The 144179-nt window shown below is 36.3% G+C and overlaps 3 protein-coding genes, 1 long non-coding RNA gene and 2 pseudogenes across 5 annotated transcripts; 4 read left to right on the plus strand and 2 right to left on the minus strand.

The window, feature by feature from the left end:
* Positions 1-16682: 16682 nt before the first annotated feature.
* LOC100781664 (galactokinase-like) lies at positions 16683-85507 on the minus strand (annotated as a pseudogene).
* On the plus strand, positions 56829-57406 carry LOC106797055 (calcium-binding protein CML38-like; annotated as a pseudogene).
* A 3959-nt stretch (positions 85508-89466) lies between the features above and the next one.
* On the minus strand, positions 89467-90047 carry LOC106796806 (uncharacterized). Its single transcript, XR_001386001.3, has 2 exons — positions 89906-90047; positions 89467-89757 (listed from the first exon to the last, which is right to left on the minus strand). It is a non-coding gene; the product is annotated as an uncharacterized lncRNA (long non-coding RNA).
* LOC100782200 (WD repeat-containing protein 44) lies at positions 89945-94421 on the plus strand. The gene is made up of 7 exons (XM_006602515.4): positions 89945-91471; positions 92280-92370; positions 92492-92649; positions 92796-92847; positions 92939-93018; positions 93136-93229; positions 93344-94421. The coding sequence occupies exons 1-7, from the start codon at positions 89945-89947 to the stop codon at positions 94129-94131; spliced, it is 2790 nt and encodes a 929-aa protein (XP_006602578.1). The 3' UTR covers positions 94132-94421.
* A 4067-nt stretch (positions 94422-98488) lies between these two features.
* On the plus strand, positions 98489-103710 carry LOC113000208 (uncharacterized). 2 transcript variants are annotated; one of them, XM_041012272.1, is made up of 9 exons: positions 98489-98934; positions 99179-99240; positions 99389-99479; positions 100216-100403; positions 101247-101364; positions 102760-102886; positions 102970-103134; positions 103280-103354; positions 103459-103710. In XM_041012272.1, exons 3-9 carry the CDS (start codon positions 99412-99414, stop codon positions 103633-103635), a joined length of 918 nt encoding a protein of 305 aa, XP_040868206.1. In that variant the 5' UTR covers positions 98489-98934; positions 99179-99240; positions 99389-99411; the 3' UTR covers positions 103636-103710. The 2 variants fall into 2 exon arrangements, with proteins under 2 accessions (XP_040868206.1, XP_040868207.1); XM_041012273.1 differs by lacking the exon at positions 98489-98934 and adding an exon at positions 99029-99080.
* Positions 98798-99392, plus strand: LOC121173957 (floral homeotic protein PMADS 1-like). Its single transcript, XM_041011816.1, has 4 exons — positions 98798-98934; positions 99014-99080; positions 99179-99240; positions 99389-99392. Exons 1-4 carry the CDS (start codon positions 98798-98800, stop codon positions 99390-99392), a joined length of 270 nt encoding a protein of 89 aa, XP_040867750.1.
* Positions 103711-144179: the final 40469 nt, after the last annotated feature.

Raw genomic sequence — 144179 nt, forward strand, 5'->3', positions numbered from 1 at the left:
AGTGTGGTAGCAACAGTGAAGGGAATTAAGGGTGTGAAGGTAGAGAACAAAAAATAGGGGAAAAGAGGGTGGGGTACTATGGAAATGCAGTGGGAAAGTGACGAGGGAGGGGGAAGGCAAGGGGGAGCAAGGAAATAATTGGAGTAAAAAATGGTCTTTTGCATGTTTTTTGAAAAAGAGGGAGGTGGAAAGAGTAAATTCTCAAACTTCATCCTCTTACAAATCCTCCTACTATGTTTTATGGTAAGTTTTAAATGTATTTTATATTTCCAAGACATTAAATAATTTTTCATTTAATATTTACCATAAGAGGTAGTAGGAAGATATAACATTACTCAGGAGTAAAACATGGGGTAAGAGTAGCAGGGGCCTCTCCTAATAAATTGGGCAACTTTACCCAAATTAAAATATCTTTTCCTAGGACATGCCTCTTACACCTAAATTCTAGAAGTTTTAAGAGATCATGGAAGCTAGCTTAAGTCATCAAGATGTAAGTCACCAAACTTCGTCAATGGAATATGTTTGAATTCTAGTCCCATTTAACGAAACCCACTCATATCATTTCTCCATTTATCTATTAGAAAGTGCAAAGTCCATTAAACATATTATTGGGGCTAAAATATATTTTTTACCCTTATGAAATTGGTAAAGTTTTGTTTTAGTTCCTGCAAAAATTTTCATCTATTTCCCCTCCTCATAAATTATAATGTCTGACTTTTTGGCTCAGAGCAAGGTACGGTCATATCTGAACCTACATGTCTAATGTTTGTCCACTAAAAACTGGACACGTCGGTGGCAGCTTTGTTTTCTCTTTCTCTTTCACTTTGATAGAGGCAAGTGATTGAAGTGAACCTCCAACTGCCACGAAACTTAGGGTTGCAAACAGGTTGGTCGAGACCGGTTTCAACTAAGCAATTTTTGGCGGTTGGGGTTTTTGGAGGCGCGCAAAAGCGAGGAATTGTCTTCGACGCCTTCCACCAAATCCATTTGTTGTTGCATTGTGTTTGTTCTTCAAGTATGCAAAAAATCCCTCATACGCATGCACGTTGCATGGCACAAATTCTCTGATCTCATGCATAAGTCTTGCTTTGACTGCGAGTTCCAAAAGGCCATCATAATGTCATTTTGGACATTGTGGGTTTCTTCAAATTTGGAAATTTTTTAACTTGTAGAATGAGGGTTTCTTCAAATCATTTTTTGTTAACATTATTGTACTTGGGATGACAATTTTTTAATTTTTAGGGTGCAGTTATTTCCTTTGGGATTTGAATTGCTGTTTTTGTTGATGTTTTTGTGGCCAACACTTCGATTGCTACATATGCCAAGTGTGGTGACTTGTGCTCAGTAGAAATGTTTTTGATGAAATTATAAATTATTTAGGGATTTTAGATATGGAGATGATGGATGTTTGGTTGGAGGTGGTGGCTATTTGGTTGGATGTGTGGTGGTTATGGTGTCTGAGGTGCGATAGTTGTGACTGTTTGGGTTTTGCAATCTGATTCTTGTATTTTTTTTCCTGCAATTTGTCGTATTTTTTAAGAAAATCTTGCAATTTGCTCGATTTTTAATCACAAATCGTATTTTAAAATTTAAAATAAAAAATGCCACATAGGTTCAGATATAACTAACCCTTGCTTCGAACTAAAAAGTCACACATTATGATTTTACGAGGATGAAAAACGGATGAAAAATTTGTAGGAACTAAATCCAAACTTTATCAATTTTACATGAATGAAAAATATATTTTAGTCTATTTTTGGTCCATCTTTTTACTATCATTTTGGTTATTTATCTTTTAAAATATTATTTTGGTCCTTCAACTCTCAAATTTGAGTTAATATTGTCCTTTCGAAATAGTGTTTGTTTTCATTTTTTAGGTTTCAAGATGTAAAACTTGTTCCTTTAGGTTAATTTACATGAAAATTAAGGAACCTACCTATTTGAACCAAAAAGAACAATAAGCATGGCAAAAAAAATTGTATGAAAAGTTAGTCTCACGAACAACATAAAAAAATGAAAATTTTAATACAAGACTCTTTTTCGGTTGCCTGGAGGACTCATTTTTCACACTATTTCCACTATTATTATGGTCCTTTTTGGTTCAAATATTAGTTGAGTTTCATAATTTTCATGTAAGTTAATTTAAGGGGACAAGTTCATGCCTTGAATCAATAAAAAAAATGTTCAAAATCGTGTCCCAAAATAAAAAACAATAATTGTTTTTAGAAGGACAATATGAACTCAAATTTGAGAGTTAAAGGACCAAAATGAATATTTTAAAAGATAAAGGACCAAAACTAATTTTAGTAAAAAGATAAAGAACCAAAAATATATTTTATTTATAAAAATATAATAATTGAAACTAAAATATGTAATAAAACAATTTATTTACAAAAAAATTGCAAGAGTTTAAAACTAATTAAAAATTATAATTATTCCAAAATATATTTTATCAATAAAATGAAATTAAAATTCAAAGAAAAATATATCATATTAACATATTCATATTTTTCATTTTACATTTGTCAACTATTTCAATAGATACTTTTATCAAACACTTTTGACTATCAACTAGTTTTTAAACTTCTAGTTAACTTTTTAGCTTTTCAGTAGAAAGAGTTCCAATCAGAAGATGAGACGTCTTTTTAAGGCATTTGAGAGTTATTAATTGAAACTTTCATGCACCCTTATTATACAAAAAATAGAAACAATGTCCAGCTAAGGATCTTTGCAAGAAGACCCAATTGTTAGAATTAATGTCTCATGTGAGAGGCATATGACTTAGTAGGGACTAATAAATAAATAATTAATGATTAAGGGCTAAATTGTAATTGGGCTTAATAGGAGAAGTTTCTAGGTTAACTGCTACTTGATGGGAGTAGTGATTATAAAAGGGGCTTAATACCCACTAACGTGAAATAAGGTCCCCTTCCTAACCAAAAAGTGCTCTTTTCTCACTCATAGCCATCACGAACGGAGAGAGACAGAAAAAAAAGGCCAAAGGAAGTGAAATCCTATTTCTCTCATTTTCAAGGAAATCAAAGTGCACCAGAGAGAAGTTCCTATGGAGAAAGGTACACATCATTATCTATTATTCTTTATTGATTGTTTGTGAGAATCATAGGTTTTAAGATCCTTTTGGTTTTCTATAATTGATAGTCTAGGAAACCCTTAAGAATTTTTACATGTGGTATCAGAGCATGTGTTATGAAATTTATGATTCTCCAAGAATGATTTAATTTCTCTCAATTATACATGAATCCTAATTATGAAATTTAGGGATAATTTAATTTCTCCCAATTATGCATCAATCCTAATTATGAAATTTAGGATTTTATTTTTCGCTGTATATATTGTTTTATTGGCAATAATTACTATTAAATTCTGATTTTGAGGAAGAAAGCCACAGTGACTTTTGCTAGACTTCCAATTCATGTTTTTATTTATTGGAGAAAGCAAATATTATTGTTTTGTAAAGCTGCGCGGTGACATGTACGCTTCCCTTTTAATTTCAATTCTTTGAAAAGCGCCGCCATGTACATTGTTTGCAGGGAAAATGATTCCTTTTCGAATTTCTATTTGCAAATCCCTTTCTGCTATTTCCAATCCCACTTGCCTATTTTTTTTTCTCTCGAAAATGATCATTAAACATGATTAAAGGATTGAAAGTTTATATTCTATAATTAAATTAATGCGAATGTTTTGCAATTATTGGTTGCAGTAAATATATGTATATACTATATATTTGCTTGAACGTGTTAGAATGTGAAAACACAAATAAATGCAAATATTATTTTATGGCCTAGAATGGAATTAATGGAATGGCTATGAATTATTAATAACAACAAGTATGTGCAGGCCATATATATTTGGTTGGAATTAAATGTATGTTAAATTTGTTAGTCACCAAAGTGGCCAAATTTGTAAGGTTATTTAATTCCAAATTAATGATTATTTCAGTTACTCATAGAATAATGGATGCTAAATTATATGACTATTGGCTTATGGGTAATTGAAATTCATTGTTATAAAGCATTTATGGATCGCCCAAAGGTTGATTAGTTGTTCTTATAATTAATGAATATAATTGTAGGCAATTTGTGTGTATCATTAGTTTTATTTATATGCCCAAAGGAAATAGATACTACTCATTGATGCATATTTAATTGCCAAATAATGTTAAAATTTTATTAGCATCATTATGTTTGTATGTTGTGTATTGGTGTATCACCCAAAGGAGAACATCAATATACATTGTTCGTTATTTGAATGAATCATATGTATGACATGTATTTTATGTCTCAAAACACTTACGTGAATTTTATTATGTAATACATGTTTTGAATTCATTGGATTCTTATGCATTATCTGTACCAATTTTAATGGGCTTAACTTCTCTGACAGAAATGAGCAAGTCCAATTTCACCTTAGTGTTTTGGATCATGATCTTGCTATGTTGGAAGAGAAGTTTGTTACTATTATTGATGCTAGTAGCAATGAAGAGAAAGTTCATTATAAAACTTGGGAAAGATCTAACAGACTCAGCCTAATGTTGATGAGAATGACTGTTGCAGATAGTATTAAGACAACTTTCCCTAAAATCGAAAGTGCTAAAAGGTTTATAGGATTAGTGGGAGAGTATTCTCAAATAGCTGATAAGTCTGTTGTTGGGACATTAATGAGTACATTGACCACCATGAAGTTTGATGGTTCACGTACTATGTATGAACATGTCAATGAGATGACAAACATTATAGTAAGACTTAAGACCTTGGGAATATAATGGCTGTGAATGAGAACTTTCTTGTTCAGTTTATTCTAAACTCATTACTGTCTGAGTTTGGCCTGTTCTAAATGAACTATAATACCATGAAAGATAAATGAAATGCGCATGAATTGCACAGTATGTTAGTTCAGGAAGAAACGAGGCTTAAGAATCAAGGAAGTCACTTAGTCCATTATGTTAGCCACCAAGGGAATCAAGGAGCTTGAAAAGAAATTTATGAAGAAGCATGATAAAGGCAAATGGTCATTAAAGAACAATGACGACTCTTTGCAAATCCAGAAGAAGGGTATCAAAGAGCAATACTTGTCAATTTTGTGAAATTGAGACATTTCCAAAAGAATTGCCTAAAGTGTAAGTCTTGGTTCGAAAAGAATGGTGAGCTTAATGCTCATGTATGTTTTGAATTAAACTTAACTGAAGTTTCTCATGATACATGATGGATTAATTCTGGATGTATGACTCATGTTTCTAACATTATGCAGAGATTCCTTACCATCCAAACCATAAGCCCAAATGAGAAGTTCGGTTTTCATGGGAAATGGAGTGAAAGCTCCAGTGGAAACAATTGAGACTTATTGTTTAAAACTCGACACTGGACATCGTTTAGATTTATTGGAAACTCCTTATGTACCTAGTTTATCTAGGAATTTAGTTTCATTATCTAAACTTGATGTTACTGCACACTCTTTTAATTTTGGTAATGGATGTTTCAATTTATTTAAGCATAATCATCTCATTGGTACTGGTATCCTTTATGATGATTTATATAAATTGAAATTAGACAGTTTGTATGCTGAAACTGTTTTGACTCTGCATCATAATGTTGACACTAAACATAGTTTAGTGAATGAACGATCTACTTTCTTGTGGCATAAACGTTTAGGTCACATTTCTAGAGAAAAGATGGAAAAATTAATAAAGAATGAAATTCTTCCTTATCTAGATTTTATGGATCTAAATATTTGTGTGGGTTGTATTAATGGAAAACAAGCAAAACATACAAAGAAAAGAGCTACAAGAAGCACTCAGCTTCTTAAAATTGTGCATACTGATATTTGTGGACCTTTTGATGTTAGTTCTTTCGAAAAGGAATAATACTTTATCACCATTATTGATGATTATTCACGTTATGGTTATGTCTACTTACTGCATGAGAAATCTCAGGCAGTGAATGCTTTGGAAATTTACTTGAATGAAGTAGAAAGACAATTAAACAGAAAGGTGAAAATTATTAGATCTGATAGAGGTGGTGAGTATTACGGAAGATATGATGAAACTGGGCAACACCCAGGTCCATTTGCTAAGCTCCTTCAGAAACGAGGCATTTGTGTGCAATACACAATGCCTAGTACGCCACAACAAAATGGTGTATCAGAAAGGCGTAATAGAACTTTAATGGATATGGTTAGGAGTATGTTAATCAATCAGACTTTACCCGTATATTTGTGGATGTATGCCTTGAAAACTGTCATGTATTTGTTGAATAGGGTTCCTAGTAAGGCAGTTCCAAAGACATTTTTTGAACTGTGGACAAATAGGACACCTAGTATAAGGCACCTGCATGTTTAGGTTGCCAGACAAAAATAAGGATTTATAATCCGCAAGAAAGAAAATTGGATGCAAGAACAATCAGTGGATATTTCATTGGTTATCCAGAAAAGTTAAAAGGGTATATGTTTTATTGTTCTAATCATAGTATGAGAATTGTCAAAACTGGAAATGCAAGGTTCATTGGAAATGATGAAATCAGTGGGAGTACAGTTCCACGAGAAATGGAAATTAAAGAAGTTAGAGTTTAAGTCCTTTTAGCTTATGCCTCTAACATTAAGGTGATTGCTCCTACAGTTATTGCTACAAAATTAATGAAGAGGAGCAACACAATAATGAACCCATGATGCATAATGAACCTATTATGGAGGAACCATAAGAAGTAGCATTAAGAAGGTCTCAAAGAGAAAAGGAGACCAGCTATTTCGAATGATTATGTGGTATACCTACATGAAACAAAAACAAACTTAAGCATTAATGATAATGATCCAGTTTTGTTTTCACAAGTTGTAAGTTGTGATAGTTCTGAGAAGTGGTTAAATGCCATGAAAGAAGAGATAGATTCCATGGAACATAATGGTGTTTGGGACCTTGTAGAATTACCAAAGGGTTGTAAGAGAGTTGGTTGTAAGTGGGTCTTCAAGACTAAACGTGACTCTCATGACAACCTTGAACATTACAAGGCTAGACTTGTTGCTAAAGGATTTACTCAGAAAGATGGCATTGATTATAAAGAGAAGTTTTCACCCGTCTCACGAAAGGATTTTTTCAGGATTATCATGGCATTAGTAGCCCATTATGACTTGGAGCTACATCAGATGGATGTGAAAACTGCTTTTCTTAATGGAGATTTAGAGAAGAATGTTTGTATGGACCAACCAATGGGGTTCTCAGTTGACGGAAAGGAACACATAGTGTGCAAACTAAAGAAATCAATATACAGTCTTAAAGTAAGCTTCCCGCCAATGGTATTTGAGGTTTAATGATGTCATTGTTTCCTTTAGATTTAAGGAAAATACTGTTTATCGATGTATGTATCTGAAGGTCAGTGGGAGTAAGGTTATTTTCTAATTCTGTATATTGATGATATCTTACTTGCAGCAAACGATCTTGGTCTTATTCATGAGACTAATAAATTTCACTCTAGAAACTTTGAAGTGAAAGATATGGGTGAGGTAAGTTATGTGATAGGGATAGAAATATTTCATAATAGATCACAAGGATTGTTAGGCTTATCTCAGAAAGTATATATATCGATAAAGTGCTAGAGAAATTCAAGATGAAAAGGTGTTTAACATCGCCTATTCTAATTTAGAAATGAGACAGAGTTAGTCTCGCACAATGTCCTAGAAATGATATGGAACAAAAACAAATGAAAGTAATTTTGTATGCATCAGTTGTTGTTGCATATGAGAGCTGAATTTGTAGTATGTTTTGAGGCTACAATTCAGGCTAATTGGCTATGGAACTTTATTTCAGGGCTTGGAATTGTCGACAGTAATGCTAGGCCGCTGAAAATGTATTGTGATAACTCCGCAGCAATATTTTTTTTTGTAAGAACGACAAGTACTCTAAGGGTGCTAAGCATATGAAATTGAGGTACTTTGTCGTGAAGGAAGAAGTTTAGAAACAAAGAGTGTCAATAAAACATATTAACATAAATCTTATGATAGTTGACCCTTTGAATAAGGGATTATTGCCCAAGACATTATAGAACATGTTGAAAGTATGGGCATTATTGTTATTGATGATCATTAAGTGTAATTTACCTTATGTAATTTTGCTGACACTTTGAGCTCAATTATGATATGTTTCTGATTACCTGTTCTCTATGTTTGCATGCATATTTGTTTTAGAGTAATGTTAACAGGTTTTGTCTTGAATGAAGACATTATGTTGGACCAATTATGTACTCCTAACTAATGGTCATATTAAGGAGAAGACTAATTTATAGTACATGGAAGGGACTATGTCGATTAGATGATGTACAACCGCCATGACTTGAATTGGTTCCTATTCTTAATCATGAAATTATGATGTACCCAATGTATAGAACAGTTTAGTCAATTTTTAATGCGCATTATGTTAGTTAATCTATTTATTTATTTAGTCCATAATGTTTATTAATGTCACATGAGCCAAGTGGGAGAATGTTAGAATTAATGTCTCATGTGAGAGGCATATGACTTAGTAGGGACTAATAAATAAATAATTAACGATTAAGGGCTAAATTGTAATTGGGCTTAATAGGAGAAGTTTCTAGGTTAACTGCTACTTGATGGGAGTAGTGGTTATAAAAGGGCTTAATACCCACTAACGTGAAATAAGGTCCCCTTCCTGACCAGAAAGTGCTCTTTTCTCACCCATAGCCATCACGAGCGGAGAGAGACAGAAAAGAAAGGCCAAAGGAAGTGAAATCCTATTTCTCTCATTTTCAAGGAAATCAAAGTGCACCAGAGAGAAATTCCTATGGAGAAAGGTACACATCATTATCTATTATTCTTTATTGATTGTTTGTGAGAATCATAGGTTTTAAGATCCTGTTGGTTTTCTATAATTGATAGTCTAGGAAACCCTTAAGAATTTTTATACCAATAACTAAAGCAAGAGATAAAAAGTTAAAGAGGTTTTGCAAGGCACATGGAGGATTGGAGGGAGAAGCTAAAGATCCAGCTAAATTTTCTATGAAAAAAACTAAGGATCCAACTTTCAAGCTAAAGATTGCCACATATGTGGCTAGATCTTCTTTGGGCTGGTTACTTAGTTTTGGGTTGACCAAACAATTACGACCCACTTTTCTATTTTCTATGAATTTCGTAGTCATGTTTTAGGTAATTTCATATGACTCTTGATATTTTTTTGGTCAATTAGGCATGACAAACAAACTCATACCTGTGGGTACTGCCCCATCCTGAGATTAAGGAGGAATCATCACTTTAACTGGGGATGGGGATGGGGATGGGTATGTACATACCCACCCTATACTCGTACCCGTCCACGTACCTGATATGTGTAATAACTAAATTATCCCAATTTTATGTAACATATATTACTTAATTAGCCTTTTGTCATTATTTGTCTTTGTAACTAAAGTGCATACTCATGTCACTATGGGATTTTTATTACAATAATTACCACGCATTGATTGATTCTTACATTCATTTGGTGATAAGACTAAAAGTTTGGGATCAGATATGCATATGGTATAGTGATAAAGCCTTTTTTTCTTGAATATCTGTGTGTGTGTGTGTGTCTCTCTCTCTCTCTCTATATATATACACCTACAGGTACCGCCCCGCCCTGAGATTGACAGGGAATCCTCGCTTTGATCGGGGATGGGGATGGGTATGTACATACCCGCTTGTATTCATACCCGTCCCCGTACCTGATATGTGTAATAACTAAGTTATCCATATTTTATGTAACATATATTTCTTAATTAGCCTTTTGTCATTATTTTCCTTTGTAACTAAAGTGCATACTCATGTCACTATGGGATTTTTATTACAATAATTATCAGGCCTTGATTGATTTTGACGTTCATTTGGTGACAGGACTAGAAGTTTGGGATCAAATATGCATATGGTATAGTGATAAAGCCTTTTTTCTTGAATATATATATATATATATATATATATATATATATATATATATATGGTAACATTATTTTATAAAATAATAATTATCAGGCCATGATTTATTTTTTTCTTCTTAAATTTAATTTTTTATGCTTTTTATTTTATTTCTTAAAATTATAGTGCAGGTATGAGTAAGTAACGGGTATACTCGATACCCATTGGGGACGGGGATGAGAAACCAAAAACCATACCCCTTAGGGATGGGGATAGAGATGGAGATGGGTTTTGGGAGGCAGGGATAGGGACATGGACAAGAAACCACATGTTTGTGTTAGAATTAATGTCTCATGTGAAAGACATGTGACTTATGTAGGGACTAATAAATAAATAATTAATAATTAAGGACTAAATTGTAATTGGATTAAATAGGAGAAGTTTCTAGAGGTAACTGCTACTTGATGGGAGTAGTGGTTATAAGAGGGGTTAATACCCACTAACGTAAAACAAGGTCCCATTCCTGACAAAATAGTGTCCTCTTTAATCTTTGGCCATTAGAAACGTAGAGAGACAGAAAGAATAGTCAAAACAGTGAAATCTTGTTTCTCTCATTTTCCAAGGAATCAAAGTACACCGAAGAGAAGTCTCCCTATGGAGAAAGGTACGCATTGTTTATCTATTATTTGTGAGAATCATAGGTTTCAAGATCATGTTGGTTTCCTATAATCGTTAATCTAGGAAACCCTTAAAAAAATTTACATGTGGTATTAGAGCATGTGTTATGAAATTTCTGATTCTCCAATAATGATTTATTTTTTTTCAATTATGATGAACCCTAATTATGAAATTTAGGGATTCTTTTTCTGCTACTGCAAGTATGAAATTTTATGATTGTTGAAATTGTCTTTCCGAAACCTTTTGCACGTATGCACAAAGAAAGAAAGTGGGTAGAAAGTCTACCATGTACTTTGTTTTCTTTAAAGGAATTCTTTGGAATTTCTATTTGCAATCAACTTTTGTTATTCTCAGTCCCACGTGCTTTTTTTATTATTATTGAATGTCATTAAAGGATTTAAAGTTTATGTCCTGGAATTAAATTAACGTGAATGCTTTGAAATTGTTGGTAGCGGTAAATATGTTTTTGCTGGAACGTGATTGAATGCAAAATGCAAATAAATGTGAATATTATTTTATGGCTTGGAATGAAATTAATAAAATGGCTATGAATGTTAATAGCAATAAGTATGTGCAGGCCATATATTTGGTTAGAATTAACTGTATGATAGATTTGTTAGTCACCAAAGTGGCCAAATCTATAAGGTTATTTAATTCCAAATTAATGATTATTTCAATTACTCATAGAATAATGGATGTTAAATTATATGATTATTGGTTTATGGGTACATTGAAATTCATTGTTATAAGGCATTTATGGACCGCCCAAAGGTTAATTAGTTGTTCTTATAATTAATGAATATAATCGTAGGTGATTTGTGTGTATCATTAGTTTTACTTATATACCCAAAGGAAATAGGTACTACTAATTGATGCATATTTAATTGCCAAATAATGTTAAGTATTTTATTAGCATCATCATGTTTGTATGTTGTGTGTTGGTGTATTACCCAAAGGAGAGCATCAATATACGTTGACCGTTATCTGAATGAATCATATGTATGACATGTGTTTTATGTCTCAAAACACTTATGTGAATCTTATTGTGAAGAGAAAGTCCATTATGAAGCTTGAGAAAATATCTAGCAGACTCAACCTAATGTTCGTGAAAATGACTATTACAGACAATATTAAGATAGCTCTCCCTAAGACCGATAATGCTAAAGAGTTTATGAAGTTAGTGTTAGAATGCTCTCAAACAGCTGATAAGTCTCTTGCTAGGACATTAATGAGTACATTGACTACTATGAAGTTTGATGGTTCACGTACTATACATGAACATGTCATTGCAACAAGACTTAAGACCTTGGGAATGACTATGAATGAGAACTGCCTTGTTCAGTTTATTTTGAACTCATTATCGTTTGAGTATGGCCTGTTCCAAATGAGCTATAATACCATGAAAGATAAATGGAATGTCTATGAATTGCGCAGTATGTTAGTTCAGAAAGAAATGGGGCTTAAGAATCAAGGAAGTCACATAGTTCATTATATAAGCCACCAAGGAAATCAAGGAGCTAAAAAGAAATTTATGAAGAAGCATGATAAAGGCAAAAGATCATTAAAGATCAATGACGACTCTTTGCTAATCCAGAAGAAGGTATCAAAGGGCAATAATTGCCAATTTTGTGGGAAATTTGGATACTTCCAGAAGGATTTCCCAAAGCATAAGTCTTGGTTCAAAAAGAAAGGGATTCCTTACAATCCAAACCATAAGCTCAAATGAAAAGCTCGTCTTCATGGGGAATAGAGTGAAAGCTCTAGTGGAAACAGTCAGGACTTATCATTTAAAACTCGACACTAGACATCATTTAGAGTTACTGAAAACTTTTTATGTTCCTAGTTTATCTAGAAATTTAGTTTCATTATCTAAACTTGATGTTACTGGATACTCTTTTAATTTTGGTAATGGATGTTTCAGTTTATTTAAGCATAATCATCTCATTGGTACTGGTGTTCTTTGTGATGGTTTATATAAATTGAAATTAGATGATTTGTATGTTGAAACCATTTTAACTCTGCATCACAATGTTGGCACTAAACGTAGTTTAGTGAATAAACGATCTGCTTTCTTGTGGCATAAACGTTTAGGCCACATTTCTAGAGAAAGGATGGAAAAATTAACTAAAGAATGAAATTCTTCCTGATCTAGATTTTACGGATCTAAATATTTGTGTGGATTGTATTAAGGGAAAACAAACAAAACATACAAAGAAAAGAGCTACAAGAAGCACTCAGCTTCTTGAAATTGTGCATACTGATATTTGTGGACCATTTGATGTGAATTCTTTCGGAAAGGATTAATATTGTATCACCTTTATTTATGACTATTCACATTACGGTTATGTCTACTTACTACATGAGAAATCTTAGGTAGTGGATGCCTTAGAAATTTACTTGAATGAAGTAGAAAGACAATTAGACAGAAAGGTGAAATTTATTAGATCTAATAGAGGTGGTGAGTATTACGGAAGATACGATGAAACTGGGCAACACCCAGGTTCATTTGCTAAACTTCTTCAGAAATGTGGAATTTGTGCACAATACACAATGCCTGGTACACCACAACAAAATAATGTATCAGAAAGGTGTAATAGAACTTTAATGGATATGGTTAGGAGTATGTTAATCAATTCAACTTTACTTGTATCTTTGTGGATGTATGCCTTGAAAACTGTCATGTATTTGTTGAATAGGGTTCCTAGTAAGGTAGTTCCAAAGACGCCTTTTGAACTGTGGACGAATATGACACCTAGTATAAGACACCTGCATGTTTGGGGTTGCCATACAGAAATAAGGATTTATAATCCGCAAGAAAGAAAATTGGATGCAAGAACAATTAGTGGATATTTCATTGGTTATCCAGAAAAGTCAAAGGGGTATATGTTTTATCGTCTTAATCCTAGTATGAGAATTGTCAAAACTGGAAATGCAAGGTGCATTGAAAATAGTGAAATCAGTGGGAGTACAGTTCCATGAGATATGGAAAATAAAGAAGATACAGTGCAGGTCCTTTTAGCTTGTGCCTCTAGCAGTAAGGTTATTGCTCATTTAGTTGTTATTCCAAAAAAAAAATAATGAAGAGGAGCAACACAATAATGAGCCCATGATACATAATGAACCTATTATGGATGAACCACAAGAAGTAGCATTAAGGAGGTCTCAAATAGAAAGGAGACGAGCTATTTAAAATGATTATATGGTATACTTAAATGAAACAGAAATAGACTTAAGCATTAATGGTAATGATCCAATTTTGTGTTCATAAGCTGTAAGCTGTGATAATTCTGAAAAGTGGTTAAATGTCATGAAAGAGGAGATAAATTCCATGGAACATAATGGTGTTTGGGACCTTGTAGAATTACCAAAGGGTTGTAAGAGAGTTGGTTGTAAGTGGGTCTTCCAGACTAAATGTGACTCTCATGGCAACCTTGGACGTTACAAGGCTAAACTTGTTGCTAAGGGATTTACTCAGAAAGATGACATTGATTATAAAGAGACGTTTTCACCGATCTCACGAAAAGGATTCTTTCAGGATTATCATGACATTAGTAGCCCATTATGACTTGGAGGTATATTAGATGGATGTGAAAACTGTTTTTCTTAATGGAGATTTAAAGGACACAACTAGAAAATAAGGTTTTAACATCAGTTATTTAGGACTTTCAACATCGGTTATTAACCGATGTTGAAAGTATCGACGTTGAAAGTATTATCGTTAACATCGATTTTTGAAAATCGATGTTAACGTAAAATAACAACATCGGTTATTGAAATAACCGATGTTATATAATAAGAATTACAGAAAAAAAAGGTATATATGTTCATACCAACGTTGGCAGTTAACATCAGTTTTTGATGAAAACCGATGTAAACGTTAACATTGGTTTTTTTAGAAAACCGATGTTAACTTCCAAACGTTAATATGTTAACATTGGTTTTTTAAAAAAACCGATGTTAAGTTACAAATGTTAACATCGGTTTTCTATAAAAACCGATGTTAACATCGGTTTTTCAAAAAATCGATGTTGTTATTATACCTTAACATCAGATTTTTAAAAAATCGATGTTGTTTTAGGAATTTTTTTAATACGGTGTTTGTTTTTTCAATAAACCCAAAAATTAACCTGCAAATTTTAAATCAGACCACACAGCCCAACATTTATAATTTTTATTCTGTTTTGAAACAGTTTTTAGCAGAAAAATTTCATGATAACTTTATTAATAACTAAGAATTAAAAGAATATTTAATGTTAAAAGGAGACATCAATTGTAAAAAATGTAAAGCAATAACTAAAATTACAAAATTGCCTAAACTAAAATTATAAAATTGCCTAAGCATCATAAGTTTCATTTCTAACTTTCAAATAATACTTTGCCCACTAGATGCAAAGCTCCTTCAATCTCTTTGGTTCCAGTGGTCTAGCATCATTGAAATACTGCATGATAAAATAAAACATAAGTTAATAATATAATAGCAAACATAACAAAATCAAATTTGTTTGAATTAAACAATTACCTCTTCCCAATTATTCTTGAAAGTTCCTATGATTATTGTTGACATCCAGTGCATCATGTAATACTTACAATCAGTGCTTCCTTTTTGTCTATAAATACATGATGAAATTTACATATTGAACGTTAACTACAAATTAGTCTACACATACATAAAATATAAGTACGTAGAAGCATTGTTTAAATCACTTACTTTAACAACAATCCACCTAGCACCAGCCTTGGATTTAGGTTGTGGAGTATCGTCAAGTCCTTTCAAAGCACTGTTGAATACAAACATGGGTGCTTATTGTACAATTAAAATATTGATGTTCCTGACTAATGCTAATGCAAATGTATTGAAAAACAACAATGGCCTGTCAATTATTCCTTTCAAATAGTTGTTTGGCCTATTATGCAATGAATAAAACTAGACGACAAGATTTTCCTTAGGCAAAATGATGACCATTTGCCAATGTGCACTACAGTGGAGACCAATATAGGTTATTCTAGTATTATACATTATGTAAATTCATTTGTTCAGTTTAACTTACCCATTCAGGTAGGCTCCTAGGTAGACATCCCATTTTGAATTCTGCATCCAGTTCTTCATGTAACTTTCTTATTCAAATTGTGATTGCCCAGATCTTTGGATGGACTGTGGCTCGAGGAATCCATACACATCGGAATTCCCCGCTCGCATACTTAACTCAGTCATATGCCTATTGTTGTTAAAACAAAGTAAATTATGTATGAATTTATAACAATAACTTAGGTAATTAACAAGAACGTAAATTGACTTACGGAATCCACAACTGTATAACAGAGATGCCGAGACATTGACCACCGTGTGCTATTTTAGACAAATCTTCATACTTTATGTACAAGGGAAAGTCTTCATTAAACACCCCGAACATGGTAGTATCCCACATAACCTGCAATTGCTTCAGAAAAAGTTGTGGGATGGTCAATGTCATCAGTCATAGGGGATCATCAACCTCATGATTTGGCCTATCTGCTGGTTTTGCTGGTCTCATAGCTCCCTATTTATCCAACATAGTTAATTAACATAATTTAATTAATGTGAACAATTTAATTGAAAAAAAGCATTTAATGACATTGAAATATTTGTTCTGATAAACGCTTGACAAGATGTGTCGGCTAAGCAAGGAAGGTGTTAAGTGTCTATCCCGTTAACTTAACCTCTTCAGTGGGTACATGAATGGGAGCATCTGTATCTTTAACCTCCTCAACACCGACCTTCACTTCATCATGCAACAAAGGGATGTTGTGAACGGTTGTGGATCCCTCATAAACTCTTCCTAGGGCAACCAGGCGGGGAGAATTTTCTTTGATGTACAACCCGTATTTGTCTGAGTCACCCATGTCTGGACCGTTCCCTGAGGGATCAACACAACTATCCTTTATGCTGACACGAGCAGTTGAAGGACCAACCTCAGGCTTAGGAGGCAGTGCAAGTCCTTGTGATTGCATTTGTGACTGAAACTGGGACTGCATCTGGCTGAAGGATAACATTAGCTTTCAAGTCACTTTTTCTGTGATCAACTCCTCCAGCTGGTCCCTAATTTGTTGAGTCAGCTACTCTAGGTCTTTGGGAGCCATGGAGGAAGACGTGTGGGAGGTCCTTGGAGCCGGTCCAAAGTATTGCTTGATTTCACACTGACTCCAACAGCACGCACACGACCGAGGTGTTCTGGTTGCCCAATGGCAGCAGTCAGTACATTCTGACGTCCATGGGCAATAATAGTTGGGTTAAATAAGAGAAGTTTCTAGAGTTAATTGTTACTTGATGAGAGTAGTGGTTATAAAAAGGGTTAATATCCACTAACGTGAAACAAGGTCCCCTTCCTGACAGAAAAATGCTCTCTCTAATCTTTGGTCATCAGAAACGTAGAGAGACAGAAAGAATAGTCAAGGGAGTGAAATCTTGTTTCTCTCATTTTCCAAGAAATCAAAGTACACTAGAGAGAAGTCTTACTATGGAGAAAGGTACGCATTGTTTATCTATTATTTGTAAGAATCGTAGGTTTCAAAATCCTGTTGGTTTTTTATAATCGTTAATCTAGGAAACCCTTAAAAAAAATTTAGAATTTGTTCTTGTCCCACCCGATTGCCATGCCTAGGGTCAATTTTAATGTTTATTTTGCTTCCTAAACCATTGTAGTTGTTAGTGAGGTTTTATTTCTAGTGAAAATTTAATATAAGGGTGAATTTAATTTTTAGTGGGAATTAATTCAAGTAGGATGTTTAGAGGAAATTCAAGCCTATAAATAGAGAAAACTTTATACCTTTTAGACATGCTGAATTTGAATGAAATTTGAGTTTTCTCTTTTTTGTTAGAATTGTCGTTGGCAATCAACCTATGACTTATTACTCACATTCTCAACTATTTCTTAAGTATGACATTAATATTCTTCTCCTAAAAAAACTAAAATCAATTCCTAAATCCTGAATTCTTCAAGACGATCCATCCCATTTTCGTGTCCATGTCATTTTCGTTAAAGTATATGTCCTAATGCTTTTTTTTTTCATTCTTGAGACTTCAAATTAAAAGAAAACCAAGTTACTTACTACATGGACAATAGGCATTGGTTTGGGTTATACTAAAGTATATCCTGCGATGATTGAATTTATCTTTTGGATTGGTGGATTTGAAGTCATACACACTTTTATTATAGATGACAAAAATAAAAGTCAATTTCAGGAATGTCTTGCATAAGAATTTCATAAAATTGTATAGATATAAATCCAAAAACCCACCTTTGTTTAATTTGTGGATACAATATCCTTGAAAGCAAGTACTCTCTCGGCTTCAGAATACACACGAGTAGCTCTCTAAAAATAATTTTCAAAATTAAATTATCACATAAAAATTACATGATAGCCGGTTTAGAACCAACAAGAAATTATACAACTTTCATCATGTGATATTATAGAAAAGCCACAGAAAAAATTGGATATTTTTCAAATGGAATGAGTAGGTCACCCGTGAGTGACTTATAGACAGTTATAGAATCTAGAAAAAACTTGACCTCATCAATATTATAAATCTAATAATGTTTAGAGATATAGCACTTCAGCAAAGAAAATTTAATATAATTATGTCTTAATATATGGCTATGAAACTTTGGTTTTAACCGTGCCCAATGGATAAGGCTTTTTTGTTATTGTATAACTTAATATGGCTACTTAATTATATAACTAAGGTTAAAGTAGCTAAGTTACTGGAGAATGTAAAAATACCTGATGTAACTTGTAATGCTCAGAAGCTTTTATGGCATTCAAATAAATAGTATTATTGCTAAAAATTGACGTGAGTTTTTCATCAGTAATTTTCTCAATTTCTTCAGCTGTGCATGGTTCTTCCTTCAAAAATTCTTGTAGAAAAATGAGACATTTTATTTAAATACAGAAAGAATACAATATCATGAATCTGAATAAAACACAAAATTCTGTAACTTCATAAGTAGCACTCTTCATGTATTCACAAGGACAAGATTTAGAAATTTAAAATGATAAAACAATAATGGGATAATACAAGGTAAATTACCTTGATAGCAAGGACAGGATCAGAAGATTTATGAATACTTGCAAACGATAAGCATAACCCTTCAACATCAGAGATTGTTTTAATGTTTACAATTGCCTCCCTTGGTTTCATTCCAAGCTTTATACCAAGAACAATCTGGAAAATTTTACAGTAACACATTACAATTTAAAATGCTTAAATGACATCAAAAGATAGAATTGTGCAGGTCTACCAAAAAAACTAAAGAGTAGTGTGCGCCCACAATAATTGCCCTTTCGCCTCCAACATTAAAGGACCAAAAGCATCTAAAATGAACGGAATTCACTTTTGGTCTTCTAAATTAATAAAATATATAGCTAATGAAAAGCTTCAGATTTCGAGCTACAAAAGAACTTAATCTGATTGGACTCTACCTGTCTACCTATCCATTAAGTTAAAATTGTACTCTTACATTACAGGTTAAAAGAGTATCATAAATTAAGAATCATGTTTAACAATTAACACTTGTCAAACATGAATAGCAAGAGTTTTGTGTATAATCAATTGAATTAATATTATTTTATAAATATGTGAACAAACTAATGAAGGATAGTTGGAATTTTCTCCTTTTTTTTCATTATATAAGGCCATATGATTAATTTCCATTAATACTTTGCCAAATGACTAGAGTAGAACTAGAAATGGAAAGATATACAATCTTAAGATGAAAAACACGTACTGATGCTAAATGACATTCAAAAACCCTGTTGTTATAATTTTTAGCGGCAGTGACAACCCTTTGAGACTCAGCCAAAGAATGAGCTATTACAAATGTCCCACCAGCAGGAAGTTGCACATCTGTTGTACATATTGGGCTAAAATCAATCAGTTCTGCACACTTAGTTTTGGCCATGACAAAGATTGCCTGAAAAAAAAAAAAAAGGAAAATGATAGAAATATTTTCCGTAACATACAACAATTTTTTTTTTACCAAAACATATAACTCCCTCAATATTTACACAAACATACATAAATATTACTCACACTGTAAATTTGGGTTGGGGGGCCCGAATTTACACTGTGATTTGCAATTTTTGTTTGGCTGATGCTAGGTGCACCCAACGTTATTGTTGGTGCACCCAACACTTAATGCGAAAAGTCAAAAATATCCCCTTTGAATTTTTTAAAAAAATTTGTGCACCAGTCTTTTCTTATTCCGCCATTTTCCTTCTTCCTCTCCTTCTTCCGCGCTTTCCCGCAAACTGCCTCTTCCTCTTCCGCGAGTTATGCCTGGGTCTTCCGCGAGTTGCTTCTTCTTCTTTTGCGAGCCTCCCTCCTTCATCCATGAGGTGGCTGTTCTTCTTCCGCGAGCTGCCTCTTCGTCCCTCCTACGAGTGCCTCTTCTTCTTTCGTTCTTCCGCGAGCTTCCGTTCTTCTGTTCTTCATCAAGGTAAGCCTAATGTCCCTTTTCTTGTGTCATTATGCTTCCATTTTTGCTTGCGTAGTGCAATTTGTGGGTATGTAGTTGGTCTGCTTAAGGATTTAGGTCATCCACAGTAGAGACGTAGTTGATCCACAATAGGAATAGATGATCCACAGTAGGTGTTGAACTTACGGATCAACTTGATCCGTAACATGCAGAACGAAGTATTTTAAGGCTTGGAATGTTATGCTTTGTCAATTTTAATAAACTATTTTTTTGATGATGTTATAAAATATTTAACAGATTTATCAATAATCAATTTCTACTAAATTTTTTGACTAATTGTTGATAATAAGATTTTTTCTCTCAATTATATGTTTTTGTCTACAAAATTTGAACTTAAGACTTAGATGATTTAGGTTTAGTTTTATTCAGATCAATGTAACTTCGATAGTTTCCAAATAAAATTAACTAATTGCTTCTAAATTTGTTTGAGTGATGAATTAGAAATTAAGATATAAGTATAGTATCCTACTTGTGTCTTGAATAAACACAAAAGTGGGAAGCATCATGAGAGGAGAGGTTGTCTAATACACTAGAAATTAATAGTTAGCTTTGTAGTATCATTTTGCTCTTCCTATTTCCATTTCATATATGGATTGATGTTGTCTTTAATTTTTTTCTAATCTTGCCGCATGAAAAGTTGGTTATTGTGGCCTTAGAGATTCTTCAATTTGTTGAAAGACCAATACACTACAAAGTAGTGGAATTAAAATCCTTTTTTGATTTCACCAATTCCATATTTTTTCAAAAGCATTATGATTAGTAGTATTTCAAACAAATCCACTATTTAATAAATATGCCGTGTAGACATCATATGCATGCACCAAATTTCAAACACATCCATTTTGTAATGGTGGACACAAATCCAATATTGCAACAATCCAGAAAAGCATATATTCTCCCCAAATTTCCACTTATTTTAAATCAGATTTCTTCACGGATCAACTTGATCTGCAACCTAAAGTTGATCCATTAGCTTCTTTGTGGATCAACTTGATCCGTTAGAAGGTTGCGAATCAACTTGATCCATGAGAAGCTAGCGGATCAACTTGATCCGTAAGATAGTTGCGGATCAACTTGATCCACAAGCTTATTAGGGATCAACTTGAACCGTAAATGTTTATTTTAATTTTAAAAAATGTATAATTTATGAAAAATGGTTTTATTAGTGTTTAGGGTTAGTTTTGAGGATTTTAGGCTAAAGTAGAGTACAGTTGAATTTGGAAAATGCTATTTGGTTTGGTTTTGAGGCTTGTTTTAGTTGTTTTGTTTGTAATTGATGCAATATTCCATGTGGCGCCTTTTCTATGTTTTTTTCTTCTCCAAATATTGTTTCATCTTTACTTGAAGTTGCAAGGGATTAAGTCCCTCATTCTATTTGTAGTGGAGTCCTTTTCATCTTTAATATAATGTTATTTCCCTAAGCTTTGAGTGAACCCATTGCCTTCTATTTTACTGCACATCTTTGATATTTGAGCATTTTCATATGTTGTACATTCTTTTCACTGTGGTACTTCATTTCCCATGCATGAATAACATGCCTACAATCTGGTTAAATAATGATTGGAACGTATGTCCTCTCTTAAGGAACTTATGTTAGACCTATTTATTGTGAAAGACATTCTCTTCGATTTTACATGTGTTTTACATTGTATATACCCATTCTCTTCGATTTTACAATGAAAATACTCAGTTTTGTGTAGTTTTTTTCCTCATAATCAATTTATCATTTCTTCTATTGTTGAAATAAGTCAAAGAAGGCTGCTTAGAGGGATTCTCATTTTCAGCCTTCAATCTCACCCAATTAGAATTCAAAACCTTATAACTAGTCTTGGGTGTATCGGTTGGTGCAACAAGTGGAACTAGTGATATGTGTTCAGAACCCTCCTCCCAAAATCATCTCCCATCAAATGTTCAAACTGAATTTCCAGAAGAAAAAAAAATATCTCCTTTGATGGTTTAGTCTAACTAGTGATATGTGTTCATAATTCCATTTCATTGATCAATTAGGTAGACTAAAAGGAACTAATTGGATGCCACTCCTTAACAATGGTTTATATGAATTCCTTTGAAACTAAGAACAATGGTGCAAAGTTTTGGCAATAAAAAGCAAGGTTTTAAACTATGGTTGGTGTTTTAGATTTTGTTGCAATTGTTGGTATTGCAGACAAATGTAGCAAATGTATCCACAATTGTGATTGTAGATACCCAAAAATTGTTGTTTGAGGTTTTAAACTAGGACATTCCTAGGACTAACACCTACACCCAAATAATTTTATATCCCCCCCCCCCTTATAAGGTAGTGATGGTGGTGCTTAATTAGCAGCAATGCTGCACAGCATGCCAAGTAATGAAAACTTAAGGTTTCTAGGACAGACTAGAGAAAGTGTATAAGTAGATAAAAAAGGCACTTCCACCTATGCGTACAAGGCCTTCCAATTAAGAACTTTAGAACTTTGACAACTTGCTTCTCATATGTTAGACAAGTGGCCTCAGATACCTTAAGAAGGGGGGGGGGGTTGAATTAAGATATTACAAATTATTTCCTCAATTAAAAATTCTATTTATCTTTCTATTCAAGTTATAAATTCCCTTAATAATGAATTTCTTAAATAATGATTCAAATAGAACAATTTGAATATGAATATAAAACAATAATAAATAAAGGAGTTTAAGGGAAGAGAAAGTGCAAACTCAGATTTATACTGGTTCGGCCACACCCTTATGCCTACGTCCAGTCCTCAAGCAACCCGCTTGAGAGTTCCACTATCTTGTAAATTCCTTTTACAAGTTCTAAACACACAAGGACAATCCTTCCTTTGTGTTTAGAATTCTTTCACAACAAGAGACCCTCTGTCTCTTAATCCCTTTTCATAATAAAGAAGAAGAAAAGAAGAAATCTCTCTTGAAAGAGATAGATTGAACAATTTGAGCACTCAAATAATTCCTTATTGAATCACAAGTGTTTTGGCCAAGGAATTTGTAAAATGAATTTTCTTTTTAAGAGGATAAGACCTTTTTGTTCTGAAAAACTCTTAGCAAATTCGTGTCTCAAGTCACATATATATAGGCCTTTGATAGCCATTCAAGAACCACATAAAAAGATGTGACTGTTGAGAATATTTTCTGAAAAAAATGTGCTCTGGTAATCGATTTCATTATTTGTGTAATCGATTACAAGCTTTAAAATTTGAATTAAAACATTCAATAACTGCTGGTAATCGATTACCATATATGTGTAATCGATTACACAGTGCAAATTTTGAATTCAAATTTTAATAGCTGTTGTAAATCAATTTTGGCCACTGGTAATCGATTACATCCTCTGGTAATCAATTACCAGAGAGTAAATTTGTTGAAAAAAACTTTTTAACTTAAATTTCTTGGCCAAACCTTTTGCTACTTCAATTGGAATTCCCTTCCTATTTAATATACCCTTTCTAAGACTCTAAAGACTGTCTTGATCATCCATCTTGAATATTTTTAATTTCTTTGTCTTGAATAAAGCTTTGAGACGTATGTGAAACTTTGGCATCATCAAAACATTCAGCTTGATCCTTTGTCTACAATCTCCCCCTTTTTGATGATGACAATCCCTAAAATCAAGACAAGCTATATACAAGATGATAGTACGTTCACACAACCCTTACTCCCCCTATCTTTTGGCATGTATGCCTAACTTTACTTGATAATTGATTTCTAACCCAAGTTCTCTCAAGTTCTCTCCCCCTTTGGCAACATTAAAAAGAACTAAGCAACACAATCAAAATCCAAACACAGCCAAACATTAAACCAAAATAAATCCATACATTGTCATAACCAACCAAAGTACTAATAATAATAGTGCAAGAGTACTATAACTAGAGCAACAAAAAGCCAAATACACGGCGATAAAACAAAGTACTAATAATACTTAATTTCTAATAAGATTTAGTCATAATAATAATAACAATTAATCTAAGAGGATGATGGAGGCGGTGGTGGTGGATCAAAGCAAGTACGGATGAAGGAGACATCTTTTTCAAGTTGTGTGAGGCGAATATCCATGCCGGCAAAGCGTGTATCCAATGAGTCGAAACGTTCACCAACATAAGAACGAAGACCTCGTAATTCGGTAAGGACTTCATTCAGGAGTGCTGAATCTTCACGCTGAGGAGGAGGTGAAGGAGTATGCTCATCTTGAGGAGGGAGTGCGTCTTTCTTCAGCCATTGACCATTCCGATCCTTACGGTAACCAAAGGAAGTCACAGCACTAGCACCAATTGCAAAGGAACGCTTGACTTGAACAAATGGCTCATCATCAAGCAGAATTTGAACATGACGCAGAAATAAAGTTATCAAGTGTGGATAAGGTAGAGGTGCATTGGCCCGTAATGCCTTATGCAGTCGGTACTGAACCAAATGGGCCCAGTCTATCTGACGACCGGTGAGAAAAGCCCACATCAGAATCAAATCCTCCTCAGAGGCTTGTGCTAAATTTGAAGACCGGGGAAGCAAAATTCTAACAATGATATAGTGCATGATGCGATTATCAAAAGTTAATGATCCGGCCAGTAATCTACAGGTCATTTCAGCCTGGTCATTACAGACCATACGGCGAGCATCATGACTAGAATAATCAAATTTCCAGTCATCAACAATGGTACCCTCAAAAGGTGCACCTTGACTGGGTAAATGAGTTAAATAAAAGAATAAGGGCTGATCAATGATCATAGGAATACCATGCACCTCAGAGGAAATAATGCCATCCTGAATTTTCAAATTGCAGTAGAAGACCTTTACAAGTTCAGGATAATGTGGCAGTTTTAATGACATAAAATCAACAAGGCCAGAATTTTGAAACACTTGATAGCAATCAAACGTTTCATCATTAAAGAACTCTACGTCTAGGTACTTAGGGTCTAGTATGATCCTAGAAGAAAATTAAGAGAGGTGCCGTAGACGCTGATCATCGGAAGAAAATAATGTGGATGATCAGGTGTTGTGGATGCTTCAGATGGTCCGTGGCGGCGATGGGCAGTAGCAGAGGCGGTGGAGGATGATCCCTTTCTCTTCTTCGATGGCTCTACCATTTGATGAAGTTTTAGTGGATTTTAATCGGTGGAAGTGAAAGAGGAGTGAAAAAAAGGAAGATTGGGCTTTACGGGACGTGATTTGGTGAAGAATTGAGTGAGATACGAAGATTTGAAGTTTTAGGTATGGATGAGGCGTGAGGGAAGGCCGTGGCTGCGCAGTAATTCTGATTTCGTGAGTTTTTATAGACGAGGATGAGTTGTAATCAATTACAAGGCTTGGTAATCGATTACAGGAGTAATGAGCCTTCTGGTAATCGATTACAGGATGTTGTAATCGATTACAGGCTGCTTATTCTTGTGTAATCGATTACAGTGAATGGTAATCAATTACCAGAACATAACCTAGGCTAGTTTCTTAAAAAAAATATCTATGTCTATGCTAAATACATCTAATATGATTAATCATCACTACTAAGCACTTAAATCAATCATTCAACTATAAAACACACAGGAATACATAAATTCTATCATAATAACAAGAATTTAAACAAAATCAATCAAAGTAACATATAAACAATCAATCATAAGAGTAAATTAATCAATCAATCATAAAACTTTACCTATCAAAATCACTAAGGTCTAAAAGTCCTAATTCTCTTCTTATTGAAAAGAATATATCCTTTGGGAGAGGTTTTGTAAAGATATCAGCGAGCTGATTCTTTGTATCCACAAACTCTAGCAAACAATCTCCCTTTAGAACATGGTCTCTTAGAAAATGGTGCCTAATTTCTATATGTTTCGTTCTAGAATGTTGTACAGGGTTTTTGGATAGATTTATGGCACTAGTGTTATCACATCTAATAGGTATTCGATCAAGAAGGATACCATAATCAGATAATTGTTGCTTCATCCATAAAATTTGTGCACAACAACTGCCGACAGAGATATATTCCGCTTCAGCAGTGGATAAAGCAACACTGTTTTGTTTCTTACTATGCCATGATACAAGAGCAGATCCAATGAATTGACAAGTTCCACTTGTGCTTTTTCTATCAGTTTTAGATCCGGCAAAGTCAGAATCAAAATATCCTATTAAGTTACATGTTGAGTTCTTAGGATACCATAATCCTAAATTTATTGTACCTAATAGATATCTCATGATTCTCTTAACTGTACTCAAATGTGATTGTTTGGGGTTGGATTGAAACCTTGCACACATACATACACTAAACATAATATCAGGTCTACTAGCAGATAAATAGAGAAGAGATCCGATCATACCTCGATACTGTTTCATGTCTATAGATTGACCAGATTCATCTTTATCTAAGTAGCAGCTAGTGCTCATCGGTGTAGCCATGTGTTTTGCACTTTCCATCCCAAATCTTTTGATCAATTCCTTGCAGTACTTGGATTGATTGATGAATATACCTTCTTGAGTTTGCTTGATTTGTAATCCCAGGAAGTACTTTAGTTCTCCCATCATTGACATTTCAAATTCACTTTGCATATCAAGGGAAAACTCCTTGCACAATGAATCATTAGTAGATCCAAAAATTATATCATCAACATATATTTGAACCAACAAAATATCATTATGCTTTCTCTTTATGAACAATGTGGTATCCACTTTTCCTCTAGAAAATTCTTTTTCTAGGAGAAAATTACTCAAACGTTCATACCACGCCCTAGGGGCTTGTTTCAAACCATAAAGAGCCTTTTGCAATTTATAAACATGATTTGGTTTATTCGGGATTTCAAAGCCTGGGGGTTGTTCAACATATACTTCTTCTTGAATTAAACCATTTAGAAAAAGCACTTTTAACATCCATTTGATAGATCTTAAAATTCATTATGGATGCATATGCTGAGAGCATTCTAATGGCTTCTAATCTTGCAACTGGAGCATATGTTTCTTCATAGTCTATTCCCTCTTCTTGATTATACCCTTTTGCTACTAACCTAGCCTTATTTCTAATAATTATGCCATGTTCGTCTAATTTATTTCTAAAAACCCATTTTGTTCCTATGACAGGATAATTTTCAGATTTTTCTACTAGTTTCCACACATTATTTCTTTCAAATTGATTCAGTTCTTCTTGCATGGCAATTATCCAGTTATCATCTACTATGGCTTCTTTTATATTTTTAGGTTCAATCATAGATACAAAAGCCATATTATTGCATAAATCTTTAAGAGAATGTCTAGTTGTTACCCCTTTTGATATATCACCAATAATGTTGTCGAGGGGATGATCTCTTGAGGCTTTCCATTCTCTAGGAAGTTCATTATTTGCTCTAACTTCATTATCTTGAGAATCTTCATTGCTTCCTTCATCTTTTTCTTTAGAGTCATTTCCATGAATATGTGTATCTTCTAAGGAATCTGAAATATCATCTAAAAAATCCTTCCTTGGAAGAATGGCATTAGACTCATCAAAGGAAACATGTATAGACTCTTCAATTGTCATTGTTCTTTTATTATATATTCTATAAGCTTTACTATGCAGAGAATATCCAAGGAAAATACCTTCATCTGACTTAGCATCAAATTTTCCTAAGTTATCTTTTCCATTATTCAATACAAAACATTTACAACCAAAGATATGAAGATGTGAGATGTTTGGTTTTCTGCCATTGAACAATTCATATGGAGTTTTCTTTAAAATGGGTCTTATTAAAGCCCTATTTAAAATGTAGCATGCAGTGTTAACGGCTTCAGCCAAAAGTATTTTGGAAGAGGAGTATCATTTAATAAAGTTCTAGCAATCTCTTCCAAAGATCTATTTTTCCTTTCAACAACACCATTTTGTTGAGGGGTTCTTGGTGCAGAAAAGTTATGCTCAATCCCATGCTTATCACAAAATAATTCAAATTCTTTATTTTCAAACTCACCCCCATGATCACTCCTAATAGATATAATCTTTAGATTTTTCTTATTTTGAATGATTTTTGCAAGTTTTCTAAATGCTTGAAATGCATCATTCTTATGAGTGATAAAAAGAGTCCATGTGTATCTAGAATAATCATCAACTATAACAAGAGCATAGTAACTTCCTCCAAAACTCATGATTCTGGAAGGACCAAACAAATCCATATGAAGTAATTGTAAGGGTTGAGTAGTTGAAACAATGTTTTTAGATTTGAAAGAAACTCTAGTTTGTTTTCCTTTTTGGCATGCATCACATAGCCTATCTTTTTCAAATCTTAGTTTTGGCAAACCAACAACTAAATCTTTTGATATTAATCTATTTAAGTGTTCCATGTTTATATGTGCAATCCGTTTATGCCACAACCATGGATCATCATCTTTACTAAGAAAAAATTGATTATTATCTAGTTTTTGACTTAAGTTTATCATGTAAACATTGTTGACTCTAAACCCTATATGCTTTATATTCATATCATGTTTATGTTCAATGACACACTTTTGAGAATCAAATGATACCAGATAGCCTTTGTCACATAATTGACTCACACTAAGCAGACTATGTTTAAGACCTTCAACAAGTAGAACATTTTCAATGGAGGTTGAAGCATTTGTACCTATTTTTCCAACTCCAAGAATTCTACCTTTGTTGTTGTCACCATAAGTTACATGTCCGCTTTTCTTGGGAGAGATATGTGTGAATTTTGATTTGTCTCCCGTCATATGTTTTGAGCATCCGCTATCTATGTACCACTTTTTCCTCAAGGGTTCCTACAAAATCAAGGTTGTAACTTAGGTACCCAAACTTTATTGGGTCCTTGTGTGTTAGTATGAATAAAGGATCCTTTTGGGACCCAAATCATTTTAATATTGTTACAGTTTCTTCTAAAATAGCATGTAGATGTGCCATGCCCTTTTCTTCCACAGTAAAAACATGTGATAGAACTAGAATTATATTTTTGTGTGGAAGTAGAGAAGTTTTTATGAAATTTTTGTTGTTTTTCAGATTTATATCCTAATCCAGCCTTATTGGAGACATGTCTTTGTTTTCCTAATATGACATCTAAATTATTTTTACTATAAGAGAATTTTGCAAGTGAGTTTTTCAACTCTTTGATTTCTTTTTCATACTTTTCACAACAACTACAAGAATCTGACATTCTCTTGTCAAAAATAGTAGAAATATGAACTTTTTCATTTGGTTTAGAAATTGAGACTTCATTTCTAAGATGATCTAATTCTTTGTTTAATTTTGAAATTTCATTTTCTAAATTTGAAATTGTTTTCTTTGAAGATGAAACTATCTTTGCAAGTTTAATTGACTCTTTATGTAGATTCGCAAATGCATCTTGCAATTCATCAAAAGAAATAGATAAATTGTTTGAAGATGTTACCTCTTCATCACTTTCATAACTTTTTGCCATAAGGCAGAGGTTTATTTCTTCATTTTCTGAATCTTCAGAAGATTCCATATCGTTTTCATCCCATGTAATGTATGCTTTCTTCAATTTCTTTTCATTTATATTTTTCTTTTCAGACTTCTCCATCTTTTTCTTGAAGATGGGACAGTCAACCCTCAGATGTCCAGGTTGATTGCACTCAAAGCATTTTAAAGTAGAGGATGAAGTTTTTGTCCTTCTTTTAGGTTTAAAATTGGGTCGCTTTTGATTTCCTCTGACTCTCAGGAACTTGTTGAATCTTTTTACAAACAGACTAATATCTTCATCATTATCCAAGTCAATAGAATCTTCTTTATCACTGTCTTCTTGGATTGCAGATGAAACTTTAAGAGCGATTCCCTTCTTCTTCTTATCAGTTTCTTCATGCTGATTTAATCTTAGAAATTCCATTTCATGCTCCTGCAATTTTCCAAATAATGTAGCAAGAGACATACTAGATAAGTCTTGAGATTCTGTGATGGCTGTTACCTTTGGTTGCCATTCTCTATTAAGACATCTTAAGACTTTATTTACTAGATATTCATTTTGAAAAGTTTTTCCTAGAGATGCAAGATGATTAACTATGTGTGTGAACCTCTTTTGCATATCTTGTATACTTTCATTTACATTCATCCTAAAAAGTTCATATTCACGAGTTAAAGTGTTTATCCTAGATCTTTTAACATCTGTTGTGCCTTCATGTGTTACTTGTAGTGTATCCCACTTATCCTTAGCACTTTTACAATATGAAACCCTAAAGTATTCATCTATTCCTAAGGCAGATGTAATAATATTTTTGGCCTTTAAATTATATTGTACTAATCTTCTTTCTTCCTCAATCCAATCTGCTCTAGGTTTTTCTATTGTTGCACTTCCGGCCATTATAGAGGGAACATAAGGTCCTTGTTCTATGGCTTCCCAAATATTTAAATCTATTGCCTCTATAAAGATTTGCATGCGGGTTTTCCAGTAGTGGTAACCCACTCCATTAAAGATAGGAGGTCTATTTATAGAATTTCCCTCGGGAAACAAGTAGTTTGATGAGGCCATAATTCTTGAAGCTTCTAAACTTTATACAAGAATGAAGCTCTGATACCACTTGTTAGACAAGTGGCCTCAGATATCTTAAGAAGCGGGGGGGGGGGGGGGGGGGGGGGGGGGGGGGGTTGAAAAAAAAAATAAAAAATTTTTTCCCCCAATTAAATATTCTAGTTATCTTCTATTCAATTTATAAATTCCCTTAATAATGAATTTCTTAAATAATGATTCAAATAGAACAATTTGAATATGAATATAAAACAATAATAAATAAAGGAGTTTAAGGGAAGAGAAAGTGCAAACTCAGATTTATACTGGTTCGGCCACACCCTTGTGCCTACGTCCAGTCCTCAAGCAACCCGCTTGAGAGTTCCACTATCTTGTAAATTCCTTTTACAAGTTCTAAACACACAAGGACAATCCTTCCTTTGTGTTTAGAATTCTTTCACAACAAGAGACCCTCTGTCTTTTAATCCCTTTTCAGAATAAAGAAGAAGAAAAGAAGAAATCTCTCTTGAAAGAGATAGATTGAATAATTTGAGCACTCAAATAATTCCTTATTGAATGACAAGTGTTTTGGCCAAGGAATTTGTAAAATGATTTTGCTTTTTAAGAGGATAAGACCTTTTTGTTCTGAAAAACTCTTAGCAAATTCTTGTCTCAAGTCACATATATATAGGCCTTTGATAGCCATTCAAGAACCACATAAAAAGATGTGACTGTTGAGAATATTTTCTGAAAAAAATGTGCTCTGGTAATCGATTACATTATTTGTGTAATCGATTACAAGCTTTAAAATTTGAATTAAAACGTTCAATAACTGCTGGTAATCGATTACCATATATGTATAATCGATTACACAGTGCAAATTTTGAATTCAAATTTTAATAACTGTTGTAAATCAATTTTGGCCACTGGTAATCGATTACATCCTCTGGTAATCGATTACCAGAGAGTAAATTTGTTGAAAAAGACTTTTTAACTTAAATTTCTTGGCCAAACCTTTTGGTACTTCAATTGGAATTCCCTTCCTATTTAATATACCCTTTCTAAGACTCTAAAGACTGTCTTGGTCATCCATCCTGAATATTTTTAATTTCTTTGTCTTGAATAAAGCTTTGAGACGTATGTGAAACTTTGGCATCATCAAAACATTCAGCTTGATCCTTTGTCTACATCATATTCTTTAGTGCCTTCCATTGAAGAACTTTAGATGCTATCAGAATTTCCACCTTCAACTTGAACCTGTTATATTCTTGAGTGCCTTCCCATGAAGAACTAATTCCATCTTCAATTTTGTTTTGTTTGAACAAGTTAATATTGTGATGAATTTGTGTTGTTTAGTGATGGAATTTGTGGTAGACATTTGTAGATCATGGTTAGGACTAGAGGCTTAGGTCTTGCCTTAGGTAGGGTTGTTAACAGAGGTCTGGGCAAAGGGGATCGTGATGATTCTGATGGTGCTCCCCAGCGGCGAAGGCCTACTGTATCGGCACACAGGCATCGAGTATTGGTCACTGTTACTGATGATGAGCCAATGGTACCTTCGGACTCGCCTGTGGTACCTGCGACTGAGCCTGCAGTATCTGCCGATGAGCCGATGGTAGATGCTCACGTACAGGACACTGGTGTAGACATTGGTGCAGGCACCGATGCAGAGGCTGCTGCAAATGATCTTGAGGGATTTCCTGGTGGACTGATCGACCCATCCATGCTTACCGAGTATGCTGAGCATGTTGCAGCCAGCGTATGGACGGGAGAGGTATTTATAATTTTTAATTAAAGTTATTTGTTAAGTATGTGTTATTATTGAAATGAAATTTGTGTTCCTTTAAAATATTATGTTAATGAATTGTTTGTTCCTTTATACTTTAATTCAGGAACGTCCTGAGTTTAAGTTGTCCTCCCACGGGAGGAAGGTGCAGAAATTAGGCAGGCCTGTCCTTGACATTAAAGGGCTAGTTGCTGGGACAGGACTAAGTCCTTTGATCGCGTGTTCAGTAGACACTAGCGATCAGGGACTTATATCCTCGTTTGTGGAGAGGTGGCACCGGGAGACAAGTAGTTTCCATCTTCCTGTGGGGGAGGTTACCATCACGCTGGACGACATGGCATCTCTTCTTCATCTGCCCATCATTGGCAAGTTTCATAGCTTCCAGCCTCTGCACGTGAACGAGACGGTGCTGATGTTGGTCGACTTACTACTGATTTCACCAGAGGCAGCCAGGGCCAAGACAGGACATTGTTATGGACCATACATACGCCTATCTTGGCTACAAGATATGTATCAGCGTGGATGTCAAGCTGGACATTGGACAGCTGTAGCTCGTGCGTATCTTCTTCATCTTCTGGGTTGCACTCTTTTTTCTAACAAGAGTGCAACCCATGTTCATGTTGTGTTCTTGGATGCTTTGCTCGATCTCAGCCAGTCTGGGAGGTATGCATGGGGAGCTGCTACCCTGGTGCATGTGTACAATCACCTGAATGATGCTTGCATCAGCACCAGCAGATAGGTTGCTGGTTACATCACCTTGTTACAGGTAATTAACATGTTTTTGATAAGTTAATTACAACAATGTTTTAATTAAGGTATTTTAGATGTTTATTTGAATTTTGTATGATTTTCATGTAACCTCTGTAGTGTTGGATATACGAGCACTTTCTGTTAGTTGCGGAGTGCAACGCTGATCCGAAATACAACGAGGCTTCACCACGTGCATGCCAGTCGATTGTTACGAAGAAGATAGTGAAGAGCATATCCACAGAGACGTACAGGCAACACCTGGATTGACTGAGGATTCCCGATGTCAGTTATATTCCATATGGGGAGCACCGATGGGTCCGGGAGTTTGATTTGATTTCATGTTTTTTCGGTCAGCTCCGTTGGGGGCCCGTTGCTGTCAGATACAGACCAGAGAGGGTCATGTGCTAGTTTGGATATGTCCAGAGTATTCCTGCTTTGCCTGTCGATTCATGGGTGTCATTTGATGAGATAGACGATAGGTGGATGCACTACTTAGACCATTTTGTGCCAACAGGTGAGATGTGTGTTGTGCCAGGTCAATGTACGGGTGACTACATTGATTGGTTCTTCGTCATTTCGCATCCATTCATAACCGCGACACATACATCAGATCCTCCACAAGATGCACCTGCTACGCAGCCCAGACATATTCCTCATATCCCTCTGGTGCCAGAGCCACATATCCCTCAGGTCCCGGAGCCAGCAGCAACATCGACACCTGCCACGTCTGATGTGGACGAGCCCAGACATGCAATGGTAAGTGTTACTATTTGGTTTGATGTATGAAATAGGATTTACGTCAATTTTTTAATACTAATTTGTCTAATTTGTTTGTTTTCTATTTCACAGGAGGTTTGCCATGTGATCACCGAGAGGTTGGAGTGTCATCTCAACCTAGGGGTAGTCTCACCAGCCACATCGACACATAAGGTCATCGAACAATGCCTCAGGATTGTCAGGGGTGTCACGGATCAGCCATAATTTCTTTACACATTTGAGATTATCATACGATGTATATACTTGTCGGTTAGCTAAAGGGTATTGTGTATTCTGGTTTTTAACGTTTGAAAATCATTAGGTACTCGAATGGGTACTAGAGTGGAAGTTTCAAAATAAACACCACTGTCGTTGTGAACAATGGATCCATTTGGAAAAATAAAACCTAATGTCGAGTTCACAATTGTCTGACTGCTTGTTTCTCCTAAGAATGCCATACTTTGTTCTAAGAGTTGGGTTAGGATAGAATGTGTGATTTTTTACAGTGTTCGGCTGTGTCATATATCTAGATGAGTTTCAATATCATAGCTTCAATTTTTTAAAATAAATACATACGCGTGCACATGGTTTCTGTCTGTGTTGTCGACTACACCAATGACGTGACACGCTTTATCTTGCATCAGACATGAATGTGTAGTCAAGCCTTACACTATCCTGTCACGCTTTATGTTAACACGCATGCATTTCACAATGTATTGTCAACTTAAACAACGATTTATCATACATGCGTACTTTATTTTAGTTGCACCAATTACTTTTTTTCTTAATGCAAGAATTAAGTAATAATTTTTTTGTTAACGTAACAAATTTACAAAGACACATATATAACTCTAATGTGAGATTCAAATTCAAAATCATCAGTGATTAAAAGGTACATGTTCAATCATCATTTATGTCAACATAGTCTCTTTTGAACATCATGAAGCTTTTGTAATGTTGCATTCTACTAATATATGGAGTTGACCACTGCTTCGTCTGAGGATGACAATTGTTAAACCATAACAATGCTACAGGCGGTAAAGGACAACGGTCTTTTAAATAAACCTGTTGTACATGCAAAAAAAAACATTAACTCAATCGTACACAACTCATTGCATAAATAAAAAAACACTTTATATCTAGAATGTACCTAAACAAAATGATTGTCATACACGTGATCGATACAAATTATGCGATGCACTGAAGAATCTGGTGGCGGCTGACTTCTAAGAGGAAAAAACGTCATGCTTTGTTGTTGAGACAAGGATTACATTATACCTTGATGCAATGACATATCTCATGTCGATTATATCCATCCATTTATCCCTAGTCACCTGAATGAAATAAATATACATGTCAAACTTAATTTTAAATTTAAGTCTTAAAAATCAAAAACATAAATTACATACCTTGGTTAACCCATCAACAAGTAGTGACATCCTTAATTCCTCAAATCTCTCCTTGCCACCAAAGAGCTTCATATACTCATATGAGAATTTCCCAAGTTCTTTAAGCAGATGGGTGCAGACCAACGACCATGAGTCTTCACCCATACCTAATAAACCGGCAACCGACCGATATCCACAGTTTCCATCAGCTTTGACATCAACAATTTTATGAATGAATTCGTGGATAAATGGCTAAAATTGATCCAACATAGGCATGATCGTTCTTGGATTAGGCTTCTCAGAAGATGATGCACTATGCCTCACTGATGAATTGCTATTTTGCATAAAATCAAAAGCATCTACATACTCCCAGTAAGATGGATCGTGCTTTGTTGACCTTGGGTTTCTGTTCATCGGTTTCTTCGGTTCACCTTTTGTGTTAACCTTTGCTGGAGGAGGACACATCAAATTTTGATCAGGGTATGCAATTTCTCGAAGTTTAGTCTTCAGAGTAAACTTACCACAAACATCAAGTTCTTCAAATCTTTTGGATATTGTTTCCATTTCTTCCTTGATGCTCACTTCGGACTCAGATAACCCTTGGTCTGAAAAACTGAGTCTCCTCCAGAACATATGGATTGAATCCAGTGGGATGCAACCAACAACATATTTGGATAGCTCACAAGCATAAGGAAGATCGTGCGTGGTTCTCATCACACAACCACAACTGGAAGGATTCTTGCCAACATAGTGAACACACTCAAATTCAGCAGCAATCTGATTTAAAGCATACCTTGAAACCATTCCAAGAAGCCTCTTGTATAAGGTTTTTTTTAAGACATGTCCTACGACATGTGTACTTGTTTCAAATGATGCTCTAATTTCCATGTGTTGTAGCGTCATCATGTTGTTCATGGCATCCCAGACATTGCATAAGTCTCCAAGGCTTTTATGTAACACTCTTTTTAAAGCACAGTGAGCATATTTAACCCTACATTTCATATACACAAATAACAATAAACATATACAACAATAAAGTTCCATCAATTCATCAACTTTAATAGAAATAATTGAACAATTTCATACTTGTTTGTTGTTGTATTACCTAAGTGCATCACCTTATTCGTCCACACGGTAACAAATTTTTCCTTGTGTGGGATTATCCATGTATCCTTGACATAGTCAACAAACATTGGCCAAGGTGAACAAACCATTTCAAACTTCTTCAGAAACTGCTGCTCCGAAGGACAATCAACAAGAGTTCCCCAGGAATCCATGACATACTCCCAAGCATTTCTTTGACCAATTAACGATTTACATTTGACCTTCACATTCTTGTTTATGTGAAAGTTGCACAACAAATTTGTACACTTAGGAAATACAGTTTTCACTGCATTCATCAATGCTTGGTCTCTGTCAGTCACAATAACTCCAGGGAGGGAATCACATCTTAAAAATACCTCGGAAGCATTCTAAAGCCCAAAGCACATTATTAAGACGTTCACCCTCCAGATATGCAAAACTGGTAGAGAATGTCATCCCAGTTGGTGTCACCCCAACAAAATCGAGCAGTGGGAGTCTGTACCTATTTGTTTTGTAGGTACTATCTATCAAAAACACCAAATTACATGTGTTGACTAACTTCACTGGATTAGGGTGACACCAAAAGATATCACAAACCACATCTTCATCCTTTAATCTGTGCCAATGAATATACTGATCCCGTTTAAGAAGCTTCATTAAATGTTGCATTTCGGTATCACTTCCTCTTATGGAAGAACGATATACACTTCTTGCATTGTATATTTGTTTGATGGTCATACAACTATTGCCATTGTGCTCCTTTAGAGTTAGCAGAATGTTTCTTGGTTTGACCATTGACTTCCTCATATCAACAATAAGTGTCTTTTTAGCTTTAGTCAATTGCCCGACATATGGATGTCCAACTAATGACTTGGCCAATTCATGATTATGAATCCTACACATCAACTTCACCATCCAGCCTTGTCCTCCAACCACTGGCTTGCCACGAAGCTTGAAGGGACACCCACATTTCCTAGTCCCAGTATCTCTTCTAACAAATTCTTTCTTCCTACAACTGAAGTTCTTCCTCTACTACCAGTGTTTGTGTCAGACCTTATAATTACCGCCACAAATCCATTTTCATGAGCAACGGATCGAGCCCACCGCAAAACATCCTCTTGGCTGTCAAACACCTACAAACCAATCCACATAATTTCAGTTTCCTACAACATATTCATTTTATTAAATCACTCACAATCATGAACATTATTACCTGAGAAGTATTGAACGCATCCGAACAATCAACATGTGGTTCATTCACACCACATTCTTCTTCATTTTGATAATCCATATCCACTTCTTCATACATTATACTTTCATACATCCACTGATCTTCGTCCATCTTAACAATAAATAAAAAACTTCAACACAGGCATACAACACCTAATCGAACAATACATAACATACAAAACTATACATAATAACTCATCATTAGTAAAAAGCCAAAACCCTATATCATTCTACATGTATAAACAATTCAAATAAAAAATGACAATACAAACAAAGTAATAATTAAAAAACAAAATTAAACATAAATAAAGGTTAAAATTTCAAAAAATATAGCTAGTTACGGAATAACTCATCATTAGTAAAAAGCCAAAAACCTATATCAGTCTACACGTATAAACAATTCAAATAAAAAATGACAATACAAACAAAGTAATAATTAAAAAATAAAATTAAACTTAAATAAAGGTTAAAGTTTAAAAAAAATATAGCCTCTTATGGATCAAGTTGATCCGCAAAAGACTTATGGATCAAGTTGATCCGCAATAGACTCACGGATCAAGTTGATCCGCATGTCTTTTACAGATCAAGTTGATCCATAACAATCAAGTTGATCCGTAGCTTTAAAATCAACATGCGGATCAAGTTGATCGTAAATCTTTTATGGATCAAGTTGATCCGCATGATCTACGGTACACCAGAATGCACACCCAACACAAATGCGTACCTCGTATGCCACCGACGACCATCGCAACACTGAACACCGGTACCTTCACATTCATCGAACCTAAGCGTTGCCAAGGAACCAAAGAAAATATGGCACCGAAGAGAGAAAAGCAAGAAGAAGAATGCACAAAAATGGCTGGTGTGGTTTTTTAAAAAGAAAACAGCTTTTAAAAGGAGAAAGAAGGCAGGGGCAGTTTTTCCATTTTTTAAGAATGTTGGGTGCACCAGCAATAATGCTAGGTGCACCTAGCAACTCCCTTTTTGTTTTGAAAAACATGTTGAGAATTCGGGTCCCTCCAACCCGAATGCTCAACATGATTTTAATTTTTTTATTTAAAAAATTATATTTTAAGAATATAAAAAAATTAATAAAATTAGAGAAGATAATAGAGTTAAAGAAAAACAGTTAAAAACACTACCGTTGAAGATTTTTTTTTTGAATTTATATATAGTGTGAAATATAATACATTGATAGTAAACAAAAAAAAAATTTAATTTGTTTGACTGGAACTTTCGGGATGATGGAGACACCTAATTTTTGAATAACCTACTAACCTACAGATTGAACAACATTTTGGTTGACTTCTTTCTCTCTCATCCGTATTAGTTTGTATTATTGTTGATTTTGGTCGATCTTTTTTGTTTCTTCTCATGGATGGATTAGCACATAATTGTGGTTTGTCATATGGTGGCCAATAATCATGATGACGCATGTCTGCTAATGAGACTTTGTAGACACTTGACACGTAATCCAATGTGTACATTAGACTAACATATTGTAAGTAATTTATATTGATGTGCTTACATGTAGCAATGACATGTGCACATGACATGTGTAGCTTTTAAGACTTCCCACAATCACATGTTCTTTGATCTAGCCTCACAGTGAATTTCCCCATTCGACGCCTCTCTCTTGAATTCACTATTTCCTCAACTTGAAACTGAAATCTTTGGCAGTCAAATTGTTGGACGAAGTGAGTGTTGGACTTAGTTTCTTCTTCAATGATGAACTTGGCTGCAATGAGTGTTTAAACTTGTCCAGAGGAAATCATTGCATTAGCTTGAGTCCCACGGTCAACAAAATATTTGTTTAACTTCTCATACGTGGCTCTAACCAAGGAAGTGATTGGAAAATTTCTCATTTTTTTGAGCACCGAGTTGAGTGACTCTGCCGAATTAGTGGTCATGTGTCCCCACTGCTTCCCATCATCTCATGCCAAATTCCATTTCCCCTTTGGTATTTGATCTAGCCAGGCAATGTCGTGTGGGTTGTCTTCTTGTGACTCTCGGTAGTGACGAAAAAACTCTGGTTGGGTCATGGCATACCTTGTAGTTTGAAAAAAAATGTAAATCTGATTGTCAGTTTAATTTTAAATAATAAAATATTGTGAATTAAAATTTTAAAAAATATATTACCCATACTCAAGATGTTTTTTCTTTCGTCCTCACTTTTGAATTGTTTTTTGTAATTTTGGCCAATGTGACGAATATAGAACATATGCGACGAGTTGTCTATTGTTTTTTCAGGTCATCAGTATGCACTTTTGATTGACTTGTGCCTATCAGAGATTAAGCATATACCATGTTGTGGTGTGATGTGGGATCTCAAGTTTTGCAAATAAAAGTGTCAACCATCTGTTGTCTCGCCCTCGACAATGGAAAATGCTAATGGAAATATGTTGTTAGCTCTATCTTGTGCAACTGCAATTAATAGCATCCCTTTGTATCGTCCATAAAGCCATGTTCCATTGATTTGGAATTCGTTGGCTCAACTTGTCCAGTGCAAGTATAGTTTGAATTCTAACAATTGTGTCAGGGACAAATAGTTGCAAAGCTTGTAGGTATTTGGGAAGTATGTTGTATGACTCTTTTCGATTACCATATACCTTCTCGAGGACCCATTGTTTTGCTAGCCATGGTTTTCGATATATGATGGTGTATCCAAACTCTTGTCTAACGAATGCGATGAATGTAGGAACGGTTAGTTGCTTGTTTTCTTCAACCATCACAAGGATATTTTTGCCAACGAGTTTTGAATCCATATTATTGTGATCTTGTAATGGTAGGAATGACGCATGTGTGAGGCCTTTCAATCATTCTAATTTCCCAAACTTTTAGATTTTTTTGTTTAGACGCTCAAAATTTTCATTGGCACCCCCTCAGCTTGGCAACATAAGACCCATGTATCCTTCGCACACCTCTTATGTTTGAAAGTGACAAGGTTCTTAATATGCCACATTTTGACTGGGTGTTTGAGGTCCTCCAAGTGACCCAATCATTTACCAACATATAGCTCGCCATCCTGCGAGTTAGATTGTTGTTGTGGGTCTAAAGAATGCCTATAGTCAGGGTTCTCAGCCACTTATTGTCACCAACATCAACACAATTTGGATATACCGATGTTGAATGTATTATTGTTAACATCGGTTTTGAAAAACCAATGTTAACATAAAAATGCTAACATCGGTTTCTAAATAATCGATGTTATATATAAAGAACTATAGCAAAATAAGTGTATACATGATGAACGTTGACATCGGTTTTCTAGAAAAACCGATGTTAACTAATAGATTAACATTGATTTTTCCAGAAAACCAATGTCAATGTTCATCATGTATACACTTATTTTGCTATAGTTAGTTATATATAACCGGTTATTTATAAATAACCGATGTTAACGTTTGTACATTAACATCGGTTATGTATAAATAACCGATGTTATTAGAAATAACCAACATCGGTTTATTGAAAAACCGATGTTAAAGTGTATGTTGACATCGGCTTTTCTAAATAACCGATGTTATTTACTATATTAACATCGGTTTTTATTAATAACCGATGTTGTTTTCAAGTTTTTTTATATAAACTTTCTGTTTTTACAATAAACCCAAAATTGTACCTGTATAATGCAATTTCAGACTCAATTCACAGCAAATAAACATTTTATTCTACTTTCAAGCAGTTTTAATCGCAATAAACAATGAATAATTTATTTATTATTAACAACTATCAACAAATGAATTCAATGTTCAAATAACATAGGAAATGACAAAAATGTTAAACCAAAGTAAACAAAGCTAAACTTAATGTCCCTAAATCCTAGCTTTCAGCTCTGACTCAGAGATAATACTGTGCCCACTAGATCTGAAGCACCTTTAATCTCTCTGGCTCCAATGGTCTAAGATCGTTAAAATACTGCACGATGACATAAATGATAATAAGTTAATAATGTAATACAAATTATAAAAAATTGAATTTGTTTGAAATAAATGTACCGTTTCCCAGTTATTCCTGAAACTTCCTAAAATGATGGTGGACATTCATTGCATGACATAATAGCCAAACTCAATGCTTCCCTTTTGTCGATTACACTAAATACATAATGAAATTTGGATATTAATTAAACAATTAGTGTACAGACACATAAGAAGTATATATAAGTGGAAGTTTTATATAAATGATGTACCTTGACGACAATCCACCTAGCAGGAGCCTTTGATTTAGGATGTGGACCATCAAGACCTTTTAAAGCACTGTTTCAGATGAGTAACAATTAAAAGCTAGTGTTGTTGAGGTATTTGAATGCAAATGTATTGAAAAGAACATTGACCTGTTAATTATCCCCTTAAGGTAGTTGTCGGGCCTGTTATGCAATGAACAAAACCAGACAACTAGGTGTTCCTTGGGCACGATGACCACCATCTGTCAGTGTCCGCTGCAGTGGAGATGAATATGGGTTAGTATATTAGTAAACATTAATTAAATTCAGTTATTTTGTGTGACTTACCCATTCAGGTAGGCTCCAAGGTAGACATCACGTTTTGAACTCTTTATGTAACTTTCAGCCTCAAACTGCGATTGCCCAGACCTTTGAATGGACTGTGGCTCGAGGAATCCATACAGAACAGAATTTCCCGCTCGCATACTTGTTTCAGTCAGATGTCTATTTATGTTAAGTCAAAGTTAAATATTTATGAATTGAAAGCAATAACTTAGGTAATTAAAAGTTATCTAAAATGACTTACAGAATCCACAACTGTAACACTGATATGCTGAGACATTGACCATTGTGTGCGATTTCGGAGAGGTCTTCATGCTTTATGTAGAGCGGGAAGTCTGGATTAAAGACCCCAAACACGGTGGCATCCCATGTAACCTGGTAAGGCCTTAAGAAAAGCTCTGGGATGGTCAATGTCATCAGATAAAGTGGATCATCGACCTCTGGATCCGACTTTTCAGGTGGTTTTGCCGGAGACACAACTGCCTATTCATGAAACAAAGTTAAATGGCCTAGTTTGAGGCATGCTGAATGAATTAATTGAAAAAGAAGAAACATATAGTAAGAGTAAAGTACCTGCAGTGATAAAGACTTGACCAGATAGGTCGGCCAAGCAAGGAAGGTGTGAATTGCCTGCGCCACTAAGGAAACCTCATCAGTGGGTACAGGAACGAGAACATCTGGATCTTTAACCTCCTCCACACCCACCTTTACTTCGCCAGGCAACAAATGAGTATTATGAACAATAGTGGATCCCTCATAAAGTCTTCCCAGGGCAACCAGGCCGGCAAGATTTGCTTTGATGTATAAGCTGCACTTCTCTGAGTCACCCGTCTCAGGATGATTTCCTAAGGGATCAACACAACTCTCCTTTGTGCTTACTCGAGGACCTGAGGGACTGATCGAGGTCGTACCCGAATCAAATAAATATTAAAATGTAGTAACTAGGAATTGATCCTAGGTCGTTTCCCAACGAGCAATGATACACCAAATGTTCATAACAGATAGTAGGAAATAGTAACAAATTGGGGGGGGGGGGGGGTGTTTGCTTTTGTAAATTAAACATCGAGTAAAATTGAATTAGAAATTATCAGAATTAAAATGCGTTGCTTCCCCTTGATTCACAAGCAAGTCTCTTATCCTAGGTTGCGAGAATTTATCCTTTATCAGTTCAACCACTTAATCCAACCCTAAATTAAATTACTAAGCGAAATTTAACATAAAGCATTCATTATGTGATTAAGCATCACACACACCAATTACTCATAAACGATCATTAAGCATGAACGTAAATTAAGCGCAGAGACAATTAATCAAGCACTAAGCATGCATGAATTAATAGCAACAAATTCAGAGTAATTAGTGAAGAGGAAAAACTGAACAAAATTTAACAGTAATAATAGAACCTCAAAGAGAATTGTGCTTGATCCTCAAGAGAAAACAACGCTACGGACTTAGCCTTCCATTAATCAAATAGAGAACGAAATTTTATTGATAAAACTAAAAGTCTGAACTGGAATTGTAAAAAACGAAAATAAAAGAGAAAGAGAAGAGAGACTAAAACTGAAAATGAAAAATAGGAGAGAGAGAGAGAGAGAGGAAGGGGGGCCTAAACTAGAACCTTGGTGCTGTTATATAGTTTTCCGGCCCCAAAGCTTACAAATCTGTTTTAAATCCAAGCCCATAAATAAAATAAAATAAAATCTAGATAAGATAAGATAAGATCTAGATGAAATAATATCTAGATGAGATCAAATCTAAATAATATCTAGATAAGATAAAGTCTAGATAAGATAAAATTTTGTAGAATAAAATAGTCTGTCCTCTTCAAGTCCAAGCCCAATTCTGGATTCAAGCCCAATGCTTCATTAATTCCTAAAATTAGATTAAAAATATCAAATTAGCTTAATGAGCCCAAATAATAAAACTGCCTAATTAATTTGACAATTAAGACTAATCAGTAATTAAAATGGTGCAAAAAGGGTTAAGAAATAGGAGAAAATAATGGCACATCAAAACCCCCCATACTTAGCCTTTTGCACTCTTGGGCAAAATGAAACAAAGAACAAAATCCAAGGATATCAAAGAGAGACAAACAAAAACATTTACATATTTCTCAATGAACATCAAGGAATGAAAGGAATGGGTAACATCTAACATGAAGAGATCCAGATCCAAAGAGTCAAGACATTCGTGAAAATCATCCAAGCAACCCAATCATGGCAAATGAGTTAATCAGCTCAAGAATGAAAAGTGATAAAGGCTCACAAGATATACACTTTATCTCTCAAGTGTCTAGGCTACTATTTACCTTCAAAGCACCCATGAAAACCAACACCACATAAACTTGACAAGATTCTAAAATTGACAATCAACCCATAAACACAAGCACATGAGGATCAAAAGGTCTTTTAAGGTTGTAATGGGGCCAAGGACAAGATAGGGAAAAATATGGAATAAGTAGCTAAATCCCAAAGGAATAGAGGAGTAATGGGGAATAAGTGCATATTAAGAAAAAAATAAGAAGACCTAAAGATAAAATTTAAACATAAAGAGTAGAACCAAGAGTCACATCATTCTTTTTCTATTTAAGATCTTATTCACTCAACTTTATTGCTTTTCTTTTTCTTTTTTTTTTTCGAATTGATTCAACTTGAAATTTTTATTTTTTTTTGCCAATTTTTTTGTTTTTTTTTCTTTTTTTTTAACAGTAACATTTGAGAACTAGCATATAACAGTAACATTTGAGAACTAGCATATAATTCAGCAGCATGTCCAACGTTTAACCCATATACAATGTACATTAGTATGGCTCAAAAACACATCATGAAGCATAGCCAACAAAACATGTTTTCCAACAACCCCCCCCCCCCCCCCAACACACTTATTCCCAAAACAATTCCAAAGCTCCAAAATTCCTTAAGGGTAAGGTGATATCATGGTTTTTCACTTAAGGCTTACAGTGAGCTTTAAAACAAGGAAAGGGAAACAAGGCACAAAAAGGCTATCAAAGGAATTAATTCAAGGTAGGTCCATTTGGCTAGAGGCTTATAAGAACAAAATTGCCTAAATCATTTCCAAATATGCATGTGAATTAGGAAGCATCAACAAGAATCAAGCCAAGGCTATTGTGCAAGCAATCAATGGAGCAAAACACACCAAAAGATTATGATGATGGATGGCTCAAATTCTCACAAAGGTAAACTTATCACTTCCAAATTGAGCTTTCAAAACTATCATGACATGTAGAGGAAAAACAAGGATTTCAAATCACAAAATGTCAAGAGACTTTTATTTTCAGAACAATTACCCATTTCTTGAACATATCCTATAATTCAAAGAAAAACATGCAAAGTTGTACATGCAAACAAAATTGACCAAAATTAAACCAGAACCCAACAAAACTAACAAAATTAAACTAATTTAACACAACTAACAAAACCAAAACCAAAGAACACACTCCCCCCCATACCGAAACAACACATTGTCCTCAATGTAGCACAATTAAAAGATTAAGAGCAATTAAACCATCAAATAGAATCATACAAATGTAATAAAGGTAAAGAAGGAGGTAGGAAAGAAAAACTCCCTAAGTCATGGTGGAGGAAGAGTAGGGTGGAGTAAGGAAGTCTCTTCCACCACTACGTGAATGGCTTAAGTCGGTGTCCATTGACCTTGAAGCTCTTGTTTGTGGAGTCGCTTTTGATCTCAACTGTACCATAAGGAAAAACATTAGTAACAACAAAAGGACCAATCCACTTAGACCTCAACTTACCACTCATGAGTCCGAGCTTAGAATTATACAATAACACTTTTTGCCCAACCATGAAGTCCTTCTTAATTATCATGCTATCATGGAACTTCTTGGTTTTTTCTTTGTAGAACTTGGCATTCTCACATGCTTCTAGGCGGATCTCATCTAACTCACTCAATTGCAACTTTCTTTCCTCACCAGCTTGATCCATAGAGAAGTTGCAGGTCTTCACTGCCCAGTATGCTTTGTGCTTAATCTCCACTGGAAGATGACATGCCTTTCCAACGACAACCCGATAAGGAGACATTCCTATGGGTGCTTTGTAGGCAGTCCTATGTGCCCAAAGAGCATCATCTAGCCTGGTACTCCAATCTTTCCTGCTTGGTTGCACAATCTTCTCTAAAATTCTCTTGATCTCCCTGTTAGAAATTTTTGCTTGTCCATTGGTTTGGGGGTGGTATGGTGTGGATACCCTATGGACAACCCCATACTTTTTAAGCAAGGCATGCATTGATTTGATGCAAAAATGGGTTCTTTGATCACTAACGATTGCTTTAGGTAATCCAAACCTGCAAAACAAATTAGATTTGACAAAATCTACAACAACCTTAGCATCATTAGTTCTAGTGGGCTTGGCTTCCCCCCATTTTGAAACATAATCAACTGCAAGGAGAATGTAAACATAACCAAAAGATACAGGAAAACGGCCCATGAAATCTATACCCCAGACATCAAACACCTCATAGAATAGCATAGGTTGCTGAGGCATTTGTTGTCGCCATGTAAGTGCACTTCCTACTCTCTGACACTGCTCACAAGTGCTACAAATCTTCCACGCATCTTTAAAGATGGTGGGCCAATAAAAGCCACAGTCAAGCACTTTGCGGGCTGTCCTTTGAACACCCAGATGACCTCCCGGTGCGGAAGAATGACAAAACTGCAGGATTGAGTCAGTCTTATGATTTGGAATGCATCATCTAACAACCTGATCACTGCACAATTTCCACAAGTAGGGGTCATTCCAAATAAAATGCTTAGCATCACATTTAATTTTATCTTTTTGGGCCTTAGATGCTAAGGGAGGAAAAACAGAAGCAACTAAATAATTGACAATGTTAGCAAACCAGAGAGCAGAAAGAGAATCAGAAATACTATACAATATATATAAATGATCATCCGGGAAATCATCCCGAATGGGTGAGTCCTCATCAGACACATGCTCGATCCGACTCAAATGATCAGCAACTAAATTTTGTGCTCCGCTCCTATCATGGATCTCCAAGTCAAACTCTTGGAGCCAGAGCATCCATCGGATCAACCTAGGCTTTGAATCAGCCTTCTGCAACAAGTACTTTAAAGTTGCATGGTCAGTATAAACAATAATGCAAGTACCAAGCAAATAAGAACAAAATTTTTCAAGAGCAAAAACTATGGCTAGTAGCCCTTTCTCAGTAGTAGTATAATTCGCTTGGGCAACATCTAAAGTCCTAGAAGCATAATATATCACCCTAGGCAATTTATCAATTTTCTGAGGAAGGACAGCCCCCAATGCATAATTTGATGCATCACACATAAGCTCAAAAGGGGATGTCCTTTTGCAACAAGTTGGATAGTGGAAGGGCTACCTTGTTACAATCTCTTATAAAGCGCCTGTAGAATCCTGCATGACCAACAAAAGATCGCACCTCTCGCATGCAAGAGGGGTAAGGCAATTGTGAAATAACAAAATTTTTTGCAGGATCTACTTCAATGCCCTTATTGGAAATAATATGGCCTAAAACTATACCTTGCTCAACCATAAAATGACATTTTTCAAAATTTAGAACAAGGTTAGTTTCAATGCATCTATTCAAAACCTTTTCCAGACTATCCAAACAAATATCAAAAGAGGATCCATATACAATGAAATCATCCATAAGCACCTCTATGCAATTTTCTAAAACATCACTAAAAATACTAATCATGCACCGCTGGAAGGTACCAGGGGCATTGCAGCGGCCGAAAGGCATCCTCCTATAGGCAAAAGTGTCGAAGGAGCAGGTGAATATGGTCTTTTCCTGATCCTCAAGAGCAATAGTGATTTGCATATAACCAGAAAAACCATCAAGGAAATAGTAGTGAGATTTACCTGCCAGGCGTTCAAGCATCTGGTCAATGAATGGCAGTGGAAAATGGTCATTTTTGGTAACCTGGTTCAGCCTTCTATAGTCAATGCAGACTCTCCAACTGTTTTGCACCCGAGTAGGAATCAGTTCCTCCTTCTCATTTTTTATCATGGTGAGGCCGGTTTTCTTCGGAACTACCTGGATGGGACTCACCCATTAGTTGTCGGAGATAGGATAAATGATTCCAGCATGCAAAAGCTTGGTTACCTCCTTCTTCACTACATCAAGAATCACCGGGTTGAGTCTTCTCTGTGGCTGTCTTACTGGTTTAGCCTCATCCTCTAAATTTATCCGATGCATACATGTGGATGGGCTAATACCAGGAATGTCCGCCAGGGTTGTCCAGCCTATAGCCTTCTTATGCTTCTTGAGAACTGATAACAGCTTTTCCTCTTGCTCATCAGCAAGGGAGGCAGATATAATTACTGGAAAACTTTTTCTATCATCCAAGTAATCATATTTTAAATTTGATGGCAGAGGCATCAATTTTGGTGTGGATGGCTGGATAGTGGTAGAAAGAAATGGTTTCTCAGCCTGTACCTCATAAAGAAAGTCAGAGGTATGTGTACTTCCTGAAACATGGTTAGTTCTATCTGACTCTATAAAATCAATCTCAAGAGGTAAAACATCAGCAGACATGTAATCAATATCAAATTCAGATTCACTCTCAGCATCAAATTCAGACATATGATCAAGTACAAATTCAGATTCAATGCATGAAGAGTGACAGGCATGCAGATTAGAATGAAGATCAGTCATGTATTCATCAACAATATGGTCAATTATTTCAACAAGAAATACAGAAAGATCTTCAGATGGGTGTTTCATAGCATGAAGAATATTAAAATGAACAGTTATATCACCAAACTCCATAGATAGTGTGCCTACATATACATTTATCTTAGTTCTAGCAGTTTTCATAAAAGGTCTGCCTAGAATGATGGGAACTGATCCTTTAGAAAATCCCTCCTCCATATTTAAAATATAAAAATCAACAGGGAAAATCAACTCACCAACTCTAACTAAGACATCCTCTATGAAACCAGCAGGATAGGCAACACTTCTATTAGCTAAATGAATTACCACATCAGTTGACTGCAAAGGACCTAGAGATAGAGAATTAAAAATAGACAGAGGCATAACACTAACAGAAGCTCCTAAATCAAGCATGGCATTGTCAAACTTATTGTTCCCTATAATATAAGGTATGTTGAATGTACCTGGATCTTTACATTTTTCAGGGATTTGGGGAACAGATTTACCAATCAATGCAAAGACATTTCTGCCCATACTAATTCTTTCACTTCCTTTAAGCTTTCGCTTATTAGTGCACAACTCCTTCAAGAATTTAGCATATATTGGAATTTTCTTTATTGCATCCAGCAGAGGTATGTTTAAATTGCTCTTGGAGGGAATGGAAGAAGGATATGTTGCTTCTCTTTAGATTCACCTGCATAGAAATTGTTAGGTAACTTACTCTTTAAATTTTTGTCATCATCTTTTTCTGGAGTAGAGTGAGGTTGGGCAGGTTCATTGGCGGATGAGGAAGATGTTACTGGTTGAGGTTCTTGACACTACTTTCCTGACCTCAATGTAATGGCACTCACATTTTTGTGATTCTGGACATATTGAGAAGGTAATCTATCAGAATTATGGGACTGTTGTTGATTTAACTGTGTAGCCAACTGTCCCATCTAATTAGTTAAGCTCTGAATGGAGGCTATGGTCTCTTGCTGAAACTGCATGTTTTGCATAGTCATTTGCCTCACAAGTTCTTCAAGGGAAGGTTGCGGAGGGGCCTCAACTGTTTGTTGTTTCTGGGGCTGTTGCTGTTGTTGTTGTTGTTGGATTGGTGGAGGGACGTATGGTCTGCTTGGGCCAACAACATTTTGAAAATAAGGCTGTTGTTATTGCTGCTGTTGTGAAGGATTCGACCATCTAAGGTTGGGATGATTCCTCCATCTGGGATTGTACCTGTTGCTGGAGAGGTCATAGTTATTCTGTTGTGGCTGATTTTGCTGCTGAGGTTGAGGAGGTCTGTTGTAGATGTTTGCAGCATAAGCTTCAAGCTGTTCAATTGCTTCAGATTGTTGCATAGAAGGGCAAAGGTCTGTGTGGTGGTCGATAGAGGAGCATAAACCACAGAGTCTGGAGATAGGTGCAGATTTTTTATTCATGGCCAGTTGGGTTACCAGGTTAACCAAGGCATCTAGTTTACCTTCAAGCTTCTTAGTCTCACCTGATGAAGATGAATTCGTGGCTACTTCATGCACTCCTCTAATGACAATAGCATCACGTCTGGCACTAAATTGCTAGGATTTTGAAGCCATCTTCTCAATTAAATTTCTGGCTTCAACAGGGGTCATGTCTCCAAGGGCTCCATCACTGGCAACATTTATCATACTTCTCTCTATGTTACTGAGTCCTTCATAAAAATATTGGAGAAGAAGCTACTCAGAAATTTGGTGGTGAGGGCAACTAGCACATAGTTTTTTAAATCTCTCCCAGTATTCATATAGGCTCTCTCCACTGAGTTGCCTAATGCCTGAAATATCCTTTTTATGGTAGTGGTCCTAGATGCAGGGAATAATTTTTCTAAGAATACTCTCTTGAGGTCATCCTAGCTCGTGATGGACCTTGGAGCAAGGTAATATAGCCAGTCCTTTGCCACTCCCTCTAAAGAATGAGGAAAGGCCTTCAAAAATATGTGATCCTCCTGGACATCTGGTGGTTTCATGGTGGATCATACAATATGGAATTCTTTCAGATGCTTGTGTGGGTCTTCACCTGCAAGGCCATGAAACTTTGGAAGCAAATGGATCAGTCCAGTTTTAAGAACATATGGGACATCCTCATCAAGGTATTGGATGCACAAGCTTTCGTAGGTGAAATCAGGTGCAGCCATTTCCCTTAAAGTCCTCTCACGGGGTGGAGGTTGTGCCATGTTCTCAGAATATTCAAAATCAGAATGCTCAAAATCACCAATATCAGAATACTCAGGATGCTCAAAAGGTACTAAATGATGTCTAACTAATCTATGAAATGTCCTATCTATCTCAGGATCAAAGGGTTGTAAGTTAGATGGATTTCCCCTAGTCATACACTAAATTCAGCATGCACAACTAGTTGTCTTCTTATGCAAGTAATAGTGTAGGTTTGAACAACAGCTACCATAAAATGATATCCAAATGACTTGAAATTTTGTGAGCCACCTTATAAAATGATGAGAAGATAGCACAAAAAATTTCAAATGAAAATTCGAAGTCTAACTATATAAGCTAAATATGATAAGTTGAGAAAAATAAGAGAATAAAACTTGGAAAAAAAAATTTGACAGAATCACCTTTTTTGGACGATGGAGACCTCAGCCAGCCTGTGGCGGCTTTCATGGCGTAGGAAATTTTTTTCTACCCCAAATACATATATAATAATAGCGATTCTGATAACCAGAGCAAAAGTTTTGGTCGTTTGAAGTTTTGACAAAAATCAAATTTGCTACTTTTTTGAAACTTTCAAATCTGACCAAACTAAAGGCTCTAGCAATTTTTCCCACAAAGTACAGATTAAAATAAGTTACCACAAAAAAATTCAGCCAAAAATAATAACTCTAGCTACCAAAACAAAAAATCTCAAATAATTCAGCAAGGGTGGTCGCTAAAATCCGTCGCTACATGATTTCCACTACTACTCTGTTTTGCCGCAAGCAAAAGTAGTCGCTAAATCCGTCGCAAAACACTTTTCACAACAAAACACCCAAAACTGAAACAGGGGAAGCGCTTAATAGAAAAACTAAAATAGAACACACACTAAACAAAATACCAAGACACTAAACAACACTAACACACACTAACACAACACTAACAATTAAACATAAAACACGAAAGAATTAAACACTAACACGACACAAGCTATTATGAACCTTTGGACACTGCTCCCCGGCAACGGCGCCAAATTTGATCGAGGCCGTACCCAAATCAAATAAATATTAAAATGTAGTAACTAGGAAGTGATCCTAGGTCGTTTCCCAACGAGCAATGATACACCAAATGTTCATAACAGATAGTAGGAAATAGTAACAAATTGGGGGGGGGGGGGGATTGTTTGCTTTTGTAAATTAAACAGCGAGTAAAATTGAATTAGAAATTATCAGAATTAAAATATGTTGCTTCCCCTTGATTCACAAGCAAGTCTCTTATCCTAGGTTGCGAGAATTTATCCTTTATCAGTTACTAAGCGAAATTTAAGATAAAGCATTCATTATGTGATTAAGCATCACACACACCAATTACTCATAAACGATCATTAAGCATGAATGTAAATTAAGCGTAGAGACAATTAATCAAGCACTAAGCATGCATGAATTAATAGCAACAAATTCAGAGTAATTAGTGAAGAGGAAAAACTGAACAGAATTAAACAGTAATAATAGAACCTCAAAGAGAACTGTGCTTGATCCTCAAGAGAAAACAACGCTACGGACTTAGCCTTCCATTAATCAAATAGAGAACGAAATTTTATTGATAAAACTAAAAGTCTGAACTGGAATTGTAAAAAACGAAAATAAAAGAGAAAGAGAAGAGAGACTAAAACTGAAAATGAAAAATAGAAGAGAGAGAGGAGAGAGAGAGAGAGGAGAGAGAGAGGGAGGGGGGCCTAAACTAGAACCTTGGTGTTGTTATATAGTTTTCCAGCCCCAAAGCTTACAAATCTGTTTTAAATCCAAGCCCATAAATAAAATAAAATCAAATCTAGATAAGATAATATAAGATCTAGATGAAATAATATCTAGATGAGATCAAATCTAAATAATATCTAGATAAGATAAAGTCTAGATAAGATAAAATTTTGTAGAATAAAATAGTCTGCCCTCTTCAAGTCCAAGCCCAATTCTGGATTCAAGCCCAATGCTTCATTAATTCCTGAAATTAGATTAAAAACATCAAATTAGCTTAATGAGCCCAAATAATAAAACTGCCTAATTAATTTGACAATTAAGACTAATCAGTAATTAAAATGGTGCAAAAAAGGTTAAGAAATAGGAGAGAATAATGGCATATCAGGGACCAACCAGAGGCTCTGGAGGCAGTACAAGTCCCTGAGATTGCATCTGGGACTGCATCTAGCTGAACGATGCCATGAGCTGCCGAGTCACTTTTTCTATGATCTCTCCTCTAGCTGGTCCCTGATTTGCTGGGTCAGCTGTTGCAATTCTTCAGGAGGTAGCAAGGAAGAGCTGCAGGACGTCCGTGGAGCCGATCCGAAGTATTGCCTGATGGTGACACCGGCTCCAACAGCCCGGACACATCCAGGGTGCTCTGGACGTCCAATAGCAGCGGTGAGAACATCCTGACATCCATGGGGGACGAAGGATCCCTATGATGCCTGCTCCTCAAAGGAATCCTGCATAGAAAATAAACATTTGTACATGGCATTCACAAAATAAAGAAATATAATTTTAATGGTTAGTTGAAAATGACTTACGATCTTCTCAGTGATTCTCATTGCGGCCTCAGTCGTCATCTCCCCTGTTTTCTTTGTGTCGGCCATCTTCCACTTCACGTGGCGTCTGACGGGGGATGGAGAGTCAATGACACCATCAACGCTTCCTGACTGTGCAGCTTCCTTCAGCTTCTTCTTAGTCTTCTCAGCTAGGAGTTTCTGCTTCAAATATTCATAACCCCCACGAGACAAAACGTGGGGGGCAGTGTTCTGTTTCTGGATGGCCTATGCCTTTTTCCGCACATCCTGCAAAAATAAAACAATAATGCTTCAAATTGCTAGAATGAATTATAACAAGTTAATGCTTTTTGAAAAACAACTTAAATGGCAAGGTACATACCTCCCAAGAAGGGTCTCTGCGAGTCTGGCAAAATTGGGCCCATTTTTCCTTGCTTATGCCGTATTTCTCACAGACAATGTCGTCCACACCGTCCTAATCAGCTGCAAGGGCCCATTTCCTCGTGAGGTCTGATTCAAACTGCCTCTATCTCTCGCCGACAATCTTAAGTAACTTCTTTTTCGTCCTACTGTCAGAAGCCTCTGGGATTTCAAATTCTGCCTAACAATAACAAATAAGGTTTATTTGTTACAATAATGTATTTTTTGGCTATTAATTAAAGAACATCAAATATGAAAAGAAAAATACCTGAATATCCTCCCAAATCAAGTCCTTTCAAGCAGTAGTGACCTCTTTCATGTTCTCGTACGTGACGTCCACCTTATCATGCACCACAATCCCCAAATATATTCTTAATTTCTTCCTGTGGGGACCATCGGCCTTGCCGATAGCAGGTAGCAGGATCAACATGGACCACTAGTCTCTCAGCACTAGGTGGTCTAGTACACAAGGATCGTAGACGTGAGGCTTTGCGTGTCCGCTTCACGACAGATGACGAAGTTGATGCATCGGAAAGAGGAGAAGGAGGAGGAGGAGGAGGCGAGGCAGGTGGAGAAGCCATGATCCATTATACGTCATCAAAATGTAAATTTTGATTACAAACAAATATCGACATCAACATTTCTTTATGTAACTAATTTGGAAATCTGGGTTTCGGGGGTGCTTATGCTTTATTATTGTAGTTGGGTATGTGTATTCTTTTGTGAATATGTTAGAGGTATGACGGATTCATTTTATCTGTGATTCATTATTATCTAAGGCTTTTGGATTGGAGAGGGACGGTCTCTCGCTCTGTGTGTGTGTGTGTGTGTGTGTGTGTGTGTGTGTGTTTGGCACGGACTTGAGTTGTGGCCTATGGTGTGTGCAGGCTTGGGAAGACCAAAAGGAGTTGTTTTGTGACCAAATGCCTGAGGCACGTAGGAGTTTGGGGGCTGCAACATATATAGGAGTGCCTAACAAACTTGACAGGACTTACTAGTTGGGGTTTTGGTTCCATATACCATTCTGGAAATTAAGTTGTGGGTTAAAGAGGCTCAAACTAATGTGTATGTGGATGATAGGGAAAAAAACTAAGTTATGAAGAAACTATGAATAAAGGTAAGTATATTCTTCCGAACAATTTCATGTCTAGGCTACGTATAGGGTACTACACTATTTAAAAGGCAATCTTAAGAAAACAATTATTGTTTCCAAATAATACTCTGGCCTTAGAACCTTGCACTTAAACTATATATGGCTTAATCCTTGTAATTAATACCTTAACAAATTTTCATAAAAACATACATTTAAGCAGAAATTTCAGATCGAGTATATGGTAAAAAAACCAGCAATTTCAGAGACATTCTCAAGTAAGGAAGCTTGAACGAATGTAAAAATTATCAATCAAAACTCATAGCTTCAAGTGAGATTATCCAAACTTCTCAACTCTCTGTCAGCTTGAAGCTTCTAGGACTTTAACATGTAGCTAGTAGTGGTATTTGGCTATACTATTTTAATACAGGTTTTGATACATGCTTTACACATATACATGTATATATAACAAGTAGTAACAATGTGCTTTACCTGGACTTTATATAATGATACAGCTTCCACAACAACACCAATGGACAAACCAAGTTCAACTACAACAAACTAATTCAGTTTCACCTGCAGTTGATATAATGAGTAATGGCATTAGAAGAACTCAAAGCCAAACCAAGTTCAAGTACAACAAACTAATTCAGCTTTTTCTCAACCAAAGTATGTCAAACTACTTGTTGGCTATTAAAAGTGTTAGTTATTCATGTGACAGGCAAAGAGAGTTGTAAGACGATAATTCTTGTTTCTATTCATGATTAAGATATACAACAGCTGTTTCAGATTTAATAGGTGTGAAAGAGGAGCTGTAAGCATTGCACAAAGAACCTATTGCCTTAGTGACTGATAGAAATGTAGCTATTAAGAAAGCTGAAAAGTAAATTAGTTGCAGCTCAAAAGGTGAATATCAAACCAACCATCAATTTCTAGCTAACATGTGCTTATTTAAAACTGTCAATGAAGTATTGCGGCATTAATTTGATACAAATTAATCAAGAACAATGATTACACAGACAACTTGGTAGTTTTGGCTTACACCAGAGCCAACATTTTTTTTTCTTTTTTGGGACGTGGGTACATGAAAATTTATGGGGAGAAAAGTTGTTGCATTCCAAGTTCATGACATAGCACAAGCCATTTCAAATGGTACTTAAAGTTACAAATGACATACCAATGGGCCTCATTTACATAAATTTGTCAACAAACACTTATAGGAGAGAAAAAAATATAGGAGGTAAAATGAATCAAATTTCCCCCTTAAGTGAAAATTAACTTGTGCACCTAGCTTCTGGACAAATTAGATTAGGGAGTTTTTAAACAATTAATGGGAGAAGTTTAATTCACTGAACCTCTTTATTTTATTATCTTATAAATGCTTATCAAAAAGTTTATTCAAACTGGGCTTAAGTAGATAAAATTTGATCCTACTAGTTGAAGTTAACCCTCATTAACAGAGTCTACAATTTATATAAAGACCCACTCGCAAAATCTCATGTTTCATACCATAGCCCAAAACCACAACATATAGTACAACTCAAATTTCCATTTTCATACAAAGTTACAATTTGTTACTTATACTACTACACTTTAGTTGTTCCAACACAAGTGTTTGTGGCAACAACTTTGATTTGAGGTTCTACTTTTTTTTTTGTAATCAAGAATATTTGAGGTTTTTATTTGATATTCATCGAGTCAGACCATTTTTTGAGTAAAGTGATATCCTCTGCCATTTCATTCTTAACTCCAAACTTTAGACGCTCCACCGTGTTTTTTTGTTACTTATACTACACCCTTTTAGTGTTTGTAGCAAGGACTTTTGTGTGAGGTTTGTCATAATCAAGAGATATCTAATCCTTCTATTTGATACTCAATTACTCCTCTGGTCGGCCTATTTTGAGATAAAGTGATATCTTTAATCTCAATTCTGTTCCTAAGATTAAGAATCGAATCTCAGATTTTAGTTAGGAACTCAAGTGTCAAATCACTTGTATCAAGGACTTCTAGTTGATTTGAGGTTCGTTGCACTATAACATGGGGAAGCAAGTTGGCTTCGAGGATGTTCTAAGATACTTTGACGAAGATGGTGATGGAAAGGTTTTGCCTTCAGAGCTAAAGCACGGGCTCGGAATGATGGGTGGTGAGCTTCCAATGAAGGAAGCTAAGATGGCAATTGCGGCATTGGATTCTGATGGAGATGGGTTGCTGAGTTTGGAGGATTTCATTGCTCTCATGGAAGCTGGGGGAGAATAGCAGAAGTTGAATGACTTGAAGGTAGCTTTTGAGATGTATGACACTGAAAGATGTGGGTTTATAACCCCTAAGAGGTTGAAAAAAATTCTTAAGAAGATGGGTGAGTCCAAATCCATTGATGAGTGCAAATCTATGATCAAACAATTTGATTTGAATAGGGATGGTGTCCTAAGCTTTGAAGAATTCAGAATTATGATGCAGTGAGGCATGTATATATAAATGTTGATTATGTATAATGTGTATTTGAAATTTGATTGATTTGTTTGCATATCCTATGTATAACACTATAAAATGGGATAAATACTTCGAAGATGTTCAGATTTCACCTCAACAAACAAAGTTGATGCTTCACGTGGTTGCAACTTTTGAACCACCTCTGCAACTACTTCCTGCAAGAAACAACATAGATTAATAAACATTACAAAAAACAATTGTATGACTTACGTAAATGAATATAGCAAAATCAAATATATAAATAGAAAATTACATTAAATGATGTTAATTAATTCTCTTTCATCATGATCAGTACGATTAGCATGAACGTCGTCAGCTTCTTCTTCGTTAGGAGTGATTTGTATGGACAAAGGACTAACATAGGTGTCCATGTATGAATCATCATCTTCTACATTAACACCAATTGTTTTGCCCGGTAGAACCACGCACCACCTTTCATCATAAGGGTCTTGCACATAAAATACTTGTCTAGCTTGTTCTGCCATGATGAAAGGGTCATTGTGGTAACCAAGTTTCTTTAGGTCTACCAATGTAAATCCTATATCATCGGTGCGTACACCGGTGTTGCTGTCAACCCATTTACATTTGAAAACACAAACAGTAAATTTCACATAGTTAAGCTCCCAAATTTCATCAATGAACCCAAAGTAAGGGATGGAAGCTACACAAGGATTGGCGTCATGCACACTTGCGAAGTGTTGAGATTCAGCCCTTAGGGTGACCCCGCTGTTTTGCATTGTAGTTTTTTCATCTTGTGCTTTTGTGTAAAATGAATACTTGTTTATGTCGTATCCTTGCCAAGTTATAACATTTCTTTTAGGCCCATCTGCTAGCTTTCTTAATGTTTCTGAAGCATTTTCATCTACAAAGATTTTATCTTTAAACCAATCACAGAAAGTCTTGTTATGCTTTTTCAACACCTAATTCTTTGACATTTTTGGATTATTCTGTTTGACTAAAGCTTCATGCTTAAGTATGTATGGTAAAACTTCATTATTGTTGTTCAAGACATACAAGTGAGCTTGTAACAAATCTTCTAGACTTGGAGTGATCATATGCAGTCCTCTTGAACCCTTACCACCCACTCTGTCATCATGCTGAGACTCAGGAAGGCCAATAGGTTTAGCCTTCTCAATGTATTATGAACAAAATTCAATGGCTTCTTTTGCAATGTACCTCTCAACAATAGATGTTTCTGGATGATATAGATTCTTTGTATACCCTTTTAAGATCTTTATGTATCGCTCAACCGGGTACATCCACCGCAAATAAACAGGACCACAACATTTGATTTCTCTGACCAGATGCACAATCAAGTGAATCATGATGTCAAAGAATGCAGGGGGAAAATACATCTCCAACTGGCACAGTATAATTGCGGCCTCATTTTCCAGCTCATCAAACTTGATAGGATCAACGACTTTGCTACATATGGCATGGAAGAAAAAGCACAGGCGAGTTATGGCTAACCTGACTTTGTTTGGCAAGATGTCTCGTATAGCCACGACTAACAATTGTTGCATCAACACATGACAATCATGAGACTTTAACCCTACAAGCTTAAGCTCCTTCAACTGCACAAGGCTCTTAATATTTGAAGAGTATCCTTGTGGAACCTTCACCCGATGAAGACACTGACAAAAACTTATCTTCTCCTTTTTGGACAAAGTATGACAAGCTGGGGGCAAATAAATTTTCTTCCCATCAGACCTTGGATGCAATTGTAATCGTATCCCCATTTTAGCTAAATCTTAACGGGTATTCAAGCCATCCTTTGTCTTGCCTTGAATGTTAAGGAGCATCCCAATCACACTGTCACATACATTTTTCTCTACATGCATAACATCAATACAATGTCTAACATCCAGATCAGACCAGTAGGGAAGATCAAAGAAAATAGACCTCTTCTTCCATATGCAAGCCTTACTTTTACCCTTCTTTTGGGTCTTTCCAAATATAGTATTAAGGTGTTGAACCCTCTGGTATACTTGCTCACCAATCAAAGGTATCGGTGCAATATCGTGCTCTTGACTTCCATTAATGTAAGGATGATTGGGTGTTAGAAAACGGTGATGCCTACTATAGACTATTTTTCTTCCATGTTTTAGTTGTATGTAGCTTGTGTTTTCTTCACAGATGGGGAATGCATGATGACCCTTAACACTGTAACCGCTGAGATTCCCATATGCTAGAAAGTCATTAACGGTACAAAAAAGCATTACACGCATTTCAAACGTCTCATTGTGGAACACATCAAACACTAAAACCCCCTTGTCCCATAACTTTCTCAGGTCTTCAATCAACAGACTTAGATAAACATCAATGTCATTTTCTGGCTGTCTTGGGCCCAATATCATCATAGACAACATCATGTATTTTCGATTCATGCACAACCAAGAAGGCAAATTGAAAATTACTAGTAGAATTGGTCATGAACTATGTTGAGTGCTTAAGGTGCCATATGGATTTCCATCACTGGCTAGTCCAAGTCTAAGATTTCTTGGCTCTTTCCCGAAATCCGGATACAAACCATCAATCTTCTTCCACTACGAGCAATCATCCAGATGACGGACCATTCCATCAGAAATCCTTCCATTTGCATGCCATGTAAGGTCATTTGCGTCGTCCTCGTTAGCAAAAAGACGCTTAAACCTTGGAATGTTTGGAAGATGCCACAAAACCTTCACTGGAGGGCCCTTCTTTGAGTTTTCATTAGAACTGCTTTCGTCTTCATCCTTCACTTTGTACCGTGAAGTCCCACAGATAGGGCATTTGGACATTTGTTGGAATTTATGCCTATACAGTATGCAATCATTGGGGCAAGCATGAATCTTCTGATGCTCCATACCCATCGGACACAGTATCTTTTTTGCCTTATAGTAATTTTTAGGCAGCGTGTTGTCCTCTAGAAGCAGATTGTGCACTACCTCAAGTGGTGAGGTAAAACTTTTGTCTCTCCACCCATACCTGGCCTTTACATTAACCAGACTTAACACCGCAGACAACAGGGTTAAGGAATTCTTGCACCCCGTATACAAAGGCTTCTTTGAATCAATCTGCAATCGTTCATACACAAGGGCGTGTGCTTGCTGAAAAGACTCTTGTCCAAGGTCATGAATCATGTCCTCCAAGCGATCTCCCATTTCTACATCAAACGGTTCAGATTGGGACCCACTCTGCATGTCTGTCACTTTACCATGTCATATCCATGTCGTGTAATTCTTTTTAATCCCATCACACTATAGATGCAAACTGTCTGCAAGAATCATTGCATTCAGTCTCAAATGCGAATCTAAGGTGCACTCATCATGAAGACAATTTGTATAGCATATATCAGTTGGCATTAATGGCAGCGAACAAGTAAAAATAAATTAATTGGTAACTAACATTTGTATGTGTGTGCGTGTGTGTCTCTTTGTGTGGGTGTATGTGTGTGTGTGTGTGTCTGTGTCTTTGTGTGTGTGTGTGTGTCTCTTTGTCTGTGTCTGTGTCTATGTGTGTGTGTGTGTGTGTGTGTATGTTTGTGTGTCTCTGTGTTTTATGTGTGTGTGTGTGTTTGTCTCTGTGTGTGTGTTTATGTGTCTCTATGTCTTTATGTGTGTGTGTGTGGGTGTTTGTCTGTGTGTCTTTATATGTGTGTGTGTGTGTTTTTCTGTGTGTATGTGTCTGTGTTTGTGTGTCTCTGTGTCTTTATGGGTGTGTGTGTGTGTATGTGTGTTTGTCTGTGTGTCTTTATGTGTGTGTGTGTGTGTTTGTCTGTGTGTGTGTGTCTGTGTCTGTGTCTGTGTGTGTCTCTGTGTCTTTATGTGTGTGTGTATGTGATTTTGTCTGTGTGTCTTTATGTGTGTGTGTGTGTGTGTGTGTGTTTGTCTGTGTGTGTGTGTGTGTGTGTGTGTGTGTTTGTCTGTGTGTGTGTGTGTGTGTCTGTGTGTGTCTCTGTGTCTTTATGTGTGTGTGTGTGTGTGTGTTTGTCTGTGTGTGTGCGCACATCTGTGTCTATGTGTGTGTGTCTCTTTGTATGTGTGTGTGTGTGTGTGTGGCTGTGTGTGTGTGTGTAGGGGGTCATTCGAGGGTAGCTAAGGATCATCATATTCTAAACATCATCAGTGACACCATGCACTCCTATATTGAAGAGTTACTAAACCAATGCGGCCAAAACAACCATTATCATCAATTTGCAGCAGCATGAATTCACCTTTTTTGGGGGACACTACAATTCTGCTATCTATTATGCAACTGCCAAGGGATAACACTCAAATTCTCAAAAGTTAACTTAACAAGGATTGAATCACACTCCAACTATAAACACTTCCATCCATGCTCATGAGCAATTTCAATTGTTGGCATCAGCTTGCAAGAAACTCACAGCATCTCCAAAAGATAGGTTATATGATTTGGAAGGAAAGGGCATTGAATTGGTTCCAGTGGTTAGAACTGTGGACAAGGGTCATCATTTGGCCAGTGTTCAACCATAGGTTGTTGGGGATGTTTCAGATTTACTTTTCAAAAAATCCATGAGGTGTTAATGGAGTTGTGATTGAAATTGGATGCTAGATTGATCATACAGGTAAATTGGTGAAGGGTATATTCCACTGCTACAAACCTCTATACCAGAGAAAATGGAGACACTTACATCACATTTTTGTGTTTGAGTAAGAGGATTGAAAGTTAATTTTAGGCTGCATGGCTTGGTCACCATGCTTCAATTAGTTGAAACACTATTGGAACTTTATGTCAGTAGCCCCAAGCTATTCATCATTACGACGAAATGAAACTTTAGGGGAGGAGTATTGGCAGATACTCATTAGATGTTAGATTAGTTAGTCAAACAAATACAGGAATTTATGTAACAAAGAATGGTATTGGGCCTGCAATTGATTATTTCTTATTTACTTTCCAAATTATTCAATTAAAACTAGTTTCATGGCATTGCTGAAGATGCTGCTGCAAGCTGTCCTGTACTCAGGAACAAGTGGTGCTTATAAATCAAACAGTTCTACAACTGTACAAGTAATGCATACAAAAAAAAAATTGAAAGTACTTTTCAAATCAAATATATAAATACCTGAGTTGGAGGCTTCAACACAATTGACTTTCCAGCAATGACCGCAGGACCACTTTTCGAAATAGCAATGAGCGCAAGATCAAGAATGGCTAAAATCACTCCTAATGGAATCTGAAAATAGTATGGCAGCGCAATTTAGTGTTTAGAAAATTAAAAAAAAAAGGCTAAATGACATTATAAATAATATTCTAAATTCCACCAATATAACTTTTAAGCCACTTTATTTTTAGAATCTGTTTTGATCTCTCAAGACCTACCCTATCATTTTGTTAGACAACTAAAACTAAGCCATGGAAATAGATTAAAAAAACCACCCTTAAAGAGGCTAAAAGAAGATAAAATTAAAATTGAAATTTTTCATTGATGCCTTTACACGATGCAAACTCTATGCTAAACAGAGGTATACAAGAAATTCCCACTCTAGGCCAATTGTAATTTCTACTACAACTGCATTAGTAATATCCTCATGGAAAGTAACACCAGATCTATCTGCCATAAGGGCAGCTGACATGATATTAGGAGAAAAATTAATAACTTGCATTACCTATCTAAAACTATGATTAAACTTAGTTAGAGTGTCTACTACTTAATTCCCTTTGCTATTCACTTGAGGAAATGACATCAAAGACTCTTGAAAGGTGAACTTGTTGTTTGAGTGACAATGTTAAAGTTAGAATGAAGTGAGAAATCATCCATGGTTGAGGAGACTCACTATCACTTGAGCATCAGTTTCAACCCTCTAGACCATTTATGTTGAATCCCTTGTAGAATAGCCCATTATTCATCGTGACTCGTGAGTAAAACACCAAGACTAGCAAAATTTCTAACAAGAATTCCCCATAAATGTTGTGCAAGACACCACCACAGGCAGCACAACATTCACCATAAATCTAGATGATGTCCACTCTATCAAATTGGTTCTCATAATGAAAGGCTAATGCATAAGTCTGATGATGAAGTTTCTTTTGGCTCTGAAATAATAAATTTTAACCAACCACAATCTATTGATCTGCTGGAAATACATGGTTCACATTATGGAGAAAAGACACTGAAATAAGTTAAAGCACACAGATATTGAATTAATGTAATATAATATATGTATGCATCTTTTTACCATTTTATTAGAAGGTGTTTCTTTTATGTGTCTCTCTAACAAATTATTAGGAGAAGCATTCCTTAATTTTCAACTATCATATTTACATGTTATATTTCATTGGAAAATATTGATTCAGTTACTCACTTTTAGCATCCATGCTTGTGATAATATGGACTTAATTTCTGCGATTGCATGCAGTGCACAAAAGTGGTTCACTCTTTTGCTTTTCTTATTAATTAGTCATATGCTTGTGTTAGTTTATTTCTAATTTTATTATATTGCAGTTGGGTAGGGGGTATTTTAAATCATCATATTCTAAGGCAGCACAACATTCCAATAAGTCCTAAGATTGCAAGGCAGCATGATTTTGGTAAAATTTTAGTGGAATCGGGCTCTGAGAAAGCTATTGGGTTTGTGTTAGATGGATGCCCTACATCTAAATCTACATTGCTACATCATTGTTTCCCATTCTTTCATGAGTTGAAAGCTCTAACCTAGGCTACAAATCAGAAATCAAGCAAACCTTAGATCAACACATTGAAAGTGCTTCACTTTCATCAGAAATCAATAGCAGTGCTTCTCAAGTGGATTCACCCCAAGCTATTATTACTAGTCCTGGTAATGCTAATGCAGTAGCTGCTGCTGCTCTAGAAAATAAGGATCTAGCATTCGTAGTCGCTCAACTTGGTTCAAATTCACACCAAAGCAACAACAACAACAATACTGATGGTGATGATAGCCAATTTTATCCTCTCCTACCTTTCAATCACTCCAGCCTAAAAGACAAAAGTTGGAAAACAAAGAAAATGAATAGAGAAATGGGTGCAGCTATGTGAGCAATGTGTATCTGAGACAATAGTGAGATTTCATTCAGGAAAGTAGCAGAAAATATGTCTCAGCCTTCATGTGCTTATATTGCATGTAGGCTAGGAAAAGGTGATTTGTGAACTGGAATATACAATATGGAAAGGAAAAAAAAATTGTCTAACGTTCTTTAATGAAACGGGGCTTATAAACAATGCTTGCTTGCTTGCTAGCTAGCTTACACCATTCTTTCTTGGGAAAGGATAGGACTATAGATGTAATATAATTTAGTTCTCAAGATAGTAATAAAAGCCCCTTAAATTTCTATTTCTATTTTTTACACGTTTAAAACTCAAACATATAAAATATAAAATATAAAATATAAAATATATAAGAAACTAAGAAAGATAATGACAAAAAAACAAGGAAATATAAACTCACCTCACCTTTTCACTAGAAGGAACAGATTGTACGCAGGCTAAAGGATTCAATCTTACTTCTGACGCTGATAGAGGTTGAGATATTCTAGTGCTTGTAACCTATGAACAAAGAAGCTATCAGTAAAGCAATAAATAATTATAGCCATGCTACATAGCCTAAATGCTTTTTTAAAAAAAATTATAGCCATGCTACACAGCCAAACCCACTATTAAAAAGTTGATGGGTTGACCTTCAAATAAGTTTTAAAAAAAGGGCAGTTGACCCACCATCCCACCATTGGCCTAGGTTAACCTGTTTTTCCATCTAGAAATCATGCATCATATATAAATGGAAAAGCTGCTTCCCACAAACTAACTACCACAGTTCTTTTTGGCCAAGCAAAGACAAAAGCAAAAGTTAAAACTAGTTTCATATGTTTTACCAACAAAATTCCACCCTGAATTCCAGACTCAACTTTTATTGTCTTTGTAATGTCATTCTATAAGAATCCAATTAGTTTTAAAAGGTTTGGATCAGAAAGAGATTCTCATGGAAAGACAATACAAAGGCAATACAAGTTGATCTGATAATTTTAGATGCAACTATAAAGTAGTTCCATGAATAAGATGGAGCTACTAGTTCAAAAATTGACAGTGCAAAAGACGGGGAAAGGTCAAAACCATTGAATATTTCTATTAGTTTCAATACTATTACTTCAGTACAAATTTTCAAATAAAAATAATAGAGTTAATCTATTTTTAATTACTATGATACACACAAGAAAAATGTCATCATCTTTAGCAAATTCTCTTCCAAAGCAATCTACAACTACAAAAGATTTCCAACAAGTCAAACTGCCCCGCAACTAGCTTTAGATGCAACTCACTTGAATTCAACATTAATTCCCCCTCTCAAATGTGTATTACCATATTCAAATTCTCAACAAGTCAAACTGCCCCACAATATGACTCCACAAACATGGACCAAAATCAAAGCCCAAACTAACCATTGTCCCCTAAAACCCCATGGAATTGATAATTTTCATGATCACTTTGTGGTTAAGTTTAATTCCTCAAAGTATGTAACTAGGCTCTCTACATGAGTTGATTTAACAAAGTTTGTTGGCATAAAGAGATTACCAAGTTGGATGTGCATATATCTAATGCATCATTTATCCCATTGTTAGTGTGTTGTATGCATGAACTAAGTGGTTTTGGGGGCATTACAATGAGTAAGTAATGATATATTTTAGGTGTTTTGTTGACTTTTAATTGCATCTATTTACTTTGTTCATCTGTCAGCTTTGGCAACCATGTTGTTCGTAAGAACTCTACTTAATATCCAAATTGGTACAGAATTGACAATCATGCTCATGTGTATAAATCTATAAGGTATATCCACCAAACACCAAAGACTTTCTATATGCTATTTAACAACACTGCCTCCGGTTAAGCATATATTTTAATTAGGAAAGGCACTGTAGCAGCTATTTAACAACAAAGTCTCAAAAGTTCAAGTAACACTGAACTCTAAGCATAGCTATCAATCCCAAATGGCAAGCAGTGCAGAAGGGCAGACCCTAAAACAACTATAGTGAGACTGCAAGAAGCAACATGGCCACTATATTGAAGTTATCTTGTACAAATTAAAAAAAAATTAATATAGAAAAACTTTGGATATACATTAACCCAATGAATATTATAGCATATAATTTATCCATATTCCTTCTCTCATTTATTAATTACTGCTTATATATCTTTATGGTATCAGAACTTGAATGATCTAACATAACTCTGCCTAGTATCTTATCTATTACATTCCAAACCTAAAATTAGACGAGGAAAGGTGTGTTTGTTTTAGTATTAACAAGTCTCAAATGCTACTTGAATCGAATGTCACAAGATTCTTGGACTGATCTAAGCATGCATCAAAACGTGTGCTGACTACACACAAACACACATGAAAACTATCTTACGTGGAGACAATAGGTTGTTGAATGAAGAACATGAACTAATTAGACAGCAAAAGCTAGAGTACCTAAACTGGGAGCAGTAGGGCAAACAATTAGTGTCTTTGGCTTCTAGCATCAATGGCACCAAGTCTTCACACAAAAGAATGGTTGGAAGATACATGAAACTTAACCTTTTAGAGCAAAGCCAAAATCAAACAACTAAAATTGAAACTAAGTGTCTAATAGATAGGAGCAATGAATGACTATATTTTTGAAACATAATCATAGTAACACGAATGGGTAAGAAAAACTAACTGGTTTTGAAACAAAATTAACTATAATGACTTAGTATCGTCTTAGTCTAATTTAAATCTCCAAATTGACAGTAACACGAATGGGTAACAAAAGCTATTGTTTGGAAAAATAATCATATTGACTAGTCTCAGCTTAGTTAAATATCAATCATATTAGTTAGTCTAACTATGGTTTCAAAACATGAGAACAGAGACAGACCACTGAACAATGGATTTTCATCATTAACAAAGAACAGAGACATACCTTCGATGGTTTCCCTGGGAGTCTTAAAGCCAAGCCCTATGGACTTCCAAAATCAATTCCCACCCTTTTCGGGACTCTTTCCTTTCCCAATTTTCTTCGAGCTATGAAAGTGACCAAATGTTAAAACAAGGAACGCCTAATGTTAAAACGAAAGGATGTACCTCAATTGATAAGTGGCAGAGACGAACTCAGCAAAGATGAACTCCACAATGTGCTTACAGTGATGGCAGGGCAGGGCAGTTTGCGGCAAAAACAAACTCAGGCGGAAGGAGAAAGAAGAAGAACGATAGGCTTCAAGCGCGTGGGATGTGCAATTTCAATTTTTTAATTTATAAACATAACAGCATCGGTTTTTTAAAGATAACCGATGTTAACCTCAACTAGTTAACATCGGTTTTATTAAAACCGATGTTAACATCAAATAGGTAACATTGGTTATTTAAATAACCGATGTTAACATTAAATCGTTAACATCGGTTTTGGCAAAACCAATGTTAACTAACTCTACTTATTTACAAAAATGCCACCGAGCTTTTGTTAACATCGGTTTTATGAATAACCGATGTTAACCGTGCGATGTTAAATCTAAAAATTGTAGTAGTGCATTTTCAGCATGATAGTCGTGTGACATTTTGTTGCTTTGAGATTAAGCAACATGAATTTCAGTAGTTGGCTGGGCATTTAGGTGGGAAGGCTCATTTAGGTTTAAAAGTGTGGGAGTCGTCTCATAGTAGTTTGACGATCCACTAAGAAATTGTGTGTATGAGCTCATGTGTATATCAAATTCATTGGGTTCAATATGGGGGATGTAACAATCATTTGTGGGCATGTATGGGATTGGTGTGTAAGAAGATGGGCCTTCATGGTAGTTTTCAATATGGTAGTCAGTATATTGTTTTTGGTGAATTTGTGGTGATGGAATGGTTGTTTCAACATTGGTGGTAGAAGAAGGTTGTTGTTCGTATTGTACAAGCAACTGATAGCCACTTAAGCACTTGATGTCGGTCGTAGATATCAAGCATGCCATCAATATCGTCATCATCATGGAATGGTTTTGTGAGTGTAGAAGAATATGTTTGGAGACAAATTTATAGTGTCATGGTATGAGAATTTGTTACAGATAGATCCAACGGTCATCATCACATCGACAATTTTAGCGGTCAAGATTGTGTTTACAGTAACATGAATAGCAGGATTTTTGGCAAGCACAGTGATGCACATAGTGATGTGAACAATGTCTCTGTAGGATTCCTGACGCGCATAGTGGGGTGATCAGTGTCTTTGCAGGATTCCAGACGTGTACAGTAACATGAATAGTGTATCTACAGGATTCCTGACACGCACAGTGATGTGAACAATGTATCCGCAGGATTCCTGATGCACACAGTGATGTGCACAATGTCTCTGCAGGATTCCTGACGAGCACAATGACATAAACAATGATGTGAACAGTGTCATGAACAATGAAGCGCACAGTGACGTGTGTCTCACACAATATTTGCACAATACTTCACACAGTGTCTTCACGCCTATAAAAATCATCTCAAATGGCTTATTCCATACACCTGCTTCTTTTTTATTATTGGCAACAAAATTTTCAATCATTTGATTATGCAAAGGGAGAATGGAGGCAGCAACATTGTTATGGAACAAGATTGTCATCGAGCTTCAAAGATACAAAACATGGTAAGTACTAATTAAATGATATTATAACCTTTTATTTGATAACACCATTTTTATTGTCGTGACAATTATAAAAATGTAACTTTGAATTTATAGGGACAACCACCAATAATCATTTCCTATTATCATTCGATGCCCCTTCCTCATCCTTTAATTGAGTCATTGTTAACTTATACTGGGTTTGTTGATGTTGCAAAATTACACCACTTCAAAATTGATCATCATCTAGTGACTACACTTGTTGAGCGATAGAGACTAGAGACTCATACTTTTCATCTTGTTGTCAGAGAATGCACAATTCCACTGGAGGATGTAGCACAAGGGTGGACGGTAGGCCAGTCACTAGTGCAACGTACTATGATTGGGAGGAAATGTGTGAACAATATTTGGGTGTGGTTCCGCCAAAGGGAGAAGCAATAGTTGGCTCTGCCATTGAGCTTAAGTGGTTGTAAGATAATATGTCGTCACAGAACCAACCCAACAACAGTTAGAAGCACATTGTAGAGCTTACATTTTGCGGCTAATTGGTGGGGTTTTAATGCCAGACAAGATAGGAAATCAGGTTCATTTGATGCACCTAACTGTGTTGGCTGATCATTGTTGCAATCTTGGGCATGGTATCGTGTGCTCTTCATTGCAGCAACAGTTAATCGGACACCATCATATCCATTGGTTACGAGGTAATATGAATCTCAAATTCATTATTATATGATTAGTATAGTATGTATCAAATTAATATTTTTTTCATTTATTAAATGGAGTGGCAGTGGATTAAGCATTACTGGCACACCACATGGAGATATCACCGGTTATATAATAAGATTAGACAACATGATAGCCGAATAGGTAATAAATACTAAACTATGGGTTACGTAAACATTATGTTGAGCTTTGTGTTTTTAATAATTAATTAATTATTCTTTTGTATTATTTCAATTCTTGTGGAATCCATATCTCCACTTTTTGGATGTTATTGAGTCGAGAGCTTTCATAGACTCCTCCATATGGACAGCTTGTACCCCTCTAATTTGTTTCTCAATAGTAGAATGACAACAAGCAGATAGACTTAAACTTCAATTCCGACTCTAATAAGGCATACCAGGTCCCCCAAAAAATATGGACAAACTTCACAAAATCGACATGCGAGATCGAACAGACACAAATTGGGTTGAAAAACATGCAAAATGGATAAGGTATTGGCAACAATATCAATCAATGGTTTTATAGGGACAACAAGTTATAGGGCATGCAAAGCATTCTCAGGAATACCTGGCGTGGTATCAAAGTAATACTATTATTTTTTTATATATGCAACCACCAAATGGAGAGTCAATGAATTTCAAAATTGGTAAATCCTCAAGGGCAACAAACATCGTGCAACTAGAATATAATCCTACATACACACCAATTTCCTCCATGACAGATCATGTTCCACCACATACACACCAATTCCCCCCATGAAGGATTACGTTTTTCCTAGTCCTTTGAACAAGGACTACACTCCACCAATTGTCCAACCAAATGATTTCATGAGCAATGTTTTTGGAACTTATTGTGGCATGCCAGCATCAGCTCGTGAATACATGCATAGCCTATAGAACAAAGTGGGCAAATTTACTCCACCAAGTTTCAACTTGATGTTTAGCCAAGATGTTGAAGAGAATAATCCATCATTGCATGATATACTAGATCAATGCCCATGTCGAAATCTAGGACGTAATAGGAGACGTCCTCCATATGGAATAGGACACCATTATGGGGATTAAGTAGTAAAATTTGTTGTATGCTAAAAATATCATTCTCTAATTAACTTATGTTGAACTTTTCGACTTACATCATGTTCATGTTCCTCTAATTTTCCAATTTTTTTAACTACCCTCATGACAAACAAAAATGATAACTAAAAAACATCGTACAAACACATCGTAGAAATGCCAAATACATAATAAATACTAACATGTAATTAAAATCAATACAACAACAAAATATGTTAAATAGTTTATTATAATTTCATGGGATTATTCAGCTTTTGCTCCATCTTCATCCAGATTAGGTCATTAGCTTGAGACGGTGATGGTGAAGTATGAACTTCAACTCTAAGTTTCATACATATTACACTTGCCATGTTTGTGAATGTATTAAACATGCACCAAACATCTTCTTCATCAGTAATTGGACATGCCCTATGCTTAACATGTCCATTCATTTCATGTATACGACAACGATACCAAATTAAAGTAATTGCAGACGAAACATCGTCATCTATAATTGATGATTGTATTACACTAGTTATGTTGGCTAGTGTCATTGTTGGATATAACAACATCAATTTTGTGTTGTCACTGGTGAAAACTGCATTTTCACTTAAGCTACGGATGATCTCACCATTGACATAAACGAACACACAAATTAGGGATGAACTCATTTTTCTTGCATTATGTATATTTTTTTCTCACTGACACTTTGATGTAACTATGCAAAGTATTGAGTGATATCATGCACTTAAATATATAATCAATAACGGGGTAATGGTAGACGTGATTTGGAATCTAGATGCATGATAGTAAGACAGTCGTGTAAAGGGGTTTTGGAATCTCGAGGCATTACAGTAAGACAGTCATTTTAATGGCCTTTGGATTCACAAGGCATGACAATAAGACAATCATTTTAATGGCCTTTGGAATCTCAAGGCGTTACATTCACATAAAATCCATGTGCAATACAGCCTTGCATGCATTTACCAGTACATGTGACCGCATAGTGGACAATTTTACACAACTGACAAAGACTGTGCAAACAATTAAACACATTCTTTTATTGTTATTGTTCACCGCACAGATCCTTATCGCATTTCGAGTCTATTTGTTGCTCAGGTTTGCATGCCAATTAACACTGCATGTGACCACATAGTGAACAACTATACACGACCAACAAAATCCCAAATAATTATGGTTTCAACCCTTGAAACAATATTTAAGTGGTCATGTTATGTAATTTTTTTAAATTATCTCCAATACATTACAAATATTCGTGGTACATATTTTTCTTAGTTTTCACGTCAAAGAATCCAAAACAAAATATATAGTGCAATACTTTCCACGACAACAACCTCAAATTAAGTGAAAAAACCCAAATAATTATGGTTTCGACCCTTGAAACAATGTTTAAGTGGTCATGTTATGCAATTTTCTTAAATTGTCTCCAATACATGAAAAATATTTGTGGCACATTTTTTTCTTAGTTTTCTTGTCAAAGAATCCCAAAAAAAAATATAGTGCAATAGTTTCATCGACAACAACCTCAAATTAAGAGAAATAATTCAAAAAAACTATGATTTCAACCCTTGAAACAATGTTTAAGTGGTCATGCTATGCAATTTTTTTAAATAATCTCCAATACATTAAAAATATTCGTGGCATATTTTTTCTTAGTTTTCATGTGAAAGAATCCTAAAAAATATATCATGCAACAGTTTCATCGACAACGACCTCAAATTAAGAGAAAAGAAATCAAAAAAGTTATGATTTCGACCCTTCAAACAATGTTTAAGTGGCCAATAATGTTTTTTTATTATTGTTGTTCAACGTACTCACCTTTATCACATCTTGAGGTGCCTTATCACATCTAGAGTCCATGTGCTAGACAGACTCACATGCCATTTACCAGTGCATGTGAATGCACAGTGAACACTAATAAGTCACCCAACTAAAGACAAATTCTATAAATACCATTACTAGCTAAAGACATTCGTAGAACTTTCAAATATTCATCTCAACCCCTACCACAATTTGTCACCCAATTGTATATGTTTGTGTTTACTACAACAACCAAATCTGCAATACTAATGAAGGCACCAACTGTTAGTGGGAATTTTGTGAGACTTAATTCAGCCCCCCTCTTAAGTTATTGAGGCCACTTGTCCAACAAGTGATATCAGAGCAGGATTCTTTTCTAAAGTTTAAAAACTTCAAGAATAATGGGATGAAGATGAAAGAAGGAGGGTTCAATATAATTTAAAGACCAAAAATATAATCACTTCTGCATTAGGCATGGATGAATATTTTAAAGTCTCAAATTGTAAAAATGCAAAAAAAAATGTGGGATACATTACAAGTAACCCACGAAGGCACAACTGATGTTAGGAGATCTAGAATAAACACTCTCACACATGAATACAAACTGTTTAGAATGAATCAAAATGAGATCATACAAGATATGCAAAAGAAATTTACACATATAGTTAATCATCTTTCATCATTAGGAAAAATATTTCCTAATGAAGATCTCATTAACAAAGTGTTGAGATGTTTAAGCGGGCAATGGCAACCAAAAGTAACAACAATTGCAGAATCAAAAGATCTCACCAATATGTCTCTTGCCACTCTCTTTGGAAAACTTCAAGAACATGAAATGGAAAATATGAGACTCTATCAACATGAAGAGAATGACAAAAAGAAGAAAGGAATTGCACTCAAAGCCTCATATTCTTCTATTCATGAGGAAAATGACAAAGAAGACTCAAATGAAAAGAACTTAGAAGAAGATGATGATTTTAGACTCTTTGTGAAGAGATTCAACAAGTTTCTAAGGAACAAAGGAAATCAAAGGAGATGAAACTTCAATCCAAAGAAGAAAGGAGAATATTCCTCCTTAGTTCCAAAATGCTATGAATGCGATCAACTTGGGCACTTGAGATTTGATTGTCTTGTCTTTAAAAGAAGAATGAAAAAATCCGATAAGAAAAATTTCAAAGATAAGAAAGAAAAGAAAGCATACATCGCTTAGGAAGATAATGGCATGGATTCATCAAGTGATTCTAAAAATGAAATCATAAATCTGGGCCTCGTGGCCAAAGACTATGAAAGCGGAGAAAAGGTAGTGCCTTCTAACTATGACTTATCTATTTCTTTTGATGAACTCTAAGATGCATTCAATGACTTGCATAAAGAATCTGTCAAACTTGCCAAATTAGTTTTATATTCTAAGAAAACTATTTCAAGTTTAGAAAAGGAAATTTTGAAATTAAATGTAGGGTTAGAAAATCTTAAATCTGAAGTTAAAATTTTAAAATCAGTAGATAAAAACCAATCTTCTACAAAATGCTTAATACAAGAAAACAATAAAGCATCTCATTCATGTGAATATTGTGATAAATTCAAAGAAGAAATTGTAGATTTAAAAATTGTTCTTGCCAAATTTACTCTTGGTAAAAATAATTTAAATATTATATTAGACAAACAAAGATGTGTTTTTTATAAGGCTGGATTAGGATATAATCCTGAAAATCAACAAAAGATGTATAAAAAATTCTTTGCCTCTAGTCAAAAGAATAGTTCTCCCATCTTAACATGCTTTTACTATGGTAAGAAAGGTCATAGTGCATCAACATGTTATATTAGAAAGAATGGTAGTAGCATTAGAAAAATGGTATGGGTTCCAAAAGGATACTTAGTCAAAACTAACATTCAAGGACCCAAGAAAATTTGGGTACCAAAATCAAAATATGATTATATGAATAAAAGGACTCCTTGAAGCAAAGTTGGTACATTGATAGTGGTTGCTCCAAACACATGACGAGAGATGCATCAAAGTTTATTCATATTTCTCCCAAAAATAGTGAACATGTGACCTATGGAGACAACAAGATAAAATTGTTAGAGTTGGAAAAATAAGGGGAGAAATAGATAAAAGATAAGATAGTAAGAGAAATCATCTATTTTTTTTAGACAGTTTTTTTTATATGAAATCTATGAAATCTTCAACTGTTTCATATAAGCAATCATTGCAAAATCAAGGGGGATTAAATGACACAAATAGATATTCTTTTTACTCCTAACCTATAGATGGTTGTCATCATAAAAAAGGGGGAGAATGTGAATGTATATCATGCAGGTTTTGATGATGACAATGGTTTTCATCATCCAAAAGAGGGAGAATGTGAATGTATATCATGCAGGTTTGATGGTGCCAAAGTATTACCTAAAGATGGTTGTCATCATCAAAAAGGGGGAGAATGTGAATCATGCGGATTTTGGTGATGCCAGAAAGAATTTACTTGATAATGATTGTCATCATCAAAAGGGGGAGAATGTAAATGTATGAATATAGGTTTTGATGATGCCAAAGTATAATCAAACAAGATTGCTTCAAGAAATATTCAAGGATTAAGCAAACAGAGATTGCTTCAAGATTAATTCAAGGTCAAACAAATAAGATCAAGAAAAAGATAAGGCCTTGGTTTATTTGTTAAGAGAATCTCACTGGTTAATCAGTTTTGGCCTCAAACAAATTATTTTCAACAACTCAAGACATTGGTAATTGATTACCAGAGACAGATTGCAAATGGGCTTTTCAATTACCAGATGTTTGTAATCGATTGCCAGAATCAGTTTTGAATTTTGAATCTTGTAATCGATTACCAGTAACAACACTTCACAAAACACTTTGAAAAGTCATGACCCTTCAAAATATAACTGTGTAATCGATTACCAGAATCCTGTAATCGATTACCAGTGAGAAAATTTAAGAAAAACTTTTTGAAAAGACACATCTCTTCAAACCATTTTGAAAAAGGCACAATGGGCCTATATATATGTGTGTCTGACTTTGAAAAGCAAGAGAGAGATGTTCTAAGAGAAGTTAATTGTCAAATGTTTTCTAAACAACTATTGGCCAAACACTTGCAAATCTATTGAGAATTCTTCAAGATCTTCAATTTGTATCATCTACTTTAAAGGAGAGAAAAATTTTTATTCATCTCATAAACTCAGTTGTAATCAAGAGACTGGTTGTCTCTTTGATTGTAAGAATATTGAACACAAGGGTGAGGGATCCCAAGGTGTGTTCAAAGTCTGTAAAGGATTTACAGAGATAGTGGAAAATCTTAAGTGGGTTGCTTGAGAACTGGACGTAGGCACGGGAAGTGGCCGAACCAGTATAAATTGAGTTTGCATTTCTCTCTTCCCTTATCTCAGTTATTTTATTGCAATTTACTTTGTCTTGCGCATTTAAAATAATATTATTAAATTGATTGTTTCTTCTTCTTCTGCATTCTAAGCCTATCATATATCATTTAAAAGGGGGATAAAATTTGTCAATGGGAATTTTGTGAGACCTAATTCACCCCCCCCCCCCCCCTCTTAGGTTATTGAGGCCACTTGTCCAACACCAACTTCATTAGTAACAATACAAAAACTTTCATGGTCAACAAGGCCATAACCTTTACACAATTTCTTGAACTTGTTCACCAAAAACTAAACATTGAACCACCCCAACATATCCAACATCTCCACTTTGGATGCCACGTATTTGAGCCAGGACAACCATATATGTGCACATGTTTTATCCTGGGAGATGATGCTGATGTTCGACAAATGTTCAACATTTTTTACAACAACCCAACACTACTATTTGTGGACTTATTTGACATAATTTGTGACAATAATAACCCATCAAGCAACCAACATGACTCAACCTCGAATCTTGAGGACCTATCAGATGAATACGAGAGTTGTTGGGTCAAAAACCATGACAATGATACCAACTCCTCTTTCGGGCCGGAAGGAGGTAACATGTCTCCTTCCCATGAAACAATATTCAAACGAGGTTGATAATCTGGGGATGATTTATGTCTTAGTTGTTTCTGCATTGAGGTTTTTTCGTGGTGTCCTATGTTAGTGTTCATTGATCACTTTATGTAATAAAATAAATTATTTCTTTAAGTTTATGTTAACAATTTCCAGTTTACCCACTTCTAGAGCCGCAGGTAGCATGGTAACATCACAGTCCAAATTGACAACACTATACAATTTGCACACGTCTCTCAAAAAAAATGTTTCACCAACAAAACTAACATAAAATTGACAACTCACAATCTCTTTTTTAATCTGAAAGTTATAATGGATGTCTGCTACACCAGGTAGCAAGGTAAAATCCCATTCGAAATTGACAACACTTTGCAATTTGTACACGTCTCTGAAAAAATGTTTCACCAACAAAACTGACATAAAATTGATAACTCACAGTTTCTTTTTTAGCCGAAAAGTTATAATGGGCATCTACTGCACCAGGTAGCAAGGTAAAATCATAGCCGAAATTGACAACATTTTGAAATATGCACACGTCTCTGAAAAAAAGTGTTTTACCAACAAAACTAACATAAAATTGATAACTCACGATCTCTTTTCTAGCCTGAAAGCTATAATGGGTATTTGCTGCACCAGGTAGCAAGGTAAAATCATTGTTGAAATTGACAACACTTTGAAATTTGCATACTTCTCTAAAAAAATGTTTCACCAACAAAACTAACATAAAATTGACAACTCACAATCTCTTTTTTAGTCTCAAAGTTATAATGGACGACTAGTGCACCAGGTAGCAAGGTAAAATCACAATTGAAATTGATAACACTTTGCAATTTGCACACATATCTGAAAAAAATGTTTCACCAACAAAACTGACATAAAATTGACAACTCACAATTTTAATGGACGACTGCTGCACCATGTAGTAGGTAAAATCACAATCGAAATTGACCAACACTTTGCAATTTGCGCATGTCTCTGAAAAAAAATGTTTCACCAACAAAAAATGACATAAAATTGACAACTCACAATCTCTTTTTTAGCCTGAAAGTTATAATGGACGTCTGATGCACCAGGTAACAGGGTAAAATCACAGTCGAAATTGACAACACTTTGAAATTTGCACACGTCTCTAAAAAATGTTTCACCAATAAAACTGACATAAAATTGATAACTCACAATCTCTTTTTTAGTTTGAAAGTTATAATGGACGTCTATTGCACCAAGTAGAAGGTAAAATCACAGTCCAAATTGACAACACTTTGCAATTTGCACACATCTCTGAAAAAAATAAATGTTTCACCAACAAAATTGATATAAAATTGACAATTCACGGTCTCTTTTTTGGTCTGAATGTTATAATGGACGTTTGCTACACCAGGTAGCAGGGTAAAATCACAATCGAAATTGGCAACACTTTGAAATTTGCACACGTCTCTGAAAAAAAATGTTTCACCAACAAAACTGACATAAAATTGATAACTCCCAATGTCTTTTTTAGTTTGAAAGTTATAATGGACGTCTATTGCACCAGGTCACAAGGTAAAATCACAGTCGAAATTGACAACACTTTGTAATTTGCACACATCTCTAAAAAAAATAAATGTTTCACCAACAAAATTGATATAAAATTGACAATTCACGGTCTCTTTTTTGGTCTAAATGTTATAATGGACGTTTGCTACACCAGGTAGCAGGGTATAATCACAGTCAAAATTGGCAACACTTTGAAATTTGCACAGGTCTCTAAAAAAATGTTTCACCAATTAAACTGACATAAAATTGATAACTGTCAATGTATTTTTTAGTTTGAAAGTCATAATGGATGTTTGTTGCACTAGGTAGCAGGGTAAAATCACAATCGAAATTGACAACACTTTGGAATTCGCACACATCTCTAAAACAAATAAATGTTTCACCAACAAAATTGATATAAAATTGACAATTCATGGTCTCTTTTTTTGTCTGAATGTTATAATGGACGTCTGCTGCACCAGGTAGCAAGGTAAAATCACAATCGAAATCGGCAACAATTTGAAATTTGCACACGTCTCTGAAAAAAATGTTTCACCAACAAAACTGACATAAAATTGATAACTCCCAATGTCTTTTTTAGTCTGAAAGTTATAATGGATGTTTGTTGCACTAGGTAGCAGGGTAAAATCACAGTCGAAATTGACAACACTTTTCAATTTGCATACATCTCTGTAAAAAATGTTTCACCAACAAAACTAACACAAAATTGACAACTCAATCTCTTTTTTAGCCTAAAAGTTATAATGGACGTCTACTGCACTAGATAACAGGGTAAAATCACAGTCGAAATTGACAACCCTTCGCAATTTGCACACGTCTCTAAAAATGCTTCACCAACAAAATTGACAACATTATACACTATTCACTATGCACTATATAAAATAATGACATGCCTCAATCAACATTGGATTCCAAACAAGAATCTAGCAAAAACACAATTCTAATCTTATGAGATTCCAATACACATCAATGGAGCAAAATGTTCAAACAACTATAAATAACACGAAATATCGTCAATACAACCACACAATTCCACACAACATACCTTCACAAACCAAATTCAATCTCAATACTATGGCATTCTTGGGAGAAACAAGCACTCAGATCATTGCTAACTCGATATTAGCCTTCATTTTTCCAAATGGATCAATCATTCACAATGAACCTGGTGTTTATTTTCGAAGTCCTACTCCAATACCAATGTGAGTTCCTAATCATTGTTCTTTTGAGACACTCAAGAGTAGAATGCACAACACCCTTTAGCTAACCAATGATCAATTTATGGATGAAATCTACTACCGACAACCATTCATAGATGTAGGTCAGCGATATTTTTTTTTCAATCTCTACAATTGAAAAATGATGATGATGTTTACACAATGTTAATGTGCAATGAGCAAAACTCGTGTGTTGGTCTTATAGAATTATTATGTATCATCAATAGAACACCGGATGGTATACTCAACCTACTTCAATCCATCATTACTCCTTCTCATGATGCAATGTTGTATTACAACGGGAAGTGGAACATACCACGCCAAGACGGGTTTTTGGGTTACTCCTTCACTAGAACAAACCCAATAAAATTTGACATTCCTTCAGGATGTAGCATCGAGACACTCAAGGATGTCATCAAGCAAGTTGCACCTATAGGGGTTCCCCCTTATGGAATTCATGAATCACAAGTGGTCAGATGCTTGTTCTTTGAACAGTCAGGTCATGCTAAATATTTAGAAAAATTAATCGAATATGAAATAACAGAGTTGAAAAACGATGAAGACGTGTTAAAGGTGTTAACAAAATCCAACTACTGAAAACGATTATACCCAATATAAATTTTATCTATTTTTAGCAAACCAGTAACCTAAAAGGAAGAAGACATGTCTCCTGCACAACATCTTTCAAACTATCATTAGTTTTATCATTTTTGCATTTCAATTGTATTTTTTAGTATGTTTCATTATTCTCATTTTATTATGTTATGTTTATTATTTATGTCTCTATGTCTCTCATCTCAGCCACCGTACTGTTTAAATTTATGTGTATTATATAACTTAGATGTAGTAATTATTTATTCATTGTTTTTTAATTTATTTTAACACTACTAATTAATTTTCTCATTTTTTTAATTAACGCACATAACAAAACAAAACCGCCAACGACACATAAATTTAACTTCAAAATAATTCACAATATGTTCAACTTCCTTAAGATTGCAATTTATTTAAGTACCTACACCGTAACTAAAACATTAAATCATAATATTCTTTAATTTTATTAATTTCTTTTATTTATATTTTTAAAAAATCTTTTAAAAAAATTAATTTTTTAAATAAAAAAAATTAAAATCACATTAAGAATTTGGATTGAGGTAACTCGATTTTTCAACATGTTTTTTTTAAAAAATTACAAATCACAATGTAAATTCGGGTAAATATTTATTTATGTTTGCGTAAATATTGGGTTAGTTGTATGTTTGGTAATTTTTTTTATGGAAAAAATTTTGAAAATGATACAAGTCCCCTGATGCACATGTTCAGATGTTCAAAGAGCAACATCAATTGGCCTAGAAGGCTTATCTTACACTATTCCATAGATAAGAGCATGTAAGCCTTGTAATCATAAGCATGATGGAAGCATAGTACTGTAACATGCTTCAACTGTGACTTTGAGCCTACGATAATTTTCAAATTTAGGACCATGTAAAAGGAATTATCAATGACCAGAATAGAAGTTAACGAAATGAAACATTTAGTAACAAAAATCCAACTCAAACTGTTGCTATCATAAGATTGGTTCTAAAAAGTATTTCATATTCTATATACACTATTAGAAAATATGTTTTCAACATTGATTATTTATAACTTTCAACATCGGTTTTTAACCGATGTTGAAAGTGTCGATGTTGAATGTATTATCATTAACATCGATTTTAAAAAACTGATGTTAACGATAAATTTACAACATCAGTTATTTAAATAACCGATGTTGATAATAAGAATTACACCCAAAAAAATGTATTAATGTTGACAGTTAACATCGGTTTTTTGGAAAAACCGATGTTAACGTATGTGTTAATGTTGATAGTTAACATCGGTTTTTTGGAAAAACCGATGTTAACATACGTTAACATCAGTTTTTTACAAATAACCGATGTTGTTTTCAAGAATTTTTTTTTAAATACTCTTTCTGTTTTTACAAAAAAAAAAAAGCAAAATTTAACCTGTAAATTTAAAATCAGACCACACAACATATATGATTTGTATTCTGCTTTCAAATAGGTTTTAGTAGAAAACTAGCTAGTAAACTATTAATTGTAAAAAAAAATCAATTGATAACTATGAATAACTATCAACAAAGGTTATTCAATGTTAAAATGAAACAACAATTGTAAAAAAATGTAATGCAAAGTACGGTAAACTAATTAAGTAACCTAAAGTTACATAGTTCCCTAACATCCTATGTTTGATTTCTAACTTTTAGATAATATTGTGCCCACTGGATGCGAAGCGCCTTGAATCTCTCTGCTTCCAATGGTCTAAAATCATTAAAATACTACATGATCAAATAAAAGATGAATTAATAATGTAATAACAATGATAAGAAAATCAACTTTGTTTGAAATGAAAAATTACCATTTCCCAATTATTCCTGAAAGTTCCTGAGATTATCATGGACATCTAGTGCATGATGTAATAGCCGCACTCAATGCTTCCTTTTTGTCTATTACACTAAATTCATAATGAAATTTGGATATTAATTAAACATTAACTACAATTAGTGTACACACACATAAGCAATATATATAAGTAGAAGTTTTATTTAAATCATGTACCTTAACAATAATCCACCTAGCAGCAGCCTTGGATTTAGGTTGTAGAGTATCATCAAGTCCTTTCGAAGCACTGTTGACGACCATTTGTCAGTGTTAGCTGCAGTGGAGACGAATATGGGTTATTGTAGTAGTATAGATTATTTAAATTCAGTTGTTGTGTTTGACTTACCCATTTAGGTAGACTCCAAGGTAGACACCGCGTTTTGAACTCTGCATCCAACTCTTGATGTAACTTTCCAATTCAAATTGTGATTGCCCAGATCTCTAAATGGACTGTGGCTCGAGGAATCCATACATATCAGAATTCCTCGCTCGCATACTTGCCCAAATCTTTGATATGACTTGTTTATGTACTATGTCAGTAGTATATTGCTCTAATTCATATTGATTTATGTAGTCATTTGGACCAAGGGATCATTCAACATTAGGATTTACTTGCTTATTATCCAGAATAGAATATATCTAATACATGATGTTTCTATTAATAATATAGCTTACCGGTCACACTAAAAGAATAGAACAGCATTGCCAGTTACCTCAAACTTGAAGAGTGCAATTGATGAATGGACAGCCCAGAAGAAAGCAAACCACCAAGGTAGAGGTACTCCCTACGCCTTGCAACTAAATCTGCCGCAGAGAAGCAACCAAAAGCCAAAGAAGAGAAAATAAATATTAGAACTTGGCATGTACAACTTAATGTCTATGGTTGACTTTCTGATTTAATGTATGTGGTTAACTTGGTAATGTCATAATTAAGTGAGTGTGCAGTTGACTCTTTGAAACAAACTCAATCACATTGAGTTTGGTCCTCAAAAAACTGAACCTAGTAGGAGACAGGGGTTTAGTCAAAGCATATGCCCATTGGTCAATGGCAGGAATATATTGTATGATAACCTGCAGAGAATTTTGAGTTCAACTGAGAGGTAATTTGCTGAATTAAAGGAATAGTATTGCCAGTAATTATAGAATAACAAAACTTGAAACTTTTGGAAAAATCGGTGGTTGAATCTTAAATCCTATTTTTCACCTACTTAGAGGCATTTTTTTGGAAAAATCGATTGACCAAATTCCCTTTGGGCATTTATTAAGGGATTCCTCCTTCAATTTCAAACATTTTGACATATTATGGGCCTCAAACGGACATTCTTATCAAAAGTTACAATCGTTTGAAGTTTACTTGCACAAACCCTAAGGTAAGGTAGTTTGAAGCATGAGGGTTAACTATGGAGTATGAGGGTGGTGAAAACAACCATATAGGGTTTAACTTAACAGTTAACAAAGCTCATTTCAAGAAATTGCAAAGAAGGAGTTACCTGACTGAAACTGCAGTGTTGGTGTTAATGTTGAATGTTGAAGTCAAATTCCAACAGACCGCAGTGGTCACGAACCCCGACGGTGATCACGAACCCCAGCGACGACGATGGTGTGGAGGAGACCACAGTGACAGGTCTTCGCGGTGAAGGAGAAAGATACTTTTGTTTCTGAGACTGAGATAGCGTGCGGGGGGAGAACCTTCTGGGTTTTAATTTATCTATAACCCAACATTGGTTTTATAAAGAAAATCGATGTTAACATCAACTGGTTAACATCGATTTTTTAAAAGACCGATGTTAATCAGTTAATGTTAACATCGATTTTTTAAAAGACCGATATTAACTATTTGATGTTAACATCAAGTAGTTAACATCGATCTTTTAAAAAATTGATGTTAACTAACTCAATTTATTTACAAAAATGTCATCGTACTTTTTTTAACATCAATTTTTTTAAAAATCGATATTAATCGTACAATGTTAAATCTATATTTTTTACTTGTGATAGTTTTATATTTTAAAATACTTATGATAATAAACCATAAACAGAAAGCAGAATCTTAAGTACAATCTTATCATAGCTTTATTCTGAATAATATATCGGTAAAAGTACAAATGCATTAACCTAAAGTGCTATACTTTATCCGTTAGTCAAAAGATAGCTTGTCAATCAGTAATACCAATTTGCAAAAAGCTTTATAAAGCAACTATCATCAGAGTGATTGGAAGGAAAATTCGTGTCTGGGCATTTCATTTGAACAAATTTGCATTAATATTAAAATAGAATATTTGTACAAAGAAAGATGTGTACAACCTGATCCATTCCTCCAGACTGTGTTCCAATCTATCTTTCACATTCACACGTAAGCTGTGCAATTTCTTTCTGTCAGCAGCATATGAATGTAAGAACATGAAATGTAAATAATTTAAAGAAATAATAAAATGCAGTCAAAATTCCAATAACCCTGTGGTCATTTGTCACTTTATGCAAAAGGGGATTGTATCTCAGATGATTAACAGGCTATAGACAAAGCTAAAATCAATTATTGCATAAAACAGTAGATACTTAGCTTGTTGCATTGTTAACAAAAGAAGCACATTAAAAGACAAACATAAAAATTGAATTAAATAATGAAGAAACCAAAGTTTCCAAAACATTAATTTCAAGTGTCACAGATAGTTCGAAATAGAGATAATTAAATGAAAAAGCAATGAAATTTCAGGAATATTATTATCCTATCGATGATGATACAGATATATGATTTTGATAAGCTATTGGCTTACAAATAAAAATTCAGGTATCATTTTCGTTAGCTGAACAACATGTAAAAATTAATCAAAACATACAAGACAAACTTTTTAAACATAATATTATTTTTTTTATAAAATTAATAAACTTTATTTGACTTTAATACTCCAATTTTTTTATTACTTTTAATTCTCACAAGTTTTAATTTTCTTTAAAAAATATTAATTACGTAATAATAGTTTCATATGCATCTAATTATAAAAAATCAATAATTATGTATATTTATTTGTTATCATGTTACAGTTGTAAACTATCACCTCGGAAAACATGGCAGACTAGTTTTAGTAAGTTTTTCTTTTCTCTCAATAATCATATATGATATGACATAATTAAATATATGCACATCATTAACAATTTAACATGACAACAAAGATAATCTTCAATGCTAACCATTGTTGTAAGAATATTGGTTAAAAAAATTAACGACTAAATTAGAGAAGAAAAAAAATCATGAAAAATCAATTTTGCGTCTCTTAATTAAAAATCTTTTCCTTAATTATTTAACTAATGCTGCTAAGACACTTGTTAACGTTTTTCTTTAAAATTTACCAAAACAAAAACGGGAAGAAAAAAATATAAAGCACTAAAATCACATCATGCATGTTGACCAATGAATAGAAGAAATTAAACATTTTTTAACGTTACTAATAATTTGGCAAACCTATTTGGGATCAGCGGGTGGCATATTTGTGAGGGTTGACGTTAGCAATCCTGAGAATGTTTTGGGTGGGGACTCTGCGGAGGGCCACAAGGGATCTTGGCGAATGGCCATAGGCAACACGGAGTACCCCTCTTAGTCGATATGCTCACCGATCAAGTTCACTCTCCCCGGTGACCGACCAATCACCTCGGGACTGTCACCGAACAGGTCCACGAACTTTGACCACAAAACATCGAAACGACGCCGTGTTTCTTCCAGCTCACCATACACTGCCTCCAGCGTGTCGTGATTAGGGATGGGGAGGTCCTCGAGCTTCGCCATTCTCTGGTACGGTCAGTTCCAGCAGATGTGTACTTTCTTGGCTTTTTCATTCTTACAAACGATTTTATGTTTATAATAACTTATTTTTTAATGAAAGTTCATGTGAATTGGATTTTCAAAACTTACTAAGTTAGAATATATATAAGATTCATGATTTATTGAGAGTCTTTTTGGAAGAAAAATTTTAAATTTTAAGGATTTTAAATAATTTAATTGAAATTCTTTTATTTTTAAAATTTTGTGTTTGGACAAAAAAAATTAAAATTATGAGGGTGAAAGAAAATAAATACAAAGAGAAGATAATATATGGTTGGTGTGCTTCCAAAGAGAAAAATACTGATGCAGCATGGGAAGTCGCGGGAGAACCAAGACACGACGACGTACACCATCACACCTTGACTACAACATTCAGACAACGGCTCAAGGCATGACTCAAGCCTTTCGCGCGGACGAACACCTGTGCCGCGTGATGGATAACGATGGCTACTCTCGTGACTGGTAGGTGCAGTTCTACGTGTCCCCCTACATCCACACCTGATCGATACTTCACGAACTTAGACGGTGTTTCTTGAAGAAGAGGATTATCAGCGTGAGGGAAGAGTCGCGAGTTCGAGAATGGGATCTCGAGAACTTTCAGGTAAAAGAGATGATGAAGGTTATAAAGGAAATATGCGAATGATCTTAAAAAAGAAATTTTCAATTTCTCACCTTTTAGAAAGAAATTGAAATTTCACATTTTTAGTTGTTTAAAATTCTGTTTTAAAATTCCAAAAATTTAAATTCTTCGTAAAAAAAATATCCAAATAATAAATTTTAGATTACTGAAATTTAAATTCCCTAATAAATTAGTTTTCTCAGTTAAAATTCTGTATTCAAATACATTCTGAGTGTGTTTGGAAAGGTAATTATAAATCATCTAATAAAATCATCACATGTCAATAAAATTCAAATTCCTTAGAAAGATACAGTCCGATCCTTATCAACCTTTGTTGTCATAATAACCTATTTATTTTGCATCATCAAATCATTTTTAATTATTAAGAAAATTAAATATATTAAATAAGTTTTGTTTGATAATTTTTATGAATAATTTCTTTTGTTTTCTTAAACAATGTTCAGCACTTAACAAATAGAATAAAAAGTTCTGAAATTATTTTAACAAACTAAGATTAAAAAAAATTTTACAAAAATATTTTCACTTAAATCTATCTTTAGCCAAAATTAATCTATATCTTTCCTGACAAATATTGTAGGAAGATATGCGGACTTGTTGAATTGCGTATGAATTGAGATAGTTTTGGTAACATGAAAAATAAAGGTTTACCGTAATGTGGAGTCATGGAAGAATTGTTTAAAATTATATATTATTGAAACAAAATGTATATGAATTAATTAATTATGATGTTACATTGTGGAAGTAAATTACCAAAAGATAAATAAATCAAAATAATTATTTAAATTACACTTATTAAAAAATATTCTTACAAACATTCTCTTAACACCTACTTATATACTTTTTTCCCCTTGTTTACATCAAAGAAGTAAACGAAAAAGTGAAAAAAAATGTTGTCTCTTTAGACATATGGTGTTTTTAGACCTATACAATTTATATATTACTTTTCTTACTTATTATTAAGCATCTGAGTTTGTAAGAAAAAAAAAATTGATTTTAGCAAAATCTTAAAAGAACTCATTTTAACTCCTTTGTAATAGTGATCGAGCAACAATTGATATAGATTTTCTCACATGCTTTAGAGGAGGGAGTTCACCTACAAGGACTTTAATGTTAAAGTTAATTAAGAGGTGAAGGATAGAATCATTGTGTACCTTAGTAGATTGATTTCAAGTATTTATTTATGACCTCCTCGACTTATCATTATCCATAAATGTAGTTAAATGATGATGATGATGCAAGATTCTTGAAGAGATAATCATTGTTAACTAATTATCATATTCAAGAGATTAGTTATTATGTGGCATGCGATTTGCATACCACCACTAGCTAGATTACTAGACAAACTTGTTGCACCAAGACCAAAATATTTTGTGGCTAAACTTCGGTCCATAACCGATAAAAAATTAAATAGAAAAATATCTCTCCACAAAAAGAAAATGAGATAGAGAAATTTTTTACATGAAATGATAAATTTATTTACATGCCACCTATTTAGTGTCACTTTAAAATAATCTAAAAGCTATTTCATAGTAGTATTTTACATTTTCATTTTTCTCTCTAAAGAAATTAAATAAAAAACTTAATTTATTTTCATTTTTTATAGGAGGATGTTTATCGTATTAAAGTACGTCTTAGGATGTTTATCGTATTATCCGCATTAAACAATTTTATTTGAAGGGGTGAGATGTGTTGGAGAATGGATAGGAACCTAGAAGCGGGTGCATTGACAAATAGAAAAATCTGCAAAAGTTAGAAATTAAAACTGAAGGGTGTTGAAGATGGCTGGGAAAAGAAGAGAGAAAGGTAGAAATGGGAAGAAAACCTTCCCATAATGATAAAATATATTAAAAAACCCCAAAAAGTTGAATTTCCTTTTAACTAATTAAAAGGGTATATTAATTTAGAGAAATATGTGTTCAACATTATACATATTATGTTTGATCAAATTTTGATTAGAGCCCATGTGATTTGGGTTCTATTTCTGTAAAAAAAATTAATTAATTTGATTCTATCATTCGAGTATGTTTTTGCCGTTGCTTTTGTGAGACCAAACAGTGTTTACAAACTTGTTCATATAAATTTTTGAGCCTCAATCATATGGGAAAAATGCTTATGAAAATGATTTTATTAGTAGGACATACTTTGCATTATGAATGCCCATAAATAATTTCACTAAAATTTGTTTTAATTAAAATTAATATCATTACCTAGAAAAATTAATATCATAAAATTATCTAAAATTTATTTTACAAATACCCACCTAAAATTATATATATATATATATATATATACACACACACACATACACACACACTAAAGTATTGCTTGAACAATCAAAAATATATTTTTTCTTTTGTCTAGACAATTTGAATCTTTCACTGAAAGTAATTTTGCTGAGTTAAAGTAAAAATTTTCATTTCGAGTATTTAACAACTCAAGATATAATTAAGTCGCAATAATTACACGTCAGTTAATCCTAACCCTAGTGCTTAGTGGCGAACAATCATACATTTCATGATTACTTAACTAAGGCTTTATCATTTACAATTTCTCCTAAGCTTAAGGCTTCTATGTCTATATCTTAAACTCTGAAATTCAACTTGTATGCATATATACTACGGAAGAACTTGTCTTGAATGTGATATTTTCTTCTAAAAAATGACCTTCATTATATGAAGGCCTAATCTATATAAAAATAACTTTGGATAAATGAAGAGAATGGATAGGAAGCTAGAAGAGGGTGCATTGACAAATAGAAAAATCTGGAAAAGTTAGAAAAGTGAAGGGGTTGAAGGTGATGGTTAGTTGGTTACGAATAATATCATATATGATACGACTATAACGACTGAAATAAGCTAAGGAAAAAAATTCTTGCCAACTTATTTCAATCATTATACTGCTAGCTCTTAAATTGCTTACCTCTTACATTATACGACTATAACGACTATAACAACTTGTACGTATGATCCTACCGTATATATATTGCTAGCTTACTTGCATATATAAATTGCTTTTCAATCATTCAAATTTTGTCATGTTTCGCGATAATCAAATGTAAAAATGCATAGAAGTGATTAACTGCTTGATATTATCCCATGCTATTTTTTTCTTTTATTTTTAAAAAAATGGTACTGGAGACATGCTCACGAGAATGTCCTTTTAATAGCGACAACAAGAGAGAATAAAAAGCAAGTGTAACACACTCCACGTAGGGAAAAAGACAAATTTAGAGAGCATAATTTAAGAAACGAAGAAATAAAAAAAATACAATTAACAGAAAAAATAATAATAATTGACCAACCACTTTCCAAGCATAAAACTCACAAACGTGGCAACCAGTTTTACGATGAAAGCACGTTCACAAGGAAAGCAAAACATGCCTACACAGCATAAATCAGAAGAAGCAAAAAAAAATAGCAACACGCAACACATTCTCAACAAAAGAAGCAAAGCATGTGCACGGTTACACAAATGGAAATACGTTGACCATTTCTTTGCCTCCAAAATCCATAACGGTAAGGACCTCTCCGTATTCCCTTGATTTCCTCCCTTCCACTTTCCTCCACTCCCAAACCTTCAAACACAAAACAATTTATCAAAAAATAAAATAATAGTAACTGAAAGAATTAATTAATTGCTATTAATTATTTGAAATAACACTAATACTAGTAATAACAGTAATAGTAACAGTAACAAAAATAACAAAAAATCAAAACTATTACATTCCATTTTTCTCATTCCTCTCTGCTCACGTCTCGCCGATGGCCACCATGGAGCGCCGGAAAACGATGACCATGAATTGGGATGGCCTCGGCGACGACGATGACGACGACCACTTCTTCGAGACCTACAACCGCCTCTCCACCGCCGTGCCACAGGACCTCGCTGACGACGATGACGGCAATTTCGAAGACAGCCGCCTCTCCTTCGCCTCCACCATCTCCTCCACCCTCACCATCAAGCCCCGAACCTCACACTTCTCCGCAAACTTCACCGGAAAACCAAACTACGAAATCTGGATGGCCGCGCCGGGATCCATCTCCGAACGCCGAAGAAGGTTGCTGTGTAGTATGGGCCTCGACGAGAACAAGGAGCTGCTCCAAGCCACAAGCAAAGCCATCGCCCGCGCCATGACGAAAAAATTTGAAAACAACAATGACATCAACAACAACAACGATAATAACAACAACAAATACGCTGCCAATTCCATCGCCGTTCGTGTTGAAAAGCAGAAACCGTCGAGCTCACCGGTTTTCGTCCTTGTCCGATCGCGGTCCGAGGGCGACATTGACTCTTTTTCGATGGAGAAATCCAGGAAGGAGGAGATAATAGGAAAGGTGTCAAAGCAGCGGTTGACGAGAACCGTTACAGAGGTCGCTCAACGCCGGCATGCCCGCGTTGAGAACAACCGAGTGGTGGTGAAAGATGCGGCTGCTGGCGATTCCCTTGTGCACGTTGATGCACGGGTGAATCGCCAGGTAATCACGCCGGTCATGGGAGTGGCCGGCGTTAGCGCGTTTTTTTTAATAAAGAACCTGGACACGGGAAAAGAGTTTATAGTAAACGAATACGGAGAAGACGGCACGTGGAACAGGCTGAGTGATTTGCAGACGGGGAAGCAGTTAACGATGGAGGAGTTTGAGAAAACGGTGGGGCATTCTGCGGTGGTGAAAGAGGTTATGAGACGAGCCAACGTGGCACGTGGCGAGAAGAAGCTTTCTTCGAACTCCTACATTTCAAGGAGTTTGAGGTTAAGCAAGAGGCGAGGTGCGTCTTTGCTAAGGAACATAAAAGGTGTGGCGAGTGGATTCGTCGGGGAGCGTGAGCGCGAAGCGGTGGTTCCGCCGCAAGCGGCGGAACCGGCGGAACCGAAGGGGAAGAACAAATGGGTGCGCGTGAGGCAGAGTGGGAAGTCGCAAAAGGAGCTATCGGCGCTGCACCTATGCCAGGAGTTTGAGGCGCACGAGGGGTGCGTGTGGACGATAAAGTTCAGTTTGGATGGGAGGTATTTGGCGAGTGCGGGGGAGGACAAGGTAATACACGTGTGGGAGGTGCAGGAGTGGGAGGTTATGTCGTTGAGGCCCGAGGAGGGGAACTTGACGCCTATTCACCCGTCGTTGCTTTCGTCGATGACGAAAGGGAAGAATGGGAGCAGGAGAGGAGGTGCTGGAGCTATTCCGGAGTATGTTCATGTTCCGGAAACTGTGTTTACGCTATCCGAGAAGCCGTATTGTTCTTTCACTGGGCATTTGGACGAGGTCTTGGATTTGTCGTGGTCCAGATCTCAGGTAATTGTTAAGGATACAGTTATTGTTTTGGTTTTACTTGAGTAATCCAAAATTAATTAGGAGATATTTAGTAGAGAAGAAATTTTGATTTTTTTTTTTAGAATTTTAGGTGGGAAATGTTTCTCATATTCAATATCTATTTTTTAAAAAATAATATTGCTGAAATTTTTTGAAAATATTTTTTAATAAGTTTTCTGGGAAAACTTTTTCATTAAAGAAGCTGAATATGTGATTTTAGACAAATAATGTGAATTCATTGATTTTGATTTGGGTGAATATTTTTAAAATTTTTTTTTAATGAAATTAACTTTATAGAATTGAATTTGATTAAAATTAATTTTCAAATTTTAAATACTCTTTATAATCAAAGTAAATATACAGTGTAAATTTTTCAACCTATCACAAAAACTTTTTTTTTTATACTTTTTATAGTTAAAACAAGGTTTTGAGAGAATAAATTTCATCCAAAACAACCAAACATCTAAGTCTTTAAGTTTTACTAAAACCAAGTTTGAAACTTAGAAACAACTTTGATGATTCTCACCGTAAAACTAAACGCACTCAATGCAACTTGATTCTGTGAATCATTTGATTTGAGTTGAAAAAGTTTAAGTAGCTTTTGCGTGGAAAAAATTGTATTCTGAGTTTTACTGAATTTATTTTTGAAATAAATAAAAATATCTAAAACATAAATCACTTCATTTTAAAATTAATTTTTAACTCAATTTCATTCGAGATCAATTTTACATGTTCTCAGCTAAGCACACAAAGGGTGATTTTATTTTCTAATGTGGATTTGCCCTTGCAGTTACTTCTCTCATCTTCCATGGATAAAACAGTGAGGTTGTGGGATTTGGAAACTAAGTCGTGCTTGAAATTCTTTGCACATAATGACTATGGTGATATGTTTTAACTTTTGTTCTGTTTTTTTTTTTCTTAATATTTTTGGGAGATATGTGGCACATTACTTAATTGGGTTGTTCTGTGTTATGATATTTGTTGTGGGATTGGGTATGGCAGTGACCTGCGTGCAGTTCAACCCCATGGATGAAGACTATTTCATTACTGGCTCCCTTGATGCCAAGGTCAGAATGTGGAACATCCCTGCACGCCTCGTTGTGGATTGGATTGATATCCATGAAATGGTTACTGCTGTTTCTTACACCCCTGATGGCCAGGTATGATTTTCTTGATTTCTTCTACTATGTGCATCTCTGATTTGTTGTTACAAATCGGTTAAATGATTATCACATCCTTTTTATTGATAAAACTTAATAATCTATACCCACTTTGATATTTTGGTTTTTTCTTCTTTTAATTGTAGGGTGTTCTAGTTGGTACACAAAAAGGGAATTGTCGAACTTACAGCATAGAAGGTACTGTTAATTACTCGACTAGTCTAGTTTTGAATATCTCATCCTCAATTACTTGCTGTGTTTTTAATTCTCATTTGTATTTGGTCACCAGATTACAAGTTAACTCAATCTGACACAATCGAGCTTCGAAACAAAAAGAAATCTCAGCTGAAAAAGGTTACTGGTTTCCAGGTAAATTCTTCTCTCCATATTAAAAATGATAGCTTCTATGGTTTCAATTTCATACCACTGAAGATTGTTTTATGTCAAGAATAAAACATAACTTGCTTTGCATCTTCACAATCACAGTTTGCCCCAAATAATCCATCAGAAGTGCTTGTTACTTCAGCTGATTCAAGGATAAGAATTGTCGATGGATCCCAAGTTGTTCAAAAGTTTAAAGGTAATGATGATGCCGATGCATCATTTGCCAATAATACTTCAAAAACGACTTGAGTTTATGCCTACATAACCAGTAGAGTAATGTCATAACTTATTAACATGTTGGTGAAAGCAGGATTTCGAAATGCAAGCAGCCAAATGGCAGCTTCATTTACTACAAGTGGAAGGTACATCATTAGTGCAAGTGAAGACTCACAAGTGTATGTCTGGAAGCACGAAGAGACTCGCAATCCGAGCTCTGGAAAAGCAAGGAATCTGATTGTTAACCAATCTCACGAGCACTTCCCATGTAAAGATGTTTCAGTAGCAATACCTTGGCCATGTACCATAAGGGGTGATCCACCACCAGTGCCAATGCAAAACCCCAAAAAGAACTCAAAACGTTCGCAAGAGGACTCTGCAGCAAACAGCAAGAGAATGTTGCCACCTCTTCCAAAGAAAAGCAACAACCACACCACAGAAAGTGCACCAGGCTCCCCAGAACATGACCCTGCAGCGATTTCGCACACAGAATCTGGAATTGGAGACTCATTTGGGAACAGCAAGAGAAGGTTGCCACCCCTTCCTAATAAAAGTAGTAACCATGCAACAGAAAGCGGTGACTACAAACCTATAGAAGAAGAACTTGAAGCAATTTCTAGGACACACACAGGATTAGGTGATTCATTTGCTTCAAGCTATGGTGATCCAGCTAGTATATCTGCTGCAGCTACTCCATCAAATGCATCTTCGTCTTCCAATTACTCATCATATGATGGTTGCAATGGTGCCTCATCAATACACCCTTCAGCATGGGGCTTGGTAATTGTGACAGCAGGGTTTGGAGGTGAAATTAGGTGTTATCAGAATTTTGGCCTGCCTAGAAGGATGAGACAGACCAATATATTTTTGGGCCCTACATAACATAACATCTTCCAGGGCAAATTATTAACTTAGCAGATTTTTCCCTCTTGAAAGATTGGAAGGGAGGAATGGGATGTGATAAATGTAGTAAATTCACATCTTTCTTATTAGATTGGCATGGGATGTGGCAATTTTGATACCTGTATCCCTTTGGTTAGTAAGTTATACTTACATTATAGATAAAATACAAGAATGCATATGACATTCAACCCCATTAAAGGGTGAGAAAAAGTTGGCAGCATAAGATTAGAGACATTAAGTTAAGCAATTTTTGTTTGTGTTTGATTGAATTCATAGCCTCAATCACTTAACAGCGTCTCATCTTTGTTTATCATCGTACTGTAGGGTGCGTGATTACTCAAGTGTTGGATTACTCTTGGCCAAACAAATGAATAAAAATTAACATACAAGAGAACAGGCAGAGACAGAAACATGCTCTGTCGAGTAGATCCTTGGATTTTTCTTTTTTTCTTTTATTTAAATGAGTTGGAACAAAACGATGATTTTCTGTGGGAAGGTGGAATTTGTTTCAGTTTTTGGCTGACATCTGGAGACTATAATCTTTTCCAACAAAGTTCTTTTTATGCATACTTAAGCAATTTATTTAGCTTTTGAATATCAAGTTCCTTTTGTTTCACTTCGTGCATTAATTTTCTCAAAAGTTGGAATTCAATTGTCTAAAGTAATGTTATTTATTTTTGAAACTGGATAATATACATTTCTACTTATATTTAATGTTTGACATTTGCTAATCTACAAGAACAAAGATAGGAACCGCCAAAGTTTATATAAGAAAAGAAGTATTGTGTTGAGAGGTTAACACTTCGTCTATTTTAGTCTTTAATTTTGAATCTTTGATGAAGGTAAGGAAAAAAAAATAAAATGTATAATATCTTTGCATTAAAAAGAGCAAGATTTGATTATGGACAGCAAAACAAACATGCATGCACTAAATCTGTTTATCAAGAGTACCTATATTTAGGTCCTTTTAAGATTTTTTTAAAGAGAAATTTTAATTCTCACTATCTTGTACTTGACACATGAGATAGTGTTTCGAGAATAAATTAATTGTTGAATTATTTATTTTTATATAAACATTAATCAATTGTGTAAAATAATTTTTTTTAATTCTTTAAATATATCAATTACGAAGAATATTAATTTAATCATATCACTATACTAATTAATGGAATTGCCATTAAGTGTTTGTTTTAGATGACGTATGATAAGTAATATCTATTAAAAAGTTCATACTGTGTCATTCATGTGATTATAAAATTATTTCTCATTACATGGTTTTTAGACTAAATTATACTCTCCTTCCCTCAAATATATAGGTATTACACTATCATTCCGTTTTTTTTTTTTTTTGTGAGGTTCCATTCCCTCATATATACGTTGAAATACTATTATGTTGATCCGTGACTCGCACGGAACGATGTTTGTTTATATTTATTCATCATAAAAATGTTAAATTGTTAAAGTTAAAGAATAATTATTAATTTTTAGATTTTTTTTAAAATTCAGCTGCTCATTAGGTTAAAAAGATAAAAAATTGGAATTGTGATAAAAAATGCTTAAAGTGTGAAAACAACTTGAATACTTAAATCAAGAGCTTTCTGTCTAAATTTATAAAATAATACTAATTTTTACAATAAATCATAGCTAGCATTTTCATAAATTTTCCTACTGCATTTTATATATAAAAAATGTCAATCCCCATGAGTTGTATTTTGTATGCAATATAGTTTTTATATTAAAATATATACATATGAATATTAATGTATAAAATAAAATTTAAATTTACTCAGATAAAAAATAATTCAATAATTTTTTTAAGTGAGAAGAAAATAAATAAATATTAATAATTATGTGTAAAAAAAATTTAATAATTTTTTATTCATATATAAAAATATTTAATTAATTTATATTAAAATATTTTCTATATTAAAATATTTACATATGGAAATCAATGTATAAGAGAACATTTAAATTTACTTAGATAAAAAATAATTCAACAATTGTTTTAAGGGAGAAGAAAATAAATAAATAAAATTAATAGTGATGTCTAAAAAAAATTTAAATTTTTTTGTTCATATAAAAAATTATTGAATTATTAATTTATATTAAAATTATTATTATAAAGATGAATTTAAAAACAATTTTGTCCTAAAGTTATTGTCTTCATTGTGATTTTAGGTAAATTATTCTTCCTCACGAATTAAATTAAGTATCAATTTCCTTACTTGATTTCATAAAAAAATTCATTCTATTAACTCCTATTATATATATATATATATATATATATATATATATATATATTAATAATAAATTTATATGTAGATATCAATATATAAAAGAAAAATTAAATTTATACAGATAGGATAAAATCTTAATAATTTATATAAGATAACAAATAAAGTGAATAATATTTTGTCTAATAATTTAAACGTTAATATGGTTTAAGGTAAGTGGTTCATCCCCATGATTTAATTAAGTGTAAATTGGTACACTTGTTTCATAAAAAAAAAATATTATTTTTGTGTGAGTTTTATTTTATACTACATATAAACTTACATATAAAGATACCAATGTATAAAAGAAAATTTAAATTTACGTAAGTAAAAGAAAATCTTCAATAACTTACATAGGTGATAAGATAAAAAAAAAAGATTTGTCTTAAAAAGCATATTCAATTAAGAAGGAAATTTAAAATATCATTTGTTGTACTATTCTGGAAGTAAGATAATTTTTGTATGTATCACTTTAGATTGTAACAAGTATTTAACTATAATTGGAAGCACTAATAAAATTATTATAAACACTATTTTTTTTATTGAATATAAGACGTTGATTTGATGCACTTGTTGCTTGCAGTAGTTGTAAAAAATTTGTGGACAAATTTTTTACAATAAGTTTAAATCTTTTACAATTATAGAATTACTTAATATACATTTTCTTGTTTTAACATAAGTCACAAGTATTCTTATTAATTTTGTTTCATTGCTACTTGAGTAACAATACAAGAGCATGTTTCATTCTACTAGAATAAACACCCTCATTCAAAATACAATTTCATCAATAACTAGTCTCTTATATATGTTGATTTAATGGACCTTTTTAACATTAGAGAACTTGTAAGGTATCAATAACAATGGTGTAAGAGCATTCAATCTATCCATAAGTTTTAAAAATCATAATAGTTATCCTCAATTGAGAGCCTCTCTTGTGAAAAGTTCTCTAATTCATAATTGAGCTAAACTCTCTTTGTTGTATTGTCTTGATTATATAATTTTTCTAAATAACTCCACATTTTATGCTATGTTATATTGAGAACCAAATGCGATTCAAGTGAGTTAGGTATCTAAATCATGACTCATGCATTCTTTATTTTTTTACTTAATTAGTTTTTTCTGTCTTCAAGTGTTAGACATTTTCACGAATATAATTCTATAATTATTTTCCTTTAACAAATATCTTCAACTGAAACTCCTAGACATATTTTTTTCTATCAAAGAAAATTAACATGAAATGATTCTAAGTTATCATTATCTATTATTATTTTCGTAATGATAGAAGAAAAAAGTATCACAAATTATGGACACGAAAATTTGAAAAAAAAAATGAATAACACTATCAAATAAGAGCATTAATGAAAATGCTTAAGAATTGACAATGGTTAAAATTAAAACTCTAATATCATGTCAAATAAGATATTGTGATAATAGACTAAAAAATGTTTGGACAAAAATGTACAACTCCAGATGATCTTTCCTTCATATATTAATAGAAATTAAATATTTTTTTGTTGCAAGAAAATTATGAGATTTTCTCTTATAGTTTAACTTAGAGTATTCTAAAATTTACAATTTATTTATAATAGGTTAGCATGATAGTTATAACTAGCTATGTAGAGATTAGAAATGCAATAAACACAAAATATTAATTATACATAGATATAATAATTTGCCTAGTCGTGGTTCTAATTGACATATATTAACAACAAGGTTTATAAAAAAGAGATATTGAAAAGAAAAATAAAAAGTAATGAAAGAAGACAGAACTTTAAATCAATGACTTAGTAGTTCAGTGTTGTTGTCATAGCAAGTGGTGAAATTATGTCACTATTGTAAAAATAGCTTTTTACAACACGTATCCTACGACAGTTGTACAGAAACCGCCTTAAAAAATAATACAGTGCCATTTTTGTAATTATTATAAGGTCTAGAGTATTTTAGGACACACATTCTAAGACGGTCATTGAAAACCGCCTTAAAATGTTATATGTAATTAAATTCACCGCGGGTCTTAATAAAAACCCGTCATAATTGAAAAAAAAAAGAAGCAAAATGCGTCCTCCCCCTTCTCCTTTCGCGAACCCTAATTCTTGAACCTTCCTGCCTCCACTCAGCTGACCCTCTCATACTCTCACTCTCATACTCTCTCTTCTCTTTCTCGTAAGGGTCCCCACAGTGCACATGGGAGCTGGTGTTGACGATGAAACGAGAAAGAGCACAAGACGTTTATGACAAAGTGTGCAATAGCTTTTGCTAATTTGGCAAAGAGGCTTCCCATTTGCGGCAATGCAAACACACCTCCTCTTTCCCTCATTAATTGAAATCGCTGCCCCAGATCGAGCAAGTGAAGAAGCTGCTAGCTATTAGCTATGGCTAGAGGAAAGATCCAGATCAAGAGGATAGAGAACACCACCAAGAAGGCCAACAAGCTCACCATTCTCTGCGATGCCAAGGTTTCTATTATTATGTTCTCCAGCACTGGAAAACTCCACAAGATCGAGCAATCGTACGTTTTTTTATTCTCTATCTCGTCCAACAAACCCTACCTACCTATCTTCTCTCTTATGTCTTTTTCTTTTTTCAAGAACTAAGCAGTTCTTCGATCAATACCAGATGATTCTGGGAGTTGATATTTGGAACTCTCATTACGAGGTTCTCTCTTTTCTTTTCTTCAGATTTACTTCTGCCTGCTGCTTTGGACGTTGTAATTGATAATATATTTTATTTTAATTGGTTGATTTGTCCCCCAGAATATGCAAGAGAACTTGAAGAAACTGAAAGAGGTGAATAGGAATCTTCGTAAGGAGTTTAGGTATATATATCTTTCATCACTTCGATCGATCTCTTTGGTAATGTTTTATTCTTGATATATATATATATATATATATATATATATATATATATGCACATGCACATGTTTTATTTAATTTGTTTATTGCTGGTGTTTGTTCATGGCTTAGGTAGAGGATGGGAGATTGTCTGAATGTGGAAGATCTCAGGCTCCTTGAGGAAGGAATGGACAAGGCCGCCAAGGTTGTTCGTGAGCGTAAGGTTAGATTAATTATATGTTCCTATTTATACACTAGTTGCAATCAGGCTAGCTACCCTGTGCATATGCTATTTGAAAACAAGAGTAAAGATCTTAAATTTTGTATATAAAAACTTGTTTGTGCTGTGTCTGCAGCACTTATTTGGTTAGAGATGCATAGCAGCACTTGTTTGTGTCTGCGGCAAACACAAAGGCGCCGCAACAGAGTCTTTGAATTCGTATATTAGTATTTCTGGCATATCTAGTGAAGTCTTTGAATTCTTGCTGGACTTATATGATGTCTTTCAGTTTTTCATTGGCCTTGTATTTTGTCTTAATAGTTGAAATCATTTTTATTTATTAACAAAATTCTAACTTATCTCGAATGAGAATGAAACTAGACAATCAATTATGTATAATTGGTGCATTTAATGAGAAGAACATTTGGGTACTTGGTTGGTGACACGTGAATCTTAAATGTTGATGCAACTTAGAGAACTAGTACTACAGGATATTGGTACTTATGACTGGCCAGTTGAAGAATGCCACTATTGCTGTCGATACCTTGTCTGTATGGTAAGTTATAGGATTGAGTTCAAGGATTGTATTCTATAAGTACTTGGTCAGCCATGATTTGGTACCATGTTGACCTTTCCTGTAGATCAAGTTCACAAAGCATATAGGCAATTGTATTTGTTAGCAAAATGTTATTACCTTTTTGTAGATGCAGATTAATAATATCTTATATGTATGACACAGATGCTGTGGAATTTTTTTCATGCGGGTCCACTTGTTACATGATGATATAAACAAAATACAGCTTGATTTAGTTCCAATGCTTCAAGAAATTATTTTTGAATGGCTAATCATCATCTTCTTTACCATCACACCATATGCACCAGCTGTAACTGAAGACTTCAATTCTAAACTTTCATCACTACAAATAGGTAGGTTTTATGATGTTTTTATATATATTACATCACTGCAGATGATAATTTACTTAAGTTGACATGGAATTATCATTATAAGAGGATAGAGGCTCACAAGATTATTCCCTTTCTCAAATTTGAAAGAAACAACTAACAAATTAAAGACATAACATTTTTAAAATTAAAGACGAAAATTTGGAAGTAAGTTGTTTGAATCAAGAAATAATATATGAAAGAAATAAAATTTAGAAATAAAATGTGAAATACATAACGTAGGAGAAGCCACTTGGGGCTTATTCAGAAAGACTGTAGGTCTTAGAATTCATCTCACTTAAGAATGACTACGTAGATTTATATTTTATAACGAAGGGGTGGATAGAGATTGGGATTTGTTTTAATAAGCTCTCCAATAAAATGCTTTCATTGTACCCATATTTTTATTTCTTGATATCTTAGCTGGAAATATGGTTAAAATGAGTGAGATTTGTGTCGCAATTATATATTGTAAACTGTAAAATTATTCAGCACAGTACAACTTATGCTCAATGGCAAAATATTACGTTTTTTGGCTCCTAGAGATTCCCAAATATTAGCAGTTAGTTACTAGTCAGAGAGTATGGAAAGACAGGTATAGCTTAAATAGGAGGTTGAGTAGGGAGTGGGATTCAGCTTTGTTAGAAAAGGGTGTAGTGGCTTGGTTGTAAATAGGCATACCTCATTGACCTTTAGAGTTTAATCCTGTTGGGAATTTACTATTTTTCTGTACTGATTATTCCTTTCAATTGCGGTGAGCTCGAGATGGATGTGTGATAGCATTATGAGTTATGACTTTTTGATCTTAGATTCTTGTTGCTTTGACAGGTGAAAAAGGGAAGTTTAATGAGTTGCTTGAGGATAAGGGTGTTAATATATTGATTGATCCAAAGGCCCTTATGAATGTCATTGGAACTAAAATGGATTTTGTAGATGACAAACTAAGGTAAATTTTTTCTTTAACACCTTTTCTTCATGTTAATCTTTTATTTTTCTTTTATTTTTCTATTCTTTTTTATTGTATTGTGTTTCGGGAATGGGATGACAAATCTGTCTATAAGCAGTAATCCTATCTTTTTTTCCAACTGTTTTTATTATTGGTTGAAATTGAATTTTACTGCATTGATAATAAGAGTACTACTAAATAAAAAAATAAGGTTCACTTATTGAAAAATTAATTATTATATGTATTTGAATGGCATTATCTCAAGTACGCATGTCCTGGTCATCTTGACGGAACTAATATCACCATCAGCTGCACAACAAATATTATTTTCCATAAAAAAAACTGTTGTAGTTAATAACATTTTTTTATGGAATAAAGCTGTATTATAACTAATTTGTTTGATCATTTCTTAAAAAAAATATTAATTTTATTTGATATTAGTTATCTCATATAATGAAAATATAATAGTTATAAAAAATGTGTAAAATAAATTTATAGATTAATTTTAATGATAATTAAAGTACACGTATTTAACAATTTAAATTTTTAGACATGCCAAAAGTTTATAGATTAATTTTAATGTATATCAATAGTAATTTTTAACCAAATTAAGAAATTAATATTTGATGATAAAAAGAAATAAAACTTGCATATCTTTAATTTACAGTCACACACTACATTCGTATGTATAAAATATTTTTTTTAAAGAAAAAATAGATTTTTTAATGTAATCATAATTTTTTAGAGTTATCTTATGAGATATATAAGTATATTTGGCAGGTGTTTGATAGAGAACTTATTAAAATATTTACTTTAATATTTGTTTATAATTTATTTTCAATTTAATTAAGTTTAAATAAACTTTCTAGGTTAAGTGAAAAATAGTTCGTAACTTATAAGCTTAATTTCAATCAATTCAATATCAATATAAAATTAAATGGGGTTTGGTGGGGAATGATTTAAATATTCTTAATGGAACTCTTATTAAACAATAATGATGGTATTATATTCTATTACCAGCAGGTAGCAGGTGTATCATTGGCTTTCCTTGCCTTATTATATTCTATTATAATGGAACTCTTATTATATTCTATTACCACCAAATTATGCAGCAATATCCTTTTAAAAAAAGGCACGCTAACTCAATGGAAAATAAGTCAATTAAATACAAACTTTCAAATGCCAATAATGCCTTAGTATTGGCTACAAATACCAATGCAACTAATAGCAAAAACACCAAATTGTGTAGAACAAGACACACATAATTAGCATAGTTATTATGGGGAGGGTTGAGTACTCCCCATTGTTTTAGACAAGAAGGTGCAGAGGAAGGTTCATCTACAGGTCCTTTGCAATCTCATTATTTGTGGCCATATGCTTTATATGGCATTACAGATTTAGCCACATAACAAAGGGTGAAGATGGAAACTGGGCATGGCTTGGTATGGGGAAGATGATGACAAGGGCTTTGGTTGAAGAAGGGGCTTTGACAGCCTTAGCATCTATTGCAGATTCTTCAGAGGTGCTTTATGTAGCCAATATTCTCCATAGTAATGACAATGCTTTTAAGTTTTATACTTAATACATGAAATGCCATGTTAACAGGTGCAATTTCAGAAGTATTATGATGTTGTGATGCCATACTTAAAAGCTATTTTGGTGAACGCAAATGATAAATCTAATCGTATGCTTCGAGCCAAAGCAATGGAGTGCATTAGTTTGGTAGGAATGGCTGTTGGAAAGGAGAAGTTCAGGGATAATGCCAAACAGGTGGATTTAATTTAGTCAGAGTGTGTTTCTGTGTTTCTTTTAAATTCATATGCATTGCTGGAAGTAGTAATTTTATATTTCTTTCCTTTACTCATTGTTTACTTTCAGTGTGCTAATGTATAGTTTTCATTTTTTCCTTTACTAGGTCATGGATGTCTTGATGTCACTGCAACAATCTCAACTGGATGCTGATGATCCAACTGCAAGTTACATATTACAAGTATGGTCTTTTTACAAGCATCAACTTGGAAATATATATTTATTTTGTCGTTTAGTTAAAATTCTTACAAATCTCAAATTTTCACTTGGATGCCATGCTTTCAGGCATGGGCACGGCTTTGCAAGTGCCTTGGGCAGGATTTTCTCCCATATATGGGTTTTGTGATGCCTCCTTTGCTCCAGTCTGCACAACTTAAGCCCGATGTGACCATTACATCAACGGATTCTGATACTGAATTTGATGAAGATGATGACAGGTGCCCTTTCAGTTATTGTTACTGAATTTGATGTCATTGTCATAATTGATTGATATCCATGGCATGACATGATTTAATATTCAATTTTTTCTTCATTTCATTTCTTTGGGTTGTCCTTCCTTGTATTTGAGCTTCAATCAACATCTGTCTTTATTTCCAAAAATAAATTATTTTGTCCATTTGAGATAATGCCTCAATTGGGCTTTTCTTTTAACGTGAACATGGGTAGGGAATCCTTATTATTTACGCTTGCATGATGAGATTTAAAGAACATGTTACCAAAAACAAAACACGCGATTATGTCCTGTCAATTTTTTCTTATGGTTAGTCAATGAATTATAATTGTTACGTCATTAGTTAATGGTATTATTTGAGTGAGCTAGACCCCTTGCTAGTAAGTTCCTGTTAACTAGTGTTTGAAGAATATTGGTGATTTGGCAGTTTAATTTATTATGTGAAGATGCTGGATTTTTAGGTTAATAAATTTATTCATACAATAGTTTGGTTTGAAAGTTAGATAACGTACGTGGCTATTATTTCCTAGTATAGAATTTTAATTTTTAAATTAGCACTGACTTGAAAAGTTGAAATATTAGGAAGAATGCACAATATATAATTATATATATAGTAGTTAAATACTAATACAATTTAAGATAGTAATTAGCTCTAATAAGTTAAATTAGCACGTAGTTTGTGATTTTTCTATTACTAGCTCAAATATGTGTATTTTTACATTTAGTAAACCACAATCATGCACTTTAACATCACATCAATATTTGAAGGGGAAATTATAAATTTCGCAAAAATAATAAAAAAAAAATTCATTATTCTACATTGGTTGAGTGATAAACGATGTAGAACCCCTTCAAATTCTACATCGGTTGACTTATAACCGATGTAGAAACCTTGCCATTATTACCCATTCAACATCGGTTGATTGATAACCGATGTAGAAACCCTACCATTCAACATCGGTTTCAACTTTAGAACCGATGTAGAAAGCTCACATTCTACATCGGTTGAGCTACACAACCGATGTAGAAAGGTCGCCCTTCAAAGACGGTCCTCCAACCGATGTCGGTATTCAACGACACTATGTTACCAACACGCGTCATAACCGATGTAGAAAGGCCATTAGAACCCATGTAGAAGACCTTTTTTTTAGTAGTGTGTGCTTACAGGTCAATCAATTAGTGAAGGGTGCTTTATCTCTTCCTAATTGTGCTCGCTTGTGAATTCGAAAAACTTTAATACAAAAAGACAGACAAATATTTTGGTGCAGAGTCAGTAGTCCGAGGAGAATCTTGCGTGAAGATGTTGTCCTCTTTTATTTTTTTAAAGTTTTAATAAGGTGTAGTGTCATAATTAAAATTGTAAATATTCAAATAAAAAATATGTTTTTTAAAAAGTAAAAATAAAAATATGTTTTTTAAAGCTTTTCAGGGTTGACGAATACAATAAAAGAGTATTGTAATACACCAATCCGAAAATAGATAGTATCAATAATAATAAATAATAATATGAATAGTTTATTAAAATTCATAATTAAACTTACAACCTTAATAGATAGTTTTCCCTCATGAGATATATATTGTCTAGTTCTTTGTATATATCATTGCATGTATTCTAAATTTTCATGCAAAATACAATGATCCATTTCACCTTCAACAATATAATCATTCCAATGATTCCATTTATTAATCCAATGAGGATGATGGTAAAGCCAAAAAAAATGCATGTTCTCCCTCTTATATCTATATCATGGAGTTAATCTAAGTTTGATGGACCATTTGGAATATTTTTTCGCAGTCCAAATTGTCTCGTGACCCTATCTACATATGTTATAAGTAAAGATTTTGTTAGGGTTTTAGTTAATTCAAAATGTTAAATGTTATAAATTAATATTATGTTATTATAACTTAATATAAGTTATTAATATTAATATAAGTTATTTTTGTTTTCATAATTCAATAAAGGCTAGTTATATTATATTTAATTGGTTATAATTATTCTTTTTTTTTTAATTTTGAGAAGAAAATGAGTGTTCTTATCTTAGTTTTTAAAAACTTAATTAACATTAATGATTATGTTTTCAATTATAAGTTTGTGTGTTCGTCATCATTAATTACTTACTTATATACAATTCATTTGTTTCTTTGTATCAACTCACTTAAAAAATGACATAATTAATATTGGTGCATATATATGGAAAATTTACAGAGCATGATATAATTGCATACAGTTAATTACCTAAGGCATATACATGAAATATGAAATATACATGACTACAAACAGGATTACAAAGGTGATAAGGTTGTTGTTTGAAGCCTTCGAGGCTTAGTCTAAGCTTTTTGTTATCTTAGATACCGAAACCCCCCATCACCGAGTGAATAGACAATTTAGTCCCTGAGATTGTACCCATTTTGCATATTAGTCCCTAACTTAATATTAAATTCAAAATAGTCCTTATCTTTGCATAAGTGTTGCAAAATAGTCATTCCGTTAAATTTTAAAGTAACGTCGTTAATGAGGTCAATTTTAGTGCCACGTGGCACTAAAGGATGACGTGGCATGACACGTGGACATGCTTGATGCCACGTCATTTGATGATAACAAAACGAGTAGATAGGTAATTTAGTCCCTAACTTTGTACCCCTGTTGCATATTAGTCCCTAACTTAATGAAAAATTCAAAATAGTCCCTATCTTTTGCATAAGTATTGCAAAATAGTCTCTAACTTAAAAGATGCTAGAAATCATGCTTAAAGTATCCATGCATTGCAAAGGTTGTGCCTAGCACGATTTCTGGCCGCGCAGATTTCTCCTTGGATTCCTTGTCATCTTTTGATTCCTCTGATTTTTTCTCTTCTTCTTTCTTTTTTTCTTCATTTGCTTTTTTCTCCTCCACTTTGTTTTCCTCTGGTTTTTTCTCTTCCTATTCAAAACACACAAAAAAATCAGAACCCAGAATGATACATTGATGGTAATTGAAGAAAAAAAAAACAGGAAAAGAGAATTGTTATGCAGACCTCGCCCATTGGTGTTGACAGCTACAGAGATAAGGTTGTTGCTGTGGATTTTTGGTTCTTTTTATTTGTGCAAGTGTGTGTGAGTTCTTTTTCGTATATATGCATCAATTGGTTCAAAACCATCAAATTTGAAGAAGTCACTCATTCTATCATCATCAAATGGCGTGACACTAAAATTGACCTTACTAACAACATTACTTTAAAATTTAACGGAATGACTATTTTGCAATACTTATGTAAAAGATAGGGACTATTTTGAATTTTTCATTAAGTTAGGGACTAATATGCAACAAGGGTACAAAGTCAGGGACTAAATTGCCTATTTACTCATTTTGTTATCATCAAATGACGTGGCATCAGGCACGTCCACGTGTCATGCCACGTCATCCTTTAGTGCCACGTGGCACTAAAATTGACCTCATTAACGGCGTTACTTTACAATTTAACGGAAGGACTATTTTGCAACACTTATGCAAAGATAGAGACTATTTTGAATTTAATATTAAGTTAGGGACTAATATGCACAATAGGTACAATCTCAGGGACTAAATTGCCTATTCACTCCCCCATCACCACTTCCCTCCCTACATTTTTTCTATCTGGTATAGATCTAACTTAATAACTATTGTCCATACTAATTTATTTCAAATGAACGAGACACCTTTAATATCCACGAGTCATATTTTCCATTAAGGAAACAATTGGTAGGTTTGGATAAGTGAAAGATATAGTGAAAATGGTCCTCAAGTCATTGCCATTCTCAATTTTCTGTGGTTGATAATGAACAAACTCACCTAATGAAAAAATAGGCAGCGAAAATACAAGTCATAAACCTTGAATCCTTCATACGGTGTTCGTTGAGATGCAATAATGTCCTTTAAGGCTTCAAGAGAGATATCTTTCTTCATTTCAATTGCTCTACCATACTCGCTATCAAAGATACAACCAAATAGAGTGCATGAGCAATTAATAGAGCCATTGTATAGTACAAAAATCCACTGAGTCGATGGTGGCACAAACATTATTGAATGTTAGTAGTGAGATGGAACCAGTGAGTAATTGCAATATTTATCTATTTGAACACAACGAATTGTAGTGCCAAAAAGACCATGATGTAGCAAATATTTATAACACAATTGATAGGTGGTGCATAACTATTGTTGTTATTAAAAAAAAACTAAATGGTCAGTTATTCATATTTTTATTTGGCCTATTTCATGTATTTTTTAATGAACTGGTTATGAAATAATGTGCCAGACATGAAATTATCTTTGTGAATGAAAACAAATATTATTATGTGCTTAATTAAGCTGGTATTTATATTGTTGTCAGTGGTATAAAATGAGTTACTGCCAATAGGGGACCAAATATTCTTGTACAATTTTTTTACCAAAACATAAAAAAAACATTATGTACACAAACATACCTATCCCCTCATTATTTTCATAAACATACATGTTTACTGTTAGTCAAGTGGTCTCAGTTATCTTAATAAGGGGAGGTTGAATTAAGATATAAAAACTATTCCCCAATTAAAAATTTCATTCTTTTTTTTTGGGAATTACTCAAAAGACAATTCAAAATAAACTTCTTTAAAGCAAAAGATAAATAGCAATAAATAAAAGAAGTTTAAGGGAAGAAAGAAATGCAAACTTAATTTATACTGGTTCGGTCACTTCTCGTGCCTACGTCCAGTCCTCAAGCAGCTCACTTGAGATTTTCCACTCTCTTTTTGTAAAAATTCTTTTACAAAGTCTGAACCACACAAGGACAACCCTTCTCTTGTGTTCAGGAATCCTTATAACAAGAGACCCTCAGTCCCTTAATCAATCTCTTTTTATAAGAAGAAGAAGAAGAAGAAGAAGAAGAAGAAGAAGAAGAAGAAAAAGAATTCTCTCTTTAAGAGAAGGATATTATAATTGAAGATCAATCAAGATTCCTTATTGAAATGCAAGTATTTGACCAAAGAATCTTTTTGAGAGGATAAGACATTTCAGTTCAGAAAAACTCTCTCAGAAAATTCGTGTCCCAAGTCACCTATATATAGGCCTTTGATGGCCATTCAAAATCATTTGAAAAGATGTGACTGTTGAGAGTTATTTTTAGAAAATTTCTCACTGGTAATTGATTACCAAAATGGTATAATCGATTACACAGTTGTTTTCTGAAGAGTTGTGACTCTTCACATTTCAAATTTGAATTTTAACTTTGGTAATCGATTACATACACTCTGTAATTGATTATAGACTTTGAAATTTAAATTCAAATTTCTAAAGGCTGTTTTAAAATGCTCAAAACTTCTAGTAATCGATTACAAGCCTTGTGTAATTGATTACAAGCTTTCAAAAATATTTAAAATATTTTAAAACATTCCAGTAAGCATTTTGGCCACTGGTAATCGATTACCAGAGAGTAAATATCTCTTTTAAAAGCTTTTGAGAAAAACCTTTGGCCATAACTTATGCATCATCAATTTGGAAACTTCTTTCTAAGACTCTAGAGACTAACTTCATCATTTATCTTAGATTTCTTGGAGTCTTGTTTTGGATCAAACTTGAGAAACATCTTTCTTTGGCATCATCAAAACATCAAGATATCTTTGCTTCTACATTTACTATTCATAGTGTAGATTTAGGTTAGGAGGACCCACGATTACATTGTGATTTTCAAAATAATTTGCAAAAAAAAAAAGTTGAGAATTCAAGTCCCCCTACCCGAATTTTCAACGTGTATTTCTTTTGTTTTTTCATAAAAAATTAATTTTTTAAAAGATAAAAAAATATAAATTAAGGAAATTAATTCAAAATAATTAAAAAAATAAAGAAGGAAAAATATTATATTATTTTAAATTAATTCCCTTTATGAGAGTTTGTTTTCCTTTTGTTTATTTTATTAGTATTAATATTATTTTATGATCAGCAATGTCTTTGGATTGTGGGTTGCACACAAAATTGATTGTAAAAAAGTGGGTCATGTAAAAATGTAGCGCTCCGTGGGATTTGTTTGTCAAGTCATCATGACATTTGAATGAATAGTCATATATTTGTGAGATTTTTTCACACAAACATACAAGACATAACAAATATAGATATAAACATACATATAGTTACTATTATTAATACAAACATACACTTTTGTTTTTCACAGTGTAAATTCAGGTCTTCCCAACCCGAATTACTAATATAAATAATAAAATTAAATAATATAAACTTGAATTCACAATTTTTTAAACTTCAAAATATAATATAAATAAAGGAAATTAATTCAAAATAATAAAATTAGAGAATATATAAACGAAGATAATAAATTGATAATATCTCTAAAAGAAGTCTAGTTAAAGAAAAATAGTTAAAAACACTCTCGTTGAAGAAATTTTTTCTAATTTATAGAGTGCAATGAAATACATTGATAACATAAATAGTAAACAAAAAAAAGGAAAACAAATTGATTGACTAGAATTTTCAGGATGGTGAAGACACCTATTTTTGGAATGACCTACTAGCCTGTAGACTGAACAACATTTTAGTTTACCTCTTTCTCTCTCGTTCATATTAGTTTGTATTCTTGTTGATTTTGGTCGACCTTTTTTATTTTTCCTCATGGTTGGATTGCACATAATTGTGGTCCTTCATATGATGATCAATAATTGTGATGACACATGTCTGCTAATGGGACTTTATACACTCATTCAACACGTAGTCTAATGTGTACATTGGATGTACATATTGCATGTAATTTATATTGATGTGTTTAGATCCTATGATGATCTCAAACTTTATGTTTGTGGGAGCAGATGATTAGGTGAATGACTATGGAGAACCTTGAGCCGAGATGATTTTATTATTTATTTGGACAAGTTTTATTATGATGCGAAAAAACTGAATGTGAGTCTTTTACCCTTTTCAAAGGATTTTATTTAAATGTGTTTTAAGAACTTTTAATTAATTATGATTTTTTTTCCTTTTATTATTAGTACATATATGTATGGGGTAGAGGGTGTCACATATAGTCTAGCCTAAATGAAGCGTCCACATCACATTTAATGTGACAAACAACAAAAGCTTTTTGCTAAAACCAAATACCAAAATAGAAATCAAACCCTAGTGACCTATATGACAATTCCCACTTATTTTACAGGAATTGTTTCAAGGTACAAAAATTAATTTCCATTCAAATTACAACTAGAAATCTATTGGGATGGTGCTTGGACATGGAATCAGTTGTGACTAAGACCAACTAAGACATTTTTATGAGATAGAGACTAGAGTCACACACACATAGAGACCTCAATAAACAATGGAAAGTCAGAGCACAACCACGAGGTCTGAAGAGTAAGGTTCTTCGAAATCTACCTTGTTTCAACTGTTAGCATTTTTATTCAAGGTTGGTATGACGAATGAAACATTTCTAGGAATGAAGGTCTAACAACATTAAAGGGAGATGGTCCACGAGGAACAAATAACAGATGAACCGAACAACCAGTGTGTGAGGCGCCTAATAAACCAACAATGATAGGTGAAGGCATCATTGTGGGCCAAAATGTTGAGACCAACAAGGACATTACCTTACTAAATTTGATGGAGGCCATACATGTAAGTTATTATAATAAAATGAAACCAAATATAATTTATGGACGTTTCTAAATTTTTGAAATTTTTGTTTTTCTATGTGTTAGAGTAGAAAAAACCGACACAAATAGTTATGTCCATATATCAACATTAATGGCCGCATGTTGTATGTAGGCGCTTGGTAACATAATTTACCAACTAGAGGAATCAAATACATCCCTTGTAAAAGTATTACTCCCCTATATAACAAAGGGGGCAAGAGATTTAAACATGGAAACACCCCTGCAGAACATTTCAAAAAATGGAAGTCATTTTATTCGGCCAGATGAAGAAAGCTCGAGGCCATACATGTCAAACAATGCTCCCTTTGTCGAAAATACATTAAGCACCTATGAAATTGTTGCACAAAGTCAGTAAGATTTGTCCTTGAATCAACATATTTCACGACATGGTTGTCGAAGGCTTCTCATCGGGAGATTGTTCGTATACATGCATAAAAAAATCCCCTTTATGTAAGTTGTGGCCCACGTTTGTTTTCTTTCATACAGTGTTATTACCCAGTTATTGTCTTCCAAACCAAACCTTGTGATCATGTCATTCCATTTTTCATCAAACTCAGCAATCTCAAGGTCTCCTAACATACATGTGTTCAATGCATGCAAAAAGGCTTTATTTTTTACATGGCTCAACGCATTACGCAATAAATGCCAAGCAAACCGATGGTGTGTCCTAGGGAACACAATTCTAATAGCATTTCTCATTACAAGGTCACCATTCGTAATAATAAAACTAGGATGTTTCCCTTTCATCGCTTTCAGAAATTGTTCTAAAAGCCACACATATGTTTCCTCAGTCTCATTAGTAACCAAAGCAGTAGCAAACACTATTGTGTAATTGTGATGATTAACACTAGAAAACACAACTACATGACAATTGTATTTATTTTTTCATATAAGTTGCATCAAATGCTAAAACATCTCCAAAAACAACATAATTCATTCGACTCTCTGCATCAAACCAAAATAGATGTTGCAATGTATTTTCATCATCTACAATATAAGAAACAACCATAATGGGATCTTTTGAACACAAATGATGAAAGTAGTTCAAAGCCCTATTAACATTAGATGCCTTTGTCTTGCAAAATAGTTATATATATCGTTTCTAACAATCCCACCTTATTATAACCCCCTGAAGTTTGGGCCAATGATGCATCTATGTGGGGTGGTCTAATGCCAACTTTCCTATTATTTTCAATCTGCATTGCATCTGTGGCAGTAATTTTCCTGTGACCTGGAAGCAGACCACAATCTTGCTTATTCAACAACTTATGCTTATGACCACCACTAAAGACAAACACATACCAATGATCAGTCAACTCATTTACATGAACATGGATATATACCTTACATCCACATCGAGTAAAATTCTTATATTCATGCTTCTTATTTCATGGAGTCAATCCTCTATCTTGTCTATAGCCTTCCCTTGAACAAACAAATGTTTGTTGCAGTGTCTCCCCCTTCTTGTTTATGAGGACATGACTTTTCCGAATAGAAAAATCATTAGCCTGTGCATACCACTTATAAAATTGGTAACCTGTCTCAAGATTAACAAAGTTTAACCTGACAATATCCTCAATAGAAAATCATTTTAACTATAGCTCCAAAACATCAATAATACCATTAATCATCAAAGGATTTGCATAATTTATTTCTACTACATATTCTACACCATCTTCTAAAATAGTTTCGTGATAACCTTCATCATTTAAAACCTCACTGTCACAATCTTCTTCGTCCTTTAACTCATTATCATCTGAAACATTATTCTCAAAACATTCATTATCTAAAAACAAACAAATGACTTTTACAATGACCAATTACATGTCTAGTGTCTATAATTTCAATGGTTGATTTAAGTTATTTTGACAAAACAAATGAATTCTTCCAACCTATAACATTGTTTTATTAATCATTAAAAATGACATTTATCCATTTAATTTTCATACTGATACCCCCACCTAAAAAAACAACAGAAAGCAAAAAAGAAAAAGGAAATGACATTTGTTCGAATTTGTTTCAATATCAATGTTGTAGTAGGAGTTGATAGGATAGGATTACAGGGTTGCATTGTTCAAAAGGTTGCTAACATGTTACATTCAACTATTGTAAATTGTAGACATAAACCCCAAAAATTCTACAAGCATATGTTATTGCCAATTAAAAAAAGTACTCAATTGAAATAGAGAAAAGTCAGTCAAGGGAAGGGAGCATTGGACATTACTCTTAGTGATAAGTGTATGAGAAGACAACATACCTCAATAGAAAGATCTACTTCAGTCAAAGATTCCTGGACCCTTCTGCAAAAGGTGCATACCTCCATTGAAAAATAATTATTCCAACATTATTTATGGGACAATCACAAAATTCAAAGATAAAATAAAATTATTGAAATATGTGAGGTTAAGACACAAAAAAGGTTTATGTGAGGATAACAATAAAAAACTACTTTTATGTAGGTATAGTGTTATTAGCATTGAGGCCAGCAGTGGTGCTTTGCAATAGTAATGCACTAAAAAATAAATAAACTTTTGGAATTTTGATCAATTTCAATAACTAAGTTAAACAACCAAAAATATTAGGTGTCAAAAATAACATTGCATATATTTGTCTCCAGACTCAATTAAATGGCATGCACCTTCATCAGATGGGCAAAAAAACGTAACTAGATAATAATACACCTCCATTATATTTAAAGGTACCAAAATGATGTGCCCAAAATAGCATGTTAAAAATGCTAAAAGAAAGAAAAGGGAGCAAGAAAACGCGTTTCAAAGGTTTTTTTTCTAATGAACTTAAAACTATGTTCAGTTTGGAAGCAATTAGCCTTTAGCCCCACGTGTGGTGAACCACTAAAGCATTTGCTTTCATCTATTTCAAAAGCCTTCTATTACACTTGTATGTCATAAAATGCATAATGATTTAAGACATTGGCTATCATGCATAACTCATTTTTTCACCATCAAATTATCACTGCTCAAATCTAACGGTTATCACTTCATGTGGTCAACTTTAGGTTAGTACAACAGATTATAGGACCCAACTCTATGGGATGCACAATCCATCGATGCAGTAGAACACAACTTCTGACAAAGCTTTTGTCTGTTGATTCCACATTGTCCACTATGACCAACATCGTGCCATCGCCAAAGTGTGTCATGCCACTGTCGTAGTGTCCATAGGTGTTTACTACTAATATTTTTGTGTCTCTAGGTCATGATTTAAATACTTAAAGACCTCTGAAACTTTACAAACAAACTTGTATTGCAGATATATTTTCAAGTTCTAAGATAACAGGTATAATACATACATTTGAAATATGACATTATACAAATTAAACAAAAACCCTAAAATCTGACATAACAGGTATAAAATTAATTATGGACCAAGACAGATGACAACTATACATACCTTAAAGGGAACCAGCAAATGAGAGGGTACATAGCGATGGGAGGTTGGACCATTCGAAAATTAAGGCACAAATTTAAGACTCGGGACACATTTTTGGTGCAGCACGGGCAGTGAAAATACACTATTGGATTACGGATAACTCAATCAAATGGTGCATGACAAGCACCCAGAAATGAGTGTTCGATTACTAAACACTTAATCATACAGTATTGGTCACTTTTCCACTTACAAGATGTCCCCGTTAAGATCAATTTTATTTCTTGCAGTTTGGAAACCCTTGGAACTTTCGAGGGGTTTTAATGCTCGTTAAAACCAATATTGTGCAGCCTCGAGCCTTACCAAGGAGTACTAACCGCTGTTAATACCAATTTTTTTTAATTGATGGCAAAGTTACTATCTTTTTAGGGTTTTATTGACCTATTTCTTTTACGTACTATGCATATAATAGATACCCTATAATTTTTTATTAGTTTATATATAAATAATTTTTATACACTAAAAACAAACAAACAAATAAATACAAAAAGGCACTGATATAAATCAATTAGGATATATAATAATATCTATATTAATTTACAAATAAATATCATTCAGTACATAAATTCAAAAGGCCATTAATGGTTCAACTAAAATGAGCTGCCCCATTCCTTTAGCGTATCCTTTTTTGTCTTTGTTTTGTGCGTTCAACAACCAACATCATTTCCATGACCACTTATTTGATAGACACTTTGCAGGTTTTCATTTTTTTTGGGCTAGTTAGTCACACTTCTAGTTGTGGCCTGCACAAGAAGATCTACGAGTTAATCATTATCACCCGATAAAATAATAAAAGGGCAATTAGCAAGATTATACATTAGATCTTTGACTTAATCTACAAGTTAAAATTGAGATTATTGTTAACATGCAAAAGAGTTTTGTCAGGAGATCTAAGGTTAGGTGCCAAGGAGAGATTAAAGAAATCACCCAATATAATCAACAAATAAGCAATCTTTATTTTGGAAGGCAACAAATGAGCAATCTAGTCTGCACTACTAAAAAACTTGTTTTTTTACGACACACACTCTAAGATGGTTGACGCGGGGACATTTTTATAATTAAGATCATTGTATTTTATTTTTATGATGCACATTCTAAGACGGTTATGAAAAACCGTCTTAGAATGTGACACGGTGACATTTCTGTAATTATTGAAAACTTAAACGACGATGGGTTTCAAGAAAGAACCGCCTTTGTATTTGTTCCTTTATAATGTTTACTGTGTTACTAACCCTAGCTTGTTCTCATTCATTTCATTTTCAATCGTGGCTTCATCAATCTCAGGCATTTTTCCATCCTCCCTCATCTCTCAACCACTCCACCCCATGTATGACTCCGCATCCCACTACTCCCCTCCAAACCCTCCCTGTCACGCTCCCTCATGCGTGAGGCTCCCGCGCCACGGCAACAACTCTCCAAAATAACTAAATCTCTCAACACCGGACTTGAGAAGGAGTCATATGCACTATGGCGGTGCTACGTGTAGTGGCTCTACCAGCACAAGGAGCTGGGACTCTACCTAGACGTGAGCCGGGTCGGGTTCATTGCAAGTGGGGAAAATTGGGATTATTGTTAAAAAAATATTTGCTTTTAAGTTTCAGGTGTGATTAATGAAAGAAAGGGACAAAGGAGAACACGAAGGTTATGCCTTTGTGGCTTTTAAAAGAAACAGGTAGCACAAAAGGCTATCGAGGAGATACATAGCAAGGAATTTAAGGTATTTACAGTGCTTTCTAAAAGCTTCTTCCTTTTGTTTCTCACTTTAATCTTTTTTTTTATTGTTGAATAATAATAGGGTTGTCAATGACATACATGGGTCTTCTACTAAGAAGAACAAAGAGTACCAAGAGAAGCTACCCCTTGTTGTGCTCAAGGCAGTGGAAATTATTTACTCTAAAGCCAACTCCGTGGTAACTTTCCTTCTTCGTTTCTTGCTTACTTGCTTGTGTACTCAACTATTTTATGTTATGGTTTGCAAAACAAAAAAGGAAAATAAAAATGACTTGAGGTTATTTTATTTCTTGAGGAGGTTGAAATAGAAATATCACGAGCATTAAAAGAAACTTTTTTAGTGTTTGATAAATAATAATTTTTTTTTGGGTAGGCTGAATACATGTTTCAATATCATCTTATAAACATATTGATTTGCGAAAGCAGTGAAGAATGTTGTTGGAACAGGAAGAATTTTTGCATGCACCATTCACCAGCCAAGTATTGATATATTTGAGGCATTCGATGAGGTAAACTACAATCCCTTAATGTAGATTTTGCACGTTGTGAAAGTCCCTTTGAGCCCATTTATCGAATTTCTCAAGCTCACCACTTGCACTTTACTAAGAGAAATGGATATTGGCCATAATCCTTCAATAGGTGCCGAACCGTTGTACCCATGCAGTGCTGGTCTTTCATTGCTGTCGCAACCTACCCTTCGGTGGGAGGGTGACGCGTGAAAGGAAAGTAAAGATAAGACACTAATTTCGTTCCTCTCGGTTGACGAGAGTCGCGGGTGACCATAAAATCTCCGCATGCAAATGACTTGTTGTTCACGGGGGAACAAAAGGTGTAGAAGACGATGTCAGTCTCTGCATGCTATCAAGCGTTCTGTCTTACAGATAGCAAAAGAATGTTTATACGGATAACCACTCGGGTATTTCCGCCCGTCAGCGTGACTCAAAAGTCAGTATGACAGATCTTGTGAGTGCGGAAGATGATGTAAATCTCCGCGTGTCAACGGGCTTGTCGGCCACGATTGACGAAGGGCGCAGAATGACCATAATTTGTCTCTGCGTGCCATCGGACACAACTGTGTCTGAATGGCAAAAAGGTGTGCGGAATGACCATAATTTGTCTCCGCATGTCATCGGGCCCGCCACCTCTGGATGACAAAAGGGCGCAGAATGACCATAATTTGTCTCTACGTGCCATCGGACACGACTGTGTCTGAATGGCAAAAGGGTGCGTGGAATGACCATAATTTGTCTCCGCATGTCATCGGGCCCGCCGCCTCTGGATGACAAAAGGGCGCAGAATGACCATAATTTGTCTCTGCGTGCCATCGGACACGACTGTGTCTGAATGGCAAAAAGTGTGCGGAATGACCATAATTTGTCTCCGTATGTCATCGGGCCCGCCGCCTCTGGATGACAAAAGGGTACAGAATGACCATAATTTGTCTCTGCGTGCCATCGGACACGACTGTGTCTGAATGGAAAAAGGGGTGTGCGGAATGACCATAATTTATCTCCGCATGTCATCGGGCTCGCCGCCTCTGGATGACAAAAGGGCGCAGAATGACCATAATTTGTCTCTGTGTGCCATCGGACACGACTGTGTCTGAATGGCAAAAAGTGTGCGGAATGACCATAATTTGTCTCCGCATGTCATCGGGCCCGCCGCCTCTGGATGACAAAAGGGTGCAGAATGACCATAATTTGTCTCTGTGTGCCATCGGACACAACTGTGTCTGAATGGCAAAAAGGTATGCGGAATGACCATAATTTGTCTCCGCATGTCACATGACCTCAGGGTCAGTATGATAGAGATTGTGGGGCGGCCGAAAAAAGCAAGGCTCTTGCTCCTACGTATCCTCAATGAGGAACTCAGACCTACGTAGTTCTAGATAACTTGTGAGACTTGAAAAAGTCTCCACCGGAAAATGCTGACACCTCCGGAAAGGGCGCAGATGACCACATTGGCCTCCGCTCGTCAATCACACTTGGGGTCACTGAATGACGAGGTGCGGATAACCGTAAGGTGTCTCCGCGGGCTACCAGCTTTTGGGTCATGGTAACAAAAAGCGGTGCGGTCGACAAAAGCGAGGCTCCTGCTCCTACGTATCCTCCAATGAGGAACTCAGACCTACGTAGTTCTGGAGAACTTGTGAGACTTGAAAAAGTGTCGGTGTTTTCTTCACTAAAATGCAAACATGCTTTAGTAAAGAGACAAATATTCCAATTGATTAGAGCAGCATATGCTTTTTTGAGTGAAAAACAATGCGTTTACCGGGGAAGGAGAGTCTGCTGATGAAACCCCCCCATAACCATAAATGAGATTTTGGATGTTAGCATTTCGTTTCTAAATGACCATTTAGAGGAAACACTGGGTTCAACAAAAATAGAAGAAAATCACTCAGAGTGTATCAACCTCACACAGGTAAGTGTTTCATCCTAATTCCGAACCATAGATATGTCACGACTTGACTTTGCGAATTATTTCCTATCAAATCAAAAATTACATGCATGATCATGGATCAATAGGACTTCCCTTGGGAATGGGTTCTTTTGGTGGTTTTTTTTTCGGCTTTTGTTTGTTTTTGGCCTTTTCCTTTTTTGTTTCTGTTTTGCGCGAGGCGAACAAGTCACCGACGCACAGGATTTTGGTTGGTAATCAAAGGGAGAAGACCACTTTCAGGTCGTGGTTTCCTTTCCCTTTTTTTGTTCATTTGGTGACAATTCTGTATTGTACAAATATTGTCCGGTCCAAAGACCTTTCTGCACATTTCTTCTGATTTCTTTCAATCCTTGATCAGGAGCTTTCTTTCCTTCCTTTTACTTTCTCCCACTCTTTGGTTGGGAATTTTCTTTCTTTTCTTTTCACTTTCTCCCACTCTTTGATTGGGAATTTCCTTTCCTCTCTTTTTTCCTTTGATTGGAAATTTTCCTTCTCTCTCTTTTTTTTTGCTTTCTCTTTGATTGGAAATTTTCCTCCTCTTTTTTTTCTTTGATTGGAAATTTTCCTTCTCTTCTTTTTTGCTTTCGAGGGTAAGGATTGACATTCTCACCCTGGGTCAAGGTTTATGGTGAGTTAGGATTTTGGCTCAAAGCTTGTAGAATGGCCAGACATGATACATGTCAGGGTTTGGTTTGGTTCAAGGGTAAAAGGGATGCCCCACATTATTTCCATGACACAAATGCAAAAATGATGATTTGGAAACTTTATGCAAAACTGGTCATGCATGCACCTATGTGGACACTCAAGTGTCAAATTTTTATGGTCATGTGATGCTAGGGCTCAGGATTCATTCCCTCTATTTTAGTCAACCCAATGTTTCCAAAATATGTTCTTTTATCCATTTGTGCATTCATCCGAGTCCATTTTGGGCGTCCGGGGAAATTTCACAGCGTTCACCCTTCGGGTGTACACACATTTTTTCAAAAACCAGCTATGATCGGCGAATTTCCCAAAGAAGAGTTGGAAGTCATCTCTTTTCAAAAGCATGTCGGTTTTTCAGCTAAACAACTTATTTTTCTTTTCTTTTTCCTCTCTTTTTTCTTACTTGCTCTCTTTTTCCCTTACTTGCTCTCTTCTTTTCTTATTTGCTCTCTTTTTCATTTTTTTTATTTTTATTTTTATCATGATTTTTGTTTGTTTTATTATTATTATTTTTGGACGATGTTCCTAAACGAAGAACTCTGCACGGTTCCAGAATTTCAAACATCATTGATAGTAATGATATAAACACTAACGCAACAATCCAAACAAAAATGTATGCGCTATACAAATGACAATCGAAACAACAAAAACAAACATTAGTCTCTCAAGTCAAAACATAACATAAAAATGATAAAAGAAATATGAAAGAAAACATGAATCTGGGGATCTCCCAGTCATGTAGCTCCACTCCCTCCCAAGAAGTCAAGCAAACTGGCCATCTCCTCGTCCTCGTGGGCCTCCTCTCCATCGCCGGGAGCTTCTGGGGGTGCCTCTCCTGCTTGGGCCTCGGGCCAATCCCCAGGCCATGCGACCTCTGCCCTGAACTGGTCTAGAGTAGGGCATGAAAAAGAAGCGAAGCCCTGGCTCTGCATGCTGAGGCTCAGCTGGTACAGACAATCATGGGTCTGTACATGTGCCCGGTGGTTGGCCGCCTGCTGGCGAACCAAATGCCGTAAATATTGCTCCATGTCAAATGACCCAGCCGGGCCAGCCTGATGAGGTGGTGGTGGCGCGCCCGCGGCCTGTGGAGCATCCCCCTGAGCATGTCTCTGGGTGCAGTACTTCTCAATAAAAGCCCGGGTGATGGGCGGCCGAATCACCTTGGTAGGTGTAACGGGGACTCCAAACGACTGGCAGAGTCCTGTGATCAGCGCGGGAAATCCCAGGGCCCTGTTGGACTTATCTGGATCCAAAGGGTGCCTGGTAGGCGCCATACCTGCAAAAATATAGATGACATCAGCGATTAACTGAGCCACATGGATGCTCATCCGCGTCAGGATGGCGTACACCAGCTGACACTTCGGCAGGGGGAGGTCGGAATTATGGTCGGTGGGCAGGATGTTGCTGAGCAGCAAAGTCATCCATATCTGAGTCAAGGTGGTCATGTTGGTGCGCATAATTCGCACTCGCCTCCCTGCAGCAGTCCGGGCAAAATCCTGCCCCGGTATATATAACAACTGGGCGATGGCCTCCTCATCGAACCCATCAGACCGGTTCCTCCTCTGGCCATACTCGCACTCCTGGCCCTCTTCCAGCACCAATGGATATCCCAGGAGCTGGCCGATAGCATCTGCATCAAACGGGATCCACTGATCCCTCACCCAGGACCTCATGTCACGCACGCCCTCCTCTGTTGGCCAAGCATTGGCATAAAATTCGAGGACTATGTCTGGATCAAATTTGGCCATGGGGGTAACTAGTGATGCCCACCGCCGGCGACCTATCTCCTCCTGGAAATCAGTATACTCGTCATCCCTGAGCTGGACGCGTCGCTCCCGGAGAAATGACCATCCCTTGATGGTTTCTAAGCGCTGCTGATGTACAGCGCTCCTAAAGCGGTGACTGTCATACTCGGGAGCGGAACTAGTTCCTTCGGCCGCCTTATCCTTCCTAGACCTCTTTGAGGCAAGCTTCCTCGGGGCCATTTCCTGCGAAGGCAAACATTTGGAAAGTTAGTTTTACCAAGAAATGCTACTCTTAAAACAAAAATGGCATACAACCTCCTCCAATAAACACAAACATCAATGTAAATTTAGAGCAAACTCATGCACATACTTCCTTATGAACATTCACTCGCACAAGATATTCTTCTACCTAAGAAAAATGCACCCATGCACAATCAAGGCACCTTCATTACCTAGATTATTTATATGTACTTCCAAGGTGTTTTTGCTACCTACATCACATGCACTTCCTTGGCTAAATTTACATACATGCATACTCAAAGCATTTTGGCTACCAAAAATTGCACACGTGCACATTCTGGTATTTCTAATACCTATGCATATACAAACTTTGTGATGAATCTTGGCTATCTACACAATAAGGTGCTACATTTCATGCTTTATTCAAGTGTTTTTGCTACCTAAAGCCGCATGCAAATTCAAATATATTTTCTTTTGCTGACTAAAATTGCATTCAAATTAAAAGGTATTTTTGTAAGGTATTTTCTTTACATAACATGCAACATATATATATTTTTTTGTGAGACATTTTGACTACCAAAAATTACATGTACATACATCCAAGTATTTTGCTACCACACCCAAAGTGTAAATTGCCAAAGGTATTTTGCTACTTATTCTAAACCTACACATTTATGATGAGCAAAATTCCTAAACATCTAGGCGTAGGGAAATTATTGTAGCATGGCTCATAGCTGATTGCTGGCCAAAAAGGGTAACTTTACCCAATATGCACCCCCTCTTGTGTTCTTTTGCATAAAAACTTTGGTTCCTAGGCCTAGGATATATGTGGGGCAATTACTCTAGCCCTTTCGAAACTGAATGCATGTCCCAAAAAATAGAAAATATGTGCAAACCAAATTGCTCCATGGGTTGTTTCCCTATGAAAATCACGCGCTAATGCCATTGAGGCATTTCACTGAACACTTGGTGGGCGCGCGTTTAGGCATCAATAGCAGGAGAACGGGGACAATGTGGCATGCCCCATTGCTTCAAAATGCATTATAGGCCTAGGGCCATCTCATACAAACCCCCAATTCAACCCAATCAAGCAAGAAAACAAACCAAAATTGCCCCACATATTTGAGCACATTCCCACAATTTAGAGCACCAAAAGGAGATCAAAATACACCAATGAAAAGGTAGAAAGCTTAAGGATGGAATACTTACTTGTTGGTGATGAATAAAAGCGCAAAACGGAATCGAAGAATGCGAAAAGTAGAGATCCTAGGGCTGCAAACTCGTAAATTCCGTGGGTATGGCTTTTGAAAGGGGGGAAAAGAAGTTTTTTGAATACAAAAACGTCCCCCCTTTCGTCACTTTTATATTTTGGTGCAGGGGTTGCTCGCCCAGGCGAGCTAACCTGCACTTTTTTTTTGAGAGGAACATTAACCATGTCCCCTCCTTCCTTATGGGTTAGCGTTTTGCCTATTTGAGCCTACTTAAATTAGAATTAGGCGTTAATTACTAAAAAACAAACAATGGGAGTAAAATACTGCGAATTCAAAGGATACTGGGCTGCCTTGCGCGACGTTCTCTGCTTGTTTAGCACAGAGAAGGGGCAACGATCGGTCGGTCGTGACCCCATCCCCACTTGCATCCGTTCCTAAGTACCTGCAAGTAATAAACAACCAGGTATGGCCAATCTTGACCGCGTCGTTGTCTTACCTTGATTGGTTTCTGCTGTTCATGTTTTGTCCCTACCCCAGAAGGTAGCTCAAGATGATCCTGCCCCTCTTTTACCACAATAATATGCATGCGTATGCGTATGCATGAATGTTTTCAAACGCAGCAAATTTTAGTGAAAGTTGGTTTAGGTTCAATTTTAATTAAGCGCTTGGGGCATCCCATGAACTGAGCGGAAGGGCTCAGGTGATCACAAATTAACGCAAGGTTTGAAACCAACGTGAGGACTAAAGCCTCGAATCCACGTTCATTTCTTTAAAAGATTGTAACGAGAGATACTGTAGACGGGGAATCCCTGGGGGAAATCCAGAAAACACATAAAGATAAAGAACATGCAACGACATCCTTAATTGCCCCAGATTCTAAGCATAATATCGCTTGACGACATCAGAATTCACGGGTGAAGGTAGCTCTTTGCCATCCATGTTGGTAAGCACCAGGGCTCCTCCGGAAAAAGCCCTCTTCACAACAAAAGGCCCTTCGTAGTTTGGGGCACATTTTTCTCGATTGTCCTTGACAGCATGGGACATTTTCTTTAGCACAAGGTCTCCCTCATGGAACTTGCGCAAGCGTACCTTCTTGTCAAATGCACTCTTCATTCTTTGCTAGTACAAGCGCCCATGACTCATGGCCGTTAAGCGCTTACCCTCAATGAGGTTGAGCTGGTCATAGCGCGTTTGAGCCCACTCTGATTCCTTTAATCCGGATTCTGCCAAGATCCTTAATGACGGGACTTCTACCTCAAACGGTAACACAACCTCCATCCCATATACCAATGAGAACGGCGTTGCCCCAATTGACGTTCGCATTGAAGTTCGGTAACCGTGTAATGCGAATGGGAGCATTTCGTGCCAATCTCTGTATGACACGGTCATCTTTTGGATAATCTTTTTGATATTCTTATTGGCCACTTCCACGGCTCCATTCATCTTTGGCCGGTAGGGTGTGAAATTGTGATGCTGGATTTTAAACTCCTCGCACATTTCCCCCATCATCTTGTTATTCAGGTTGGTGCCGTTGTCCGTGATAATCTTCCTTGGCAAACCATATCGGCAGATGATCTCTCTCTTAATGAACCTGACCACTACACCCCTCGTGACATTGGTGTAGGAGGCCGCCTCGACCCACTTGGTAAAATAATCTATCGCTACGAGGATGAAGCGATGACCATTTGAGGCCTTGGGCTCAATGGCCCCGATGACATCTATCCCCCACATGGAGAAAGGCCAAGGGGCGGACATGACATTTAGAGGATGCGGTGGAGCATTGACATTGTCTGCGAACGCTTGACATTTGTGGCATTTCCTTACATGGACACAACAATCACTTTCCATGGCAAGCCAGTAATAACCTGCTCTTAGGATCTTCCTGGCCATAGCATGCCCGTTGGCGTGCGTTCCAAACGAGCCCTCATGGACTTCCTCGATCATGTGATTCGCCTCCCTGGCATCCACACACCGCAGGAGTGTCATGTCATGGTTTCTCTTATACAGTATGCTTCCGCTCATGAAGAAACCGGCCGCCAACCTTCTCAATGTCCTCTTATCATTGTCGGTAATCTCTGGCGGGAATTCTTTGCTTACGACATATCGCTTGATGTCGAAATACCAAGGCTTACCGTCCCGTTCCTCTTCTACTTGGCAGCAATGCGCGGGTTTGCCACGACACCAAAATTCAATGTAGGGTAGGTCCCCGTGCAGCGTTAGCTGGAACATAGACGCCAAAGTAGCAAGCGCATCCGCCATTTGATTTTCCTCGCGGGGAACATGATGGAAAGAGATCTCATCAAAGGTTTTAGCCAATTCCTTGATATAGGCTTTGTAGGGTATCAGCTTGGGATCTCTAGTTTCCCATTCCCCTCTTAGCTGATGGATTACCAACGCTGAGTCGCCGTACACCTTGAGTAGTTTGACATTGGAGTCAATCGCTGCCTGGACGGCCAGGGCACATGCTTCATATTCGGCCATGTTGTTGGTGCAGTCGAATCCTAACTTGGCTGTGAAAGGTACACATTGATTGTCCGGAGAGACCAATACTGCCCCAACGCCATGGCCTAGAATGTTTGACGCTCCGTCAAACCATACGGTCCATTTGTCCCGATCTTCGTCCAATTTTTCCTCAAACAAGGCCATGATGTCCTCATCCGGGTGTCGCAACCTACCCTTCGGCGGGAGGGCGACGCGTGACTCGCGGGATGCGTGTCCCACGAAAGGAATACGTGCAGAGTCGCCACCAACGTTTTTTTGAGGAAAACGTCGGAAAAATCGGAAAAGACGCGATCTACGAACTTTTAAGTGAAAGGTTCGGGAGTTGTATTTACGCACGGGGAAGGTATTAGCACCCCACACGTCCGTCCCAAGGGACGATAGCCTTTAATCGAATTGTGCAAACGTGACTTTGATTTTTATGTTCCCTTCTTATGTCTTTATATCCTCTATATCCCTTTTTTATATTTTTCTCTTTTGTGGTCGACAAGGGTGTTTCCCTTTGCTCCTACGTATTCCTCAATTGCGATGAGGAAATCAGACCTACGTAGTTCTTTCTTATCAAGTGATTCTTTTTTACTTAAGAGGTGATCATTTTAAGGCGTTGGACCTTGAAAATGATCCATTTTTACTTAGTAAGAAATTTAAATGATAAACTTCAAAACCTATTTTTATGGACGAGCTTGACTAGGCGAGTTGATTTTAGCCTTAGTTTCACTTTAGTTATTAGTCAATTCAATTAAGAATGAGAAATCCCAAAGAGAAAACGTCCGATTGATTTTCCGCTTTATTTTACTAAAAGACATTTTTTTGATTTATATATTATTATTTACCTTTTTTTTTTATTTCCAACGTAGTTACGGCACGATCGAACAGTCGGAATTCATTTTAACCGAAGTTAACGGATAATACAATTCAAACGATCGGTGGAAATTTATTTTATTTTTAGGTTAAGCGAGAAATGACTTAAATAAAATGGCTTAAGCACGTCAAAAGAGGGTATAAAAAGTGAATGAAACGAGAATAAAAATACACAAAACACAATGTGGACCACTACGGGTACATAGAATGAATCGAAAGACTTGGTTCGAGGCACTTACCCGTTGAAGATCAAAGAACGATGAAGAACGAATGAAGAATGTCGAAGAACGGTCGAAAACCTTCGCGAAATTCTTCACGGAAAACGTTACGGAAACGCTTCTGAAGCGCCTCGGCTTTCATTTTCTTCACGAAAACAATTTTTCCAAGCAAATTCGAAAGAGAGAGAAGTGCCTAAGGGGCTGACCCTTTTCCACTTCCTTTCCTCCCCTATTTATAGCAAAATAGGGGAGATGGTTGCCGCCCAGCTCGCCCAGGCGAGCAGGGTTGCTTCCTCCAGAAGCAACAGCCTTCTGGAGGAATCTTCTGGAGGGCCCAAGTGGGCCTGGTTGCTATTTGCACCCCCATTTTTACTAAGTACACCCCCTGCCTTTTTTGGTGATTCTTTTTTCGTAAAGTTACGGAAACTTACGAATTTCGTAACGATACTTGTTTTCCTTCCGTAATGTTACGGAACCTTGTGGATTACATAATCATCCCCTTTTTGACTTACGGAATGTTACGAAACCTCACTAGTTGTGCAACGATGCCTCCATTTGATTTCCGGTGTGTCACGGAACCTTACGGATTGTGCATCAATATTTTCTTTTGTTTTCCGGCATGTCCCGGAATTTCACAAATTGCCTAATGATGGGTGCTAGGCACCTTACAAGGACCAAACAAAGGTCGCATGTCATCAAGCAAAGGTTCTCGGACGAAATTTGGGTATGACAGTTGCCCCTCTTTACTTGCCTTTTATTGGAGATAAAAGGAAAGTAAAGATAAGACACTAATTTCGTTCCTCTCGGTTGACGAGAGTCGCGGGTGACCATAATTTGTCTCTGCGTGCCATCGGACACGATTGTGTCTGAATGGCAAAGGGGTGCGGAATGACCAAATTTTTTCTCCGCATGTCATCGGGCCCGCCGCCTCTGAATGACAAAAGGGTGCAGAATGACCATAATTTGTCTCTGCGTGCCATCGGACACGTTTGTGTCTGAATGGAAAAGGGGTGCGGAATGACCAAATTTTGTCTCCGCATGTCATCGGGCTCGCCGCCTCTGGATGACAAAAGGGTGCATGTCACATGACCTCAGGGTCAGTATGACAGAGATTATGGGGCGGCCGACAAAAGCAAGGCTCTTGCTCCTACGTATCCTCCAATGAGGAACTCAGACCTACGTAGTTTTAGATAACTTGTGAGACTTGAAAAAGTCTCCACTAGAAGATGCCGACATCTCCGGAAAGGGCGTAGATGACCACATTGGCCTCTGCTCATCAATCACACTTGGGGTCACTGAATGACAAGGTGCGGATAACCGTAAGGTGTCTCCGCGGGCTACCAGCTCTTAGGTCATGGTAACAGAAAGCGGTGTGGTCGACAAAAGCAAGGCTTTTGCTCCTACGTATCCTCCAATGAGGAACTCAGACCTACGTAGTTCTGGAGAACTTGTGAGACTTGAAAAAGTCTCGGTGTTTTCTCCACTAAAATGCAAACATGCTTTAGCAAAGAGACAAATATTCCAACCGATTAGAGCAGCATATGCTTTTTTGAGTGACAAACAATGCGTCTACCAGGGAAGGAGAGTCTGCTGATGAAATCCCCCATAGCCATAAATGAGATTTTGGATGTTAGCATTTCGTTTCTAAATGACCATTTAGAGGAAACACTGAGTTCGACAAAAATAGAAGAAATCCACTCAAAGTGTATCAAACTCGCACAGGTAAGTGTTTTATCCTAATTCCGAACCATAGATATGTCATGACTTGATTTTGCAAATTATTTCCTATCAAATCAAAAATTACATGCGTGATCATGGATCAATAGGACTTCCCTTGGGAATGGGTTCTTTTGATGGGTTTTTCGGCTTTTGTGTGTTTTTGGCTTTTGATTTTTTGTTGGCTTTTTCCTTTTCTGTTTTTGTTTAGTGCGGGGCGAAAAAGTCGCTAGCGCACAAGATTTTGGTTGGCAATTAAAGGGAGAAGACCATTTTAGGTCGTGGTTTCCTTTCCTTCTTTTTGTTCATGTGGTGACAATTCTGTATTGTTCAGATATTGTCCGGTCCAAAGACCTCTCTGCACATTTCTTCTGGTTTCTTTGACCAGGAGTTTTCTTTTTTTTTTTACTTTCTCCCATTCTTTTTTCTTTGACTTGGAATTTCCTTTCCTTTCTTTTCGCTTTCTCCCGCTCTTTGATCGGGAATTTCCTTGCTTCCTTTTTTCCTTTGATTGGAAATTTTCCTTCTCTCCCCTTTTTGCTTTCTCCTTGATTGGAAATTTTCCTTCTCTTTTTCTTTGATTGGAAATTTTCCTTCTTTTCTTTTTTGCTTCCGAGGGTAAGGATTGACATTCTCACCTTGGGTCAAGGTTTATGGTGAGTCAGGATTTTGGCTCAAGACTTGTAGAATGGCTAGGCATGATACATGTCAGGGTTTGGTTTGGTTCAAGGACAAAGGGATGCCCCACATTATTTCCATGACACAAATGCAAAAATGATGATTTGGAAATTTTATGCAAAACTGGTCATGCATGCATCTATGCGGACACTCAAGTGTCAAATTTTTATGGTCATGTGATGCTAGGGCTCATGATTCATTTCCTCTATTTTTAGTCAACCCAATGTTTCCAAAATATGTTCTTTTATCAATTTGTGCATTCATCCGAGTCCATTTCGGGCGTCCGGGAAAATTTTCACAGCATTCACCCTTCAGGTGTACACACATTTTTCAAAAACTAGCTATGATCAGTGAATTTCTCAAAGAAAAGTTGGAAGTCATCTCTTTTCAAAAGCATGTTGGTTTTTCAGCTAGACAACTTATTTTTCTTTTTCTTACTTGCTCTTTTTTTTTCTTCTTTTCCTTACTTGCTCTCTTCTTTCCTTACTTGCTCTCTTCTTTTCAGTTCATTTTTTTTCTTTTCTATTTTTATTTTTATCATGATTTTTGCTTGTTTTACATATATATATTTTTTGACGATGTTCCTAAACAAAGAAATCTACACGGTTCCAGAATTTCAAACATCATTGATAGTAATGATATAAACACTAACGCAACAATCCAAACAAAAATGTATGCGCTGTACAAATGACAATCGAAGCAACAAAAACAAACATTAGTCTCTCAAGTCAAAAAAAAAATAACATAACATAAAAATGATAAAAGAAATATGAAAGAAAACATGAATCTGGGGATCTCCCAGTCATGTAGCTCCACTCCCTCCCAAGAAGTCAAGCAAATCGGCCATCTCCTCGTCCTCGTGGGCCTCCTCGCCATCGCCGGGAGCTTCTGGGGGCGCCTCTCCTGCTTGGGCCTCGGGCCAATCTCCGGGCCATGCGACCTTTGTCCTGAACTGGTCTGGAGTAGGGCATGAAAAAGAAGCGAAGCCCTGGCTCTGCATGCTGAGGCTCATCTGGTACAGACAATCATCGGTCTGTACATGTGCCCGGTGGTTGGCCGCCTGCTGGCGAACCAAATGTCGTAAATACTGCTCCATGTCAAATGACCCAGCCTGATGAGGTGGTGGTGGCGCGCCTGCAGCCTGTGGAGCATCACCCTGAGCCTGTCTCTGGGTACAGTACTTCTCAATAAAAGCCCGGGTGATGGGCGGCCGAATTACCTTGGTAGGTGCAACGGGGACTCCAAACGACTGGCAGAGTCTTGTGATCAGCGAGGGAAATCCCAGGGCCCTGTTGGACTTATCTGGATCCAAAGAGTGCCTGGTAGGCGCCATAACTGAAAAAATATAAATGGCATCAGCGATTAACTGAGCCACATGGATGCTCATCCGCGTCAGGATGGCGTACACCAGCTGACACTTCGGCAGAGGGAGGTCGAAATTATGATCGCTGGGCAGGATGTTGCTGAGGAGCAACGTCATCCATATCTAGGTCAGGGTGGTCATGTTGGTGCGCATGATTCGCACTCGCCTCCCTACAGCAGTCCGGGCAAAATCTTGCCCCGGTATACATAGCAACTGGGCGATGGCCTCCTCATCGAACCCATCAGACTGGTTCCTCCTCTGGCCATACTCGCATTCCTGGCCCTCTTCCAGCACTAACGGATATCCCAGGAGCTGGCCGATAGCATCTGCATCAAACAGGATCCACTGACCCCTTACCCAGGACCTCATGTCATGCACGCCCTCCTCTGTTGGCCAAGCATGGGCATAAAACTCAAGGACTATTTCTGGATCGAACTTGGCCATGGGGGTAACCAATGATGTCCACCGCCGGCGCCCTATCTCCTCCTGGAAATCAGTATACTCGTCGTCCCTGAGCTGGACGCGTCGCTCCCGGAGAAACGACCATCCCTTGATGGCCTCGAAGCGCTGCTGGTGTATAGCGCTCCTAAAGCGGTGACTGTCATGCTCAGGAGCGGAACTAGTTCCTTCGGCCGCCTTATCCTTCCTGGACCTCTTTGAGGCAAGCTTCCTCGGGGCCATTTCCTGCGAAGGCAAACATTTGGAAAGTTAGTTTTACCAAGAAATGTTACTCTTAAAACAAAAATGGCATACAACCTCCTCCAATAAACACAAACATCAATGTAAATTTAGAGGAAACTCATGCATATACTTGCTTACGAACATTCACTCGCACAAGATATTCTTCTAACTAAGAAAAATGCACAATCAAGGCACCTTCGTTACCTAGATTATTTATATGTACATCCGAGGTGTATTTGTTACCTACATCACATGCACTTCCTTGGCTAAATTTACACACACGCATACTCAAAGCATTTTGGCTACCAAAAATTGCACACGTGCACATTCTGGTATTTCTAATACCTATGCATATACAGACTTTGTGATGAATCTTGGCTATCTACGCAACAAGGTGCTACATTTCATGTTTTATTCAAGTGTTTTTGCTACCTAAAGCCGCATGCAAGTTCAAGTATATTTCCTTTTGCTGACTAAAATTGCATTCAAACTAAAAGGCATTTTTGGTAAGGTATTTTCTTTACATAACATGCAACACATATGTATATATTTTTTTTGTGAGATATTTTGACTACCAAAAATTACATGTACATACATCCTAGTATTTTGCTACCACACCCAAAGTGTAAATTGCCAAAGGTATTTTGCTACCTATTTTAAACCTACACATTTATGATGAGCAAAATTCCTAAACATCTAGGCATAGGGAAATTATTGTAGCGTGGCTCATAGCTGATTACTGGCCAAAAAGGGTAACTTTACCCAATATGCACCTCCTCTTGTGTTCTTTTGCATAAAAACTTTGGTTCCTAGGCCTAGGACATACGTGGGGCAATTACTCTAGCCCTTTCGAAAATGAATGCATGCCCCGAAAAATAGAAAATATGTGCAAACCGAAATGCCCCATGGGTTGTTTCCTTACAAAAATCACGCGCTAATGCCATTGAGGCATTTCACCGAACACTTGGTGGGCGCGCGTTTAGGCATCAATAGCAAGAGAACGGGGACAATGTGGCATGCCCCATTACTTCAAAATGCATTATAGGCCTAGGGCCATCTCATACAAACCCCCAATTCAACCTAATCAAGCAAGAAAACAAACCAAAATTGCCCCACATATTTGAGCACATTCCCACAATTTAGAGCACCAAAAGGAGATCAAAATACACCAATGAAAAGCTAGAAAGCTTAGGGATGGAATACTTACTTGTTGGTGATGAACAAAAGCACAAAACGGAATCAAAAAATGCGAAAAATGATGACCCTAGGGCTGCAAACTCGTAAATCCCGTGGGTATGGCTTTTGAAAGGGGGGAAAAGAAGTTTTTGAATGCAAAAATGTCCCCCCTTTCGTCACTTTTATATTTTGGTGCAGGGGTGGCTCGCCTGGGCGAGCTGAGGGGAACATTAACCATGTCCCCTCCTTTCTCATGGGTTAGCGTCTTGCCTAAATTGAACTTACTTAAGTTAGAATTTAGGCGCCGACTTATTATTTATTATTATTTTCTTTTTAAGACAAACAAATAGTAAAAGAAAACTGTGAATACAAAGGATACGGGGCTGTCTTGCAACGATGTTCTCTGCTTGTTCAGCGCAGAGAAGGGGCAACGATCAGTCGGTCGTGACTCCATCCCCACTTGCATCCGTTCCTAAGTACCTGCAAGTAATAAACAACCAGGTTTGGCCAATCTTGACCGTGTCGTTGTCTTACCTTGATTGGTTTCTGCTTTTCATGTTTTGTCCCCACCCCAGAAGGTAGCTCAAGATGATCCTGCCCCTGTTTTACCATAACAATATGCATGCGTATGCGTATGCATGAATGTTTTCAAACGCAGCAAATTTTAGCGAAAGTTGGTTTAGGTTCAATTTTAATTAAGCGCTTGGGGCATCCCATGAACTGAGCGGAAGGGCTCAGGTGATCACAAAACAATGCAAGGTTTGAAACCAACGTGAGGACTAAAGCCTCGAATCCACGTTCATTTCTTTGAAAGATTGTAACGAGAGATACAGCAGACGGGAAATCCCTAGGGGAAATCCAGAAAATGCATAACGATAAAGAACATGCAGCGACATCCTTAATTGCCCCAGATTATAAGCATAATATCGCTTGACGACATCAGAATTCACGGGTGAAGGTAGCTCTTCGCCATCCATGTTGGTAAGCACCAGGGCTCTTCCGGAAAAAACCCTCTTCACAACAAAAGGACCTTCTCCCTCATGGAACTTGCGCAAACGTACTTTCTTGTCGAATGCATTCTTCATTCTTTGCTGGTACAAGCGCCCATGACTCATGGCCGTTAAGCGCTTACCCTCAATGAGGTTGAGCTGGTCACAGCGCGTTTGAGCCCACTCTGATTCCTTTAATCTGGATTCTGCTAAGATCCTTAATGACGGGACTTCTACCTCAAACGGTAACACAGCCTCCATCCCATATACCAATGAGAACGGCATTGCCCCAGTTGACGTTCGCACTGAAGTTCGGTAACCGTGTAATGCGAATGGGAGCATTTCGTGCCAATCCTTGTATGACACGGTAATCTTTTGGATAATCTTTTTGATATTCTTATTGGCCGCTTCCATGGCTCCATTCATCTTTGGCTGGTAGGGTGTGGAATTGTGATGCTGGATTTTAAACTCCTCGCACATTTCCCCCATCATCTTGTTATTCAGGTTGGTGCCGTTGTCTGTGATAATCTTCCTTGGCAAACCATATCGGCAGATGATCTCTTTCTTAATGAACCTGACCACTACACCCCTCGTGACACTGGTGTAGGAAGCCGCCTCGACCCACTTGGTGAAATAATCTATCGCTACGAGGATGAAGCGATGACCATTTGAGGCCTTGGGCTTAATGGCCCCGATGACATCTATTCCCCACATGGAGAAAGGCCAAGGGGCGGACATGACATTCAGAGGATGCGGTGGAGCATTGACATTATCTGCGAACGCTTGACATTTGTGGCATTTTCTTACATGGACACAACAATCACTTTCCATGGTAAGCCAGTAATAACCTGCTCTTAGGATCTTCTTGGCCATAGCATGCCCGTTGGCGTGCGTTCCAAACGAGCCTTCATGGACTTCCTCGATCATGTGATTTGCCTCCCTGGCATCCACACACCGCAAGAGTGTCATGTCGTGGTTTCTCTTATACAGTATGCTTCCGTTCATGAAGAAACCGGCTGCCAACCTCCTCAATGTTCTCTTATCATTGTCGGCAATCTCTGGTAGGTATTCTTTGCTTACGACATATCGCTTGATGTCGAAATACCAAGGCTTACCGTCTCGTTCCTCTTCTACTTGGCAGCAATGCGCAGGTTTGCCACGACACCAAAATTCAATGTAGGGTAAATCCCCGTGCGGTGTTAGCTGGAACATAGACGCCAAAGTAGAAAGCGCATCCGCCATTTGATTTTCCTCGCAGGGAACATGATGGAAAGAGATCTCATCAAAGGTTTTAGCCAATTCCTTGATATAGGCTTTGTAGGGTATCAGCTTGGGATCTCTAGTTTCCCATTCCCCTCTCAGCTGATGGATTACCAACGCTGAGTCGCCGTACACCTTGAGTAGTTTGACATTGGAGTCAATCGCTGCCTGGACGGCCAAGGCACATGCTTCATATTCGGCCATGTTGTTGGTGCAGTCGAATCCTAGCCTGGCTGTGAAAGGTACACATTGATTGTCCGGAGAGACCAATACTGCCCCAACGCCATGGCCTAGAATGTTTGACGCTCCATCAAACCATACGGTCCATTTGTCCCGATCTTCGTCCAATTTTTCCTCAAACAAGGCCATGATGTCCTCATCCGGGAATTCAGGATGCATGGGCTGATAGTCGTTAAGAGGCTGTTGAGCCAAATAATCTGCTAAGGCGCTTCCTTTTATCGCCTTTTGGGTGACGTAAACTATATCAACGAGTAATTCATTTCGAGCAACGAGTAATTCATTACTTAGGTAGTAAACAACGCGCTCTTTCTTTCCGGATTCGTCATGTTGCCCCAGCATACATCCCATTGACTCATCTCCATTGACTCGTCCAAGATTGTCATGTACAAAATGAGAGGCCTTCCAGGTACTGGTGGCATAAGCACGGGAGGATTCATAAGGCACTTCTTGATCCTTCCAAAAGCTTCTTGGCAATCCTCATTTTGCGTAAGAGTTTGAACAACGGCTCACAAATGGCGGTGAGCTACGATATGAATCTGGCAATATAATTCAAGCGTCCCAGGAAACCTCGGACTTGCCTCTCAGTACGTGGTTCCGGCATCTCAAGGATAGCCCTCACCTTTTCGGGGTCTACCTCTATCCCTTTCTGGCTTACAACGAAACCAAGCAATTTCCCTGATTTGACCCCAAAGGTACACTTGGCGGGGTTCAACCTTAATTGATATTTCTTAAGCCTTTCGAACAACTTCCGCAGGTTGACAAGGTGTTCTTCCTCGGATTTAGATTTAGCAATTATGTCGTCCACGTAGACCTCGATCTCTTGATGCATCATATCATGGAACAAAGCTACCATGGCCCGTTGATAAGTTGCCCTGGCATTCTTGAGTCCAAAGGAGATCACCTTGTAACAGAACGTCCCCCGCAGGGTGACGAAAGTAATCTTTTCCATATCCTCTGGTGCCATCTTTATCTGATTGTAACCGGAGAAACAATCCATGAAGGAAAATAAAGCGAAATTGGCCGTGTTATCTACGAGGATATCGATGTGTGGTAAAGGAAAATTGTCCTTGGGACTGGCTCGATTCAGGTCCCGATAATCCACACACATTCGTACTTTCCCATCTTTCTTTGGGACCGGTACGATGTTGGCAACCCATTCTGGATACCGGGCGACGGCCAGAAAACCAGCGTCAAATTGCTTCTTCACTTCTTCTTTTATCTTCAAGGATGTTTCGGGCTTCATCCTTCTCAGTTTCTGTTTTACCAGGGGACACTCGGGATTTAGAGGTAATCGGTGCTGTACAATGTTAGAACTCAAACCGGGCATATCTTGGTATGACCAAGCAAAGATGTCTTGGTAGTCTCTTAGCAGGATTATTAATTCTTCACGGATAGGTGCAGTAATACCTGTGCCTATCTTTACTTCCCTTTTTCCACTGCCAATTCCCAAGTCTACTAGTTCTGTTTTTTCTTGATGAGGCCCCATTTCTTGGTCCTCATGGGCGACCATTCTTTCTAGTTCTGGGGGAAGTCCCACATCCTCGTTTCCTTCATCTTCCATTTGATTCATTTCTTGCTCGAAGTTGATAGACGGGTCCCAGGTATTAGTACCTTCGGGGGACTCGTCATCGGATCTGCCGTTTTAGAAATAAAGAAGTAAACATGCAAATGGATGAGAATGGGTAGAGACATAGGAACAGATGAAGAAAGATCCTTGTATTATAAATTCAAAAACAAAAGACACAAAGCCTTAACAAAAGGAAAACTCTAAAGCCTAGGCCCAACTATAGAGCTTTTAAAATCGTAAAGGTTTACATTATGCTCGTTGCGTAAATGCCGGGGCGTTCCTCCACTCGCCAATTTCCCAGCTGGAAATCAGGAGGGCATGGTCGTACCAAATCCAATGTACTCGGAACGTCATCTTCATATATCACGACCACTTGACCTTCGTCTCCCAAACCTGCGCTTATAAAGCTTCTACTTATGTGGCAGGGCGGGCTTTCTTCACTTTCTTGTCTCAACTGCGAGCTTTGGCCACTGCTTTTCCTTCCCGCGATGCTTCTCTTCATATCCGCCTGAGTGGGCTTATAGCCTAAACCATACTTCCCACGATTTCCTATGGCATTTATCAGGCTAGTTATGTCGCCGTTGTCTTTGCCCAAACCCATTCCGGGTTCGTAACCGTTTCCCAACATAACTCGGGCCATCATTACTGCTGCATCGGACAGGCAAGGCTGCCCAGAAAAGGAATCCACGGAGGAAATGCTTACCACCTCGAAAGACTGGAAAGCGGTTTCTAATGACTCCTCTGCGGCCTCCACATAAGGCATAGAGGACGGGCAGCTCACCAAGATGTCTTCCTCGCCTGACACGATGACCAAATGCCCCTCCACTACGAATTTCAACTTTTGGTGGAGTGTAGAGGGAACAACTCCCACTGAGTGGATCCACGGGCGCCCCAACAGACAGCTGTAGGGGGGGTTAATATCCATTATTTGGAAGGTGACTTGACAGGTGTGAGGGCCTATCTGTATTGGGAGATCGATCTCTCCCCTAACCTCTCGGCGGGTACCGTCGAAGGCACGAACCACCATTGAACTCGGCTTTAAGTGGGAAGCATTGAATGGTAATTTCTCCAAAGTGCTCTTAGGCATCACGTTTAAACTGGAACCATTATCGATGAGCACTTTGGCTACGACATGGTCCATACACTTGACTGATACGTGCAAAGCTTTATTATGCCCTCTCCCCTCGGCGGGGATTTCTTCTTCGGCGAAGGCAAGATAGTTGTTGGCAGTGATATTATTGACCTGCCCTCCGAAACCTTCTATCGAGATGTCTTGGGCCACGTGGGCCTCGTTCAGAACTTTTACTAGCAGAGCCCGATGAGGCTCGGAACTCATGAGTAACTCCAACAGCGAGACCCTGGCCGGAGTTTTGTTGAGCTGTTCGATAACCTTGAATTCGCTCTACTGAATTATACGGAGGAACTCGCTGGCTTCCTCTAGCGACACCTCCTTTTTACCATCCTTTTTCTCTGGAAGGCCTTTTGCCGGAATATCTTTATTCGAAGCGTGGGGTGCTTCGCCATCTTGTTCCTCCACCACTTTTCCTTTTCCCTTGACGTTCGCGGGTTGGACTGGTAGGTCCGGAGGCGCGAACACACGACCGCTATGGGTCACACCACTCAGTCCCGTGATATTTGTTACTTTAGCCGAAACCGAGCTGACGTTGGTGGCTTCCTCTTCCTTCTCCCTCGAAGGTGTATATCTCTATGGTACTGCATGGCTATTTTGGTATGGGAAAGGAACAGGTCTAGCTGCTAAGAGGTGTTCGGGCTTTTGCGAAGCTGTGCCCTTGGTGAAGTATATCACCAAGGGTTTGGGCCTCGCAACACCGCTCCCATCCGTGGACAGCATGCATATATGCTGCTCTTCTCTTCCTTCACTTCCAACTTCCAGTCGACCTTGATCTATCATTTGCTGTAACAATTCCTCTACTCCCAAACATGTTTCCATGTCATGCAGCTCGCCGGAATGCAATAAACAGGAATCCTCCTTACGCCCACTATGAGGAATCACACCTCCCTTTTGTAGGGCCTCAAAGATAAACCTCCTAGGGGTTGCCACATCCTTTAAAGGTTTAGACCTGCGCGGCCTATTGGACTCAATGGCGTTAACTGCTCCCCCTCCATGATTGGCGAGCGGGTTGGTTCTCACATTGGGCCGATCCTCTTGGAAGGTCAGCCATCCAGCATCCATCAAATGTTGGACCTTGTATTTAAGGGCCAAGCATTTTTCAACAGAATGTCCCGGGACACCCCCATGGTACTTGCAAGTTGCATTTAGGGTCATACCACTTTGGGAAAGGGGGTTGGAGGACCTTTCCGGGAGTTACCACGACCAAATGGTTGGCGATGAGGGACGACAAGAGGTCTTCGTACGTCATTGGGAGTGGGTGAATTCTTGAAATGGCCTCGGAGGGAAGTTCCTTGTCGCGTTGGAATTACCGGCCGGGCAAGTCGTGTTCGGAGTTGGAACTTGGGGAGCTTCCCTCTAGGTGGGTGCCTTAGGCTGCACGGGTGCTGAAGTAGAGGCGTTCCCGGTATGAGCCGAGAAGCTCAGGTGATGTTGCGCGTACTGATGGGTACCATGAGGTGTCTGCGGGGGTTTGACCCACGCGGGCGTTGAAGAGACGGCATGGGCATCTCCTTCCTTCCTTTTTGCCCCTGTTGCCTCGATTCTTTTGGCATTCGCACTCGTGGAGGAAATGTAATCGAACTTTCCTCTTTTCAATCCTACCTCGATTCTTTCCCCGGCGAATACTAGGTCCGCGAAGCTGGACGGCATGTAACCTACTAGCTTCTCATAGTAGAACACTGGCAGAGTGTCTACCATCATGGTGATCATCTCTCTCTCAACCATGGGAGGAGCTACTTGTGCCGCCAAATCTCTCCACCGCTGGGCGTATTCTTTAAAGGTTTTGCCTTCTTTCTTGAACATATTCTGTAACTGAGTGCGATCGGGAGCCATATCGGAGTTATACTGATATTGCCTTACGAAGGCAGTACTCAGATCCTTCCAAGTACGGATACGGGAAGCTTCCAAATTAGTGTACCAAACTACCGCGGCTCCGGCCAAGCTATCTTGAAAGAAGTGTATTAAAACCTTCTCATCTTTAGAGTGTGCGCCCATCTTGCGACAGTACATCTTGAGATGGTTTTTGGGACAGGTCGTCCCTTTATACTTGTCGAAGTCCGGCTCTTTGAACTTCGGGGGGATAACAACATCGGGTACTAAGCAAAGATCTGTCATGTCTGTGAACGGATAGTCCCCAAATCCTTCCACGGCTCTCAATCTTTCCTCGAGGAGATCGAGCTTCCTCCTTTCTTCAGTTGCCGGCGGCGGTCCTTCCGTGGACAAAACTATTGGTTGTGTCGTGATGTTGGGCTGAGGCAACGTGCTGGGTGACGGCCCTTCGGGGATGGGGGGATAGAACTCGACTTCCCTTCGAGCATAGTCTTGAGGGTCTTTGTGGACCTCGTCGGGTTGTTGAGGAGGTTCTCTTTCAAGGACGGAAGAAGCAAGGTGGCCCGCATCGTCTTGCAGGACAGGTGGTGAGTAGTTGGGCGGCAATCCATAAGGGTAAGCCGCTCGGTTGTATCCCAGGTGAGGGTTGCCATCGTGCCCCAGTGTGTCCCTTCCCCGTCCTACTATGTTTGAGGGAGGATGGTGCGCAGTTGCCAAGAGAGTTGGGTCTGCTTCGGCAGCCGAACTGACAGCGGCAGCGGTGGCCACATTTTTCTCCATGACCTGCCTCATTCCTAACATGGCTTCCATCATGGAAGCCATTTGTTCTTTCAGAGCCGACATGTCGGCTTTCATCTGTTCCTGTATCTCCTCTTGATCACCCATCGTTCTAGATTTGGATCTGGTGCGATAGGGATGCCTTGTGGCACGTTTAGTTATGGTGTTTTTCCCTAAAAAAACAAACGTGAGGAGTGGGTAAAGAAAGAAAGAATGCATGCGGGAGTGATTTGATTCGCACAAGCTTTTTTGGAGTAGAAACATGGGACCAACTCATTTTATTTCAAAAGAAAGTCGTATCTAGTCAAGGTTTGAGAGACCATACAAGTTTCCTAGCGATTTCTAATTATGTGGGCCATTAAGTCTATCATATGCTGACAATAGCCTAGAAGCCCATGAATTTCTTCGGGGGCGGAGTAGGTGTCCGCCATCGCCTTGGCCTTGGCTAACAATCGGGGAAGTTCTTGACTCCCGTTCAAGGTAAGAGCAAACCAATCCATCCACATGGTTGCCTCTTGGTGTAAAGAGTCGATCACCCTTCCCCTAGCCTTTTTTTCCGCGTATACTTGGGCATACTCGTCCGCGACCCTATGCTCGTGGGCCGTGGCTAGACCTAATTCTTCTTGGTACTTGGCGATGATAGCTAGCATGTTGGTCTCCGTCTCGCATAAACGCTGAGACAAGCTCCTTTTGGACCTCGAACAGGCAACTAACTCCTCTTTCAAGACCATGTTGTGTGCTCGCGACTGGTCCCTCTCTTCCCTTCGTAGCTTGAGTTCATTGTTGCTACCCCACAAAGCTCCGCGAAATTTGTTCCGGCCATACTCTTCCTTGCGAGCCCTCTTGGCCTCTTGTTCAAGGGCTCTTGCGGTAGTTGCATTCTCTTCCCATAATCCGGCACACTCCTTCCGGATGTGTGTAGCGGCCAACTTGAACTTCTCCTTGGCAAGTTTCGCCTTTCCTAACTCGCTTTTGAGAGCTTGGACTTCTTCGTCCTCTTCCGGTGCTTCAAAACTCTCTTCGCTGACGACTTTTAACTTGGCGAGCCAATCTAAACCTCGTATATGAACTTTCAGCCATTCATGGTAACCACCGATGATGCCGTTACGAATGCCCCTAAGTTCTTGATCTTTCCTTAACGGGGTTTCCCATGCCTTATGGATTTTGTATAGCCTTGAAATTTTGCGCGCTGAAATCCCTTACAAGGAAAGGAGACATGCTTTCTTCCGTCGGTGCTCCCCTCATGGGGTACCCTAGTTGTCTTATAGCGAGCGCGGGATTGTAGTTAATACAACCCCTCGTTCCTATTAGCGGAATGTTTGGGTACCCTCCACATGAGAAAAGGACTCCCTCTTTTCCTTCCTTCCATCGGGGGAACTAATTGATTGTTCTACCTCCTATCCCAGCCAAAAGCTGGTCCCAATCTATTCTTCTTTTTTCAGTACACGAGCGATGGCTCTGGAGCGGACATGGATGCCTCGCGTCTTGCTGGAACAGGTGTGAAACCAACCAAACACAGAGAGCGGGCAAGCAACAGATGATCCGTGCGCTACTCTTTTCGCACCTTCGGTCAAATGTGTCAAATAAATCTGCCAAGACAACTACCACCGTACTTTCCTTGCTATGGTGGTATGCAAGGAAAGCGTCGATTGTTGCTAGGTCCACCAAACCATCTATGTTTGGAAAGAGGACGACCCCAAAAATTAGCAATGCTAACACATCCATAAACGGGACCCAATCCCCTTGACTTGCCATATCCTTCACCTTATCTTCTAGGTACTTCCGTGGTAGGCCCGCTATGCCGTTTCGAGTCTGTTTTATGCGGTCCAAACCTCTCGCTGAATCCTTGACCACAGTTGCAATTCTGCTCAAAGAGGGGAGACACCCGGAGGAAAGGTATGGTTTTCTTCCCCCGAGAGGACATCCTAGAATTTCCTCAAATTCTTCAATGGTTGGTACCAATTGGAAGTCTCCGAACGTGAAGCATCTCAAAGGCTGGTCATAGTATTGGGTGAGTGATGCAATGGCTTCTATGGATACCTCTGCTATGGTCAACTCTAAGATCTTTCCGTAAGTCTTGCGGAAGGCTTGCATTTGGAGAGGTTCCATCAACCGCCCTAATTCCTTGATGCTGGTAGTATCTAGGCTTTTAACCTTGACTTGGTAAAACCTCTTGCCGGTTTGATTTGTTCCCATGCTTACTAAGGTGAGACAAAAAGCTGGTGCAAATCAAAACTCCGATATCTCACGGGTGGAATGGATGAATGAAGGAATGCATATGACACAGATGCAATCTAGGAATGCGGGGGCCCGAGGAATTGTATCCTTCATAGATACAACGTCTAGGGGTAGCAAAGTGCCCCAACGTACGTTTTTGAGAAGGCGACACGGACCCTCCGTTGGTTTATTTACAGAGGGGATCAAGACAGAACCCATATGCGATGCATATGCAAAAGACGCAATGCGGGAATGTACATAGTATGACAATATTCACTGAACATAAGCAAAAGGGTATATGATACTTATGCATGGCAGTGTGAAAAATGGCACGCAGCGTGTTTGCTCCGTGCCCCTATTTAAGGGACCTATAAGGGAGAGAACTAACTAGGCATTTAGCGATAACCCCTCAAGGTAGTCATATCTCTCTTGATGGTTTCTAGAGGTATTATCCTCTTCGAAGAACATATTGCAGCAGTAGGGACTACTAGCAACAATAAGTTTTCAAAGAGAAAAGCTCTAGATGAGGGTTCACTGTAATCAAGCAAGTCGGAGACCTAGCATGATCACAGATTCACCTCCACTCCTTATGTTTCCATGAACCCGGGTATAGGGCCCTTTTTCACTCACAGTGTGTGCAAATAGTGTTGGTGTTTGTGTGCATCAAATGAATAAATATTTACTTCATGCATACATTTTAAAACGCACTAAAAGCAACAAAGAGTTTATATACACAAGAACATAATGAAGGGAAACCAACAAAGGGGTAAGTCACGGTAAAACATTGCACAAGATTAAATGGCCTAACTCTCTAAAAACAGATCCCCAGTGGAGTCGCCAACTGTCGCAACCTACCCTTCGGCGGGAGGGCGACGCGTGACTCACGGGATGCGTGTTCCACGAAAGGAATACGCGCGGAGTCGCCACCAACGTTTATTTGAGGAAAACGTTGGAAAAACCGGAAAAGACACGATCTACGAACTTTTAAGTGAAAGGTTCGGGAGTTGTATTTACGCACGGGGAAGGTATTAGCACCCCACACGTCCGTCCCAAGGGACGGCAGCCTTTAATCGAATTGTGCAAACGTGACTTTGATTTTTATGTTCCCTTCTTATGTCTTTATATCCTCTATACCCCTTTTTTATATTTTTCTCTTTTGTGGTCGACAAGGGTGTTTCCCTTTGCTCCTACGTATTCCTCAATTGCGATGAGGAAATCAGACCTACGTAGTTCTTTCTTATCAAGTGATTCTTTTTTACTTAAGAGGTGATCATTTTAAGGCGTTGGACCTTGAAAATGATCCATTTTTACTTAGTAAGAAATTTAAATGATAAACTTCAAAACCTATTTTTATGGACGAGCTTGACTAGGCGAGTTGATTTTAGCCTTAGTTTCACTTTAGTTATTAGTCAATTCAATTAAGAATGAGAAATCCCAAAGAGAAAACGTCCGATTGATTTTCCGCTTTATTTTACTAAAAGACATTTTTTTGATTTATATATTATTATTTACCTTTTTTTTATTTCCAACGTAGTTACGACATGACCGAACGGTCGGAATTCATTTTAACCGAAGTTAACGGATAATACAATTCAAACGATCGGTGGAAATTTATTTTATTTTTAGGTTAAGCGAGAAATGACTTAAATAAAATGGCTTAAGCACGTCAAAAGGGGGTATAAAAAGTGAATGAAACAAGAATAAAAATACACAAAACACAATGTGGACCACTACGGGTACATAGAATGAATCGAAAGACTTGGTTCGAGGCACTTACCCGTTGAAGATCGAAGAACGATGAAGAACGACGAAGAACGGTCGAAAACCTTCGCGAAATTCTTCACGGAAAACGTTACAGAAACGTTTCGGAAGCGCCTCGGCTTAGATTTTCTTCACGGAAACAATTTTTCCAAGCAAATTCGAAAGAGAGAGAAGTGCCTAAGGGGCTGACCCTTTTCCACTTCACTTCCTCCCCTATTTATAGCAAAATAGGGGAGATGGTTGCCGCCCAGCTCGCCCAGGCGAGCTCAGCTCGCCCAGGCGAGCAGGGTTGCTTCCTCCAGAAGCAACAGCCTTCTGGAGGAATCTTCTGGAGGGCCCAAGTGGGCCTGGTTGCTATTTACACCCCCATTTTTACTAAGTACACCCCTTGCCTTTTTTGGTGATTCTTTTTTCATAAAGTTACGGAAACT

Source organism: Glycine max, chromosome 18 (assembly GCF_000004515.6).
Source record: "Glycine max cultivar Williams 82 chromosome 18, Glycine_max_v4.0, whole genome shotgun sequence".
NCBI lineage: Eukaryota > Viridiplantae > Streptophyta > Magnoliopsida > Fabales > Fabaceae > Glycine > Glycine max.

Coding starts and splice junctions, on each gene's coding strand:
- LOC121173957 (XM_041011816.1), top strand. CDS start 98,798: ATGGCTAGAGGAAAGATCCAGATCAAGAGGATAGAGAACACCACCAAG. Junction 98,935..99,013: donor CTCCACAAGATCGAGCAATC/GTACGTTTTTTT, acceptor TCTTTTTTCAAG/AACTAAGCAGTTCTTCGATC. Junction 99,081..99,178: donor TTTGGAACTCTCATTACGAG/GTTCTCTCTTTT, acceptor TTTGTCCCCCAG/AATATGCAAGAGAACTTGAA.
- LOC113000208 (XM_041012272.1), top strand. CDS start 99,412: ATGTGGAAGATCTCAGGCTCCTTGAGGAAGGAATGGACAAGGCCGCCA. Junction 100,404..101,246: donor ACTTTCATCACTACAAATAG/GTAGGTTTTATG, acceptor TTGCTTTGACAG/GTGAAAAAGGGAAGTTTAAT. Junction 102,887..102,969: donor CTATTGCAGATTCTTCAGAG/GTGCTTTATGTA, acceptor CCATGTTAACAG/GTGCAATTTCAGAAGTATTA.
- LOC100782200 (XM_006602515.4), top strand. CDS start 89,945: ATGGCCACCATGGAGCGCCGGAAAACGATGACCATGAATTGGGATGGC. Junction 92,848..92,938: donor TCGAACTTACAGCATAGAAG/GTACTGTTAATT, acceptor TTTGGTCACCAG/ATTACAAGTTAACTCAATCT. Junction 93,019..93,135: donor AAAAGGTTACTGGTTTCCAG/GTAAATTCTTCT, acceptor TCACAATCACAG/TTTGCCCCAAATAATCCATC.